The following is a 144,179-nucleotide window of genomic DNA, read 5'->3' on the forward strand; positions in this document are numbered from 1 at the left end:
GTGGTGGGCAAGTTGTTGGAGGGAATCCTGAGGGACAGGATGTACATGTATTTGGAAAGGCAAGGACTGATTCAGGATAGCCAACATGGCTTTGTGCGTGGGAAATCATGTCTCACAAACTTGATTGAGTTTTTTGAAGAAGTAACAAAGAAGATTGACGAGGGCAGAGCAGTAGATGTGATCTGTATGGACTTCAGTAAGGCGTTCGACAAGGTTCCCCACGGGAGACTGATTAACAAGGTTAGATCTCATGGAATACACGGAGAACTTGCCATTTGGATACAGAACTGGCTCAAAGGTAGAAGACAGACGGTGGTGGTGGAGGGTTGTTTTTCACTGTGACCACTGAAGTGCCACGAGACACTTGACCAGTGGAGTGCCACGAGGATGAGGGGTGACCTTATAGAGGTTTACAAAATTGAGGGGCATGCATAGGATAAATAGGCAAAGTCTTTTCCCTGGGGTTGGGGAGTCCAGAACTAGAGGGCATAGGTTTAGGGTGAGAGGGAAAAGAGACCTAAGGGGCAACTTTTTCACGCAGAGTGTGGTACGTGTATGGAATGAGCTGCCAGAGGATGTGGTGGAGGCTGGTACAATTGCAACATTTAAGAGGCATTTGGATGGGTATATGATTAGGAAGGGTTTGGAGGGAAATGGGCCAGGTGCTGGCAGGTGGGACTAGATTGGGTCGGGATATCTGGTTGGCATGGACGGGTTGGACCAAAGGGTCTGTTTCCATGCTGTACATCTCTATGAATCTAAATTCATTCCAAACCATGCAGAAATCATCTTTACTACTTGCAGTGCTTTAAAATGATTTCACCACACTTCAGCTCTGGGTTCCATCTCTTTCAACAGCTTGTTTTCTTAGTTGGACTGAAGGGTCTGTTTCCATGCTGTACGTCTCTATGATTCTATGACAAAATAGCTATGCTCAGCGCAAAGCTCCCAAACAAAAGAACGGGAGCGTTGTGTGTGGCTGTGTATATATACCTATATTAACTCAGGAGTCCTCCCTCCAGGGCCTAGGGCTGAACAAACCGAACTACCCTGGTTAAACAAACATCCCAGTTAAAATAGCCGACAAATCTATATCCAAATAACTCCAAAGAAAGTCTGCCATGTCTTATAAAAATGGTCTGCTGTGTGGTGCACCATGTTTGTTTTGGAAAAAAGTCCAAGGGAATGTACTCCATAGTTAATTTCCGGCATCCCAGCAAGCCTGGCGGATTCTCAGACACCCAATTCATCAGAATATTCTTCCGTATGCAAGAATTTCTTCCTATGCCTGTCTAAAGATGAAATTCGGTAGACCTAAGAGGAGAAATATACAATTCATCCATTTTACTAATACCTTCCACCCGACTTCAAATTTACCTGGACCATCTTAGACTCCTCTCTCCCCTTCCTAGACCTCTCCATTTCTATCTCGGATGACTGACTCAACACATTTACTACAAACCGACCGACTCCCACAGCTACCTGGATTACACCTCTTCCCACCCTGCCCCCCTGTATAAAACGCCATCCCACATCCCCAATTCCTTCGCCTCCGCCGCATCTGCTCCCACAACAGAACAACCCAAATGGCCTCCTTCTTCAAAGACCGCAATTTCCCCTCCGACGTGGTCGACGATGCTCTCCACCGCACCTCCGCCCTTGAACCCCGCCCCCCTCCAATTGCCACCAGGACAGAACCCCACTGGTCCTCACCTTCCACCCCAACAACCTCCGGATACATCGTATCATCCACCGTCATTTCCGCCACCTCCAAACAGACCCCACCACCAGGGATATATTTCATCCCCACCCCTATCAGCGTTCCGGAGAGACCACTCCCTCGTCGGGTCCACACCCCCCACCAACCCCACCTCCACTCCCGGCACCTTCCCCTGCAACCGCAAGAAGTGCAAAACTTGTGCCCACACCACCCCCCTCACCTCCCTCCAAGGCCCCAGTGGATCCTTCCATATCCGTCGCCAATTCACCTGCACCTCCACACACAGCATTTACTTGTATCCGTTGCACCCGATGTGGTCTCCTCTACATTGAGGAGACGGGCCGCCTACTTGCGGAACGTTTCATGGAACACCTCTGGGACACCCGCACCAACCAACCCAACCGCCCCGTGGCTGAACACTTTAGCTCCTACTCCCACTCTGCCAATGACATGCAGGTCCTTGGCCTCCTCCATCGCCAGACCCTGGCCACACAACGCCTGGAGGAAGAGCGCCTCATCTTCCGTCTAGGAACCCTCCAACCACACAGGATGAATGTAGATTTCTCCAGCTTCCTCATTTCCCCTCCCCCCACCTTATCTCAGTCCCAACTCTCGGATTCAGCTCCGCCCTCTTAACCTACAGTCTTCTTCCCGACCTCTCCGCCCCCACCCCCACCCCCTCTCCAGCCTATCACCCTCACCCTCACCTCATTCCACCTATCGTATTCCCAGCACCCCTCCCCCAAATTCCCTCCCCCCTCCTCTTTATCTCAGCACGCTTGGCACACCAGTCTCATTCCTGAAGAAGGGCTTATGCCCGAAACATCGATTCTCCTGCTCCTCGGATGTTGCCTGGCCTGCTGTGTTTCCAGCACCACATTTTTCAACTCTGGTCTCCAGCATCTGCAGTCCTCACTTTCTCCTAGGAGAAACATAGACTCTAATTTCAGCGTTCCATACCCTCCCTATCTCTCCCACCACAGCGCTCCAATAAACACTGAGCCTGTGGCAAGTCCAGAAACAGTGAGTAAGAGTACTTACACTTTCGGGGCACATTGGAGATGCCCCTTTTTTTAAACTTTGCCAGATAGTCCAGTGCCAAGTGAACCCTGTGCAGAACGTTTAACTGCATAGCACGTGTCCTATTACAGATTGAGATCTTTCGCGCATTCTCCCATGTGCAGAAGAGATCTCCACTCCTAGCTCTTGCTCCCAGTCCTCACATAACAGGTTAATATCCTGCCAGGCGCCGCTACCCAGCAGGCAATAGAGGGCACTAACCAAAAGGGTGCTTGTGGAATGTAGCAACAACCTCTCTGTATCAGGCTTTTAGGGCTTAGTGAGAGGCATAGTCTTCTGGTTGAAATCCCTAACCTGAAAAAAATAGAAAAGATCTCTGCTGGGCAACCCATATTTACGGCTCAATTGCACGAAAGGCATCATAACGTCCCCCTCAAACAAGTCTCCCAAACTGGGAAACTCCTCTCGCTGCCCATAGTTTGAACCCTGAGTCCATCACTTCTGGTCGAAACCCTGGCATACCAACTATAGGCATAAGTGGCAAAGTTTCGGATAAGCAACCCTCACTGATGCATCACCCTCCATTGCATGACCGCACTAATAACAACGGGGTTCCAACAGTAGTCCATAACTGTCCTCATCTTATCCATGGACAACAGGTGAATAAGAGGGCACTTTGCCAGGGAGGCCTCGATAGACAACCATATAGAGCCCAGATCGTTACCTACCCAATCGCAGACAATGGACAGACAGCAGGGAACTCGGTTGATACCTCCTGATGTCTGGGAAATCAATTCCTCCCCATCCTTGAGGCAACTGCAATTTAGTAAGTTTGAGGGGCCATCCACGATGCCAGGTAAAGGAACCAAACCACCCATAAGCTTCCACAGCGTTGATCTGGGAAACATTATAGGGAGCATACGCATGGGATAAAGCAAACGAGGAAGGATGTTCATCTTAATGAGAGATATTCGGTCTAACTGTGAAACTGGAAGAGCCTCCCATCTCTGGAGGTCCCGCCTAATATTGTCGAGCAGGTGAGCAAAATTAGTCTGAAATAACCGATCAAGCTTGGGGGTAATAAAACTGCTTGAGTATCAGAACCCTGCCCGTGACCACTTAAAAGGGAACCGAGGGCCATCTTCAACCTCCGGCACTTCCTTGCGGTTCCCCAAAGACATAGATTCCAATTTTTGCAAAGTTTATCTTTTATCCTGGAATTGTCCTGAATGAATTGATACATTGATCAGATGGGGTATGGAGGTCAGCGGGTTCGATTTAAAAGCAGCAGGACATCATCCGCATACAGTGTAATCTTGTGTGCCCTCGATCCCACTTCTGGAGCGGTTATGTGGATGTTCTGACACATGGCCTCTGGTGATGGAACCGCTGGCAATGTAAACTACAATGGTGAGAGGGGGCAGCCTTGCCAACTACTCCTACCAATCCTAAAGGTGAAAATGTTTTGCTGGAAAAGCGCAGCAGGTCAGGCAGCATCCAGGGAACAGGTGAATCGACGTTTCGGGCATAAGCCCTTCTTCAGGAGGGCTCCTGAAGAAGGGCTTATGCCCGAAACGTCGATTCTCCTGTTCCCTGGATGCTGCCTGACCTGCTGCGCTTTTCCAGCAACACATTTTCAGCTCTGATCTCCAGCATCTGCAGTTCTCACTTTCTCCCCAATCCTAAAGTTCCCAGCCTTCACCCTATTGGTGATGACCGTGGCCAGATGGTGGTGATATAAAACCTTCATCCACCTAGCAAAGACCCTACCCAACCCAAACCGTTCTAAGACATAAAAAGATACGGCCATTCCACCCAGTCAGATCCTTTCTCTGCATCTAAGGAAATCACCAACCCCTGAATCGATTGTTGCTGACAAACTTGGACCATTTTCTGCAACCTTCTAATATTATTAGAGGACCTACAGCCACTTATAAAATCTTTCTAGTCCTCTTTAACAATACGGGCAACACCTTTTTCCAATCTCAGCGCCAAGATCTTAGACAGAATCTTGAAATCTGAATTTAATAGAGAGATGGGCCTGTATGAGGCACAATCCTCAGGAACCTTCCCTTTCTTAAGAATCAAGGAAATATTAGCTTCTCTCAAAGATGGTGGTAAGCATTCATGCGTGTAAGAGTGATTTTACATCTCCAACATCAGCCCTGACAGAATCCCTATAAACTCCTTATAAAACTCCCATGGGAGACCATCAAAGTCAGGTGCTTTCCCACTCTGACGTTGCCTAGCTGCCTCCTGTATTTCGTGAACTGTCAAGGCGGCATTAAGGAGAGAGGTCTGTTCCAAGGTTACCCCTACGAGGTCCAGGTTCTTAAACGTCCCCATTTTAGTCTTCCTGTCCTTGCAACCTTCAGACCAAGACAATTCAGAGTTTAAAACCTCCGAAAAGCCTCATCAATCATTTTTGCATCTTGTGTAAGGACCCCAGCGTGATCTCTGATTGCAGTAATGGATTAGGGAGCACACTTTTTCCGAGTCAAGTATGCTAAACACTTCCCTGGCCTATCCCCATACTCGAACAGCCTTGTCTAGCAAAAACAAGTTCATCCTTTGCGTTTGTCAGTATTGAATTCAAGGCAGCCTGGAGGGCCATGATCCGCTGCAGCTTGGTTGCCGAAAGCTGTGAAAAATGTGCTGCCTCGGCGGCTTTCAACCGTGCCTCAAGTAGACGCTGCTGTTACCCCTTCTGTCGTTTCTGGCCAGCTGAATAGGAAGTAGCTAATCCCCTAGCAAAAACCTTAGCAGTGTCTCTTAGCATAGACTGACTATTAGCCATGTCTAAGTTGATAGTCAAGAATTCCTGAATGTTGTACAATTTAAAAAGCATCTGGATGAGTATATGATTAGGCAGGGTTCGGAGGGATATGGGCCGGGTGCTGGCAGGTGGGACTAGATTGGGTTGGGTTATCTGATCAGCATGAACGAGTTGGACCAAAGGGTCTGTTTCTGTGTTGTACATCTGACTCTATGACTCTGCTCTTGGGGTAAGTGTCATCATTTCCACCTTTCTATTAAGTTTGCACCATTTTTGTTCATAGCAGATGTTAACCAAGCCATATTTGTTTTATCGATAGTTTACAAAGAAACATTCATAGTGAAAATGTACTGGGAATATTTATTGATTTGAGGTGGGCAAATTCCATTTTTTTTTTGTAAAATAAAAAGGTTCGAGGTACCTTCTCATTTCCCAGCAAGTCATGGATAATGTTCCTCCAGTGGTCTTTGTTAAAGACCAACAGCAAGCAGTGATAGCTGAAGTGGGTAATAAATGAAATGCAAATAAAAGCCAAAACGGCAGAAAATAAGTCTTCATATTTTATTCCAGCTGTATAATCTGTCCTGAACAAACTTGTACCTACAGTTTAACGATAACCTAATAGGTTTCTCATAAGTGATTTGAAAAGACAGTTTTTAAAAAGTTAAAATGCTTAATTCACTTGTATTCCTTTTAATATACAGAGTTTTAAGGTACACCATATCTAAACCTATTTTACTTGATATTACAGGTTGAAAGATTGTTAGAAATTGCTGATTATGGGGGACGGGTTGGACCGAAGGGTCTGTTTCCATGCTGTACATCTCTGACTCTATGGCTCTGAGGAAGGGACTGTGTACATTAAGCGATTTGGAACTAAGTCTTCTAGGTAACTACCATTATGACATTATGAAGAAAGGTATTTCTGCCCTGAAAATTTGCGTGACGATCTTTTAAACAAACATGATGCAACGACAAGGGTATTCATAGTGAATGATGTATAAACTTAATCACACCAATGGGTTTTTGTAAGGTTCACAAATGCAATGAACACTGGCATGTGACAAATTTATTTTGGGCACGATATTTGCAACAATTAAACAATTTTGCCAGGTTGACCTAATCAGTATTACGCTATACCATGTTGGCAGTGCAGCATTTCATTCTTGGTGAAAGGGAATACCCCTTAAAAACTTCCCAAAGCACTTATCTTCGACAGTGATCAGAGCAGATCTCCTGGTGGGACTTATTTTCCTTCATGCCATGTGCTCGAGGTAAAAGTGTGCATATTGCCTTATCACTGCCCCAAATGCTTTACAAGTGAATGACTTCCTAGTGCCATTTCAAAGGGCATTTAAGAGTCCACTACATTTTGTTTTATTCAAATCATCTGTACGCACATTACAAAACAGTTTAAGTATGAAGTGTGGACTAAAGTCAGAGTCAGATGTACAGCACAGAAACACACCCTTCTGTCAAACTTGTCCATGCTGACCACATGTCTAGTCCCATTGCCAGCATATCCCTCTATACCTTTACTATTCATATACCCATCCAAATGCCGTTTAAATGCTGTAAATGTGCCAGTCTCCACCACTTCCTCTGGCAGCTCATTCCATACACACACCACCCTCTAAGTGAAAATGGTCCCCCTTAGGTCCCTTTTATTTCTTTAACCTCTCAACCTAAACCTGAGCCCTCTACTTCTGAACTCCATCCACTCCGAGAAAAGACTTTTTATTGATCCTATCCATGCCCCTCATGATTTTATAAACCTCTATAAGGTCACCCCTCAGCAAGCATCTAGCACAGCTTTAGGTGATTACAGGCTTGGCAGAAAGGAGTTCAGAAATAGACTGAGGAGAGCCAGGATGGGGCACGAAAAAGGCTTTGCAAGAAGGCTTTGCTTAATAAACATCTGACTACTTGAAGTTTAAATTTAACAAATGCATTAGCATCCAACTGCCATTTGAGGTACAGAGTTCCAAAACACCACTCCTCTAAAATTTCTCTCTGGCCCTAATTCTTCAGCATTGCCCTATGGTTCTAGCATGTTCAACCTGTGGAAATAGTTATTTTTATCCACCCTGCATTTCCTTGTTAATATCCTGAAGACTCCAATTAGCTCATCTCCTGACCTTCTAAATTCAAGAAAATAAAGGCTCTAATCTCTCCTCATAAAATAACCCTGAAGTCGAAGTATAACTGCAGTGAATTTCCTCCAACAAATCATTCCTAAGCTGTAATGATCAGATCTGCTCACAATACTCTAACTAGGGTTTTGTATAACTGCAGCATAATGTCTGCACATCTAATTTCAGTCATAAAAAAAAACAAAAAAAAATAGTGGTAAGTAGGTAAGTGCTGCATTTTGCTTGTTGTATTCTTTAGACGCAGTTTTTTTTAAAAAGGTTACTTTCAGAGGGATGGCAGTGAAGGCAGTGATGGCAATGTTCCTCTTGCAACATGTTTGAGGTGAGGGATGCCATGGACGTCCCTGCTGATTACACTTGCAGGAAGTGCACCCATCTCCAGCTCCTCCAAGACCGTGTTAGGGAACTGGAGCTGGAGTTGGATGAACTTAGGATCATTCGGGAGGCAGAGGGGGTCATAGATCGGAGCTTTAGGGAAGTAGTAACTCCAAAGATGGCAGATAGATGGGTGACAGTGAGGGGGACTGGGAGGAAGCAGCCAGTGAAGGGACCCCCTGCGGCCGTTCCCCTCAAGAACAAGTATACCGTTTTGGATACTTGTGGGGGGGACGACTTACCAGGGGTAAGTAATGGGGCTCAGGCCTCTGGCACGGAGCCTGTCCCCGTTACTCAGAAGGGATGGGTGGAGAAGAGCAGAGCAATAGTAATTGGGGACTCGATAGTTCGGGGCACAGATAGGCGGTTTTGTGGGAACGAGAGACTCACGTTTGGTATGTTGCCTCCCAGGTGCAAGGGTACGTGATGTCTCTGATCGTGTTTTCCGGGTCCTTAAGGGAGAGGGGGAGCAGCCCGAAGTCGTAGTCCACATTGGCACCAATGACATCGGTAGGAGGAGCGCTGAGGATGTTAGGCAGGCTTTCAGGGAGCTAGGTTGGAAGCTCAAAGTTAGAACGAACAGAGTTGTTGTCTCTGGTTTGTTACCCGTGCCACGTGATAGAGAGTCGAGGAATAGGGAGAGAGAACAGTTAAATGCGTGGCTACAGGGATGGTGCAGGAGGGAGGGATTCCGGTATTTGGATAACTGGGGTTCTTTCTGGGGAAGGTGGGACCTCTATAAACAGGATGGTCTGCACCTGAACCTGAGGGGCACCAGTATCCTTGGTGGGAGGTTTGCTAGTGCTCTTGGGGGGGGGTTTAAACTAACTCTGCAGGGGCATGGGAACCCAGACTGTAGCTTTAGGATGCAGGACCTGGAGTGTAGGGAGGTTAGGAACATGGCATCAATTTCAAAGGAGGGTGCCTGTAAACAGGAAAGTGGCTTGAAGTGTGTATACTTCAATGCAAGAAGTATACAAAATTAGGTAGGTGAACTTGCAGCGTGGGTTGGTACCTGGGACTTCGATGTTGTGGCTATTACGGAGACATGGGTAGAACAGGGACAGGAATGGCTGTTGCAGGTCCCAGGGTTTAAATGTTTTAGTAGGGTCAGAGGTGGGGGTAAAAGAGGGGGAGGTGTGGCATTGCTTGTCAAAGATAGTATTACAGCTGTGGAAAGGACGATGGATGAAGACTCGCCATCTGAGGTAGTTTGGGCTGAGGTTAGGAATAGGAAAGGTGAGCTCACCCTGTTAGGAGTTTTTTACAGGCCTCCTAATAGTCCGAGAAACGTAGAAGAAAGGTTGCGAGGATGATTCAAGAGAAGAGTGAAAGTAATAGGGTGGTTGTTAAGGGGGACTTTAACTTTCCTGATATTGATTGGGAAAGCTATAGCTCAAGTTCGTTAGATGGGTCAGTGTTTGTCCAATGTGTGCAGGAGGGTTCCTGACACAATATGTAGATAGGCCAACAAGAGGTGAGGCCATACTGGATTTGGTTCTGGGTAATGAACCAGGCCAGGTGTTAGAATTAGAGGTAGGTGAGCACTTTGGGGACAGTGACCACAATTCGGTGACTTTTACTCTAGTGATGGAGAGGAATAAGTGTGCACTACAGGGCAAGAGTTATAGCTGGGGGCAGGGAAATTATGATGCGGTGAGGCATGACTTAGGATGTGTGGCTTGGAAAAGTAAGCTTCAAGGCAAGGGCGTAATTGATATGTGGAGCTTGTTCAAGGAGCAACTATTGAGTGTCCTTGATAAGTATGTACCCGTCAGGCAGGGAGGAAAGGGTCGCGTGAGGGAGCCGTGGTTTAATAAGGAATTGGAATCCCTTGTTAAATGGAAGAGGGCGGCCTATGTAAAGATGAGGCGTGAAGGTTCAATTGGGGCGATTGAGAGTTATAAGGTAGCCAGGAAGGACCTGAAGAGAGAGTTAAGAGCAGCAAGGAGGGGACATGAAAGGTCCTTAGTTGGTAGGATTAGGGAAAACCCTAAGGCTTTCTATAGGTATGTCAGGAATAAAAGAATGACTAGGGTAGGAATAGGTCCAGTCAAGGATAGTAGTGGGAAGTTGCGTGTGGAGGCTGAAGACATCGGGGAGACACTGAATGAATACTTTTCGTCAGTATTCAATCAGGAACAGGACATTGTTGTCAATGTGAATACTGAGTCACAATGTAGAATGGATGGCTTTGAGGTATGTAGAGAAGAGGTGTTGGAAATTCTGGAAAGGGTGAAAATAGATAAGTCCCCTGGGCCTGCTGGCATTTATCCTAGGATTCTCTGGGAAGCAAGGGAGGAGATTGCAGAGCCATTGGCCTTGATTTTTATGTCCTCATTGTCTACAGGAGTAGTGCCAGAAGATTGGAGGCTAGCAAATGTGGTTCCCTTGTTCAAGAAGGGGAGTAGGGATAACCCTAGTAACTATAGGCCGGTGAGTCTCACTTCTGTTGTGGGCAAAATCTTAGAGAGAATTGTAAGGGATAGGATTTATGAACATCTGGATAGGAATAATGTGATCAAGGATAGTCAGCATGGTTTTGTGAAGGGCAGGTCGTGCCTCACAAACCTTATTGAATTCTTTGAGAAGGTGACTAAGGAGGTGGACGAGGGGAAAGCGGTAGATGTGGTGTATATGGATTTTAGTAAGGCATTTGACAAGGTTCCCCATGGTAGACTACTGCAAAAAATACGGAGGTATGGCATTGAGGGTGAGTTGGAGGTTTGGATTAGGAGTTGGCTGGCCGGAAGAAGATAGAGGGTAGTAGTTGATGGCAAAGGTTCATCTTGGAGTGCCGTCACTAGCGGTGTTCCGCAAGGATCTGTTTTGGGACCATTGCTGTTTGTCATTTTTATAAATGACCTGGAGGAGGGGTTAGAAGGTTGGGTGAGCAAGTTTGCGGATGATACGAAAGTCGGAGGAGTTGTAGACAGTGAGGAAGGACGTGGCAGGTTACAGCGGGATATAGATAAGCTGCAGAACTTGGCAGAAAAGTGGCAAATGGAGTTCAATGTAGCTAAGTGTGAGGCGATTCACTTTGGTAAGAGTAACAAAAAGATGGGGTAGTGGGCTAATGGATGAGCATGTACACAGATCTTTGAAAGTTGCCACCCAGGTAAATAGTGCGGTGAAGAAGGCATATGGCGTGCTGGCTTTTATTGGTAGAGGAATTGAGTTCCGGAGTACTGAGGTCATGTTGCAGTTGTATAAGACTCTGGTGCGGCCGCATCTGGAGTATTGTGTGCAGTTTTGGTCGCCATACTATAGGAAGGATGTGGAGGCACTGGAACGGGTGCAGAGGAGGTTTACCAGGATGTTGCCTGGTATGGTAGAAAGATCGTATGAGGAAAGGCTGAGGCACTTGGGGTTGTTTTCATTGAAGAAAAGAAGGTTTAGGGATGACTTGATAGAGGTGTACAAGATGATTAGGGGTTTAGATAGGGTCAACAGTGAGAATCTTTATCCACGTATGGAGTCAGCTATTACAAGGGGGCATAGCTTTAAATTAAGTGGGGGTAGGTATAGGACAGATGTTAGGGGTAGGTTCTTTACTCAGCGAGTCGTGAGTTCATGGAATGCCCTGCCAGTAGCAGTGGTGGACTCTCCCTCATGATGGGCATTTAAGCGGGCATTGGATAGGCATATGGAGGATAGTGGGCTAGTGTAGGTTCGGAGGGCTTCGATCGGCACAACATCTAGGGCCGAAGGGCCTGTACTGCGCTGTATTCTTCTATGTTCTATGTTCTAAGGATTAGGGAGAACCCAAAGACATTTTATTCATATGTGAGGAATAAGAGAATGATCAGGGAGAAGGTAGAGCTGATCAGGGATAGCAGAGTGAACTTGTGCGTGGAGTCTGAGCAGATAAATTGGATTAAATTCCCTACAGTATGGAAACAGGCCCTTCGGCCCAACCAGTCCACACCGACCCTCTAAAGAGTAACTCACCCAGACCCATTTCCCTCTGACTAATGCGCCTAACACTACGGGCAATTTAGCATGGCCAATTCACCTGACCCGCACATCTTTGGACTGTGGGAGGAAACTGGAGCAAACCCATGCAGACACAGGGAGAATGTGCAAACTCCACACAGACAGTCGCCCGAGGCTGGAATTGAACCTAGGACCCTGGTGCTGTGAGGCAGCAGTGCTAACCACTGAGCCACTGTGCTGCCCTCGGCCCTAAATGAGTTTTTTGCTTTGGTTTTCACCAAGGAAAGGGAACTTGTTGTGAATGAAAACTTTGAGGAGCTGGGATACAGTCTTGACCAGATCAAGATTGATTAAGTTGATGTGCTGGAAATTTGGGAAAACGTTAAGATTGATAAGTCCCCAGGGCCAGACCAGATTTATCCTAGGCTGCTGCAGGAAGTGAGAAAGGAGGTTGCTGAGATGTTGGCGAGGATATTTGCCTCCTCACTCTCCATGGGAGTCGTACCAGAAGATTGGAAGGATGCGAATGTTGTTCCTCTTTTCAAGGAGAGTAATAGGGAAATCCCTGGCAATTACAGACCAGTTAGTCTTACACCTGTGGTCAGCAAAGTTTTGAAAAGAATTCTGAGTGACAGGATTTATGACTATTTGGCAAAGCAGAGTGTGATTTAAAGGCTGTCAGCATGGCTTTGTGAGGGGCAGGTCATGCCTCACAAATCTTATTGAGTTCTTTGAGGAGATGTCAAGACCGGTCGAGCAGTGGATGTGGTGTATATGGACTTCAGCAAGGCATTTGATAAGGTTCCCCCTGGTAGGCTCATTCATAAAGTATGGGATACAGGGAGATTTGGCTATTTGGATTCAGAATTGGCTGGCTGACAGAAGGCAGAGAGTGTTTGTTTGTAGATGGGAAGTATTCTGCCTGCAGGTCAGTGTTGAGTGGGGTCCCGCAGGGCTCTGTTCTTCGGCCTCAGCTCTTTGTAGTTTTTATAAATGACTTTGAGGGGGTTGAGGGGTAGGTTAGTAAATGTGCAGATGACACAAAGGCTGGAGGTGTCGTCTATATTATAGAGGGCTACTGCAGGTTGCAGTGCGACATTGACAGGATGCAGAGCTGGGCTGAGAAATGGCAGATGGAGTTCAACCTGGATAAATGCGAAGTGATGCATTTTGGAAGGTTGAACTCGAATGCTGAATATAGGATTAAAGACAAGATTCTTGGCAGTGTGGAGGAACAGAGGGATCTTGATGTGCGAGTACATAGATCCCTCAAAGTTGCCACCCAAGTGGATAAGGTTGTTAAGAAAGCATATGGTGTTTTGGCTTTCATTAACAAGGAGATCGAGTTTAAGAGCCATGAGGTTTTGCTGCAGCTGTACAAGTCCCTGGTGAGACCACAAGTGGAATATTGTGTCCAGCTCTGGCCGCCCTACTATAGAGGCTTTGGAGAGGATGCAAAGAAGGTCTACCAGGATGCTGCCTGAACTGGAGGGCTTGCCTTATGAAGAAAGGTTGAATAAGCTTGGACTTTTCTCTCTGGAGAGGAGGAGGAAGAGAGGAGACTTGATCGAGGCATACAAGATAATGAGTGGAATAGATAGTCAATAGCCAGAGACTTTTCCCCAGGGCAGGATTGACTGGTACAAGGAGTCATAGTTTTAAGATATTAGGAGGAAGGGATAAAGGAGACATCAGAGGTAGGTTCTTTACGCAGAGAGTTGTGAATGCATGGAATGTGTTGCCAGTTGTGGTGATGGAAGCAGAGTCATTGGGGACATTTAAGTGACTGCTGGACATGCATGTGGATAGCAGTGAGTTGAGGGGTGCGTAGGTTGTTACTATATTTTATATTTGGATTAAACTTCGGCACAACATCGTGGGCCAAAGGGCCTGTTCTGTGCTGTACTTTTCTATGTTCTGTGTAACCTTCGCTGTCTACTACACATCCAATTTGGTGCCATCTGCAAATTTACTAACTGTACTTCCTATGATCACATCCAAATCATTTGTATAAATGACAAAAAGCAGTGGACCCAGCACCGATCCTTGTGGCTCATCACTGGTCAGAGGCCTCCAGTGTGAAAAGCAACCCTCCATCACCACAGTCTGACCTTCGTGCCAATTCTGTATCCAAATAGCTAATTCTGCCTGTATTCCATGAGATCCAACCTTGCTAACCTGTCTCCCAAGGGGCACCTTTATTGAACACCTGTGTGAAGTCGATATAGATCACGTCTATCACTCTGCCCTTGTCTATCCTTTTTGTTACTACTTCAAAAAACTCAATCAAGTTTGAGAGACATAATTTCCCACACGCAAAGCCATGCTGACTATCCCTCATCAGTCCTTGCCTTTACAAATACATGTAAATCCTGTCCCTCAGGATTCCCTCCAACAACTTGCCCATAACCGATGTCAGGCTCACTGGTCATCAGTTCCCTGGCTTTTCCTTACCCTCTTTCTTAAATAGTGGCACCACGTTAGCCAACATCCAGTCTTCCGGCACTTCACCTGTGACTATCTATGATACAAATATCTCATTAAGGGGCCCAGTAATTCCTTTCCTAGATTCCCAAAGAGTTCTAGGGTACACCTGATCAGGTCCTGGGGATTTATCCACTCTTATGCATTTCAAGACATCCAGCACCTTCACCACTGTAAGGTGGACATTTTCTAAGATGTCACTGTCTATTTCACCACATTCTATATTTTCCATGTCCTTTTCCACAGTAAACACTGATGCAAAATACTCATTTATTATCTCCCCCATCTCCTGTGGTTCCACACATAGGCTGCCTTGCTGATCTTTGAGGGGTCCTATTCTCTGAGGAGAAAGTGAGGTCTGCAGATGCTGGAGATCAGAGCTGAAAATGTGTTGCTGGAAAAGCGCAGCAGGTCAGGCAGCATCCAGGGAACAGGAGAATCGACGTTTCGGGCATAAGCCCTTCCTCAGGAGCCCTCCTGAAGAAGGGCTTATGCCCGAAACGTCGATTCTCCTGTTCCCTGGATGCTGCCTGACCTGCTGCGCTTTTCCAGCAACACATTTTCAGCCGGGGTCCTATTCTCTCCCTAGTTGCCCTTTTGTCCTTCATATATTTTGAATATTTGTTTGGCAAATAGAATCCAAAGCTATCTCATGACCCGTTTTTTGCCCTCCTGATTTCCCATTGGAATATACTCCTACTACCTTTATACTCTGTGGTTCCTTTTGAACTCTGCTGTCTGTACCTGACATATGCTTCCTTCTTTTCTTAACCAAAAGCTCAATTTCTCTTAGTGGGTGGTGTTGTCGAACAGCGGGACCGAGGGGTTTCAGGTACATAGTTCTTTGAAGTTTGTATCACGTGTATACTGGGTGGTTAAAAAGGCATTTAGCATGCTAGCGTTCATTGCTCAGACCTTTTAACATGACGTTCTGACTCCTTTACATAATGTTGTACAGGATATTTGCGAGGCCTCTTCTGGAGTACTGTATCCAATTGTGGTTGCCCTGTTACAGGAAGGATATTATTAAGCTGGGAGCGGTGAAGAAAAGATATACCAGGATGTTGCCGGGTATGGACGGTTTGTTTTATAAAGGTTGAGAGCAATATGGAATGATAAACAGCAAAGATACTGAAAGCTCTTCTCCACTCAAGTTTAGAAAACAGCATCAGTGAAAAAGCAACTTGGAATAATCTCTTAATTTCTTGAACAGTGGTTATCTCTAAGTTTAGGAGAAAGTGAGGACTGCAGATGTTGGAGATCAGAGCTGAAAATGTGTTGCTGGAAAAGCGCAGCAGGTCAGGCAGCATCCAAGGAGCAGGAGAATCGACGTTTTGGTCATGAGCCCTTCTTCAGGGATGAGGAAAGTGTGCCAAGCAGGCTAAGATAAAAGGTAGGGAGGAGGGACTTGGGGGAGGGGCATTAGAAATGCGATAGGTGGAAGGAGGTTAAGGTGAGGGTGATAGGCCAGAGTGGGGGTGGGGGCGGAGAGGTCAGGAAGAAAATTGCAGGTTAGGAAGGTGGTGCTGAGTTCGAGGGTTGGGACTGAGACAAGGTGGGGGGGGGAGGGGAAATGAGGAAACTGGAGAAATCTGAGTTCATCCCTTGTGGTTGGAGGGTTCCTAGGCGGAAGATGAAGCGCTCTTCCTCCAGCCGTCGTGTCCTTGTAGAGGGAGGAAGAGATGTACAGCATGGGAACAGATCCTTTGGTCTAAGTCATCCGCACCGACCAGATATCCTCACTTAATCTCTAGTCCCATTTGGCCCAGATCCTTTCCAATTCATATATCAATCTAGATGCCTTTTAAATGTTGGAATTGTCCCAGCCTCCTCCATTTCCTCTGGCAGCTTATTCCATATATACATCGCGATTTGGTGCAAACTGCCCTGGTGTGAGTTTCAGCCCAGACTATCAAGTGGGGAGATGTCATGCGGCCTTGGGTGCTTTTAAACGGAGGGCCATACTGCCCTTTCTTAAATTGTAAAAATAAAGGGGGGTGGGGCAGCATGCTGGCTCAGTGGTTAACACTACTGCCTCACAGCACCAGGGACCCGGGTTCGATTCCAACCTCTGGTGGCTGTCTGTGTGGGGTTTGCACATTCTCCCCCGTGTCTGCATGCGTTTCCTCTGTGTGTTATGGTTTCCTCTCGCAGTCAAAAGATGTGCAGGTCAGGTGAATTGGCAATGCTAAATTGCCCATAGTGTTCAGAGATGTGTAGGTTAGGTTCGTTACTCTACAATTACCCCTGACTAATAGGGTATCTGAATGGGTCAGGATAGATTACTCTTTGGAGGGTCAATGTGGACTTGTTTGACTGAAGGGCCTGTTTCCACACAATAGGGATTCTATCAAACAATCAACCCTCTGTGTGAAAAAGTTGCCCTTAAGCTCCCTTTTGAATTCTTCTCCTCTCACCCTAAACTTATGCCTGCTAATTCTGGATTTCCCCCACCCCAGGTAAAAGACCTTGTCTATTTCCCCTATTCATACACTTCATAATCTTATCAACCTCTATAAGATCACCCCTCAGCCTCTGACACTGGAGGGAAAACAGCCCCAGCCTATTCAGCCTCTCCCTCTAGTTCAAATTTCCTAACCCTGCCAAAACCCTTGTAAATCTTTCCTCAATCCTTTCAAGTTTCACGACATCCTAGGAGGGAGACCAAAATTGCACACAGTATTCCAAAGTGCCCGAAGCAACATCTTGTACAGCCGCAACTTAACCTCCCAACTCCTATACACAGTGCTCTGACCAATAAAGGAAGGCATACTAAACTGTGTTGCTCTTTCTTTGTGAACCTTTTTTGTAGCTATAACTTTGGGTGATTGAATAGTGCAAGAAATACAATGCTCTTTGTATGTTATGATCTGCCTGTGCTGCACACAAAACAAACTTTGTCATATGTACCTACGTGAAATAAATCAAATGAAAAATAAATATTTGAAACTTCACAGCATACAAGGCTAAGGGCCAAGTGCTGGGAAGTGGGATTAGAGTCGTTAAATGCTTGATGTCCTGTATGGACCAAAGGCTGCCTTTTCATGGTCTAAATACTCTGACTAAATGTATTTACAAAAAGAACACTGACTAAAAATATTAATGCTGTTTAATAAATCCATGTATTTTCTCTCTGAATCTCTGACCCAACCTAATTATTACACTTTGCAAGTTTTGCTGCAAGGCATGTCTATTAATTGTGCAAAAAGATCAGTTTCCATAAATGTGTGATTAACTATTATGCAACTGCACATCACATAAGACAACTTGTCGAAATGGTGAGCTACCTTCTTTAACTACCATAGCCCAGTCGGTGTAGGCAGAGCCAGAATGCCATTATGAAAGGAGTTTCAGCATTTGTGGCACTGAAGGAACAGTGATATTTCCATGTCAGGATGATGACTGACTTGGAGAGAAATGTATAGATAGCGGGTTCCCATGTATCTGCTGCCCTTGTCCTTCTAGATGGTTGAGTTTGGAAGGTGCTATCCAAGGAACCTTGATGAATTTCAGCAGTGCATCTATAGACAGGGCACTACTGCTACGAAGCATCAGTGGTAGAGGGAGTGAATAGTTCTGGATGTGGTGCCAATCAAGGGGGCTGCTTTGTCATGCTTCCTGAGTATTGTTGAAGTTCCACTCATCCAGGCAAAATGGGTGTATTCCATCATACTCTTGACTTCTGCCTTGTAGATGGTGAGCAGAATCACTGAAGTGTTATGCCACAGAAGGAAGTGATTTAGACTATTTTATGAAACAATACAGTTTACAGAACATTAACATTTATAGCTGTGAGAAACAGCAATTTTACAAGGGAGAGGAATGGCAAAGCCAAGCCCCAAACCCTGACATTCAACCGGTTTTCAGGGAAATGAGGACAAACCTCAAATCCCAAGTTATTTGGACTATTGTGCTTGCACTGGGTCATTAAACAAGTATAATTACCTCGTGCCAATTTCCTAGTTTCTCCCCATAGCCTTGCATTTAGCGTCATAGAGATGTACAGCATGGAAATAGTCCCTTCGGTCCAAACCGTCCATGCCGACCAGATATCCCAACCCAATCTAGTCCCATTGCCAGCACTTGGCCCTCTCAACCTTTCCTATTCATATACTCATCCAAATGCGTCTTAAATGTTGCAATTGTACCAGCCTCCACCACATCCTCTGGCAGCTCATTCCATACACGTACCACTCTGCATGAAAATGTTGTCCCTTAGGTCTCTTTTATATCTTTCCCCTCTTACTCTAAACCTATGCCCTCTAGTTCTGGACTCCCCGACCCCAGGTAAAATACTTTGTCTATTTACCCTATCCATGCCCCTCATAATTTTGTAAACCTCTATAAGGTCACCCCTCAGCCTCCGACGTTCCAGGGAAAACAACCCCAGCCTGTTCAGCCTCTCCCTGTAGCTCAGATCCTCCAACCCTGGCAACATCCTTGTAAATCCTTTCTGAACCCTTTCAAGTTTCACAACATCTTTCCGATAGGAAGGAGACCAGAATTACATGCAATATTTCAACAGTGGCCTAACCAATGTCCTGTACAGCCGCAACATGATCTCCCAACTCCTGTACTCAATAGTCTGACCAATAAAGGAAAGCATTCCAATCGCATTCTTCACTATCCTATCTACCTGCGACTCCACTTTCAAGGAGCTATGAACCTGAACTCCAAGGTCTCTTTGTTCAGCATGCCCCTTAGGACCTTACCATTAAGTGTATAAGTCCTGTTAAGATTTGCTTTCCCAAAATGCAGCACCTCGCATTTATCTGAATTAAACGCCATCTGCCACTTCTCAGCCCATTGGCCCATCTGGTCCAGATCCTGTTGTAACCTGAGGTAACCCTCTTCGCTGTCCAGTACATCTCCAATTTTGGTGTCATCTGCAAACTTACTAACTGTACCTCTTATGCTCACATCCAAATCATTTATGTAAATGACAAAAAGTAGAGGGCCCAGCACTAATCCTTGTGGTATCATTTGGATAATCACCCAATGCCCTCCTGAATGACTCGATTGAACTGCACTGCCAGGTAAATACAATTCATACATCTAACCCTCCCTGAATTGGCAAGATTTTCCTCACTTCATCCTTGCTTCTTTTGCAGATCACTTTAAATCTATGTCTTCTTGATATTCTTTTTACAAGTATGGATAGCTTCTCCCTATCTGCCTGTCCAACCCACTTGTTTTGAAAGTATCTGGGCTGCATTCTCTCAGAGAAGACGTAACTTCTTCAATGTATCTTCATAACTGAAGTTCTTCAACTCTGGAACCAATCTTGTAAGCCATTCCAGCACATCACATCTTTCATACAAATCTGTGCTGTACAAATCTATGGCTACATGGACCTAGAATTGTACACAGTACTCAAACTAAGGTCTAACAAATGTCTTATACAATTGCAGGCTTTGGGAGTGAGAAAGTCACTAAACTTCGACTTGCTCTTATTCAACTTCTGGCCAATGATAACACCCAGGATGTTGATAAGGGCTAATTTGGTGATAGTAATGCCACTGAATGTCAAGATGCGATGATTAAATTATCCCTCTTGGAGACTGCCATTGCAAGGCAGTTGGGGTGTGTATGCTATTTGCCACTTGTCAGCGTAAGATATTATCCAAGCCTTGATGCATTTGGGCTGGAATGATTCAGCATCTGAATGAGTTGCGAATAGTGCTGAACGTTTGCTGACAGTTACGTAATATCCCATAAGGACGACTCCGAAGGGTAAATAGTTCAGTTTATTGTTTGACACGAGGTGGTTCATTTTTAATAAACTGAACTATTACTGGCCAATGCTAATGCTGTGGGGATCTGGTGCCACATGCAGGACAGACGAGGTAAGGCTGGCAGTTTGTTTTTTTTTCAACACAACTGATTGCAGATTTGAGAAGTGCTGAAGGAGCATTGGCGTGTGGGCTTTGTCGATGCACAGCTGCCACTGTAGCACCAGCTTTGGAGAAATCAGGAGGTAAGTTACTGGGCCAGAGAAAACAGCTTCTGAACGCTGAATGATAACCAAATCTTGGATACGATGTTTTAATTATCTGATGGCTTGTTTGAATTGAAAGAGGTGAAGTTAAATATTTCAGAAGAGCCTAAATAATGCCAGTGGACGTGCGGTATGATTAGCAGAAAAAGTTGCGGGAGGAGACGACTCAGCACGGGGAAGCTTCTCTAAATAGGCCGTTATGGGGCCTACTCTGGGATTATTATGGTTCCAGAAATAGCCACGATTCAGGACGGATTTCATATTCCACCAACATGCAGGCTGTTTGCCGAAGTCCTCCCATCGACTGAAGCACTAGGTTTCCCGCTGGATCCCGGACACAGCGAGTTCAGACGCCGCAGGCTGGAACTTAGCGCGGTCGCTGCACTCTCCCAATGGGGCGATACCCTCACCCAATGCAATCCAGGAGCGGTGTTAATACTCACGCCGTGTCTGTGTGGCTGATGTCTTCAGGCCGGAGCACTGTTCCCGCTGAAGCGAGCAGTTCCCGCAGGCAGGACAGCCCAGCACTCAGAGTGAGAGTGTGGTGTCTGTGTGGAACTGCGGCAGGGTTTCTGGGCTGAGCCTGGACTGGACTGAGAGAAAAACGGCTCGATTCCCGCTGTACATCCAAATGTGGATATCTGCAAAACGGTACAATTCTGCCCTTAATTACTCAACAAATCCAAAAATCCCTCCCAAGGGACAGTGATGTCCTGCCTCCGTGAAAAAGGAGGGAGAAGCGCCAGTGCGAGCCGGAGGGATAATGTGAATACGCGGTTTTTGAGACACATTGATTCTCGATCATGAACAGCGATGTTTGAAAGTTGAACTATTTACACAATTGAAGCTCCTGCCTAAAGCAGGAGAAAAAGTGAACTGTTCATCTTCAAACTCGAGGATTGAAGAGCAGAATTCTAGCAATACCTTTGAAACCGCGCCTTTAGCCTTTGCTTGGCGATTATAGTTTAGTTCAGGTGAGGGGGGCCCTTGAGGGCGAATTCCAAGTTGCATCTACCAGCGGTAAACAGAAAAAGTTAAGCTAACATAAATAACTGTTGCTGCGCACACAAAATTGGTCGGGTGAAGTTTTTGTCGAGTCTGAGAATAGTGGAGGGAGAGGGAAAAAATTGTCTCGTCATTAAATTATGTCCAGAGATGTGTCGGTTGGGTGGCTTGGTCATGTTAAAAAATGCCCCAAAGTGTCAAGCGATGTGTATGTTAGGTGGGTTAGCCTTGGTAAATGCGGGAATAGCGTGGGGTATGCTGTTTGGAAGGTCAGTGCAGACTCGATGGACCGAATGGCCGCTATCTGCACTGTAGAGATTCTATGATTCTGTTAAATAGCCTCCACAAGTCCCTGAAGGTTAAATTCTGGAAGTAAAATGTAAAGTCACCATAATCTGTAATGAGAGAAATGCTAGGAGAAGTTTACGCAGGGTCACTGTGCTTTCGGCAAGGGAAGCGATTGAGAAGGAGAGTCCTTCAAGAGTTGAGGCGCGAGGCAAATCAGTCATATTGAAAGGCACAACAAGCTCGAATGGCCGAATGGCTCAGTTCTGCTCGTATTTCTTCGGTTATGGCCAGATCTTAAAATGACAAGCCTTCACGTACCCACTATCAGTGACTGGCTCTGGTTTCAGAATATGCAGGATAAATGTCTGCCATTTTTAACCATTCTAAATCAATAACAAAATCGATAGAAATTATATGAGCAAACACAGGAGGATATCTTGCACAAAATTACGTAAAAATCAAAATACTGCAAATGCTGGAAATCCAAAACAAATACAGATGACAGAGAAACTCAGCTAGTCTGGCAGTATCTGTTGAGAGAAATAAATAAATAATTGACGTTGAATCTGATATGACTGCTCTTCGGAACTGGAGGGATTACACCTTAACTTTGTGTAGACAAATTTTCCATTCCTCAGGAAAGCTCAGCTCAATGCTGGGGTCACTAAACATTTAATACATCACTGATTATCTTATTCTTCATCTATAAAGTTTATAGGATGTTAATTTGATGCATTTTAAAATATCTGTTAGCTTTTCATCTTGCTAAAGTAAATTATTGTCGATTATTGGAAATAAGACTCTAAGATCTGGGAACAGAATTAAGCCATTGAGTCTGTTCCACCAGTCAATCTCAGCTGATATATTTCTTGACCTCATTCTCCTACCTTGTCCCCATAACTCCTGACCCCCTTAGAAATCAAGAATCTCTCTGTCTTAAATACACTTAATGACTTGGTCTCTGTGGCCCTCTATGTCAATGAATTCTACAGATTAATGACCTTCAGGCAGAAGAAGTTTAGTTTGAAAGGGTTGTCTCTTCACTCTGAGAATGTGGTCCTAGGTCTCTCCTACTGCAGGAAATATCTTCTCTATGTCTATCCAGGCCTCTCCAAAATAAATTTCAACAAGATTCACCCTCATTCATCTAAGCTCCATTGCGTACAGACCCAGATGTTCAACTGCTCCTCATATGGTAAGCATGCATTTCTGTGATAATTCTTGCAAACCATTCTTGCACCCTCTCCAATCACCAGCACATTTTTTAAATATATGGGGCCCAAAACTGCTCACAGAATATTCCAGATGTGGTGTGACTTGAGCCTTATACAGCCTCAGCAGTATATCTCTGCTCTTCTATTCTGGAATTGGTAGGAAGAAACCAGCAGCAATGGTACAAGAAAATTATATTTTTTAAAAAGTCTGGAGGCATAAATAGGAGCATGGAACCATCGACCTCTATTTTTGTCTGGAAATAAAGTGGTTATAATCTGGAATTGTTGATCTCAGTGGAAGTTGAGGTGCTGTCCCCCAACTTGTGTTGAACTAATGTAGGTGATATTAGTTCTAAAATAAAAATAAAACCTTAGTTGATCATGGAATCATACAGCACAGAAACTTGAACCTACCCACTAGACAGTCCATGAGAAACCAGCAAGTAGTGTCCAGAGGTCCTGCTCACCAGTTGGTTTTCCATTCTTGATTGTGGTGTGGGCAATGGATCCTTGGAGGAATGCAGCAAAAGCCAAGCTGTACTGGAGTGGAGGAAGAACAGTAGTACTGTTACAGGATTCTTTAGTTCCTGAAATAGACAGGTGTCTCTGTGGCTGTCAGTGTGACTCCAGAATGGTTTGATGCATTCCTGATGATAACAGTTATGGCAAACGTGGTGCCACTGTTTAAGAAGGGCGGTAAAGACAAGCCAGGGAACTATAGACCGGTGAGCCTGACCTCGGTGGTGGGCAAGTTGTTGGAGGGAATCCTGAGGGACAGGGTGTACATGTATTAGGAAAGCCAAGGACTGATTCGGGATAGTCAACATGGCTTTGTGCGTGAGAAATCATGTATCACCAACTTGATTGAGTTTTTTGAAGAAGTAACAAAGAAGATTGACGAGGGCAGAGCAGTAGATGTGATCTATATGGACTTCAGTAAGGCGTTCGACAAGGTTCCCCATGGGAGACTGATTAGCAAGGTTAGATCTCATGGAATACAGGGAGAACTAGCCATTTGGATACAGAACTGGCTCAAAGGTAGAAGACAGAGGGTGGTGGTGGAGGGTTGTTTTTCAGACTGGAGGCCTGTGACCAGTGGAGCGGCACAAGGATTGGTGCTGGGCCCTCTACTTTTTGTCATTTACATAAACGATTTGGATGCTAGCATAAGAGGGACAGTTAATAAGTTTGCAGATGACACCAAAATTGGAGGTGTAGTGGACAGCGAAGAGGGTTACCTCAGATTACAACAGGATCTGGACCAGATGGGCCAATGGGCTGAGAAGTGGCAGATGGAGTTTAATTCAGATAAATGCAAGGTGCTGCATTTTGGGAAAGCAAATCTTAGCAGGACTTATATACTTAATGGTAAGGTCCTAAGGGGCATTGCTGAACAAAGAGACCTTGGAGTTCAGGTTCATAGCTCCTTGAAAGTGGAGTCGCAGGTAGATAGGATAGTGAAGAATGCGATTGGTATGCTTCCCTTTATTGGTCAGACTATTGAGTACAGGAGTTGGGAGGTCATGTTGCGGCTGTACAGGACATTGGTTAGGCCACTGTTGGAATATTTCATCCAATTCTGGTCTCCTTCCTATTGCAAAGATGTTGTGAAACATGAAAGGGTTCAGAAAAGATTTACAAGGATGTTGCCAGGGTTGGAGGATTTGAGCTACAGGGAGAGGCTGAACATACTGGGGCTGTTTTCCCTGGAGCGTCGGAGGCTGAGGGGTGACCTTATAGAGGTTTACAAAATTATGAGGGGCATGAATAGGATAAATAGACAAAGTCTTTTCCCTGAGGTCGGGGAGCCAAGAACTAGAGGGCATATGTTTAGGGTGAGAGGGGAAAGATATAAAAGAGACCTAAGGGACAACATTTTCACGCAGAGGGTGGTACATGTATGGAATGAGCTGCCAGAGGAGGTGGTGGAGGCTGGTACAATTGCAACATTTAAGAGGCATTTGGATGGGTATATGAATAGGAAGGGTTTGGAGGATATAGGCCGGGCGCTGGCAGGTGGGACTAGATTGGGTTGGGATATCTGGTCAGCATGGACCGAAGGGTCTGTTTCCATGCTATAAATCTCTATGACTCTATGTCACAGAACAGCTGCAGGACATTGTTCACCCTACCTCAGAACAGCCAGAGTTCATAGTACTAACATACATTGATAAGGATAAGGTGATCCTGGAATTGAATTTAGGAAATTAGCAAGCAGAACCTGTGAAGTCGTCATCTCCAGATTACTCCCAATACCACTTATAAATAAGTTCAGAATTAGGAAGATATGGCAGATAAATAAATGGCTGGAAAAGTGCAAGATGGAGAGCTTTAGATTCCTGAAACACAGGGTCTAGCTCTAGGGGAAGGTGACACATGTAGAAGCTGGACAGGCAGACACAGCGAACGACACACGCGCAGAGGGAATACTTTGCTGGTATTGTTGAAGAAGATTTAAGTTCACTCTGCTATGGCTTGCGAGCAAGCAGAGAATATTAAAACATGATATTAAAAAAAGGTGCAGACATGCTGGGAAAGGCATATAACATTTTCAAATGTGGATGTAGGTTTGCTCATTGAGTTAGAAGGTTCATTTCCAGATGTTTCATCACCATACTAGATAACATCTTCAGTGGGCCTCCGGGTGATGCACTGCTGATAATTCCTGCTTTCTATTTATATATTTGGGCTTCTTTGGGTTTTCAAAACTCCCTAATATTACGAGAGATTGGTAAATTAATAAGTGGAGTCAGTAGTGGAGAAAGTAATTAAGTCTAAAAATTGGGGATACACTTCAATGTATGCGAATGATTGGTGAGTTACAGACACGTATTGCTTTCTGTGGTTATGATGTGGTGGTGGTAACACAGGCCTGGCCGAACACAGGGTAGATCTGCGTTTTAAATATTTCTAGTCACAAGGTGTTTAGAAATGCTATGAAAGAAAGAAAAGGAGAAAGGGTAGCGATTGTGGTATGAGTTTGATGAAAGGATGTTTTAGAGGGTTCAAGGACAGAATTGCTTTGACTAGAGCTAAGGAATAAAAATGGTGCAGTTATATTGCTCAGCATAATATATAGACCAGTAGATAGTAGGAAGGATGTGGAGAAACAAAACATGCAAGCAAAGTATAGTGAGGTCTAAACAGTATAGTTATATTTGGGACTTTAATTACCTGGGTGTCAACTCCATAGTGGTAGATTAGAGGAACAGTAAAGGACAAGCATTCCTTGTTTATATTCAGGACAGTGTCCTACAGGAGTATGTATTCAATCTAACAAGAGGTCATTGCTTGACTTGGTTCTTGGGAATGAGGTTGGACAAGTGGATCAAGTGACAATTGGGGAGTATTTAGGAATGGGTGATTATTGTAGCATAATAGTTTAGGATAGAGAAAAAGATTATGTAGGTCAGTGAAGAGTTCGGATGAGAATGGAGTTTTGTTGGATAGACAGAAACTAAGGTTGGAAGAAAAATAGTGGTTCAATAATGAGTGACTTTCAAAGAGGTAATGGTTTGGTCACATACACTCGCAAAGGGGAACATTGAACAAAATTCCAGTTTTCCATGTTTAATAAATAAGAGAGAAAGTCAGTCAAAGAAACTAAGTGCCTAATGGTAAGTGTCAGTTAGTAAATGCAGTTGAGAACCAAGCTAAATATCGAGGATGTAGAAGGGAGGCAAGACAGCAAATGAGAAACAAGGAGGGATTATAAAAAATGACTGGCAGTTAATATAAAGAGGAATCCCAATGTCTTTTATAACACACCTACAGTAAAACAAGTGATTAAAAAAAGTAGGGCGAATTAAGCACCAAGAGAGAGGATTTATACTTAGAGGCAGAGGTATGGTTAAAGGCATTGAAATTAATATTGTGCATCTGTCTTTATCTAACAGGCCTTGGTAATAGTGGAGGGAACTCAGTCACAAGCAAGAGTTACAATTGATAAGGAGGCAGTATTAGACAAGTTGTCTGTACTTAAGTCTAATAAGACAAGGGGACCATGTGAGGATACTGAAGAAGAGTGAGTGTGGAAATTAGAGGCATTGGCAATTATCTTTCAATCTTCTCTGGATTGGGACTTTGGTCTGGAGGGTTGTAGAATTGCAACTATTCCTCCTTTTATCAAAAAGCTCATCAACTCAGCAGTTAGAATTCTAAAAATTAACAACCCTCTCAGTAAAAATAAAAATTCTTTTCTCAGTGACGATCCCCTTAATTTTAAGATTGTGTCCCCTGGTTCTAGACATCCAAACCTGTTTCTAACCCGTCTATTCCTTTAAGTATTTCCCAAGTTTTAATGAAATCATCTCTCCGTCTTTCAAACTCTAGAGAATACAGCCCAGTTTGCCCAATGTCTCTTCATTGGGTACTCCTGCCATCCTGGGGACCTTGATGTACTCCCATTATGACAATATCTTTCCAGACTTAAGGAGACTAAAAATACACACAGTACTCCACATATGATGTAACCAAACATTTGTGTACAATTGAAGCAAGACTTCACTATTCCTCTCCTCAAATCCTCTTGCAATACAAGCCTAATATCCCATTTGCCTTCCTAATAGCTTGCTGAATCTGCATGTTAGGCTTTAGTGACATATTAGCAAGGACACCTAGATCTTTGTACATCTACACTTCCCAATTGCTAACCATTTAAAATAAATACTCTACACACCTGTTTCTCTTACAAAAGTGGACAACGTAATCTTTTTCCATATTATGTTCTATCTACCATGTCCTTGCTTGTTCACTAACATTGTCCAAATCCTCCTGAAGCCACTTTATATTTTCTTTGCACATCACTGCTTAGCTTTATATCATTCATAATTTTAAAGTCTTACACTTGGTTCCCACATCAAAGTCACTGATATAGATAGTAAGCAGCTTGGACCCAACTATTGATCCAACTATTGCAGTACTGCACAAGTCATAGCATTTATTCCTACTGTTAGCTAAGCATCAATCCATGCCAGTGTATTACCTCCTCCTACCCCTAGTGATTTAGTTTTTCTAACTCAATTCCTGTTTAGTTCAGAAGACTTCCAGAACTTTACGAAAATTTAAATATGCTACCACTGTGAGCTTTACTTCAATTTTGTTAGTCATGTCTTCAAAAAACTCCAATAATCTTAAACACAATTTCCCATTTGCAAATCCATGCTGACCAGTCAGATCACTAATTAACCAGATTTGTCCATTCTTTAAAATGGACTCTAGCATTCTCCCAACTCTAATGCAAAATTAACAGTCACATAGTTTATGTTTCTCTCTCTCTCACTCCCTTCTTAAATAGTAGGGTGAAATTTGCTGCTTCTAATCCATAGGAATCATTGAGAATTGATAGAATGTTTGAAAACAAGCACAAGTGCATTTATTATTTCTATACTCATTTCTTTCAGAATGATTGAAATGAAAACTCAGCTCCTGGGGATTTATCAACCCTGTTTATTTCCCCAGCATAGTCTTCTTGCACAAGTAAATTTCCTTTAACTTCTCATTCTCCCTAACCACTTGGATTTCTGGTTCTAGAGATTTCTGATATCTTCCTCAGTGAAAAACAAAGTCATCTTCGAGCTTCTCTGCCATTTCTCTAATCCCTATGATAAATGCTTCAATTCTGCCTGTATTGGACCTATATTTGTTTAGACAAAATGAATTAAAATTGTTGTATGCTGTTTTTTTTTAATTGAACTTAAAGTAAAACACTGTACAAAATAACCAAGGATAAATCAGTGGGCTAATAATCCAAAAGAGAGATTACACAGAACTAGAAAATGGAAGTCAGTTGAAGTGGAAAGACTACTGAATGTTAAGTGCAGTTATTTGCTGTTTCTCTTGTCAGGATTCATTCCCGGTCTACTAAAATACTGGACTTAGCACCTCACTGTAAATTTTCAAGCTGGACACAATGAACCTTACTAATCTTTTACCAAGCTTCAGCTGTAAAAATGTGAATAATTCAAAGTGAACAACATATGACTGAAGTTTTACATATTAACAACTCCTCCACACCTGTCCTGTAGTTCATTGGTACGCAAATGGTTTTGTTGGTGGAATTAATTATCATAGACACCACCTCCCCAACATCTAAATTATAGAATTTCAAAATATGATGCAAAAATGCTGCTTTTAAACAGTGTTTAATTAAGTTTTCAAGAATATTTAGAGTAGCAAGTTGAATATTTCAATGATATTTACAGTGATGGCACATCAAATAATTCCAGGACAAAAGATTAATTTATTTTCCAAGAGTGTACTTGAAGCCATAAAAAGCTTTTAAAGGGGGATTCAAGATGGTGGTGACACAGTAGGTCTGCTTTGCTGAGCTCTGCACCAGACCCCAAACTGGGGCACTCACCTTCCCTTCACTATCCAATTTGTTGAAAATAGCTCTTTCCTGACTGTTGGAACTACTTAGCACCAGTTCTGAACAGTTTGGTACAGTTTAAAAAATGACTAAGGGGAAAGGAGCACGGGGCTCGCATCAGGCAGGGACCCCCTTCCCCCCAACAACAATGGATGCACCTGTGGCCACAGCGTCGGCCTCCGCGGCCACCCCAGAGGACTCACCTGAGAGCGAAGCCTGATCTCGCAAATTTCCAAGAGAAGGTCGACTCGTCGATGGAAGAGACCTAGACCAGGCTTGAATTGATCTCGGTCATGCTTCAAAGGTATGACCTGGAGATCCAGCGTCGGGGCGGGGATGCAGAGCAACAGGCCGCAGCTTCTGAGACTGCAGCCAAATCCTCAGAGGGCTAGGTTCAGGCCCTGGATCATCGAGGGCCTTGGAGGAGCAGGTCAATGACCTTGAAAATCGAGGTCATTGGAAGAACATCCAGTTGCTGGGGCTTCCTGAATGGGAGGAAGAAGGCCAGCTTGTCAGCTTTCTGGAGCAATGGCTCCCACGGTTTCTAAGGCTGGAGGTCAAGGTTGGCCGGCTGCGGGTCGAGCAGGCCCACTGGGTCGAAGTGCGCAGGCCTGGCTCGGACAGCGCCCCCACTGGTCCTAGTGCAACTGCTGCATTATAGAGACTATCAGATGATGCTAGAAGCCTCTAGAAGGATCCCCATGCTACGGTCTATAAAGGATCATGAATCATGCTTTTTTAGGACTTTTCCTGTTTGCGATTCGCCTTTGATGAGGTAAATGCTGAGGGACCTGAATATCCAGTACGCCATTAGATATCCGGCAATATTGCGTTTCAGCCACGGAGGGTCCATGTTCAACTTTGATTCACCAGAAAAGGCAAAGAACTTCTTGGATGCTCTAAAATAGACTGATTGGCCTGAATTATATGGACAATTATTCTATTCTGCCCATTTTTTCCTATAATTTGCCTGGTTTACTTGGTTGTCAGAGGGTGATCTTGATCTTCTTTTTAATATGTCGGGGTCATAATTATCTCTGTTCCTTTTTTATCGTTCCCTTTCTCTTCTCTTCCCCTCCCCGTCCCAATATAACTGCCCTGGAGGTAGGGTCAGGCAAGTATAAAATTACCCTCTACGCAGATGACATCCTTCTTTTTTTAACCCATCCAATGACATCTGTGCCCCGCCTAATACAAGTGATTAATCTATTTGTTTTGTGTTCAGGATATAAAATTAATTTCATGAAATCAGAGGCCATGCCTGTGGGGGTCTTATTATTATATCCAGCTTTGAGGATAGAACCCGTTACTCCTCCCGGTAGTCACAGGGAGGTTTTCGGTATGAAGGCATTTTTATTACCCCGGTTTTCGATCAATTATATAAAGCCACTTACAAGCAGCTGCGAGAGAAAATCAGGCAGGGCCTTCAGAGTTGGGAAGGTCTTCTGATATCTTGGTTGGGCAGGATAGCTCTGGTTACAATGAATGTTCTTCCTCGCTTATTACAGTCCCACGAGAATGCTCCCTTTGCTGCCAAGGCAAGCACTGCACAGGCTTTACAGCTGGCTTGGATCTTTTATTTGGCATCATAGGCGGCCTTTTGTCAAGCTGGATAAATTGTAGCTTCCACAAGATTTTCCGGACTTTAGGAAGTACCAATTGAGTTCCTTGTTATCTTATGTGGGTGAATGGGCCTGGCGCGATCCGCGATCAGTTTGGCTTGATGTTGAGTCCTCCCACACAAAATGCTCCTCGTTAATTTGTTGTTTATGGACAAGGTGGGAACTGTTACTGCAACAACCTGATTGTCCTGAACACAGTTAAAGCATGGAAAGGGCAATTTACAATAGTGGGAATGTCGGGATTCCAACTGGGTTTGATGCACTCTGGCTTTAAGCTCTAAGAGTCCAGAGGAATCTCTGTTTGGGAGATCTATTTGATGGGGAGGTCATGATGTCCTTTGAACAGCTGAGTCAGAAGTTCGAGCTACTTAGGAAGGATCCCTTTCATTAATTCCAGTTTAGAGATTTTGGATAAAAAAAGACTACATTAATGGTTAATCCCTACAAATCGGACATGGAGAGGAGAGTGCTCCGGCCATTGGGTGCCCTCTCGGTTAGCACTCTCTATCACTTGTTAGGTAGTAATGTTTCGAAGGACAGTGAACTGCTATATAAAATCTGTACTCAAGATTTAGGGGTGGAAATCTCGTCAGAGATGTGGGAGGATATCTGAGAAAATGTTAGGAAGATCTCAATTTGTAATAGGACCCAGGCTATTCAACTGAAGGTACTCCATGCTCATCTGGCACCAGAACAGCTTGCAAAGTTCAAGACAGGAGTGTCCCCAATATGCCCCAAGTGCAAAATGGAGGTTGGTTCTCTTACTCACTGCTTGTGGTCATGCCACAAAATCCGCAGGTGTTAGGATGACATAGTGAGTGCTTTAGTAAAGGTTTTAGGAACTGAGGTTAGCTTGGATCCGGTATCCCTCCTTTTGGGTCACAGGCGTAGGATAGTCATGGAACACATACCTCTGGACTTCCTTACAAGTACGGTGCATCAGAATACAGAATTGTTTCACAGAACATGGCTGTCCTTTTTGAATTATAATGTAAATATATCGGCTATATTATTCAGGGCCTTTGTTTAGCCGTGAGGATTGTGTCTGTCGGTTTGGGGGGCCCTGGGAGGAAGAATCCTGGACAAATACATGTCTAGTCACTATTGCTCCCAGTGATGGGGAGCTACGATGAGATTGTGCTGAGTGCAGTAATTTAATTGAATATCGTCTAAGTTACCTCGTTATAACTTGGTTTAATTTTATTTTGTCTATTTATTTTTTCTTCTTTCTCTTTGGTTATTTATTGAACTGTAGTTTTTATAGGGTTTTTTGTGTTTCTGTAGTCTATGGAGTAGAGTAGTAGTTTGTTTTCTATTATTGCTATTATATTGTAAAGTTGTCATACAATTTTTATTGTTTTTTTAATTTTGCAAAAAACCTAAAATCTTTTATTCAATAAAACATTTATATAAAAACTTTTTAAAAAAGGAAAATACATCCTCAAATTCTAGTACATTCTAACAACTGCTGATAACGTAATCATAGATTGTGCCAATGGCACATTTACAATCAACTCAGATCACATCTAGTCAAAGTTTTGAAGAAATTGGTTTAGGTACAGTGTTCCAATTCAGGAAATCCTGAGACTGAGATTATACTAGATTTTGGATTTGCAGGTTTTTAAGGGAGAAAAATACTCATAGGAGATAAATGAGTGGAAATGAATAGGTTTTTCTGTACGAAAATGAGGATATGTAAGAATGAAGTAATGCTTGAAAATATTTAATTTTTCTTTCTTGCATTACTGAGCAAGGATCTGGCAGATTGATCCTACGTGAACTCCATTTGACTTAAAATGTGCAAGGTAAAAAACAGATTTATGAAGCAGATGACTAATCTGGTGCATTACCGTGCAAATGCAGTATTCAGCCAAGTTACCTCACCAAGTCACCTTACTCATTTACTCAACAATTAAAATTGAGACATGGCAGCTAATAAAATTGTTACATGTACAGTACTCAAGTACAGTGAAAGGTTTTACAATGTTGCACTTAAGATGGCGCCATAAGAAGCAAGTACCACGGTATTGTGCGAAAGAAGAATTAAACACAAAAGTTCAGGTTGTAAATTTGATCACTGAGCTGGCAGGTTTGTTTCAGACATTTTGTCGGCCATGCTAGGTAACATCATCAGTGAGCCTCTAGTGAAGCGCTGGTGTTCTGTCCTACTTCCTATTTGTGTCTTGGTCTCTTAAGGTGAGTGATATCATTTCCAGTTCTTTTCTTCAGAGTTGGTAAATGGGGTCCAAATCAATGTGTTTATTGATGGAGATCCGGTTTGAATGTCAGGCCTCTAGGAATTCCCATGTGTGTTCCTGTTTAGCCTGTCCTAGGATGGATGTGTTGTCCCAGTCGAAGTGGTGTCCTTCTTTGTCAGTATGTAAGGATACTAGTGATAATGGGTGGCTAGTTGGTACTCACGTATCCAGGTGGCCAGTTTTCTGCCTGTTTGTCAGATGTAGTGTTTGATACAGTCCTTGCAGGGTTTTTTGTAAATGATATTCATTTTGCTGGTTGTTGGTATAGGGTCCCTTTTAGGTTCATCAGTGGCTGTTTCAGTGTGTTGATAAGTTTGTGGGCTACCATGATGCTAAAGGGGTCAGAGTAGTTTGGTAGACATCCTGAACCTCAACCTGAGCTACAAATCTTCTCAAAAATCACAAAAAGAAAAATAGTTGTATTACTTTCAAGAAATAAGGTATAGTTAAAAGGATAGTCACTACAGTCCTATAAATGAATTACAAATGAACATTACATCGCAATAGCTGAGGACAGGGGCTTCCACACGTGATCTGACTGTCCGTGCCAGACCCCAGTCTGCTCTGCACTGGCTGTTATCTCCTCCAAGTTAAGTTTTCTCTGGGACTCGATTCCCTGCACCAGCCAATGCTCCAGGACTCTCTTCCCTCGCCTGGCCTCCGCCTGAGACTGCTTCCTCTCGCCTGGCGTCCGATCCGGGACTTGCTTCCCCTCGCCTGGCCTCCGCTCCAGAATTTGCCTCTGGGCCTCACTAGCTCCTCCATTCCCCTCTGGGTAAGTTGAAGTCATTAGTTAAACAAAAAAAGCAGGAAGGAGGGAAAGGAAAAAAGAAGAGGCGGAGCAGAGGTGCTCCGGCTGGAGCATCTTACTCTGTTGACATCTTGCAGGAAATTGTCTGGGGCATTGCCAGGTTTTTGGATAACTGAATTTAAAACACTAAGCTGCATTAAGAGCACTCTCTCCTACTTAGTTACTTGCTTTGAATTGTTAAATATCTATTTTAAATATTAAAAACTTACCATGAATGACTTCATCTCCCTTTAATTGCATTAGAGAGCTTGCTTTTATTCTGTCAAGGGATACAACATTACTGGCTGAGACAGAATTTATTGTCCATCCCCAAGTGTCCTTGAGAGCATATACACAAACTTACAATTACAAACAGGCCATTCAGTAAGGTCTGAAATGTAAACCTCAAATCCATATTTCTGCTTACGCCCAATAACCTTACACTACTTCTGTCTTAAACATATTCAGAAAGGGTTCCAAAGATTCATGATTTGAGAAAACAAAATGCACCACATCTGTTTCAAATTGCAAAACTGGATTTTAAAATAGCAACCCCAACTTTAGATTCTGCCAAAAGTGATAACATCCTCTCCGCACCTACTTTGTGAAGACACTTCAGGATCTTGTGTTTCAAAACCTAATAGTGAGCTACTACTTTGAACTGCTGCAGACCATGTGGTATAGGTACACTCTCAATGCTGTTAGGAAGGGAACTCCAGGATTTATAGAATGGCTAGTTGTGAGCTTGCAGGATGGGGGGACTTGCAGGAGGTGATTGTGGTTATTTGTCTGCTTCCCTTATCCTTCTGTCAAGGCCCTCAGTTTGGGAGGTACTGTCAGGAGTGCCTGTGTAAGTTGCTGCAGTGCAGATTCTCAATGGTATACATTGGTGCCTCTGTGCATTGGTGGTGAAGGGAGTGACTGAATGTTGAAGGTAGTAAATAGGTTGAAAATATTTGTCGAGAGAGTGATGAAAGATAATCCATAGCATAGCTCATGTGACCAGGGTGATCTAGTAGATTTGATATCACCTTTTTTGTGGTAGCGATCTACAGGGACTACTTGGTCTTGTGTTTGAGATAAAAGCACCTAGCAAGCTTATGAAGAAAAGCTCTTGTTTTAACAAGTTGTAGATTATTGCATGAGATTATCTGAGTTACATTTGCATGATATAGACATAATTATTGAAGATGGAGATCTTGATGATGATAGGTCTATTTCCTCAGGAAGAAATCTAAAGTTGTTTCTCGGGAAAAAAGAAGACACTTCTGATTGATCCTTCTAGGTCTGACATGGCGAGGAGACTGCTTCAGACTACAGGCTCTCTCCTGATTAGTACCCTTAACCATTTACTGAGAGGTGGCACCTTTTAAAAATATAGAGCGATATCAGCTATAGCAAATGTCTCCTCTCCTGGGCCTGCCAAATTTGCCTTCCTTAGATGAGCATATGAAAAAGCTGTTCAAAATGTTCTTCCTCGCACAGTATGTAAGAACATTAATGAGTTTAGTGTTAGAAAGCCCTCCCAGCCTCCTGGGATGGCATAGATTAATTATTGGAACACATCCCCCTAGACTTTCTTACAAGTATAGTGCATCAGAAAACATGAATTTTCTGCAAATCTGGCAGCCCTTGCTGAACCACCTCAAAGCAGATTTATCGGCCATGTTAACTAGGGGTTTTGTTTAGCCACGAGGCCTGGGTCTGATGAGCCAGGTGCCCTGAGCGGAACAATCCCAAAATAAATACAGGTATGTTAACTGATGCTCTGGTGCTGGAAGCTTCAGTGGAGTTACGCTAAGTAGTGTAATTTTTAAACTATTTTGTTCAATTACTTATTGAATTGTAGTATGGGTAGCCTTTTTATTTGTTGTTGTGATTTATTTTGTAGAGTAGTTAGTTTATTGTAATTGTTATACTTTCAGGTTTTTTTGTAATTTTATAATTTTGGTTGAATAAACATTTTTCCTATTAAAAAAGACTTTTTCAAAAATGCAGCAATGGGTAATAACTTTGGGAGCATATTATAAACTCCCGAACAGTGAGAGATAGAAGGGTAGATGTGACAGCACCAGCATTCACAGCTTCTCTAATGGCAGTGCTGGTTTACAAAGGTTTATTCTTTCATTTGTTCAGAAGGGTTGTAGACTATGATATTTCAATATTGTCCAGGATGACAATATGGTGGCTTTGACATTGGCAGGTCCAGTTCAGACTTGAGGCAGTGGCTGCAGTGGTGTTGGCACTGTGGCATTGGGTCCAGCACAGGTGGCGTTGTTGAGCCCAGCTCAAGACTTTTAATGGTGGGGGTGACCTGAACAATTTCTTTTCTGTTCCTTTTAATTTTGGCTTGTTTTTAATTTTAACTATTGCATTCTAAGATGGTCCTAGAGAGTAACACTGTACTTCTGTATTTGGGCACATGTAACAATAAATAAAATCTGAAAATGTCTTAAATGTAACAATAATAGGATAGGAATACCTAGGGCTTTCAACTTTTTTACTATTAACTGGAATAGACAAAGCGTGAAAGGAGGAGGGTGCAGAATTGTCAAACTTTATCTAAGAAGGGTTTTTAAGACAGCATATAGAACTTTATTCAAGATAAGGAATGCTGTTCAACCTAATTTTAGGGAACAAATTCAAGCAGTGTCAGTGGAGAAGCATTTTGGCGATGGTGACGATAATTCTGTTTTCTTTATTATTCTGTTCACTAAAAGATTTTAAAAAGACAATTGTAGAAAAGACAAAGTTTGACCAGGAATAAAAATGTACTGAATCGGGGAAATGCTGATTTTAAAATGACAGGGCAGGATCTGACGAGGGTTGGAAGTGGAGTGGAAGCAGCTATTTGTAGGAAAATCCACAGAGCAGTGGGAGTCATTTTTTAAAAAACGTAGCGTGTGTGCAGGGCTAAAATATTCCCATAAATGGAGAGGGGTAGACAAATGGGTCAAGGGAACCAGAGATGTCAAAGAATGTATAGGATTGGATAACATGAAAAAGGAAAACTTATGGTGGGTACTCAGAGCTAAAATCACAGAAATGTCAGAGGAGGATAGAAAGCGTGTAGGGTGTTACTTATAAATAAATTAGTAGAGCGAACAGAGGCATGATTTTTTTTTTTTAAATGGCTAAAATAGAACAAAATCCAAAGATATTTTACCAGTTAAATGAAGGACAAAGGAAAGGGAAAGAGCAGGGCCGTTAGGAACCAGAGTCACTACTTGTGCATGGAGCACAAAGATACAGGTCAGGTTTTCAATGAGTAACTTTCATTACAGAGGAGGACAATATCAGTATAGTAACCATGAAGGGGGAACTGTGATAACAAACAAGTCAACATTGGGAGGAGCAGGTATTAGTGGCTTTAGTAGGCTTAAAGTTAGGGAGTTCCCTAAGTTCAGATGAGGTGTATTCCAGACTGCTATGGGAGGCAAGAGAGGATAGTTCATGGGCTCTGACATTAAATTTTCAAATACTTTCTGGTCAGGCGACAGGAAAACCACTAATAGATGCCATTATCCAAGAAGGTTGGTGGGGATAAACCAGGGTAGTATTGGCCAATGAGCCTCTAACAGGGAAACCTATGGAAAACATTCCAGTGATAGACTATGCCATTCAGCCCAGAGAGACTGCCTTGGCATTCCACATGATCATGGCTGGTTGAACACTTCAGTGGCTTTTGCTCACTCCATCTCCATAACCCTGAATTGCCACTATTAATCTGAAATTTATCAATCTCTACCTTAAATAAACACAAAAGTTTAGCCTCCACAGCTCTCTGTGGTAGAGAATTTTGAACAATCACAACAGAATAGCGAAGTCTTTTATTATCTTGGACCTAAGAATCATACCCTTAATTTTTAAATTGTGCCCTGGTTCTCGACTCCCAGCCAGGAGTGACATCTTACCTACATCTACCTTGTCTATTCCTTTTACATTTTCAAAGTTTCAACAAGATCATGTATAATTCTTTGAAACTGTAGAGAATACAGGCCTAGTTTGTACAATCTCTCTTCAAAGGACAATCCCACCATCCCAAAACAAGTTTGGTGAACCTTACTTGACTCCCTCCGTAAAGAAAGTATTCCTGAGAGGAGGCCAAAACTGCACAAAATTGGCTAGGTATGGTCTAACCAAACTGAATTGAAGCAAAACTTCACAATTTGTGTACTCAAATCCTCTTGCAATAAACCCAAACATTTCAATTGCCTTCCTAACAGTTGCTAGTCTTGCATGTGAGCCTTAAGTGACCTGTTGACAAGGACACCCATGTATTCAAATTTAGCACTTTTTACTTCAGATTGAACCACCTCACTTTTAAACATAATGTAAAAATCTATCATAGTGGCCATTCATTTGTAAAAAGCTGTTCAACTGCAAGATTATTAATTAGCCGATTAAACAAAAGCAAACCTTCTTGTTGACTTTCCAACACACAGCTGTAGAACCATTTGTAATGTTTCTGAAACTTGTCCTCCACAGCTTTAATATTCAATTGATTTATCAGCCTATTTGCAGGTTGAAGTCACACATGATTATTATACTGCCAATGCTACGTTTCTTGCCCCACACTATAACTACTACTAGGTAGACTGAGGGACAGAAAGAATCTCCCACTGGAGGGACAAGAATTAATAAATAAGAGCCACTGTGGCCTTGTCAAGAGACTCTGGGATGCAGTTAATTTCCTCTGATCAGAAAGGCTGATTGATATCTACAAAATCATAAGGCAATAGATACGGTGGATAGAAAGAAGCATTTCTCATTTGTGGAGGGGTCATTCACTAAGGGCATAGCTTCAAGTGGAAGGAGGGTTAGAGGGGTTGAGATTTAAGGATAAATGTTCCACCAGAGGGAAAGGAGTATCTGGTATTTGCTGCCTAGAAGGTGGTAGAGACCGGAACCATCACAGCATTTAAGTAGTATGCAAGCCAATCTTGCACACATTTACTCCATCTATATGCTCACTGCCTTGAAAATGCAGCCAAAATCAAAAACCCCTCCCACCATGGTTCTAATCTCTTCCAACCTCTTCCATCAGGCAGAAAATACAAAAGCTTAAACACATATAAAACAAGTTGAAGAACAGCTTCTTCCCTACTGTTATTTGACTTCTGAATGGACATCTCATATTTCAAATCTACAGTCATAGAATCATAGAGATGTACAGCATGGAAACAGATCCTTTGGTCTAAGTCATCCGCACCGACCAGATATCCTCACTTAATCTCTAGTCCCATTTGCCCCAGATCCTTTCCAGTTCATAGATCAATCTAGATGCCTTTTAAATGTTGGAATTGTACCAGCCTCCTCCATTTCCTCTGGCAGCTTATTCCATATATGCACAAATCGTGATTTGGTGCAAACTGCCCTGGTGTGAGTCCGGCTGCAGCATTTAAACACTCAGCCCAGACTATCAAGTGGGGAGATGTCATGCGGCCTTGCGTGCTTTTAAACGGAGGGCCATACTGCCCTTTCTTAAATTATAAAAATAAAGGGGGGGTGGGGCAGCATGCTGGCTCAGTGGTTAACACTACTGCCTCACAGCACCAGGGACCTGGGTTCGATTCCAACCTCTGGTGGCTGTCTGTGTGGGGTTTTCACATTCTCTCCCGTGTCTGCATGCGTTTCCTCTGTGTGTTATGGTTTCCTCTCGCAGTCCAAAGATGTGCAGGTCAGGTGAATTGGCAATGCTAAATTGCCCATAGTGTTCAGAGATGTGTAGGTTAGGTTCGTTACTCTACAATTACCCCTGACTAATAGGGTATCTGAATGGGTCAGGATAGATTACTCTTTGGAGGGTCAATGTGGACTTGTTTGACTGAAGGGCCTGTTTCCACACAATAGGGATTCTATCAAACAATCAACTCTGTGTGAAAAAGTTGCCCCTAAGCTCCCTTTCAAATTCTTCTCCTCTCACCCTAAACTTATGCCTGCTAATTCTGGATTTCCCCCACCCCAGGTAAAAGACCTTGTCTATTTCCCCTATTCATACACTTCATAATCTTATAAACCTCTATAAGATCACCTCTCAGCCTCTGACACTGCAGGGAATACAGCCCCAGCCTATTCAGCCTCTCCCTATAGTTCAAATTCCCTAACCCTGCCAAAACCCTTGTAAATCTTTCCGCAATTCTTTCAAGTTTCACAACATCCTAGGAGGGAGACCAAAATTGCACACAGTATTCCAAAGTGCCCGAAGCAACATCTTGTACAGCTGCAACTTAACCTCCCAACTCCTATACTCAGTGCTCTGACCAATGAAGGAAGGCATACTAAACTGTGTTGCTCTTTCTTTGTGAACCTTTTTTGTAGCCATAACTTTGGGTGATTGAATAGTGCAAGAAATACAATGCTCTTTGTATGTTATGATCTGCCTGTGCTGCACACAAAACAAACTTTGTCATATGTACCTACGTGAAATAAATCAAATGAAAGATAAATATTTGAAACTTCACAGCATACAAGGCTAAGGGCCAAGTGCTGGGAAGTGGGATTACAGTCGTTAAATGCTTGATGTCCTGTATGGACCAAAGGCTGCCTTTTCATGGTCTAAATACTCTGACTAAATGTATTTACAAAAAGAACACTGACTAAAAATATTAGTGCTGTTTAATAAATCCATGTACTTTCTCTCCGAATCTCTGACTCAACCTAATTATTACACTTTGCAAGTTTTGCTGCAAGGCATGACTATTAATTGTGCAAAAAGATCAGTTTCCATAAATGTGTGATTAACTATTATGCAACTGCACATCACATAAGACAACTTGTCGAAATGGTGAGCTACCTTCTTTAACTACCATAGCCCAGTCGGTGTAGGCAGAGCCAGAATGCCATTATGAAAGGAGTTTCAGCATTTGTGGCACTGAAGGAACAGTGATATTTCCATGTCAGGATGGTGACTGACTTGGAGAGAAATGTATAGATAGCGGGTTCCCATGTATCTGCTGCCCTTGTCCTTCTAGATGGTTGAGTTTGGAAGGTGCTATCCAAGGAACCTTGATGAATTTCAGCAGTGCATCTATAGACAGGGCACTACTGCTACGAAGCATCAGTGGTAGAGGGAGTGAAGAGTTCTGGATGTGGTGCCAATCAAGGGGGCTGCTTTGTCATGCTTCCTGAGTATTGTTGAAGCTCCACTCATCCAGGCAAAATGGGAGTATTCCATCATACTCTTGACTTCTGCCTTGTAGATGGTGAGCAGAATCACTGAAGTGCTATGCCACAGAAGGAAGTGATTTAAACTATTTTATTAAACAATACAGTTTACAGAACAATTAACATTTATAGCTGGAAGAAACAGCAATTTTGCAAGGGAGAGGAATGGCAAAGCCAAGCCCCAAACCCTGACATTCAACCGGTTTTCAGGGAAATGAGGACAAACCTCAAATCCCAAGTTATTTGGACTATTGTGCTTGCACTGGGTCATTAAACAAGTATAATTACCTCGTGCCAATTTCCTAGTTTCTCCCCATAGCCTTGCATTTAGCGTCATAGAGATGTACAGCATGGAAATAGTCCCTTCGGTCCAAACCGTCCATGCTGACCAGATATCCCAACCCAATCTAGTCCCATTTGCCAGCACTTGGCCCTCTAAACCTTTCCTATTCATATACCCATCCAAATGCCTCTTAAATGTTGCAATTGTACCAGCCTCCACCACATCCTCTGGCAGCTCATTCCATACACGTACCACCCTCTGCGTGAAAATGTTGTCCCTTAGGTCTCTTTTATATCTTTCCCCTCTCACCCTAAACCTATGCCCTCTAGTTCTGGACTCCCTGACCCCAGAGAAAATACTTTGTCTATTTACTCTATCCATGCCCCTCATAATTTTGTAAACCTCTATAAGGTCACCCCTCAGCCTCCGACGTTCCAGGGAAAACAACCCCAGCCTGTTCAGCCTCTCCCTGTAGCTCAGATCCTCCAACCCTGGCAACATCCTTGTAAATCCTTTTTGAACCCTTTCAAGTTTGACAACATCTTTCCGATAGAAAGGAGACCAGAATTGCATGCAATATTTCAACAGTGGCCTAACCAATGTCCTGTACAGCCGCAACATGACCTCCCAACTCCTGTACTTAGTCGTCTGACCAATAAAGGAAAGCATACCAATCGCATTCTTCACTATCCTATCTACCTGCAACTCCACTTTCAAGGAGCTATGAACCTGAACTCCAAGGTCTCTTTGTTCAGCAATGTCCCTTAGGACCTTCCCATTAAGTGTATAAGTCCTGCTAAGATTTGCTTTCCCAAAATGCAGCACCTCGCATTTATCTGAATTAAACGCCATCTGCCACTTCTCAGCCCATTGGCCCACCTGGTCCAGATCCTGTTGTAACCTGAGGTAACCCTCTTCGCTGTCCAGTACACCTCCAATTTTGGTGTCATCTGCAAACTTACTAACTGTACCTCTTATGCTCACATCCAAATCATTTATGTAAATGACAAAAAGTAGAGGGCCCAGCACCAATCCTTGTGGTATCATTTAGATAATCACCAAATGCCCTCCTGAATGACTCAATTGAACTGCACTGCCAGGTAAATACAATTCATACATCCAACCCTCCCTAAATTGGCAAGATTTTCCTCACTTCATCCTTGCTTCTTTTGCAGATCACTTTAAATCTATGTCTTCTTGATATTCTTTTTACAAGTATGGATAGCTTCTCCCTATCTGCCTGTCCAACCCACTTGTTTTGAAAATATCTGGGCTGCATTCTCTCAGAGGAGACGTAACTTCTTCAATGTATTTTCATAACTGAAGTTCTTCAACTCTGGAACCAATCTTGTAAGCCATTCCAGCACATCACATCTTTCATACAAACCTGTGCTGTACAAATCTATGGCTACTGTGGACCTAGAATTGTACACAGTACTCAAACTAAGGTCTAACAAATGTCTTATACAATTGCAGGCTTTGGGAGTGAGAAAGTCACTAAACTTCGACTTGCTCTTATTCAACTTCTGGCCAATGATAACACCCAGGATGTAGATAAGGGCTAATTTGGTGATAGTAATGCCACTGAATGTCAAGATGCGATTACCAAATTATCCCTCTTGGAGACTGCCATTTCAAGGCAGTTGGGGTGTGTATGCTATTTGCCACTTGTCAGCGTAAGATATTATCCAAGCCTTGATGCATTTGGGCTGGAATGATTCAGCATCTGAATGAGTTGCGAATAGTGCTGAACGTTTGCTGACAGTTACGTAATATCCCATAAGGCCGACTCCGAAGGGTAAATAGTTCAGTTTATTGTTTAACACGAGGTGGTTCATTTTTAATAAACTGAACTATTACTGGCCAATGCTAATGCTATGGGGATCTGGTGCCACATGCAGGACAGACGAGGTAAGGCTGCCAGTTTGTTTTTTTTTCAACACAACTGATTGCAGATTTGAGAAGTGCTGAAGGAGCATTGGCGTGTGGGCTTTGTCGATGTACAGCTGCCAGTGTAGCACCAGCTTTGGAGAAATCAGGAGGTAAGTTACTGGGCCAGAAAAAACAGCTTCTGAACGCTGAATGATAACCAAATTTTGGATACGATGTTTTAATTATCTGATGGCTTGTTTGAATTGAAAGAGGTGAAGTTAAATATTTCAGAAGAGCCTAAATAATGCCAGTGGACGTGCGGTATGATTAGCAGAAAAAGTTGCGGGAGGAGACGACTCAGCACGGGGAAGCTTCTCTAAATAGGCCGTTATGGGGCCTACTCTGGGATTATTATGGTTCCTGAAATAGCCACGATTCAGGACGGATTTCATATTCCACCAACGTGCAGGCTGTTTGCCGAAGTCCTCCCATCGACTGAAGCACTAGGTTTCCCGCTGGATCCCGGACACGGCGAGTTCAGACGCCGCAGGCTGGAACTTAGCGCGGTCGCTGCACTCTCCCAATGGGGCGATACCCTCACCCAATGCAATCCAGGAGCGGTGTTAATACTCACGCCGTGTCTGTGTGGCTGATGTCTTCAGGCCGGAGCACTGTTCCCGCTGAAGCGAGCAGTTCCCGCAGGCAGGACAGCCCAGCACTCAGAGTGAGAGTGTGGTGTCTGTGTGTAACCGCGGCAGGGTTTCTGGGCTGAGCTGGACTGGACTGAGAGAAAAACGGCTCGATTCCCGCTGTACATCCAAATGTAGATATCTGCAAAACGGTCCAATTCTGCCCTTAATTACTCAACAAATCCAAAAATCCCTCCCAAGGGACAGTGATGTCCTGGCTCCGTGAAAAAGGTGGGAGAAGCGCCAGTGCGAGCCGGAGGGATAATGTGAATACGCGGTTTTTGAGACACATTGATTCTCGATCATGAACAGCGATGTTTGAAAGTTGAACTATTTACACAATTGAAGCTCCTGCCTAAAGCAGGAGAAAAAGTGAACTGTTCATCTTCAAACTCGAGGATTGAAGAGCAGAATTCTAGCAATACCTTTGAAACCGCGCCTTTAGCCTTTGCTTGGCGATTATAGTTTAGTTCAGGTGAGGGGGGCCCTTGAGGGCGAATTCCAAATTGCATCGACCAGCGGTAAACAGAAAAAGTTAAGCTAACATAAATAACTGCTGCTGCGCACACAAAATTGGTCGGGTGAAGTTTTTGTCGAGTCTGAGAATAGTGGAGGGGAGGGAAAAAATTGTCTCGTCATTAAATTATGTCCAGAGATGTGTCGGTTGGGTGGCTTGGTCATGTTAAAAAATGCCCCAAAGTGTCAAGCGATGTGTATGTTAGGTGGGTTAGCCTTGGTAAATGCGGGAATAGCGTGGGGTATGCTGTTTGGAAGGTCAGTGCAGACTCGATGGACCGAATGGCCGCTATCTGCACTGTAGAGATTCTATGATTCTGTTAAATAGCCTCCACAAGTCCCTGAAGGTTAAATTCTGGAAGTAAAATGTAAAGTCACCATAATCTGTAATGAGAGAAATGCTAGGAGAAGTTTACGCAGGGTCACTGTGCTTTAGGCAAGGGAAGCGATTGAGAAGGAGAGTCCTTCAAGAGTTGAGGCGCGAGGCAAATCAGTCATATTGAAAGGCACAACAAGCTCGAATGGCCGAATGGCTCAGTTCTGCTCGTATTTCTTCGGTTATGGCCAGATCTTAAAATGACAAGCCTTCACGTATCCATTATCAGTGACTGGCTCTGGTTTCAGAATATGCAGGATAAATGTCTGCCATTTTTAACCATTCTAAATCAATAACAAAATCGATAGAAATTATATGAGCAAACACAGGAGGATATCTTGCACAAAATTACGTAAAAATCAAAATACTGCAAATGCTGGAAATCCAAAACAAATACAGATGACAGAAACTCAGCTAGTCTGGCAGTATCTGTTGAGAGAAATAAATAAATAATTGACGTTGAATCTGATATGACTGCTCTTCGGAACTGGAGGGATTACACCTTAACTTTGTGTAGACAAATTTTCCATTCCTCAGGAAAGCTCAGCTCAATGCTGGGGTCACTAAACATTTAATACATCACTGATTATCTTATTCTTCATCTATAAAGTTTATAGGATGTTAATTTGATGCATTTTAAAATATCTGTTAGCTTTTCATCTTGCTAAAGTAAATTATTGTCGATTATTGGAAATAAGACTCTAAGATCTGGGAACAGAATTAAGCCATTGAGTCTGTTCCACCAGTCAATCTCAGCTGATATATTTCTTGACCTCATTCTCCTACCTTGTCCCCATAACTCCTGACCCCCTTAGAAATCAAGAATCTCTCTGTCTTAAATACACTTAATGACTTGGTCTCTGTGGCCCTTTATGTCAATGAATTCTACAGATTAATGACCTTCAGGCAGAAGAAGTTTAGTTTGAAAGGGTTGTCTCTTCACTCTGAGAATGTGGTCCTAGGTCTCTCCTACTGCAGGAAATATCTTCTCTATGTCTATCCAGGCCTCTCCAAAATAAGTTTCAACAAGATTCACCCTCATTCATCTAAGCTCCATTGCGTACAGACCCAGATGTTCAACTGCTCCTCATATGGTAAGCATGCATTTCTGTGATAATTCTTGCAAACCATTCTTGCACCCTCTCCAATCACCAGCACATTTTTAAAATATATGGGGCCCAAAACTGCTCACAGAATATTCCAGATGTGGTGTGACTTGAGCCTTATACAGCCTCAGCAGTATATCTCTGCTCTTCTATTCTGGAATTGGTAGGAAGAAACCAGCAGCAATGGTACAAGAAAATTATATTTTTTAAAAAGTCTGGAGGCATAAATAGGAGCATGGAACCATCGTCCTCTATTTTTGTCTGGAAATAAAGTGGTTATAATCTGGAATTGTTGATCTCAGTGGAAATTGAGGTGCTGTCCCCCAACTTGTGTTGAACTAATGTAGGTGATATTAGTTCTAAAATAAAAATAAAACCTTAGTTGATCATGGAATCATACAGCACAGAAACTTGAACCTACCCACTAGACAGTCCATGAGAAACCAGCAAGTAGTGTCCAGAGGTCCTGCTCACCAGTTGGTTTTCCATTCTTGATTGTGGTGTGGGCAATGGATCCTTGGAGGAATGCAGCAAAAGCCAAGCTGTACTGGAGTGGAGGAAGAACAGTAGTACTGTTACAGGATTCTTTAGTTCCTGAAATAGACAGGTGTCTCTGTGGCTGTCAATGTGACTCCAGAATGGTTTGATGCATTCCTGATGATAACAGTTATGGCAAACGTGGTGCCACTGTTTAAGAAGGGCGGTAAAGACAAGCCAGGGAACTATAGACCGGTGATCCTGACCTCGGTGGTGGGCAAGTTGTTGGAGGGAATCCTGAGGGACAGGGTGTACATGTATTAGGAAAGCCAAGGACTGATTCGGGATAGTCAACATGGCTTTGTGCGTGAGAAATCATGTATCACCAACTTGATTGAGTTTTTTGAAGAAGTAACAAAGAAGATTGACGAGGGCAGAGCAGTAGATGTGATCTATATGGACTTCAGTAAGGCGTTCGACAAGGTTCCCCATGGGAGACTGATTAGCAAGGTTAGATCTCATGGAATACAGGGAGAACTAGCCATTTGGATACAGAACTGGCTCAAAGGTAGAAGACAGAGGGTGGTGGTGGAAGGTTGTTTTTCAGACTGGAGGCCTGTGACCAGTGGAGCGGCACAAGGATTGGTGCTGGGCCCTCTACTTTTTGTCATTTACATAAACGATTTGGATGCTAGCATAAGAGGGACAGTTAATAAGTTTGCAGATGACACCAAAATTGGAGGTGTAGTGGACAGCGAAGAGGGTTACCTCAGATTACAACAGGATCTGGACCAGATGGGCCAATGGGCTGAGAAGTGGCAAATGGAGTTTAATTCAGATAAATGCAAGGTGCTGCATTTTGGGAAAGCAAATCTTAGCAGGACTTATATACTTAATGGTAAGGTCCTAAGGGGCATTGCTGAACAAAGAGACCTTGGAGTTCAGGTTCATAGCTCCTTGAAAGTGGAGTCGCAGGTAGATAGGATAGTGAAGAATGCGATTGGTATGCTTCCCTTTATTGGTCAGACTATTGAGTACAGGAGTTGGGAGGTCATGTTGCGGCTGTACAGGACATTGGTTAGGCCACTGTTGGAATATTTCATCCAATTCTGTTCTCCTTCCTATTGCAAAGATGTTGTGAAACATGAAAGGGTTCAGAAAAGATTTACAAGGATGTTGCCAGGGTTGGAGGATTTGAGCTACAGGGAGAGGCTGAACATACTGGGGCTGTTTTCCCTGGAGCGTCGGAGGCTGAGGGGTGACCTTATAGAGGTTTACAAAATTATGAGGGGCATGAATAGGATAAATAGACAAAGTCTTTTCCCTGAGGTCGGGGAGCCAAGAACTAGAGGGCATATGTTTAGGGTGAGAGGGGAAAGATATAAAAGAGACCGAAGGGACAACATTTTCACGCAGAGGGTGGTACATGTATGGAATGAACTGCCAGAGGAGGTGGTGGAGGCTGGTACAATTGCAACATTTAAGAGGCATTTGGATGTGTATATGAATAGGAAGGGTTTGGAGGATATAGGCCGGGCGCTGGCAGGTGGGACTAGATTGGGTTGGGATATCTGGTCAGCATGGACCGAAGGGTCTGTTTCCATGCTATAAATCTCTATGACTCTATGTCACAGAACAGCTGCAGGACATTGTTCACCCTACCTCAGAACAGCCAGAGTTCATAGTACTAACATACATTGATAAGGATAAGGTGATCCTGGAATTGAATTTAGGAAATTAGCAAGCAGAACCTGTGAAGTCGTCATCTCCAGATTACTCCCAATACCACTTATAAATAAGTTCAGAATTAGGAAGATATGGCAGATAAATAAATGGCTGGAAAAGTGCAAGATGGAGAGCTTTAGATTCCTGAAACACAGGGTCTAGCTCTAGGGGAAGGTGACACATGTAGAAGCTGGACAGGCAGACACAGCGAACGACACACGCGCAGAGGGAATACTTTGCTGGTATTGTTGAAGAAGATTTAAGTTCACTCTGCTATGGCTTGCGAGCAAGCAGAGAATATTAAAACATGATATTAAAAAAAGGTGCAGACATGCTGGGAAAGGCATATAACATTTTCAAATGTGGATGTAGGTTTGCTCATTGAGTTAGAAGGTTCATTTCCAGATGTTTCATCACCATACTAGATAACATCTTCAGTGGGCCTCCGGGTGATGCACTGCTGATAATTCCTGCTTTCTATTTATATATTTGGGCTTCTTTGGGTTTTCAAAACTCCCTAATATTACGAGAGATTGGTAAATTAATAAGTGGAGTCAGTAGTGGAGAAAGTAATTAAGTCTAAAAATTGGGGATACACTTCAATGTATGCGAATGATTGGTGAGTTACAGACACGTATTGCTTTCTGTGATTATGATGTGGTGGTGGTAACACAGGCCTGGCCGAACACAGGGTAGATCTGCGTTTTAAATATTTCTAGTCACAAGGTGTTTAGAAATGCTATGAAAGAAAGAAAAGGAGAAAGGGTAGCGATTGTGGTATGAGTTTGATGAAAGGATGTTTTAGAGGGTTCAAGGACAGAATTGCTTTGACTAGAGCTAAGGAATAAAAATGGTGCAGTTATATTGCTCAGCATAATATATAGACCAGTAGATAGTAGGAAGGATGTGGAGAAACAAAACATGCAAGCAAAGTATAGTGAGGTCTAAACAGTATAGTTATATTTGGGACTTTAATTACCTGGGTGTCAACTCCATAGTGGTAGATTAGAGGAACAGTAAAGGACAAGCATTCCTTGTTTATATTCAGGACAGTGTCCTACAGGAGTATGTATTCAATCTAACAAGAGGTCATTGCTTGACTTGGTTCTTGGGAATGAGGTTGGACAAGTGGATCAAGTGACAATTGGGGAGTATTTAGGAATGGGTGATTATTGTAGCATAATAGTTTAGGATAGAGAAAAAGATTATGTAGGTCAGTGAAGAGTTCGGATGAGAATGGAGTTTTGTTGGATAGACAGAAACTAAGGTTGGAAGAAAAATAGTGGTTCAATAATGAGTGACTTTCAAAGAGGTAATGGTTTGGTCACATACACTCGCAAAGGGGAACATTGAACAAAATTCCAGTTTTCCATGTTTAATAAATAAGAGAGAAAGTCAGTCAAAGAAACTAAGTGCCTAATGGTAAGTGTCAGTTAGTAAATGCAGTTGAGAACCAAGCTAAATATCGAGGATGTAGAAGGGAGGCAAGACAGCAAATGAGAAACAAGGAGGGATTATAAAAAATGACTGGCAGTTAATATAAAGAGGAATCCCAATGTCTTTTATAACACACCTACAGTAAAACAAGTGATTAAAAAAAGTAGGGCGAATTAAGCACCAAGAGAGAGGATTTATACTTAGAGGCAGAGGTATGGTTAAAGGCATTGAAATTAATATTGTGCATCTGTCTTTATCTAACAGGCCTTGGTAATAGTGGAGGGAACTCAGTCACAAGCAAGAGTTACAATTGATAAGGAGGCAGTATTAGACAAGTTGTCTGTACTTAAGTCTAATAAGACAAGGGGACCATGTGAGGATACTGAAGAAGAGTGAGTGTGGAAATTAGAGGCATTGGCAATTATCTTTCAATCTTCTCTGGATTGGGACTTTGGTCTGGAGGGTTGTAGAATTGCAACTATTCCTCCTTTTATCAAAAAGCTCATCAACTCAGCAGTTAGAATTCTAAAAATTAACAACCCTCTCAGTAAAAATAAAAATTCTTTTCTCAGTGACGTTCCCCTTAATTTTAAGATTGTGTCCCCTGGTTCTAGACATCCAAACCTGTTTCTAACCCGTCTATTCCTTTAAGTATTTCCCAAGTTTTAATGAAATCATCTCTCCGTCTTTCAAACTCTAGAGAATACAGCCCAGTTTGCCCAATGTCTCTTCATTGGGTACTCCTGCCATCCTGGGGACCTTGATGTACTCCCATTATGACAATATCTTTCCAGACTTAAGGAGACTAAAAATACACACAGTACTCCACGTATGATGTAACCAAACATTTGTGTACAATTGAAGCAAGACTTCACTATTCCTCTCCTCAAATCCTCTTGCAATACAAGCCTAATATCCCATTTGCCTTCCTAATAGCTTGCTGAATCTGCATGTTAGGCTTTAGTGACATATTAGCAAGGACACCTAGATCTTTGTACATCTACACTTCCCAATTGCTAACCATTTAAAATAAATACTCTACACACCTGTTTCTCTTACAAAAGTGGACAACTTAATCTTTTTCCATATTATGTTCTATCTACCATGTCCTTGCTTGTTCACTAACATTGTCCAAATCCTCCTGAAGCCACTTTATATTTTCTTTGCACATCACTGCTTAGCTTTATATCATTCATAATTTTAAAGTCTTACACTTGGTTCCCACATCAAAGTCACTGATATAGATAGTAAGCAGCTTGGACCCAACTATTGATCCAACTATTGCAGTACTGCACAAGTCATAGCATTTATTCCTACTGTTAGCTAAGCATCAATCCATGCCAGTGTATTACCTCCTCCTACCCCTAGTGATTTAGTTTTTCTAACTCAATTCCTGTTTAGTTCAGAAGACTTCCAGAACTTTACGAAAATTTAAATATGCTACCACTGTGAGCTTTACTTCAATTTTGTTAGTCATGTCTTCAAAAAACTCCAATAATCTTAAACACAATTTCCCATTTGCAAATCCATGCTGACCAGTCAGATCACTAATTAACCAGATTTGTCCATTCTTTAAAATGGACTCTAGCATTCTCCCAACTCTAATGCAAAATTAACAGTCACATAGTTTATGTTTCTCTCTCTCTCACTCCCTTCTTAAATAGTAGGGTGAAATTTGCTGCTTCTAATCCATAGGAATCATTGAGAATTGATAGAATGTTTGAAAACAAGCACAAGTGCATTTATTATTTCTATACTCATTTCTTTCAGAATGATTGAAATGAAAACTCAGCTCCTGGGGATTTATCAACCCTGTTTATTTCCCCAGCATAGTCCTCTTGCACAAGTAAATTTCCTTTAACTTCTCATTCTCCCTAACCACTTGGATTTCTGGTTCTAGAGATTTCTGATATCTTCCTCAGTGAAAAACAAAGTCATCTTCGAGCTTCTCTGCCATTTCTCTAATCCCTATGATAAATGCTTCAATTCTGCCTGTATTAGACCTATATTTGTTGAGACAAAATGAATTAAAATTGTTGTACGCTTTTTTTTTTAATTGAACTTAAAGTAAAACACTGTACAAAATAACCAAGGATAAATCAGTGGGCTAATAATCCAAAAGAGAGATTACACAGAACTAGAAAATGGAAGTCAGTTGAAGTGGAAAGACTACTGAATGTTAAGTGCAGTTATTTGCTGTTTCTCTTGTCAGGATTCATTCCCGGTCTACTAAAATACTGGACTTAGCACCTCACTGTAAATTTTCAAGCTGGACACAATGAACCTTACTAATCTTTTACCAAGCTTCAGCTGTAAAAATGTGAATAATTCAAAGTGAACAACATATGACTGAAGTTTTACATATTAACAACTCCTCCACACCTGTCTTGTAGTTCATTGGTACGCAAATGGTTTTGTTGGTGGAATTAATTATCATAGACACCACCTCCCCAACATCTAAATTATAGAATTTCAAAATATGATGCAAAAATGCTGCTTTTAAACAGTGTTTAATTAAGTTTTCAAGAATATTTAGAGTAGCAAGTTGAATATTTCAATGATATTTACAGTGATGGCACATCAAATAATTCCAGGACAAAAGATTAATTTATTTTCCAAGAGTGTACTTGAAGCCATAAAAAGCTTTTAAAGGGGGATTCAAGATGGTGGTGACACAGTAGGTCTGCTTTGCTGAGCTCTGCACCAGACCCCAAACTGGGGCACTCACCTTCCCTTCACTATCCAATTTGTTGAAAATAGCTCTTTCCTGACTGTTGGAACTACTTAGCACCAGTTCTGAACAGTTTGGTACAGTTTAAAAAATGACTAAGGGGAAAGGAGCACGGGGCTCGCATCAGGCAGGGACCCCCTTCCCCCCAACAACAATGGATGCACCTGTGGCCACAGCGTCGGCCTCCGCGGCCACCCCAGAGGACTCACCTGAGAGCGAAGCCTGATCTCGCAAATCTCCAAGAGAAGGTCGACTCGTCGATGGAAGAGACCTAGACCAGGCTTGAATTGATCTCGGTCATGCTTCAAAGGTATGACCTGGAGATCCAGCGTCGGGGCGGGGATGCAGAGCAACAGGCCGCAGCTTCTGAGACTGCAGCCAAATCCTCAGAGGGCTGGGTTCAGGCCCTGGAACATCGAGGGCCTTGGAGGAGCAAGTCAATGACCTTGAAAATCGAGGTCATTGGAAGAACATCCAGTTGCTGGGGCTTCCTGAATGGGAGGAAAAAGGCCAGCTTGTCAGCTTTCTGGAGCAATGGCTCCCACGGTTTCTAAGGCTGGAGGTCAAGGTAGGCCGGCTGCGGGTCGAGCAGGCCCACTGAGTCGACGTGCGCAGGCCTGGCTCGGACAGTGCCCCCACCTGGTCCTAGTGCAACTGCTGCATTATAGAGACTATCAGATGATGCTAGAAGCCTCTAGAGCACTGGGGAAGGATCCCCATGCTACGGTCTATAAAGGATCATGAATCATGCTTTTTTAGGACTTTTCCTGTTTGCGATTCGCCTTTGATGAGGTAAATGCTGAGGGACCTGATTATCCAGTACGCCATTAGATATCCGGCAATATTGCGTTTCAGCCACGGAGGGTCCATGTTCAACTTTGATTCACCAGAAAAGGCAAAGGACTTCTTGGATGCTCTAAAATAGACTGATTGGCCTGAATTATATGGACAATTATTCTATTCTGCCAATTTTTTCCTATAATTTGCCTGGTTTACTTGGTTGTCAGAGGGTGATCTTGATCTTCCTTTTAATATGTCGGGGCCATTATTATCTCTGTTCCTTTTTTATCGTTCCCTTTCTCTTCTCTTCCCCTCCCCGTCCCAATATAACTGCCCTGGAGGTAGGGTCAGGCATGTATAAAATTACCCTCTACGCAGATGACATCCTTTTTTTAACCCATCCAATGACATCTGTGCCCCGCCTAATACAAGTGATTAATCTATTTGGTTTGTGTTCAGGATATAAAATTAATTTCATGAAATCAGAGGCCATGCCTGTGGGGGTCTTACTATTATATCCAGCTTTGAGGATAGAACCCGTTACTCCTCCCGGTAGTCACAGGGAGGTTTTCGGTATGAAGGCATTTTTATTACCCCAGTTTTCGATCAATTATATAAAGCCACTTACAAGCAGCTGCGAGAGAAAATCAGGCAGGGCCTTCAGAGTTGGGAAGGTCTTCTGATATCTTGGTTGGGCAGGATAGCTCTGGTTACAATGAATGTTCTTCCTCGCTTATTACAGTCCCACGAGAATGCTCCCTTTGCTGCCAAGGCAAGCACTGCACAGGCTTTACAGCTGGCTTGGATCTTTTATTTGGCATCATAGGCGGCCTCTTGTTAAGCTGGATAAATTGTAGCTTCCACAAGAAAGGGGAGGTCTAGATTTTCCGGACTTTAGGAAGTACCAATTGAGTTCCTTGTTATCTTATGTGGGTGAATGGGCCTGGCGCGATCCGCGATCAGTTTGGTTTGATGTTGAGTCCTCCCACACAAAATGCTCCTCGTTAATTTGTTGTTTATGGACAAGGTGGGAACTGTTACTGCAACAACCTGAATGTCCTAAACACAGTTAAAGCATGGAAAGGGCAATTAACAATAGTGGGAATGTTGGGATTCCAGCTGGGTTTGATGCACTCTGACTTTAAGCTCTAAGAGTCCAGAGGAATCTCTGTTTGGAAGATCTATTTGATGGGGAGGTCATAATGTCCTTTGAACAGCTGAGTCAGAAGTTCGAGCTACTTAGGAAGGATCTCTTTCGTTAATTCCAGTTTAGAGATTTTGTATAAAAAAGACTACATTAATGGTTAATCCCAACAAATCGGACATGGAGAGAAGAGTGCTCCGGCCTACGGGTGCCCTCTTGGTTAGCACTCTCTATCACTTGTTAGGTAGTAATTTTTCGAAGGACAGTGAACTGCTATATAAAATCTGGACTCAAGAATTAGGGGTGGAAATCTCGTCAGAGATGTGGGAGGATATCTGAGAAAATGTTAGGAAGATCTCAATTTGTAATAGGACCCAGGCTATTCAACTGAAGATACTCCATGCTCATCTGGCACCAGAACAACTTGCAAAGTTCAAGACAGGTGTGTCCCCAATATACCCCAAGTGCAAAATGGAGGTTGGTTCTCTTACTCACTGCTTGTGGTCATGCCACAAAATCCGCTGGTGTTAGGTTGACATAGTGAGTGCTTTGGTAAAGGTTTTAGCAACTGAGGTTAGCTTGGATCCGGTATCCCTCCTTTTGGGTCACAGGACTCTTGAGTTGGCGTAGGATAGTCATGGAACACATACCTCTGGACTTCCTTACAAGTACGGTGCATCAGAATACAGAATTGTTTCACAGAACATGGCTGTCCTTTTTGAATTATAATGATGTAGATATATCGGCTATATTATTCAGGGCCTTTGTTTAGCCGTGAGGATTGTGTCTGTCGGTTTGGGGGCCCCTGGGAGGAAGAATCCTGGACAAATACACGTCTAGTCACTATTGCTCCAGTGATGGGGAGCTACGATGAGATTGTGCTGTGCAGTAATTTAATTGAATATCGTCTAAGTTACCTCGTTATAACTTGGTTTAATTTTATTTTGTCTATTTATTTTTTCTTCTTTCTCTTTGGTTATTTATTGAACTGTAGTTTTTATAGGGTTTTTTGTGTTTCTGTAGTCTATGGAGTAGAGTAGTAGTTTGTTTTCTATTATTGCTATTATATTGTAAAGTTGTCATACAATTTTTATTGGTTTTTTTAATTTTGCAAAAAACCTAAAATCTTTTATTCAATAAAACATTTATATAAAAACTTTTTAAAAAAGGAAAATACATCCTCAAATTCTAGTACATTCTAACAACTGCTGATAACGTAATCATAGATTGTGCCAATGGCACATTTACAATCAACTCAGATCACATCTAGTCAAAGTTTTGAAGAAATTGGTTTAGGTACAGTGTTCCAATTCAGGAAATCCTGAGACTGAGATCATACTAGATTTTGGATTTGCAGGTTTTTAAGGGAGAAAAATACTCAAAGCAGATAAATGAGTGGAAATGAATAGGTTTTCCTGTACAAAAATGAGGATATGTAAGAATGAAGTAATGCTTGAAAATATTTAATTTTGCATTCTTGCATTACTGAGCAAGGATCTGGCAGATTGATCCTACGTGAACTCCATTTGACTTAAAATGTCCAAGGTAAAAAACAGATTTATGAAGCAGATGACTAATCTGGTGCATTACCGTGCAAATGCAGTATTCAGCCAAGTTACCTCACCAAGTCACCTTACTCATTTACTCAACAATTAAAACTGAGACATGGCAGCTAATAAAATTGTTACATGTACAGTACTCAAGTACAGTGAAAGGTTTTACAATGTTGCACTTAAGATGGCGCCATAAGAAGCAAGTACCACGGTATTGTGCGAAAGAAGAATTAAACACAAAAGTTCAGGTTGTAAATTTGATCACTGAGCTGGCTGGTTTGTTTCAGACAATTTGTCGCCATGCTAGGTAACATCATCAGTAGTGTTTGTTACAGTCCTTGCAGGGTTTTTTGCAAATGATATTCATTTTGCTGGTTGTTGGTCTTGGGTCCCTTTTAGATTCATCAGTGGCTGTTTCAGTGTGTTGATAAGTTTGTGGGCTACCATGATGCTTAAGGGGTCAGAGTAGTTTGGTAGACATCCTGAACCTCAACCTGAGCTACAAATCTTCTCAAAAATCACAAAAAGAAAAATAGTTGTATTACTTTCAAGAAATAAGGTATAGTTAAAAGGATAGTCACTACAGTCCTATAAATAAATTACAAATGAACATTACATCGCAATAGGCTGAGTACAGGGGCTTCCACACGTGATCTGACTGTCCGTGCTAGACCCCAGTCTGCTCTGCACTGGCTGTTATCTCCTCCAAGTTAAGTTTTCTCGGGACTCGATTCCCTGCACCAGCCAATGCTCCAGGACTCTCTTCCCCTCGCCTGGCCTCCGCCTGAGACTGCTTCCTCTCGCCTGGCGTCCGATCCGGGACTTGCTTCCCCTCGCCTGGCCTCCACTCCAGAATTTGCCTCTGGGCCTCACTAGCTCCTCCATTCCCCTCTGGGTAAGTTGAAGTCATTAGTTAAACAAAAAAAGCAGGAAGGAGGGAAAGGAAAAAAGAAGAGGCGGAGCAGAGGTGCTCCGGCTGGAGCATCTTACTCTGTTGACATCTTGCAGGAAATTGTCTGGTTTTAGGCATTGCCAGGTTTTTGGATAACTGAATTTAAAACACTAAGCTGCATTAAGAGCACTCTCTCCTACTTAGTTACTTGCTTTGAATTGTTAAATATCTATTTTAAATATTAAAAACTTACCATGAATGACTTCATCTCCCTTTAATTGCATTAGAGAGCTTGCTTTTATTCTGTCAAGGGATACAACATTACTGGCTGAGACAGAATTTATTGTCCATCCCCAAGTATCCTTGAGAGCATATACACAAACTTACAATTACAAACAGGCCATTCAGTAAGGTCTGAAATGTAAACCTCAAATCCATATTTCTGCTTACGCCCAATAACCTTACACTACTTCTGTCTTAAACATATTCAGAAAGGATTCCAAAGATTCATGATTTGAGAAAACAAAATGCACCACATCTGTTTCAAATTGCAAAACTGGATTTTAAAATAGCAACCCCAACTTTAGATTCTGCCAAAAGTGATAACATCCTCTCCGCACCTACTTTGTGAAGACACTTCAGGATCTTGTGTTTCAAAACCTAATAGTGAGCTACTACTTTGAACTGCTGCAGACCATGTGGTATAGGTACACTCTCAATGCTGTTAGGAAGGGAACTCCAGGATTTATAGAATGGCTAGTTGTGAGCTTGCAGGATGGGGGGACTTGCAGGAGGTGATTGTGGTTATTTGTCTGCTTCCCTTATCCTTCTGTCAAGGCCCTCAGTTTGGGAGGTACTGTCAGGAGTGCCTGTGTAAGTTGCTGCAGTGCAGATTCTCAATGGTATACATTGGTGCCTCTGTGCATTGGTGGTGAAGGGAGTGACTGAATGTTGAAGGTAGTAAATAGGTTGAAAATATTTGTCGAGAGAGTGATGAAAGATAATCCATAGCACAGCTCATGTGACCAGGGTGATCTAGTAGATTTGATGTTACCTTTTTTGGGTAGCGATCTACAGGGACTACTTGGTCTTGTGTTTGAGGGAAAAGCACCTAGCAAGCTTATGAAGAAAAGCTCTTGTTTTAACAAGTTGTAGATTATTGCATGAGATTATCTGAGTCACATTTGCATGATATAGACATAATTATTGAAGATGGAGATCTTGATGATGATAGGTCTATTTCCTCAGGAAGAAATCTAAAGTTGTTTCCCGCTGAATGTGTGACATCACATTATGTACTACCGAATGCACTCAGTATTAATCTTTTCAGACTCTTTACAATATCTCCTTAATCCCCACCCAGTATCATCGACATATATACACAGAATATATAATTACATTATCCCCTCTGCCAAATTTTTGAAGGCAGTCTGGAGGTGGCACTGTTCTCTCAGAATATGTTCTCTTCCAGTTTGGAAGATTGGTATGTCTCAGTGTTGAAGATTATTGACTCTAATTCTGTTTATGACAGAACAAGGTCCAAGCCGTTTAAAACTGAATGCCTTTTCTCTCTTTGGAATTTCTTTACTCGCAATAGTTCCTGCTGAAAACAGGCATTGCTCTATTGGAAATCATTAATCAAGTGAATTTCCTTCAGAGGTCAGATATCCTGTTGAACTCTTTTTTTTAAAAAGAATGGTATCTTAGTTCTTAAGAACAGGGATATTTTTTTCCGATAATAGTATCCTGGATCTCTGAGGTAGGAAATTTCTTCTTCAATAGCTGTCCTGTATTGTTGGACATTGTCCCATTCAGTGGTGATTTCATTGGAGTTGTGAGCACCATATCCTCAATTTGTTTATTCTCAATGTGCCAGCAAATCTGTGTTGAAATGTGTAGACCCTTTACTTTAAACGTGTACATAGAGTACACACACACACACACTCGTGAAAGCTATGTATTCACGTCCTCAGTCATACAACTTAAGGTTCTCCACTGACCGAAGATTATCCCAAAAAAAAATCTTTTCTTGTTTGCCAAGATACGGAAATAATTTCCTTTAACTTGAGTTTCCTCAGCATCTCATCAGGCTGTAATCTATCACCATTGTCTGTATTGCTGAAGAAATCCTCAACTAATGTAATACATTTAACTCTAAGAGGAGTGTACAGCTCAGTGCATTCTCATTATGTCATAAACTTTGATTATTGTCTGACATTCTCTTCAGTATTAATAAGAATGGAAAACATTCTGCCAACCCTTTATTGGTATTGGTTATAAAACAGATTTTTTATACCAAACACTGAATCACAATGGATTGTCTTTTTTGGTTCTCCCACAAGTCTAAGAAATCCTACAAGAAAACTTTCCAGCAGTTGTCGCTTGACTGGATGTTCAGTAGCGAGACTTTCCGAGAACGGCCAGTCAATGAAAAACAGACCAATGGACAGTTCGTCAAAAATGGTGTTCCATGAATAGTGTCTTCTTAAAATATAATTTAGTTCCTACCAATTGAAGATTCAGATCAAAATATGCTCAGTAGTGAGAATTCTTGATTGTGAAATATATCCAAGTTCTCAGCTGTCTGTCACTCTGTGGTGTAGAGTTTCTGTTGAAAATGCTTAATTCTAAGTGTTGTATCTTCTGGGCTAATAATCCTACTGTACAGGCTGTAAACTATGTTCTGCAACTGTTGTACATTCAGTAGTGATATTCGCTCTGATAAAATTAATGAGTTAAATATTCTCTTTCCAAAAAGAAAGGGCTGGATTATGTTTCCACTAGGAATATAGAGTCATACAGATGTACAGCATGGAAACAGACCCTTCCAGCTAAGTTGTCCATGCTGATCGGATATCCTAACCTAATCTAGTCCCATTTGCCAGCACTTGGCCCATATCCCTCTAAACCCTTCCTATTCATTTACCTTTCCACATGCCTTTTAAATGCTGTAATTGTACCTGCCTCCACCACTTCTTTTGGCAGTTCATTTCATACACACATCACTCTCGTGTGAAAAAGTTGCCATAAGGTGCCTTTTAAATTTTTCTCCTCTCACCCTAAACCTATGTCCTCTAGTTTTGGACTCCCCGACCCCAGGGAAAACACCTTGTCTATTTACCCTATCCATGCCTCTCACAATTTTATAAATCTCTTTAAGGTCACCCCTCAGTCTCTGACACTCCAGGGAAGACAGCCCTAGTCTATTCAGCCTCTCCATATAGCTCAAATCCTCCAACCTGGCCACATTCTTTTAAATTTCTTCTGAGCCCTTTCAAGTTTTACAAATTCTTTAGATAAGAAGGAGATCAGAATTGCACGCAATATTCCAAAAGTGGCCGAACCAATGTCCTGTACAGCCGCAACATGATCTCTCAACTCCTGTACTCAATACTCTGACCAATAAAGGAAAGCATACCAAACGCCTTCTTCACTATCCTATCTACCTGCGACTCCACTTTCAAGGAACTATAAACCTGCACTCCAAGGTCTCTTTGTTCAGTAACACTCCCCAATATCTTTGACTTGTAGAATTTTCTAACTCACTAACTTCTTTGAGTAGTTACTTGTCTTCATGCTGCAATGTTACTTCTTTTAAAGTTATAAAATCACATAGAATCAGCATCTCTACAGTGTCGAAGCAGACAATTTGGTCTATTGAGTCCACACCACCCCTCTAAAGAGCATCTCATCCAGCCTTTTCCAAGGCTATTCCACCTAGCCTCCACAACCCTGGGCACTATGGACAACGTAGCATGGCCAATCCACTTAACCTGCTAATCTTTGGACTGTGGGTAGAAAAGGCCTCCTCTATATTGGGGAGACAGGCTGCCTACTTGCGGAATGTTTCAGAGAACACCTCTGGGACACCCGGACCAATCAACCCAACCACCCCGTGGCTCAACACTTCAACTCCCCCTCCCACTCCACCAAGGACATGCAGGTCCTTGGACTCCTCCATCGCCAGACCATAGCAACACGACGGCTGGAGGAAGAGCGCCTCATCGTCTGCCTAGGAACCCTCTAACCACAAGGGATGAACTCGGATTTCTCCAGTTTCCTCATTTTCCCCTCCCCCCACCTTGTCTCAGTCCCAACCCTTGAACTCAGCACCACCTTCCTAACCTGCAATCTTCTTCCTGACCTCTCCGCCCCCACCCCCACTCCGGCCTATCACCCTCACCTTAACCTCCTTCCACCTATCGCATTTCCAACACCCCTCCCTCAAGTCCCTCCTCCCTACCTTTTATCTTAGCCTGCTTGGCACACTTTCCTCATTCCTGAAGAAGGGCTCATGCCCGAAACGTCGATTCTCCTCCTTGGATGCTGCCTGACCTGCTGCGCTTTTCTAGCCACACATTTTCAGCTCTGATCTCCAACATCTGCAGTCCTCACTTTCTCCATGTAGAAGGCCTAGTTGATCTAGTGAGAGAGGAAAATTGTGTTCTCTAATAAAAGATATAACTTATTACATAGTTACAATAGATACAAGTTACATTGGCATGACAATCTAAGTCACAATGAAGGAGACTTCACTGCTGTGTCTTACTCACTGGAGATCCAAAGCTGTTAACTGCTCTAGTTCAAGAGACACCATATTGGGCAGTATTTAGTGCATTCCTCAGCATTAATCCTTCCATTTCCTTACAACCTTAGACAATATAAAGCTTCTTGAGAGCATTGTTGGAGCTGCACCCATCAGACAAATGGACAATATTCCATTACTCTCCTGATTTGTATCTCATAGATAGTGGATAGCTTTGGAGAGTTAGGAGGAGAGTCACTCACTACAGGATTCTTAGCCTCTGACCGGCTATTTGTAACCACTGTATTTATGACTGATCGAGTTTAAATTCTTGTCAACGTAATGCACTGTCCAGTATTAGAGAACTTAAAAAATGCAAACTCATAGTAGAGGTAGAAGATCCTTCATCTGAATATCCAAAACCAAAAAGTACTGAAATCTGAAGGTTTTTTTTGTGTTTTTTTTCTCATTAGCAAAGTTGTTTGGCGAGCAAACAGTTAACCAAGGTTGACACTCAGATGCAACATGGAGGGCATGGCCAAGCACCGACCGGCCTGGGGTTTCTAAGTGAACGCCCCCAAGTGGAAACCCACTCGATGCGTGTCACTCAGATGCGACCAAGCACGCTTAGTTAGAAGTCTGCTTCTGTGGTAAGATTTTTAAAAATTTCACCATTAAACTGTCACATTCTAAAAACCGAAAAATTTTGAATTAAAAAAAACAGCTGGTCCTCAGCATTTCGGATAAAGCATCTTCTACATGTAATAAATTAGAAAAATAAAGAAATAAGTTCCAAATAACAGTCGTTCCACAAAGACATAACAAAAACAATTATAAGAAGTCAAAGTCCACGAAGTCCATTTCATGGCTCTGGGATCGAGGACTTCCCCACCACAACCACCAATTCGAATCCCAGGCTAGACCCTCCATGATGCCAAGCACTAAGATGCTCTGTTTGTAAATTGCTGCATAAAAATAGAATTCTTGTGCAATCTTTTGCCAATATCCTTAACGCTCTATCTTATACCTTTCCTTTTACAAACAGAAAGTTTCTCTTTAGTCCCATAATCAAAAGTATTCATGATCTTAAGTGCCTTCTATTTAAAAAGCTCTGAAAGTCTCTCAGGTTTTTGAAGGGCAAGTTGATAGGTGTGTTAAAACCTCATGAGGAATCCCTGGTTTTATAAAGAGAGAGACCGTATAATTGGCATTTAGTGGTGGAATGAGGTGTGGGTTGAATAATAATTAAGCTCATCTGTAACAGATTTATTGAGTAGGAGTTTACCTCTGAGTTGTCACAAAAGTTAAATGACTTTAATCAATATATGTAAAATCCCCAATTTACTCATCTGACAGTGATGTTAACAGAAAACCACACACACTCTTTGCTTCCCATTCCTCATCTTATACATTTAATCAATTCCTGCTCTCGCTATGCTCCACTCACTGTCTCCTTCTGACATCCTTCTAATATCTTGGTGCAAACTTGAAGTTGTTGTCTTACAAGGCAAGTAACCTAGTCCTGTATCTTTATCATTTTGCCCATTCAGTCAGCCCTTCATTTGTCTTGATCTGGTCCTCATCATCATCATACATATATCGGACAAAGTGCATGTTGTGAACTGAACTGCAAACATTTTGAACTTTTTAAAAAAATAAATGTCACAGAATTCTCATGGCACAGAAGGTGGCCACTCAGCTCATTCTGTTACCTAATGCCAATCTCCTGTCCTTTCCCACTATCCCTGCACATCATTTCTATTCAAATAATTGTGGCTCAGTGGATAGCACTGCTGCCTCACAGTGCCAGGGACCTGAGTTCAATTCCCACCTCTGGCAACTGTCTGTGTGGAGTTTGCACATTCTCCCCATGTCTGTATTGGTTTCCTCCAGGTGGTCCGGTTTCCTCCCACAGTCCAAAGATGTGCAGGTTAGGTGAATTGACCATGCTAAATTGCCCGTAGTGTTAGGTGCATAAATCAGTGGTAAATGTAGGGGAATGGGTCTGGGTGTGTTGCTGTTCGGAGGGTCGGTGTGGACTTGTTGGGCCGAAGGGCCTGTTTCCACACTGTAGGGAATCTAATCTCTTCAATGCTCTCTTGAAGGCTCCACCACATTTCCAGGCAGTGCATTCCAAAGAAAGTGGTGAAAGTAGGTATAAAAGCAATATTAAAAGGCATCTTGATGAGTATGTCATTAGGAAGGGTTTAGAGAGATATGGGCCAAATGCTGGCAAATGAAACTAGGTCAGATTGGCATTGACAAGTTGATCCGATAGCTGTTTCTGTGCTATATGATTCCATAACTACTCATTGTGTGAAAACGATTTTTCTCATGCTTGCTTCATTTGCATTTCACTTTAAATCAATGCACTCACACTTTTTTTATTTTACAAATTAGAAGTTCTCCCTATAAACTCTGTCCAGTGCACTTTTTAAAGTATTTATCAAATCTCCTCTCACCCGTCTTCTCTAAAAGAAGAATATTCCCAATTTAAGAAACAGTCCCATTGAAGGATAAATAGTATACCAGAGAGATGAAATATCCATAGAGAGCCTGTTCAGCTTTACGTTTTGAAACCACAAGTTTAAGCACCATCCTTGCTTCACACTTCCCAAATTGAAAGATCACATCCCTCTGAGTGACACTTAAATAAACGATCATGACCAAAACCAAGAAAACAAAATAAATACCTTTTTAATTTTCCTCAGTTTACCTCCCCTTTCAAAACCATAAACTTGGCAGCTGATTGTAGCAAGTCAGAAATTAGTTACAACAATTCAGAACTCTCTCCTTCAGTCCAGAACACATTCTCTCCCTGAAGCTCTTAATGCGGCTTCTTAATTTCATATGTTATTGGTTTTATTTATTTAATTTTCATGGTCTCTGGGATTTGATTGTTCCTTCATTATTACTATTGCCAGATAAATTGTAAATCCATTCAGCAGAGAACAGCTAAAGAACAACAGAAATCAAACTATTGCTGTGGTAGGAAGTGACTTGTACCATAGATCAGGTGTGCTATTTCCTTTAATTTTTCCAGATTTTCATCTTAAAAATCCAAATTTGAGCAGAACATCAATCCTCTACTCTGTTCTGGAAATAAAAATGAATCTCCTTGACACCAATGCAAACAATGGAGATTTTTTTAAAAATTGTTTTTCATTTTTCTTTGAAGCTACACCTTATGGTTTTGTGTAAAACTTTCTTCTTTCATCCCTTACTCTGTATAAAGTTAACAACATTACATACACTAAAAAGAAATAAAAATGAACTGAACTAACAAACAAGTGAAATAAAAATGGCAGCAAAAGTAATTTTACTTTGCAGGATGCGTTAGTTAAATCCAGTTGCCTGCGAAGCAGTATATTATAGGAAAAAACTTTCATGTAATAGAAAAACTGACTTAGCTGACTCACTCCATGTGTCACAAATTCAGAAAATTGGTCATCAAATGACACACGTTGGGCAGAATAACCCACCTTTTCGAAAGTTTCATAAATCAAATTGATTTTTGGGCCCCAACCCTGTCCAGGTCAGAAGTACCCTGACAGTTGGAATCTTCTAGGAGACAGGTAAATGAATAGGTTGCTTTCAAATTCACTATCTAGTTAAAGAAGATGGTTGGGCTCTGAAGGCAGGAAATCCATTGGAAAACTTTGCAGCAGAGGAAAATGGAAGTTTCATTGACAGAGATGGTGTTGTTGAGATAGGTAGAGGAGTGTGAGAGTGTCTCAAGATGGAGGTGCTCTCAGAATTTGTCTAATATTTTCAAAAATGGAAGTCCTGTAGCTCATGAGGCCAATGAGGCTCTGTCTTATGCATTTTGGTGGCATCTTCACAGAGCAATTGATGGGAGGTCTTTACAATGGTCCAGCTTGTTGTCAGCAGGCTGCTTTTAAGCTGTACTTGGCCACTCTATTCAACAGGCTAAGTTGCAGGATGCATGGTCCAGCAGTCCTTAGATCCCAAAGTTGTCAAGAACATAGGTGTAAGTGGTCCTTAAATTGACCTAGCAGGAGTTGGCCTGTGTGATAATGGTGCCGCCTCTAGCAAGAGAGCTTGAGGGTGGGATTATGCTAACTAGAGGTGCAGATTTCCAATTTTGAATCTTGACTTGGCTCCAAAAGTGTCTGTGTGTGACCAGGAGGTTTCGATATTGGTGGCTCAATCCATTTTAGCTCTTTGCCTGGTGTTGCCTACCTGAAACAACAGAAGTGAAGAATGGTGAGAAGAAAATCTAGCAACATAACATCCAACTAATTTACAAAATAACATCTTTTATTTCTGCTCTCCCCACAGACAATGAATGATCAGGCTCATGTTTTACTTTCTAAAGTTAGTGAAACAGAAGGTATCCCAGAAAGGTTTGCAGAACTCATCAAGAAGCATTTCAACATCATTTACTGTGAAGAATTCCTGAAAAATGAAAAAGAACACGCTGATAAAATCCAGTTTATTTTTCAATGGGAAGGTTACCCCAGAATAGATGAAAAGCTTCTGAAATCTCTACCTCATTTGAAGGCCATTATAAATCATGGAGTTGGTGTAGACCATCTCAACTTATCTCTGATCTACAGTTTTGGGGTGAAGGTGGCCAACACTCCTCATGTGGTTGACAATGCTACTGCTGAAATGGGCATGGCTTTGATGTTGGCATCTGCCAGGAATATATTGGAAGGTAAGATAGGGCTGAAAATGTAAACTATTTTGCAAAATAGATAATGATTTGGAATCTATAATTTTGATCTTTAAAACCAAGGAAGGAGTAGAGTATATAGTAATAAACATTCAAACTAACATAATAATCAGAGAAAACAGAGGTTCAAATCATAAAATTGTGGACCACAGAAACTTGCTGTCATATAGACTAACTGCACTTACTGACTGTTCTAAAACTGTTTCTCATTTGTTTTTGAGTATGACTAGATCAGGGCGCTGGAATTGGTGAGTTGAGGGAATTTTTTAATTTTTTGAAAATCTAAACTTGTTTATATCTAACATTTAGCTGAAAGTTACAATGTAAGTTCAGGGACCAGGCAGAAAAATGCAAATTATCCAGTATAGGACAGCTAGGTTATTAAATTAAGGAGGTAAAAACAATGACTCCAGATGCTGGAAACCAGATTCTGGATTAGTGGTGCTGGAAGAGCACAGCAGTTCAGGCAGCATCCAAGGAGCTTCGAAATCGATGTTTCGGGCAAAAGCCCTTCATCAGGAATAAAGGCAGTGAGCCTGAAGCGTGGAGAGATAAGCTAGAGGAGGGTGGGGGTGGGAATAAAGTAGCATAGAGTACAATAGGTGAATGGGGGAGGGGATGAAGGTGATAGGTCAGGGAGGAGAGGGCGGAGTGGATAGGTGGAAAAGGAGATAGGCAAGTAGGACAAGTCCGGACAAGTCATGGGGACAGTGCTGAGCTGGAAGTTTGGAACTAGGGTGAGGTGGGGGAGGGGGAAATGAGGAAACTGTTGAAGTCCACATTGATGCCCTGGGGTTGAAGTGTTCCGAGGCGGAAGATGAGGCGTTCTTCCTCCAGGCGTCTAGTGGTGACGGAGCGGCGGTGAAGGAGGCCCAAGACCTCCATGTCCTCGGCAGAGTGGGAGGGGGAGTTGAAATGTTGGGCCACGGGGCAATGTGGTTGATTGGTGTGGGTGTCCCAGAGATGTTCCCTAAAGCGCTCTGCTAGGAGGCGCCTAGTCTCCCCAATGTAGGGGAAACCGCATTGGGAGCAATGGATACAGTAAATGATATTAGTGGATGTGCAAGTAAAACTTTGATGGATGTGGAAGGCTCCTTTAGGGCCTTGGATAGAGGTGAGGGAGGTGGTGTGGGGCGCAGGTTTTACAGTTCCTGCGGTGGAAGGGGAAGGTGCCAGGATAGGAGGGTGGGTTGTAGGGGGGGGCGTGGACCTGACCAGGTAGTCACGGAGGGAACGGTCGTTGCGGAAGGCGGAAAGGGGTGGGGAAGGAAATATATCCCTGGTGGTGGAGCCTTTTTGGAGGTGGCAGAAATGTCGGCGGATGATTTGGTTTATGCAAAGGTTGGTAGGGTGGAAGGTGAGCACCAGGGGCATTCTGTCCTTGTTACGGTTGGAGGGGTGGGGTCTGAGGGTGGAGGTGCGGGATGTGGACGAGATGCGTTGGAGGACATCTTTAACCACAGGGGAAGGGAAATTGCAGTCTCTAAAGAAGGAGGTCATCTGGTGTGTTCTGTGGTGGAACTGGTCCTCCTGGGAGCAGATGCGGCAGAGGCGGAGGAGATTTATGTTTAAAAATGAATAATCACACTTTCTACACTCTACTGTCCAGTTTATTGCAATTAATGCTGAATTTTTAGAAGACACAATTCGGACTTCAGTTGGAGTACTGTCTACAGTTCTGAGCATCACACTTCAGGAAGGATGTAAATACATTGGAAAGCGTGCAGCAGAGTTTTACAAGGATGGGAAACTTCAGTTATGAAGACAGACTGGAGAATTTGGACAGGAGGAGGTGGCTTAGACAAGATTTGATAAAAGTTTTCAAAAACACAAGTGTAGAGAGAGAGAAATTTCGTACTTTTTAAAATTCATTCATGGGATGAAGGCATCACTAGCTAGGCAACATTTGTAGCCCATCAATAATTGCCCAGAGGGCAGTTAAGAGTCAATCACAATGCTGTGAGTCTGGAGTCACATGTAGGCCAGACCAGGTAAGGCTGGCATTAGTGATCCAGATAGTCTAATGATGTTATTCATGGTCATCATTAGACTCTTAATTCCAGATTATTATTGAATTCAGATTCCACCATCTGCCATGGCAGGATCCGAACATTATCTGGCTCTCGGAATTAATAGTCCAGCAATAATACCACTGGGCCATCGCCTCCCCACTGCTAGAAGGATCAAAATGAGAAGGCACAGATTTAATATAATTTACTAAAGAATCAAATGTGATGTGAGAAAAAGCTTTTTTTATACAGTAAATAGAGGGTCAAGAATGCACTGCCTGGAAGTGTGGTCAGGTTCAATTGAGGCGTTGAAGCAAGGTTGAGATGATTGTTTAAACAGAAACAATGAATGAGGTGACAGGAAAAAGCAAGAGAATGGCACTAAGTCCTAATTCTCAATCAGCGAGCTGGTCCAGATCCAAAAGGCTAAAAAGCCTCCTTCTGTCCATAACAATTCTGTGATTCTTTATTCCATAGAGTGGGTAGAAGTAACGCCTTTTCAGGTTGCAACTTCTGAAACAAGTAGGGTTGTTTGACTGGTTGGGAGGGTGCAAGGTGGGAACTCAGCTATCTCTCTGTTTTCTCATTACCGCTTTGAAGTCTGGACTGTAAGGTTTGATGACAGCTTTCTTGCTCAGAATCCAATTCAGTGAGCAGTATATACTTCATAAGGGTCTCATCCAGCTACTGCTCAGATTGAAGGAAAAGATCTGTGGCCGAAACTGCAGCATGGCAGCTTTGACCTTGCTGGTTGCTGAAGGTTAAAGGAAAGGTGTTTCTTTTCCTGGTCCCTGGTGCCAGTTGGACACTATTCCACCTAAGACAGTTGTCCCTCTCTGCATCCAGCTTTCTCCCGGATGCTGTTAATCAAGACCCCACCCTACACCTACTCACCAGAGCCTGCCCGAAATCCTTGGAGGTCAGGATGTATTATTGAACATTTTCTCCTTGGCCTAGCTGCATTACCAGCAATGCCAAACATTCTGAACGACACCTTCAGCACTGTAAATCTCCTGCCTTGACTGGCTGGCAACTCTGAGACATCTTCTTGGAAAGAGGCAGTGTCTCAGGTATAGTAATGAAAGATCAATTGGTGAAAAAGCAGAGTAGCAGATGAAACCCAATGTCACTCCCAGCATTTACATTGTGAAGAGTTAGCCCTCAGTGAATAATCCAGGCCATCGTTATTTTTAAAATATTGAAAGTCTGTATTTATAGTTGTAATTTATCATCTGCTACTTTCAGTATTTCTTACAGGCTTTGTTGGTAAATTGTGAATTCCTGCGTGGTATAGATTTTTCTTTAAAGGTAATGCTATTAAAAAGAAATTGTATAATTACAGTAAATTACAAATCACACATGACAGGAAAAGAAATGTGTCTTGTAAAAATATGTAAACCAAGAAAACATTGGGCCACTTATCTGATTAAATTAATTGATTTCCTAATGTTCCAGTCTTCATAAAAGTAATATTTCAAAACTGAATTTAATAGAATTGACCGGAATTTAAATAGGCAGTTCACTCAGGCTGCATATCTTACCATACAGGAACACTACATTTACCAAAACCAGTTGGTTCTCCTTGTGGATGTGGTATTTTACTCATGCAGTAGGCATTGACAATATATGGATTATAAAAGGAAAGCTTTACATTAGCCCCTAAAAATTACTGAAACTTGATGTTTTCGTTTAGCAAATGAGCCAACTACAGGTTGTAGATTAGTGTACACTTCTTCCTTGGTTTTCACCGAATGCTAACTTATGTTTGGAGAATGCAGTTTGTTGCTGCCACAATGCTGAAAATGTGTATTAGGTTTCTCAATTTAATTGTTGCAGGTACAAAAGTTAATTAACTTTAAAGAGCACTGTGATGAAATTGCAACAGACTGTTGGCCTATTTGTTGCCAGGTGATGAGGATGTTGTACAATATTGGCCTTCAATTTTCACCACCTTCCAACTTCTGAAAAACATTCAGTTGGAAGGTCATCACCCTGAAACATTAATTCTGTTTCTCTCCACAGATAGATAGTGCCTAACCTGCTGAATATTTCCAGCAGTTTCTGATTTTATTTATGGAAAATATTTATTTGTCTGCTATTCAACACACCCACTGCTCTTGACTATTTTGATTTTAAAATTTTAGGTCAGAAGATTTCAACTTCCCCCGACACTAAAATGTATCCTTTGAATTGGTTTGGAGTCGAAGTGACTGGAGCTACACTTGGGATCATTGGAATGGGACGGATCGGATACAAAGTCGCTCAAAGAGCCAAAGGATTTGAGATGAAAATTCTGTATCACAACAGGAACAGGAGGTAGGATTTATTGGAGGTTCCAAATAAAGATCATTTTGTAACAGTTCATAGGTATTATCTGTTAATAGTATATTGAGATACACATTGACATACTAGCACATTAGTCCCTATACACAGCATTTTACCTGCTTCTTGGATGACCAGGGCAGGGTTGAATGAGGAATAAGGCTCTAACAACCTCAAGATTCCATATTACAACTGCCTTGCTGCCATATTTACAATGATTATTCAAACCCTGGATGAAGATTCCCCCACAAGAATAGATGGAGGCTGATTAAAAATTTAAAAGATGCATCCTGATAATGTCACAAGCCCCTCAAGGAATCCATGGCTCTACCCAAGTTATTGAGGCAGTGGCCAAGGTAGAAATAGAAACGGCAGCAAAAGTTCAGAATGTGTGGTGGCGTTTGAAGAAACTGGATTTAATCTTCTTAATGTTTATGTGCCAGATGTAGCTCCATATTAGCACACTTGCTACTGGATTCAGATCGTAGTCTAGCAAAATGTAGATTACTACACCAAACAGAACTGAGGTAGTGCTGCAATATCAGAAATGCCATGTTTTATATGGAATGTTAAACCAAGGCTTCATATCGGGTCAAGGTTTAAATATCCTCTGGTATTATTTCTAAGAAGAGTTAAGAACTTCTTCACAGTGTCCTAGTCAATGTTCACCCTTCAGGTAACATACGAAAACAATTAACTGCTTGTTACTACACTCTTGTTCATGAAGCTTGCTATGTATAAGTTAGCAGCCATAGTTCCTAGGTTCTAATCATGACCACACTTCAAAAACCACTTGATTGTCTGTTGAGTACTTGGGCTGTCCTGAAGTTGCAGTGGCAATATTATAAGGACAAGCTCTTTCTTTCTAACTGCTGAAGGTCATGGATTGTCCAAGACTGAATGTTGGATAGGCAATCTGACAATATGGAGTTAAAAATCACAGAGCACCAGGTAATAGTACAACAGGTTTATTTGGAAGCATTAGCTTTCAATGTGCTGCTGCTTCATCATGTAGCTACCAAAATTCCTTATCTCTAGCCCCATTTTTATTCTGCATCCTTTCCAATGCCTTCACATCCTTTCTAAAATTGCATTGCTTTATGATGTGTGCAGTCATTGAATTAGATGTAATATATGACAAAAGCACTGAAGTATAAATGAATTTGTCAAGAATTATCCTCAGTTAAATAGCAGACATGCAGTAGTGATCACAACTCCTCGAAAATGTTTACATACCTCCAGCCAATAACTTTCTTTCTCACTGGTGAAGATCATGGATTGTCCAAGTCTGGATGTTGGATAAGCAATCTGACAATACTGAAGCAGTGAATCGGTCAAGATGGGGTAATAGAGTTTTAAAGTTGGGTGCCATTGTTCTCATGGAAGCTGGCTCAATGCTGTCAGATGTTGTTAGTGAAGGGAGTGTATACATGAGGAGAGGGAGCAGCAAGAAGAGAAGCAAGAAGCACATCCAACACATAGGATGTTGTTCTCTGCCTCAGAGCTAATTGTCAACCATGGTAAGTTTCCTTAAATTGCTCCTTTTATAGAGTCATAGAGTCCTATAGCATGGAAAAAAGGCCCTTCAGTCCAAATTGGTCCATGCCAACCAATGCTATCCACACTAATCCCATTTCCCTGCACTTGGCCCATATTCTTCTAAGTACCTGCCTATGGAAACATCTAATAATAGGTATCATCTCAGCTCAGACAATTAGATAAACTGACGCCACCTTGAGAATGTAATTCTGGGATTTACATATTAAACCACCATATCCCATTTAAAAGGTGAAAGACTTAATCTAAATTTGTTTAAGAACTATAACAGGGTGTGATGTGATTTTTAACTAAAGTTGTTTAATATATCATTACAACTCCATGACACTGTAACCCTTTTGCTATAATTTCTGTGTTATATGGCCATGTTCCACAACCATTTGATAAAGAGGCAGTGCCTTTGGAAAGCTAGTGCTTCCAAATAAACCTGTTGGTCTATAACCTGGTGTCGTGTGAGTTTTGATTTTGTCCACCCCAGTCCAACACCGGCACCTCCAAATCATGATATGCACATTGACATACTAGCACATTAGTCCCCAAACACAGTATTTCACCTGCTTCTTGGACGGCCAGGGCAGGGTTGAATGTGGAATTAAAATCACAAAAGTTGAGATTCCGTGTTACAACTGCCTTGCTGCCATATTCATAGTGATAATTCAAACCCTGGATGACGTTCCCCCCACAAGAATACGTAGAGGTTGACTAAAAATTCAAAAGGTGCAGCCCGATTATGTCCCCAAACCCCTCAGGGAGTCCACAGGTCTACCCAGATTATTGAGACAGCCGCCAAAATAGAATTAGAAATAGCAGCAAAGATGCAGAGTTTGTGGTGGGGTTTGAAAAAACTGGGTTAATCTTCTTAATGTTTACGTGCCAAATGTAGCTCAGTGGTAGCACACTCATCTCGGAGTACGAACATTCTGGGTTCAGGTCCCACTCCAGCAAAAAGTACGTTGCTAAATCAATGTAAAACTGAGATAGTAGCTACCTGATGAAGGAGCAGCACTCCGAAAGCTAGTGCTTCCAAATAAACCTGTTGGACTATAAACTGGTGTTGTGTGATTTTTAAACTTTGCCCACCCCAGTCCAACACTGGCACCTCCACATCATGACTATACAGAAGCAGTGGGGATAATAGAATTTTAAAGTTGGTTACCTTCATTCACAAGGAAGCTGGTTCTATGCCTTCAGATGTTGTTAGTAAAGGGTAGTATGTACATGAGAGGGAGCGTCAAGAATAGAAGCAGGAAGGAGGTACATCAATGAAACTTTAAAAATTTTCATATAGCTTTTTTAGAAGTAATTTTCTGTTACTTAAATTTGGGCTATTTATAATTGGTAGAATTGGTACTTTTATTAAAAATGTTTATTTTAGTGAAAAACTCAATTTTTAACTATCAATTATGAGGGAGTGAGACAGAAAACAGGAAACTACAGGCCAGTCAGATTAATATCTGTCTTAGGGAAAATGCTAGAAGCTATTACAAAACCATTATAGCAGATTATTTGGATAAGTTCAAGAATAATCAGGCAAAGGCAAAATGATTTTATGAAAGAGAAATCATATTTGACCAACTTCTTAGATTTCTTGGAACAGTTAATACATGTTTGGATAAAGGGGAGCTGACAGATGTACATTACTTATAACTTCCAGAAGGTATTTGATAAGGTGTCACATTGTAAGTTATTGCAGAAAATAAAAGCTCACAGCATAGTGGGTCACATATTAGCATAGATAGAAGATTGGTTGGCTCATAGGAAACAGAGAGTAGGTGTAAGTAGGAATTGATGTAACCTTGGGGATTGCTGCTAGGACCTTCACTATTCACAATTTATAAAAATGACTTGGATGAAGGGACCGAAGGTACGTTTGTCAGATTTGCTGAATGACACAATGATAGATAGGACAATAAATTGTGAAGTTGACATGAGGAGGCTACAGAAAGCTATATATAGGTTGACTGAGTGGGCTAAATGTGACAAATGGAGTATAATGTGGAAAAATGCAATAGTGTCCATTTTGTCAAGAAGAATAAAAACTAATAATGATGCAAGAGGATCTGGGTGGCCTCATGTATGATTAGCAAAATAGTAATGTGCAGATACAGCAAGTCATTAAGAACAGAGCGTTATCATTTATTGTGAGAGAAATTAAATACCAAAGTAGGGAGGTTATGCTTCACTTCTACAGGACACTAGTGAGACTGCATTTGGAGTACTGGTCCAATATTGGAAATCTTTTAAGTAAGGATGTAAATGAATTAGAGGCAGTTCAGAGGTGATTTACCTGACTAATACCTGGAATGGAGGATTTGTCTTATGTGAAAAGATTTATAAGGTAGGCTTGCATGCACAAAGGTTTAGAACAGTAAGGAAGAACTTGATTAAAATGTGTAACATGCTGAACGGTGTTGACACGATGGATATGCAGAGAATATTTCCTCTTACAGGAGAATTTAGAACTGGGGTGACTGTTTAAAGCTCAGGGGTCATCCTTTAAATACAGAACTAAGACAGAATTTATTTTCTGAGGATTGTGAGTATGTGGGAATCAATCTGAGAAGGCGGTAGAAGCAGAGTCTGAGAGGTCTACAGCACAGAAAAGAGACCCTTCAGTCCACAGAGTCTGTTGCAGTCAAAAACATGACTACTCTAATCCCATTTTCCAGCACTTGGCCTACAGCATTATATGCCTTGATATCACAGGTTCTTGTTGAAATACTTTTTAACTGTTTGAGGGTTTCTGCCTCTACCACCCTTACAGGCAGTGGGTTTCAGATTCCCAGCACTGATATTTTCTTCTCTGTCCTAAACCGCCTGACCCTGACCTTAAATCTTTGCCCCAGTCACTGATTCCTCCACCAGGGAGAGAAGTTCCTTCTTGTATAACCCGCCTTTACCCTCATAATTTTATACATTTCAATCATGTCCTGCACCCCTACCCCAAGTCTCTTCTGCTCTAAAAAAACAATCCCATCTATCAAATCTCTCTTCATTACTAAAACTCTTGAGCTCATGCAACATCCTGGTCAATCTCCTCTGCACCCTCTCCAGTGCAATCCAGTAGATTCCAGAACTGCATACAATATTCCAGCTGTAGCCTTAGCAACGTTTAAGATAGTTCCAATGTAACCTCCCTATGTCTCAGCTAATAAAAGGCAAGTATTGCATATGCCTTCATAGCCACTTTATCTTCATGCCCCGTGATCTTAAGGGACTGGTGGACATGCACACCAACATCCCTAAGATCCTTTGTACTTACAAGATTTGTACTGTTCATCATGTATCCACTTGCCTTGTTTATATTGCCCAAATGCATCATCTTACACTTATCCTGACTGAACTCCATTTGCCACTCGTCAGCCCATCTATATCCTTCTGTAGGTTTAGGGAATGCTGGATGACTAGGGAAATTGAGATTTTGGTTAAGAAAAAAAAGGAAGCATATGTCAGGAATAGACAGGAGAGATCAAGTGAATTCTTACAGTGTGAAGGCAGTAGGAGTAAACTTGAGAGAAATCAGGAGGGCAAAAATAGTACATTAGATAGCTTTAGCAAATAGGGTTAAGGAGAATCCAAAGGGATTTTATAAATATATTAAGGACAAAAGGGTAACTATAGAGAGAATAGGGCTTCTCAAAGATCAACAAGACAGCCTATGTGTGGAGCTGCAAGAGATGGGTGAAGTACTAAACAAGTATTTGCTTCAGTGTTTACTGTGGAGAAGGATATGGAGGATATAGAATGTGAGGAAATAGGTGGTGACATCTTGAAAAATGTCCATGCCTCAGGAGGAGGTGCTGGATGTGTTGAAATACGTAAAAGTGGTTAATCTACAGAATCTATTCAGGTGTACCCCAGAACTCTCTGGGAAGCAAGGGAAGTGATTGCTGGGTCCCTTGCTGAGATATTTGTATCATTGATAGTCACAGGTGAGGTGCCAGAAGACTGGCAGTTGGCTAACAAGGTTCCACTATTTAAGAAAGTAGGTAAGGAAAACCTAAGGAACTATAGACCGGTGAGCCTGACTTTGATGGTGGGCAGGTTGTTGGAGTGAATCCTGAGGAACAGGATTTACATGTATTTAGAAAGGAAAGGACTGATTTGCAATAGTCAGCATGGCTTTGTGCGTGGGAAATTATGCCTCAGGAACTTGATTGAGTTTTCTGAAGAAGTAACAAAGACGATTGATGAGGGCAGAGCGGTAGACTGATCTGTACGAACTTCGGTAAGGTGTTCAACAAGGTACCCCATGGGCGACTGGTTAGCAAGGTGAGATCTCATGAATACAGGGAGAACTAGCCATTTGGAAGCAGAACTGGCTCAAAGGTAGAAGACAGAGGGTGGTGGTGTAGGATTGCTTTTCAGACTGTGAGGCCTGTGACCAGTGATGTACCACAGGGATCGGTGCTGGGTCCACTATATAAATGATATGGTTGTGAACATAGGAGGTATAATTAGTAAGTTTGCAGATGACATAAAAATTGGAGGAGTAGTGGATAGCGAAGAAGGTTACCTCAGAATCCAACAGGATCTTGATCTGATGGGCCAATGTGCTGAGGAGTGGCAGATGGAGTTTAATTTATATAAAAGTGAGATGCTGCATTTTGGAAAAGCAAATCAGAACAGGACTTATACACTTAATGGCAAGGTCCTGGGGAGTATTGCTGAACAAAGAGACCTTGGAGTGCAGGTTCATAGCTCCTTGAAAGTAGAGTCGCAGGTAGATAGGATAGTGAAGAAGGTGTTTGGTATGCTTTCCTTTATTGGTCAGAGTATTGAGTACAGGAGTTGGGAGGTCATGTTGCGGCTGTACAGGACATTGGTTAGGCCACTTTTGCAGTATCGTGTGCAATTCTGGTCTCATTTCTATCAGAAGGATGTTGTGAACTTTGAAAGGGTTCAGAAAGGATTTACAAAGATGTTGCCAAGGTTGGAGAATTTGAGCTGTAGGGAGAGGCTGAACTAGTTGGGGCTGTTTTCCCTGGAGCTTCAGAGGCTAAGGAGTGACTTTATGGAGGTTTATAAAATCGTGAAGGCATGGATAGGATAAATAGACAAGGTCTTTTCCCTGGGAAGAGGGAGTCCAGAAGTAGAGGGCATAGATTTAAGAGTGAGAGAGAAAAGATATAAAAGGAACCTAAAGGGCAACCTTTCCATGCAGAGGGTGGTACGTGTATGGAATGAGCTGCCAGAGGAAGTGGTGGAGGCTGGGACACTTCCAGCATTTATAAGGCATCTGGATGGGTATATGAATAGAAAGAGTTTACAGGGATATGGGCCAGATGCTGGAAGATGAGACTAGATTAGGTTAGATTAGGTTAGGATATCTGGTCAGCATGGCCGAGTTGGACCGAAGGGTCTGTTGACCCTTCCATGCTGTACATTGCTGTGACTATGACACTATTCTCACTGTTTCCCACACCACCAATTTTCATATCATCTGGGAACTTACTGATTGACTCTCCTACATTCAAATCTAAACCATTTATATATACCACAAACAGCAAGGATCCCAACACAGATTCCTGTGGAACCCCACTGGACTCAGGCTTTTAGTCATAATGACCCCTCAACCTCCACCCTCTGCTCCCTGCCACTCAGCCAATTCTGGATTAATCAGCCATATTTCCATGCATCCAAAAAGCTTTTATCTTCGCTATTACTCTCCCATGTAGGAAGTTATCAAAAGTCATGCGAAAGCCAAAGTTCACTAGATCAAATGCATCGCCATCATCTATACACCAGGTCACTTCTTTGAAAATATAAAACGAGTTGGTCGGACATGACCTCCCCTCATAAAACCATGTTGATTGTTCTTGATTAGTCCCTGCCTCTCAAATGCAGATTAAACCTGTTCCTCAGAATTGCTTCCAATAGTTTCCCCACCATTCAGGTTGTACTGACTTGCCTATAATTTTCTGGTTTATCCCTTGCCCCCTTCTTGAATAACTGTACCACTCTGCTTTTCTCCAGTCCTCTGGCACCTCTCAGGAGTCTTTGAATTTTTTTTTCAGGCAGAGATAGATACAGCCTCTTTAAGTAAGGGTGAGAAGTTATCTCCTGGAGATGGGAATGTGGACCCAAGGTTACTATTAGGTTAAGTATGATATAATTGGTAGAGCAGGGAATGGCCTACTCCTGCTTCTAACCAGTGTGTCTATATATCAATAAATATATTATAATAAATTTATGAGATTATAATTAAATATATCAAAGAATGTTCTTAATGGAAGAAAATTATGGTTGTTATGAAACACTGTCCAATTGCACTTGTCAATGTAAGAATTTATGTTTTCAATTTCAAAAATAACCTTGACCTGGAAGTTGAATCATAAAATCAATTTGGAGAACTAGTGCAGATTGATAATTCCAGTTAAAGTGGAACTTTATGAATAGCTAGTCAATTATCGTAATAACTCCAAAACCTTAACTGTTGTATTATTGTACTCATTATTGTGCTAATTTGACTTTATTTCAACTTAATGTTTGTTCCTCTTGTATTAAGTTAGTTTTATGGTAGACAATATTTATTCCTTTGTTATGGAAATGATTATCAAAGGATAGTAACATAAACTCCCATTCTTCTTAAGTTTGAATTTATCATTCAAGGTATTTTCACAATATCTAACTTCTAATAATTTACCAATAAGATAGTTGTACTTGCAGATCACAATGAAATAAGAGGACAACAATTTATTTAGATATTTTTGAGTTATTGGGCCAAAGATATCACTGGGGATAAGAATAAAATAATTTGTGCGCAAATTAAAAGAACTTGCACACATATATCACCTTATTATACCTTAAGGCCATCCCAAGTGACTTATAACGATTGATTGTAACTAGAAAATGTCAGTTTTTAAACAAAGTTTGTCATCTTAATAGCAAATAAGAGTCTTATCTTGGCACAAATAATGTTCAAAAGATGTTGGAGATCACAGTTGAGTGAGAGGGAGGAACTGAAGGAAGTCAGTGTTAGTAGGAAAATGGTTTTGGGGAACTTAATGGAATTGAAATCCTCCAGCATCTGTAATCTATATCCAAAGTACTAATTGAAGTAGCCCTTGAAATAATGGATGAAAGGTGGTCAGCTTTCAAGATTCTACAGGCTCTGGAACATTTTCCATGGATTGGAGGCTAGCTAACGCAACCCCACTATTTAATAAAGGAGGTAGTGAGAAAACATACACACCGGTCAGTCTGACATTAGTAATGGAGAAATACAAAAATCTATTATCAAAGATTTAACAGCAGAGAACTTGAAAAACTATGACAGGGTGAGTCATCATGGATTTATGAAAGGAAAATCATGCTTGACAAATCCATGGAATCTTTCAAGGATGCAACCACCAGAGTTATAAGGGGAAGCCAGTGGATATAGTTCACTTGGATATCCAGAAGGATTTCGGTGAAGTCCCATACAAGAGATTGGCATGTAAAACTCAATTGCATGGGTAGGGGATATTATATTGACGTGGGTAGAGAACTGGTTGGCAGGCAGGAAACAAACAGTAGGAGCAGCAGGTCTTTGAGTGGCAGGCAGTGACTAGTGGAGTGCCACAGGGATCAGTGCTTGGACCCCAGCTCCTCACAATATATTAATGATAGAGATATTACATTTAATTCCATCATCTAAAAGTTTGCAGACAATTCAAAGTTGGGTGGCATGGTAACCTTTGAGGAGGATGTAGAGAAGCTTGAGTGTGGTTTGGTCAAGTTGAGTGAGTGGGAAAATACATGGTAGATGACGTGGAATGTGGATAATTGTGAGCTTATTACTTAGGTAGCAAAAACAAGAATGCAGATTATTACCTGAATGGTGATTGATTGGGAAAGGAGAGGTTCACTGAGATCTCAATGTCCTTACACACCAGTCACTGAAAGTAAGCAAACAGGTTCATCCTGCAGTGAAGAAGGCGAATTGTATGTTGGCCTTCATAACAAAGAGATTTGAGCACTGGAGCAGGGAAGTGGAGCAGGGAAGTCTTGGCCTTGGTGAGTTCACACCTGGACTATTGTCACCATAGAATTCCTACAGTGTGGAAACAGCCCATTTGGCCCAACAAGTCCGTACTTATCCTCCAAAGAGTAACCCACCCTGATCCATTCCCTTATCCAATTACTCTACACTTACTCCTGACTAATGCACCTAACCTACACATCCCAGAAGACTATGGGCAATTTAGCATGGCTAGTTCACCTAATCTACGCATCTTTGGACTATGGGAGGAAACCGGAGCACCCGGAGGAAACCCATGCAGACATGAGGAGAATGTGCAAACTCCACACAGTCGCCGAAGGTGGAATTGAACCCGGGTCTCTGACGCTATGAGGCAGCAGCTACACTGAAACACCATGCTGCTTCATTGTGTACAGTTTTGGTTTCCTTTAGGCCTCCTTAACTGAGTGAGTTCAATAAAAGCTTACCAGACTGATTCTTGGGATGGCAGGACTGACATTTGAAGAGAAATTGAAACAGTTTGAACTATATTCACTGGAATTTTGAAGAACGAGGCAAAGTGGAGGAATCTTACACAAAGTGATAAAATTTTAACAGGACTAAATAAGATCAATACAAGAATGATGTTCCTAGAGATTGAGGAGTCCAAAACCAGCTGTTGCAGTTTTAGGATGATGTTTGTCAATTAGGACTGAGATGAGATTTCTTCACCCAGAAAGCCTGTGGAATTCTCTGCCACAGAAAGCAGTTGATGCCAAAGCACGGAATGTTCTCAAGAAGGAATTAGGTATAGATATAAAGGAATGTTCTTCAAGCTAAAGGAATCAAAGGGTGTGGGAGAAAGTAGGAAGAGGGTACTGAGTTGGAGGATTAATCATTATCATATTGAACAGTGGAGATGGCTTAAATAGTCAAATGGCCTACTTCTGCTCTTATTCCTGATGTTTCAAGTCCAGATTTGTGCCATAATGTGTAAGTGCGGACTGATTTTTTAAAAAAGTAGATCTCATATCTTTTCCCTTTGTTAATGTAATTCATTAATTGTTTAATGTGTCAAATGGATGATGAGGTGGTGGTTTTAATTAAAAAAAAGTGTTCTTAGCTGATCTGTGTGATTGGCTGTGTATAAATACGGATATATTTTAGAGATCTTGACCTGCAGTGATAGCGTCCATATATTTGAGCTGGAATGGCTGAGCTTAAGACCAATCTGCATAATGTGTGTGGTATAACACATCTGAACAGGCTGATTACCATCATGGAGTCATACAGCACAGAAACAGGCCCTTAGGCCTAACTTGTGCATACTGACTGAACTATTCCTATTTGCCTATATTTTGCCCATATCCCTCTATACCTTTCCTGCCTATATATCTGTCCAAATGTCTTTTCAATGTTGTAATTCTACCCTTCTCTACCTCTTCTTCTGGCAGTACATAACCTATATATAGCACTCTCTGTGTGAAGAAGTTTCCCTCAGTGCCTTTTATATCTTTGCTCTCTCACCTTAAAGCAATGCCCTCTAGTTTTGGACTCCACTACCTGGGGAAAAGACCTTGGCTGTTCACCTTACCTGTATCCCTCATGATCTTATGTAGCCTCTTATAACTGAAACCTTCCAATCTCGGTAACATCTTTGCACCCTTTTCAGTTTAATAACATCCTTCCAATAGCAGGGTAACCAGAATGATTTTGAGTACATCTACCAGATCTTAGTTTAACCTTCTCTGCATGAGCAGATTAATCTCAGTTGGTTTCTCCACAGAACTGAAGTTCTCATCCCTGCTAGCATTCTGGTAGATCCTTCCTACATCTTGAACTGTGGTGCTCAAAATTTTCTATTGGAAGCCCAAAGTTTTTATAAAGACTTTGCACAGTATCCTTGTTTTTGTACTGTATACTTCTATTGATAAACCTGAGGATCCAATGAGTTTTAAAATGGCTTACTCAACTTTTCCTACTCCTGAGATGCAGGCACAGAAATCATAGACGTTGGTGCTGCTTCTAGCCTGGGCCCCTAACTCTGGCCCTTGCCCTGACCTGAACACAGCAGGCCCCCCTAGTGTCCTGGGCCTCAGTTATTGAGTCGTGATGCATATTTATCTATTTCCTTCTCGCTTATATAATATTCATCAATTCACCATTTCAATTTGTCAGTTCCCACTTCAAGGAGTGTTATTAGTTGAAAATAGACTTCCACCACTCACTCAGGAGACCTCACTCAATGTGCTGTCAGCTAAACTGAATGACTAGCAGCTCTGTCATCCCAGCATTACTGCCCAACACTAGGATTATAAGCAGACCCAGAGTCCAGATCCTGGATTCTAAGATTAGGTTAGTGCAAGTGGTCTGATAGCAGGAGTGAACATGGGGCCTGGGGAAGTGAGAAGAAATGTGTGGGGATCTTAATTGAGAGGAAATATCCATCTGAACATAGACTTTGAGGGAGGCACCTGATGTGGAAAGGAGATTATCGAGGCAGGTGCCCTCTCCTTCCTGCCCGAAGTCTAACCGGGTGACTTGCCAGATTTCTACTCTACCCTGAACTCTTTCCAGCTAGACAGGAAACAGCCCTTAAGTAGTCATTGCAAGGATGACTGGGCGAGTCAGGCCTTTCACATCTCACTGTATTATTGTTGGCAGATTGGAGCAGGTGGATGGATGGTAGGAGAGCTTTGGGACATTTTACACCCTCCCTCCTGCAAACCCACTGATAGGGGCTTACAAAATTCTGCACCTAAATTCTTCCTGGTTTTTTATCTTCACCCATAAGGTGGGAACCATATCAACCTGCTACATAGTTTATAGAGGCCCTTTTTGTTGATCTAATTTTATTCATCGACTTGCACCAGAAAGTACTCTTGAACATTGTGCTATTGGGCATTTAAGTCACTGGAATTCTCTACAATGTAGAATTTTTGACATTTGTCTCATACAAATCACTGCTTTACCATCCTGAAAGGCCATTCAGGTATTATTCCAAACCCTGGTGATTTCCCAGGTCATCTTGATACACCTTAATGAGCTCCTGGTAGAGGCACTGATTGTTCTTCTTGTTTGTTGTCATTGTAATTTTGATTTTCCAAACACAACAGTAATAAACCTAATCCTCCCATTATGGTGTCCAATAAACCAGAGGAAAGCCAAAAAAAGAAGCACAAAAGAGTTTTGTGAACATTAAGGAAGAAAATTTACATTAATAGGTGTGTTGAAATGATGAAAATCAGAATGTTTTGTTGATATAATTTAATTTTGGCCCATCCATGATATACAACATCAGAAATCAAAAAGAAAATTGCTGAGGTTTTTTACTTGTTCTGAATCAAATAAAGCTGTTAAAGAAAGCTGCAATCAATGTGTACCTATATTAGAGTATCTAGTCATGGGTTTTCTCCAGAAGGTTCAGAGAGTCCTTTTGTCTGAGCATGTGCTCATTGAAAAGGCAAAAGAATTCATGAGTAAATTAAAGTGACTGATCAATGTGTATTTTCAGTTTCAGGATTTTCATGTTTTAATTGTGTCATGATATTAGGTTATCCTGTGCACAAAAAAACAACTGACTGTGAAGCTGCAGAAGAATACTGAGAATTATTTTACTAATTAATCTCTGAACATCATTAACTAATTAATCTCTGACCAAATTTATAATGCAGACAAAATTGGCTCATGTTGGCTCTGTTTATCAAATTCCAAAATGGCAGATGTGAGTGAATCTTGTTCTACTGGCTTTGAAATTGAATAAACATAGATTGACAGTACTTATGAGTGGTTAAAAAATTTAATCACCCTAGGTCATACAAGTGTATTGTAGTTTATAATGCAGAATAATTCATGCATGGACAAAGAAATTTTTCAAGAATGGTTTCATTTTGTTTTGTACCCTTGGTGGAAGTACAATTTAGAAAAGTAGGCAAGATTGATAATCGTGAAACTTTACGGCAGCATGGTGGCTCAATGGTTAGCACTGTTGCCTCACAGTGCCATGGACCCAGGTTTGATTCCACCCTCTGATGACCGGCTCGATGGAGTTTCTGTATTCTCCCGGTGTCTGCATGGGTTTTCTCCAGCTTCTCCGGTTCCCTCCCACAGTCCAAAGACTTTGGGCATGTGCAGGCTAGATGGATTAACCATGGGAAATGAGGGATTACGGGGATAGGATAGGGTAGAGAGGGTCAGTCTGGGTGCGATACTGTTCAGAGAGCCAGCGTGGACTCTATATGTTGAATGGCTTGCTTTGATGCTTTAGGGATTCTATGACCATTGATAGAGTTGTTGAACTCACACTCATAAACCAGGGTTAGTGAACGGTTAACATTTTTCCTGCCTACAAATGAAACTTCATAAGTGTAACCTCTGGACCCAAGTGTCATTCATAATTTGAAATGTGATTACAAAAAAAATTTTGTGAGAACATTAATCATGAAGCATTTTACAGAACTTTGAGTTCCCTTAAGCATAAAGAATGTCATCTTGAATGTGAAGTAAGTGAAAAGTGAAACTGTTAGGAGGGCTCAGAGAAATACTTTGCTCTACTTGCAAAAACCTCTTCTGATAAGGAAACTTTTGAAGGATTTAATGTAAGAATAAAGTATTATATTTTGACTTACTGTTGAAGATTAGAAGCAACTAGCTTTTACTTCTTGAGTAGCTGCATATTATTTTATATTCTTTCTTCCATCAACAAATGTAACTGTCGTGTGAATCAATATGTTTCAGTAACTAACGTGACTCTTTCAATATTTTACTGCAGTTGCAGCCTCTTATTTCTGCCTATCTGGATTTCATCAAGTGAAGAACAGTACTGCACAGGGTGCCCCGTCTGTGTTCTAATTGAAATTCCAAACAAATATTACAATGCCCTGGTATTTTGCTATTTTTAGCAAAGGGATTGTGAAATTGTCATTATGCAATAAATGAGCTGAATTTGGAGGTTTCAACATAATGCCCTTTGGCAGACACACTATCGGCAAAGCCAAATAGTGAAAGGATTCATGAAAAGAAAAGAAATGATTTTTCACAGGGCCATTAAATAATAACTGAAATGTATGCCAGGTACTAAAAATTCATTATCTTTATAATAATTAACATTTTGCTTCATCTATTTTTAGGACTGAGGAAGAAGAGAGGCAGGTTGGGGCTTGTTACTGTGCAAAAATTGATGATCTCCTCCTGAAGTCAGATTTTGTGATGATTGTAGTAAGCTTGACTCCTCAAACTTCCAAAATGATTGGGGAAAGAGAGCTCAGTCTAATGAAACCCAACGCTACTCTTATTAATATCTCCCGTGGTAAGAAAATATACAGTATATGTAATTGCTTGTTTTACAAAATTAGCCATTATTTGGAAAAATGTTTTCACAATTTATCTGCTATGATTAAGTTCCTTATATAAAAGGTTTGCGATTGTCAAATTCTATTAAACCTTATATAAAATGACACGTTTCTAACTCAGAAAATGATCAAAACTTATTTTGTCGGACTGGTTTACAAGATTCCATGGTTTATACTCTTACTTCACAGGAGTAATTGTGGATTCCACTGATAGATGATTTCAACATTCAGTCTCTGGGGATCAGTTCAAGCATTTATGTGATTGATTACAATTAGAATTCCTACAGTGTGAAAGCAGGCCATTCGGCCCATTGAGTCTCTATCAAATTTCCAAAGAGTATCCTATCCAGATTCACCCGTACTCTATCCTATCCCTGACCTATCATGACGAATCCACCTAACTTACACATCCCTGGACATTATGGACAATTCAGTATGGCCAATCCACGGAACCTGCATATCTTTGGACTGTGGGAGGAATATGGAGGTTTTCACAGACACAGTAAGAATGTGCAAACCCCGCACAGACAATTGCTCGAATGTCAGCTAATCTGCTGTACTTGTTTCCTTTCATAGAGGCTACCTTTCCCAATTAGTAAGGATCAAACAGGACTAAGCAAGACACTTCCTGTATATGAGAATATACTAAAGAGCTTTCCATATGACAGTAAAACTCATTGGTCATGCGACGAAAGTGATCTCTCCATTGTCAAGGGAAGGTCAATATTAAAGCAGTACTGCTGGTACATAAAATATCTGGAATTTTCATTGAGCACTGTATATTTAGAAAAGGCAGTTCACAGAGATATAATCAGACAAAGAAGATATTAACAGGTACAATCAAAAGCTTGATTTATGAGGGGGGTTTTAAGGGGATCGGGAGCTGGAGAAAGGTCAGAAGCAAATTTTAACACTTGACCTGATTAGCAATTGAACAGATTTTGAGGAGCAACCATAAATGGTAGTGGGGAGGATGTCACAAAAATATAGAAGGCTGAACCCATGAAAGAATGAGTATATGAAGTGTTGGGGACCATGAGTCAATGTAAGAAAGCAGAGGTTGGGGTGATGTGTGAGCAGGATCTATTTCAGGATAGAAGACAGTGGGTTGCTTTTGATGAGCTGAAGCTATGTGGAGAATTGGAAGCCATTTAGAGAGCATTAGAATGAGTCTAAACATAACTAAATTATGCATAAGTGTTTCAGAAGAAGATGCACTGAAGTACAGACAGAGGCAGGTGATGATACTTAGTCACATCATCCAGCAGGAGTTCACGGTCATACAAGAAGCTTTTGGATTGAGGTTTGTGCATAGAAATGACAGTATCACCTAAAATCATTAGGAAGAATGTGTACACATGGCTGTGTGTGGTTCTGGCATCTCTCGCCCTCTTGGATGCAGATCCCCCTATGCACAAAGTTTAGCAGCCAAAGAGTTGTCCAGCAGTGGCTGTGCCAGGGAGGTGCCACCTTCACAGAGAGTCAATTCTGTAGAATGGCCAGGGAGTATGCATCATGCAGGCTTTTGCACTGACCTTTCAGGGGCCTGTAACCTTTGTTGTTATGCTGTAAAAGCCTTCTGATGTGTGCTGCAGCCTCCTCCCTCACAGGTCGAGTCAGTTAGTCTGCCTACTCCAACTGTGCTTGCGACCATTTTCTTTCCATGTGCACTTGCAATTTCAGATGGAATGCAATAGTGAGCACCCCTCCTCCAGTATCTTCCAGCTTCGGCCTGACTGTGCTGGTGCGTCGTCAAATATCTACAGCCACTTCCCACTGATCTATATCCCATCAACCTAGAAGGATTCACACTTCCACAAGTATAAATCCAACCATCATTCATTTACAACTGCCACTCAGGTGGCATGGTCATTCATGTCCCTACCTCTTCAAGCCACAGTCCTACAAACCTGTTCTAGCCCTTATATCATGCTGCTATTAAACCAAACTCTTTTCCAGGAAGAGACATAATGGACAATAATCAAAAAAGAGGTCAGAAGATAGTGGTTGCCTGAACTAATATTTTTGTCTCGAAGAATTTTTGTTATTGAATTCTTTAAAAAGTTAAATTTCAGATGTGTGTTAGATGCAATATGTTTCCCTGACTGACATTTATTTAAATTAAAATGAATGATGTGACCTCCATGATTGCAATAAAACATTCAGGGGATACATTCCCCCAAAACAAGTGTTGCTAAAACTATAACTTCTACTTTGCCTGCATATTACAAATCTTTGTTCCACATACAGTAGACTATGAGACCAAGCTAACATAGTTTGTTTGATATCTCAAGGTGGAGTGATTGATCAGGATGCTTTGGCGAAAGCACTTCAGAATGGGGTTATTCGTGCAGCAGCACTAGATGTCTGTGAACCAGAGCCTCTTCCGAGGTATGTTGTCACGTACATTTATTCAAATTATCAATTCAAAAATAGCAATCAATGACCTCGGCACAGACATCCATTTAACATCACAACCATCTTGTGCTTTTCCTAAAAGGAATCATCCTTTACTACACTTACCAAATGTCATTCTGACTCCCCACATTGGAACTGCCACTGAAAAGACCACTCGTGAAATGCTGGAGAAAATGATTGAAAATGCTGTGGCTGCTGTTCGTGGATTTCCAATGCCTGACGAAGTGCTGCTGTCATGATGGGTATAAGCAGTAGAGATTTTGTGATGCTTTGATACTAATACATTGTAGTAATGACCACCTCAACATCAGTTCATTCAAAATAAACGTTCAACAGTTGGAATGAAGAAATAAGGTTTTATATCCTGTTGTCCACCAAAATAATACTGGGATTTTCCTTTTCCCTCCTTTCATATTAATTTATAAAATTCAGGCCAGCTCTCACACTGAAGCACAAGGATCTTCATGCAGATATGACAAGATGAATAATGAATTGACTTAACAAGTAAAACATAGTGATTCTACTTCTGCCCACCAACACTATATTCATCAGACCCAGCTCAGGAACAGGGGCCGATCAACACTGAGGTCCACCTCTGTTCATTGAAATAACAGCCCAGTCTGGTGATGTGTACAGCTCCCCTTGATATTCACTCCCTTACCACCCCTGCAAGACAGCCCTCATCTTAACTTATCTCTGAGCTGAGTCATCCAGTACCATAATAACAAGCGCTCACAAGCTCTATGATAACATCAGAAATCCTTGGGAAGGTGATAAATCGGATAAAATAAACAAGCATTGCTTGAATTGCACTTGCAAACCATGATCTCAGACCAGATCAAAATCTGTCAAAATAAGAAAGCTCATATTCTGTTTGACCACTATGTGAACTAACCCTCGTGAGCAGAATCAAATAGTTGATCTGAAAGTCATCGCCAGACCATGGCAACACGACGCCTGGAGGAAGAGCGACTCATCTTCTGCCTAGGAACCCTCCAACCACAAGGGATGAATGCAGATTTCTCCAGCTTCCTCATTTCCCCTCCCCCCACCTTTTCTCAGTCCCAACCCTCAGACTCAGCACCACCTTCTTGACCTGCAATCTTCTTCCCGACCTCTCTGCCCCCACCCCCTCTCCGGCCTATCACCCTCACCTTAACCTCCTTCCACCTATCGCATTCCCAACGCCCCTTCCCCAAGTCCCTCTTCCCTACCTTTTATCTTAGCCTGCTTGGCACACCTTCCTCATTCCGAAGGGCTTATGCCCGAAATATCGATTCTCCTTCTCCTTTGATGCTGCCTGACCTGCTGCGCTTTTCCAGCAACACATTTTTAAGGTCTGATCCCCAGCATCTGCAGTCCTCACTTTCTCCTCCGATCTGAAAGTCAGCCAACTATTAATAACAAAATTCCATTGAAGAACTGGGTCAACAAACTCTGCTTGACTTAATTTAGTAAAACATTTGAAGATAATCAGAGGCCTTCTGCCAAAGCTTTAAAACCAAGCAAATGGATGAACTAAACTTCAAAGAAACCATCTAAGTTGTGGGCACATTTCACACAGTCAGTTCTAGATTTCATCATTGTCCATTTAAAGGTGTGAAGTAGGAGCAAGAGTAGGCCTATCAAACCTGTTCCTCCATTCATTACATCATGGTGGATCCATTTGTGGTCTCAACTCCCCAATTTTACCTACCTGACAACATTTGACTACCTTGTTAGTCAAGAGGAATACAACAGTTGTACAATCCAGAATAGCATTTTATCCACGGATGATATATTTAATTACGTCTGAAAACTTCCCATTTTCACAATAACATTCATTCTTTAACCAGCTCATCAGATGTCAGAGGTTGGCAACCATAATATTTTATGATCACTAACCATTCTGAAATAAGCTGCATCACCACTCACTATATTTAAATAGACACAGTCAATGATATGGAATTTTGTAATGAGGTGTGAATTAGGCATGGTGGCTCCGTGGTTAGCACTGCTGCCTTACAGCACCAGAGACCGGGGTTTGATTCCAGCCTCAGGCAACTGACTGTGTGGAGTTTGCACATTCCCTCTGTGTCTGCGTGGGTTCCCTCCGGGTGCTCCGGTTTCCTCCCACAGTCTGAAGATGTGCAAGTTAGGTGAATTGGCAATGCTAAATTGCCCGTAGTGTTCAGGGATGTGCAGACTTAGGTTGGTTAGCCGTGGGAAATGCAGGGATAGGATGCTCCTCGGAAGATTGGTGTGGACTCAATGGGCTGAATGGCCTGCTTCCACGCTGTAAGGATTCTAGGTAACACCTTATGTTTGACCTTTCATCTGATTTCCATCTCCAAACAATGGTTTGCAATACTTCTTGTCACATGATTTATGCTGTTTTCCAAAACTGGCCCAATTCCACAAAGTTGAAAATAACCACTTCTGCAATTATGCCAACAAGTAAAGGCAATAGATAGGACTCTACATCTATGCCTTAGTCCACACCATGGAAAATTTGTACTGTTGAGAATCCCAGACTGAGGTCCTGCAGACTATTTTTCAACTTTCTCAATGTACTTGTGAGCCACACATCAGGGCTGGAAAATCCAGCGTTTTGTGCTGCGTAGCCCAGGGTGAGATAGTCGTCAGAACTGGCCATTTGGAATTATTTGCCACTGGTTAAATTCACAAACCCGAAAAGAAAGTTCTCACACTTGTTGGGGAGATTTCACTGGGGTGTTTAATGTAGGGCTAGGGAGGGTGACACTAGTTCTGCAACAGACACTTCTAGTTCCAGCCCTGAAATGGTTAACAACAGCCAAGCGAGCTGCTGCTGGCGACTGCATGACTACTTGGCTGGAGCTTGTAAGGGATATGCATAATGTTAATTAAATCTTGGAGCCTGTAAATACCAGCCAGTATCAATTGCACCCTCGAAACTCGGGATCAATAAAGAAACCGATCGGAATCTGTAACTGTTAGACAAGTGTGAATTGCTCTATCGGAACCTGTAACTGTTAAGTGTGAATGGCTCTATTTAAGTCTAAAGTTGATAAGTGTAATTGTCAATTTAGTTAAACTGAAACTATTGAAAATGGCTAGCCTGTCAGACGCATAGTAATTCCTTGAAACAATGAACTATTGAATACGGGATCGGAACCGCTCCCAGGGATGGCTGAGCCATTGTCAAGCACAGCAGGAGCTGGACAGGCACTTCGATGCGGCCAACAGGAGGACGGATCCCCAGCGCGCGCAGATGAATGGACCAATGGGGAAGGCGAACTGACCGGGGACTCCAGGCAGCGCAAAGTATAATTGTGTCAAGTTTGAACGAGAAGGGAGAACGCCTTCTCCAACGAATGCATGCTTGTAGATTCGTTGTACCAGTTAAGATTCTGTGAATAAACGGCTGTCTGCGTCTAACCATAGTTGCCAGTGTGAGTCTCTCCTTCCGAAAGAACACGCAAAGACGGGACCCCGCGGGTCCGTCTTAACACTCGTGATTCATAATGGCCAGTAGCCAGTACTTCACAGTGTAGCAGACTTGAATCCACTGATTTTAACTGGTTTGGCAAGATTTTGTCCCATTGTCAGTTTTATTCCCGAGATCATATATGCAGATCAACACATAACCTGTGTAAATTACAGCCTTTTTAGTTAATAACTGCTGTCTTAACAGTTAATTTAACCTGATATAAAATATATTTTGCTGAATAAATTATACAGATTATGAGTGAAGTGTAAAAGACTGCAGTATGGATATTTAATTTTTAGTAACATTGTAATTGGTTTAGAATACTATGTATTTTCATTAAATTTATGGTGTGCAAAATTAAACTATGATTAAAATATCTTGTAAAAATCAGAACAAAAGCATTGTCCATTCATATACTTTATACCATAAAGACTGACTAAACTGGACAGCATCTGCAGTCCTCACTTTCTTTCTAAACCGGATCATGCTTTGGGTAGAACCATCTTTGCATCCATTTCCATGCCTCCAACTCTAGGTACCCCTTTTACCATGACCCCCATGCTACCCCATGTACTGAAATCCAAGATGATCCCTGTTCGAATCCTTGGAGCATTTTTGGTGGAAGACATCAGTCTTAGGGTGGAGATGGGGGGTTGCTAGTGATGGAGAGCTGTTGGCATCTGATTAACTGGCAATCCTGAAGGAGTGGGATTTCCACCTAAAATATCCTAAATCACATGGTAAGCCTAATGCTGGGCAGTTATGTGCCTTTCCCATGGAAGTGCCACAGGTTTTCTACTAGTTCTCCAACCAATGGAGGAAAATCCGACTGGCAAAACAAAATCAAGGGCAATATTGCCTGCATCTAAAATCAATCTCACAAAAAAAAATAAGTCAAAGCTCTGAAAAATAACCTGAGGTGGCTGGCTCTATGTACCTGTGTGCAAAGAGGCCTAACAGCATCACTGCAATCTGAGGTATCAGAGAGTTCTAATTGCCGTACTGAAGTGCTGAACCTTACAAGATCTGAGATCTGCAATTATGATGTGGTGAACCAATACCAACCTCTGGGGAGAAAGACTAAATGTCACTTCCATGAGAGATGAGCAATATTTATCCATTAAAATTTATTTCATCCTTGGGATGTCTGAAGAAAATGCTAATATGCTAAATCGGTAAAACTTTACCAGCTATGAAGAGTCTTGAGCACACATTTCAAAAGAGTCAGTAATCCTAAATTTACAAATGTGCAGGATTATTCACAGTAAAGTGTCACTCATGTCATGTATGTGCCCTGACAAATTTATTTCAACCAATATCTTGCAGTACATCGAGATGCAGTCTCGGGGGCCCACAGCTGAATTGGAGAGAGCCTGCTCTATAGTTGGCCTGGAAGATTTAGCTGCTTCTTCCACGAGTGTTTGGGTCTACAGGATTCAGGCCAGTGACAATGCCCTGCCTACATGCAGGTTCACCCTCCTTTGCTTAGACTATTGCATGCTTTGACATAGAAGGAATTAAGGGCTATGGGGAGAGTGCAGGGAAGTGGAATTGAAATGCCCATCTGTCATGATTAAATGGTGGAGTGGACTTGATGGGCCGAATGGCCTTGCTTCCACTCCTACATCTTATGGTCTTATGGACATCAATGATCCAGGGCCAGGCACCTCTGGAGTATCCTGGAAGGAAACTTCTGGGGGCCCATCTGTGTGGCTCTTTCTTCATCTGCATGCATATTTAGTATCCTTGAGAGGAATGGCACCTGAGTGAGGTCTATCATTGCAGTCTAAACCTTCAAAAATTATTGACTAAACTATTTGCAAAACATTTTTATTTATTGGAAAGAAACCTGGCTGAACCCTTTCTAATATTAAATCAATTACAATCTAAAACCATATTGGATTTTTAGGTTTTTTGGTTGATAAATGCACTGTATCTGTGATGGCTTCATCTGTTAGCTCTGTTGAGCAGCATGTTGCACCATCCAGATCAGCTTATATCACTGCTCAAATTTCCATGATGACCTTTTACATTGTTATTAGGTTTGTTGGCCTCATCTTCTCCTATTGTTTTCGGAGCATCTTATGCAGTTGTAACCTACTTCTTGCTTCTTGTCCAGTTTTTAACTTGCCACATGAACTTCAGTTTCTCTCTGATCAATAATGCTTCTCATAGGTTTAGCCATATTTGCAGGGTTTGAATGTTCATTAATGGGGAGAACTTCACAATCTTGTGTTCCTCTAGGGCACTAACTCTATTTTGTTTAGTGTGGTCATATTAAAAAAAAACTTACATGAATTTGGCTAATCCAGAGTTACCAGTTTGGAATTTTCTATTCTAACATTTGTCATTCTATTCGATTTGCTAATCTGTCAGAGAATGGTTGATAACTTCAATACAACTGGAAATTCGGGTTACTCAAATTTGATTCATTGTGATTTAATTCCATTTATATATATTCCACACATTCCCGAAAATAGCAATTGTTTGACTGGCTTGCTAGGTGACTTCTAAAGTCCTAAAGAGTTAACTACATAAAGTTCAATTTTATGGCTTCTCTCGTGAAGTATTTGGAGCAAAAAGTTGATTTAATTAAGCAGGATGAGGTCCTGAACCACACAGACTTCCGTTTCTGCCTGAATTAAGTTGGGAGAGAGGTCTAGATTCCCTGCAACTGATTGATGCCCGTAAGTGGGAAAGTAATTACCACCTACCACCACTAGTATTAACCCAGAGATAGGTCGGCAGCATATATAATACTGTGTGACTGGGAAGGACATTGTCACAGCGAAACATTCTGGAAAGGGAGCCCTCGCAGTCAACATCACCTAGAAGTAGTCTGAGAAGTGTTTTCTCACAGTTGGTGTCACAATGAAGCAGTCTGGGAACAGTATCTTGCAGTCAGCATCACTGTGAAGCATTTTTGGGAAGGGTGTCCTCACAGTCAGTATTACTTTGAAAAAGTCTGGGAATGTTGCCTTTGCAGTCAGCGTCATGGTGAATCAGTCTGGAAAGGATGTCCTGCTTGTTGGGAAGAAAAATAAGTGACATCTCAGGAAAACCAGAGTCATCTTACCTTACTGCAGCAGTAGAGGGTCCAAGGCAGAGAGCTGATTGGTAAGGAGTAAGTGACGTCACTTACAACTTTTATCACTTATAGTTTGCAAGGTCCTTTTGTGATTTATAGTTTTTGGAGACTATGCTCTATAGTAACAAGGAACAGGAAGGAAAGATCCTGGAGAAAACCGATATAATTTGAACATATATTATTTAAGCATCTTCCAAAAGGTTTAAAGTGGGTAAATCATGGCAGGAGAACTCAAAGCCATGGTGTGCTCCTCCAGTTCTATGTGGGAAACAAGATACACTTCCTGTGTTTGGGACCAGCATGTACACAGCAAGTGTCTCCAGCTGCAGCTCCTGGAAGTCTAGATTTTGGAGCTGGAGCAGCACCTATACTGTGAGCCTCCCTGAAGCCGAGAGAATCATTGATAGCCCATGTAGTGAGGTGGTCATACCAGAGGCTAATATTCTACAGGCAGAAAGGGATGGGTGACCACCATGCAGTATAAGAGGACAAGGTAATGTTGTGGATTTGAGGTCATGTGCAGTGCCTTTGGGAGGGAGAGAGTGTTGTGGTTCTGTTCGCCGAGCTGGGAATTTCTGTTGCAGACGTTTCGTCCCCTGACTAGGTGACATCCTCAGTGCTTGGGGGCCTCCTGTGAAACACTTCTGTGTTGTTTCCTCCAGCATTTATAGTGGTTTGTCTCTGCTGCTTCCGGTTGTCAGTTCCAGCTGTCCACTGCAGTGGCAGGTATATTGGGTCCAAGTCGATGTGTTTGTTGATAGAACCTGTGGATGAGTGCCATGCCTCTAGGAATTCCCTGGCTGTTCTCTGTTTGGCTTGTCCGATAACAGTAGTGTTGTCCCAGTCGAACTCGTTGCTTGTCATCCGAGTGTGTGGCTACTAAGGATAGCTGATCATGTCGTTTCGTGGCTAGTTGGTGTTCATCACCTAGACGTGATGGTACAGAGAGCACCGAACGGAGAGTTCACCACAAAGGTACACAGGAAAGCCACACACACAGACCAAGACCTGAAATACGAAAGCAACCACCCCAACACACACAAAAGAAGTTGCATCAGGAGGGGTACAACACACTACAGCACACCAGAACTGCAAAAGAGGAAGAAGAACCCTCTACAATGTATTTGCCAAAAACAGATACCCCCACAATTTCATCAACAGATGCCTAAGGGAAAGACAACGGAATGAGGACATGCCACAACCCAAAGAACTAGCCAAGTTACCATATAACAAGAACATTTTTGAACTGACAGCCAGACTACTACAACCACTAGGACTCATAACAGCACACAAACCAACAGCCACTCTCAGACAACAACTCACCAGGACAAAGGACCCGATACCCAGCATGAGAAAAACCAATATAGTGTACAAAATCCCATGCAAGGACTGCACAAAACACTACATAGGACAAACAGGAAGACAGCTAACGATCCGTATCCATGAACACCAACTAGCCACGAAATGACACGACCAGCTATCCTTAGTAGCCACACACGCAGATGACAAGCAACGAGTTCGACTGGGACAACACTACTATTATAGGACAAGCCAAACAGAGAACAGCCAGGGAATTCCTAGAGGCATGGCACTCATCCACAGGTTCTATCAAGAAACACATCGACCTGGTCCCAAAATACCGGCCACTGCAGCCGACAGCTGGAACTGACAACCGGAAGTGGCAGAGACAAACCACTATAAATGCCAGAGGAAACAACACAGAAGCAATTCACAGGAGGCCCCCAAGCACTGAGGATGTCACCTAGTCAGGGGACAAAACGCCTGCAACACAAATTCCCAGCTCAGCGAACAGAACCACAACAATGAGCACCCGAGCTACAAATCTTCTCACAAACTTTGGGAGAGAGTGTTGTTCTGGGCTGAGGGCTTACAGATGCCTGTTTGTATGGCTGGATGGCGATCTAAGAGTGTGCTGGAGGATTGAAGGTGTGTGGCATTTGGCTGTGGGGTAGACGCCTGGGGTTTGGTTGCTGTTTTGACAGCGGTTCGAGTTTGGCCGATTGATTTGGGTTGTGCCCTGGGATGCTGGGACCCAGTCAAGTTTGAATTTGTTGTTTTGCCGGCATCAAGCCAATGGGACGGTCTGATGTTGGGGCGGAGGGGTATAGGAATGCACACATTTTGAAAATTGGTCAGAGAGAAACTCCTGGAGAGCTAATTGCCCAACTAACATCTTCCTCTCAAATAAATTAGAAAATGAGGTGGGTCTCGGTGGGTTACTCTTCAGAGGGTCGGTGTGGACTTGTTGGGCAGAGGGGTCTGTTCCCACACGGTAGGGAATCAAATCAAATCAAATCAAATCAAAGGTACCTTTTCATGTGCAACATACTCACAATAAAAATAAAGATGATGACCCAGGGAGATCAGCAGCTGGAAAAGTGAAGACACAGACTGTGTGGTTTTGAAATTAAGTTGATGTAATTTTAATAAGTGTCTTATGGGAACAGCATATTATTAAAGAGTTGGTGGCAGATAGTAAGCAGTAAGAGAAAGGGGAGCTTAGATTTGTGAATAATTGTTGTTTAACGTTCACTTTTAGAGTTAGAAAATAAATTGATGTTATTTTCTTTTAAATAATGGAATTTGGGAGTTCACTGTCACTCATTAACAGATTATGAGGCGAGATGAGCTTTTGTGGGTGTTTGGTTTAATTAACAGAAAAGGCTTGCCTCTGTGTCGTAACAGTAAGCAGTGCACAAATCCCCTGGGGCCATTCCCCTGAAACAGCTACATCACTCTGGCTATTGTTGAGGGGAGTGACCTGATAAGAGAAACAGCAACAGCGAAATTCATGGCACTACAGTTTGCCCTGTTGCACAGGGGTGGAGCAAAAAGTGTGGAAATGCAGTATTCATAGTGGACTCAATTGTAAGGGGAACAAATTGGTGTTTCTGTGGCTACAAACAAGACTTCAGAATGGTTTGCTGCCTTCCTGATGTTAGGATCAAGGATGTCTCTGAGCAACTACAGACTGAAGGGTGAGGCTGATTAGCCAGTGGTTGTAGTATACATAGGTACCGAAGACATAGGTTTAAAAAAAGATATGAGGTCGTAAAAACAGAAAATAGAAACAAGCTGAAGAGTAGGAAACAAGCTCAAAAGGTAATGATTTCAGAATTACTACTGTGCCACCTGCTAGTCAGAATAGAAATGACAGGATATATCGGAAGAACACGGGCTCAAGAGATACTGTGAGGGGGAGGGTTTCAGGTTCCTGGGACATTGGGACAAGTTCTGGGGTGTTAATGGGATGAGTATAGACTGGAGGTGTTCCTGGGTATGACTGGGACTGATGCCCTGGGGGGAGCATTTGTTCCCTAAGGGGAGTGGTTGGTGGGTGGTGGGAGAGGGGAGGTGTACATTAAATTGGCAGGGGTGTCGAAACCTATGCAAGGAATCAGAAGAAGGGGAATCATGGTTGACAATAAGCAGAAGACTCAAAGGCCAGAAACAAACACTGCTGTAAGAAGTAATGGAAATTGGATGAGGAACATTAAATAGACAAGCCTTCAGGCTTTGTGCCTCAACACATGGAACATTTGAAATAAAGTAGAAGAATTAACAATGCAAATAGATGTAACTGGGTATTATATATTTGGGATTACAGAGACAATGGGTGCAGGTGACCAGGAATGGGAACTGAACGTCCAGGGGTATACAGTATTTAAAAAGGACATACAAAAAGGAAAAGACAGTGGAGCTGTATTATTGATTAAAGTGGATAGAATTGAGAAATATCAACAGGCAAAAAACGTTAATGGGGATGATATATAAACCTCTAAACTATGGTAGTGGTGTTGGAAATTGCATTAAATGGAAATCAGAGATGCAAGAGGTGAATGAATAGCTTTAATTATGGTCTTTCATCTGCATATAGTTTGGGTGAATTAAATTGGTCACGATACTATAAAGGAGGAATTCCTGGACTGTATACAAGATGATTTTCTGGACCAATGCATTGACAAATCAGCTCGAGAGTATGCCATCTTAGACTGGGAATTATGCAATGAGAAAGGAATAATTCATAATGTAGTGTGAGAGACCCCTTGAAAATGAGTGACCACAATATGATAGAATTTTCCATCAAGATGGAGTAAGGTAAATGATTCCAAGACTAGGGCCCTGAATCTTAATAAGGAAAGAAAGAATCTTCATTTTTTTCGGCGGCAGTTGAAGTGGGAGGAGCAACAGTGAGGACCAGAGGCCCGATGGGAAGGTAAGTTTAAAGTATACTTAGTGTATAGACGGAGCGCACGCTGAGCAGGAGCAGACACGGTTCTGCTGGGTAAATGAGGCTTTATATTTGAGTGGTTGCTTTGCCCAAAATATTACTCAGGTGGTGTCTCCCAGCTGTTCTCCTCCTCTAACCAAATAAAAACCGTTCTGTGCACTGGATTGGTAAGTGGACTAGTTTTTATTTTTTTAGTATTCAGTAGTCTCGTTGGGAATTTAGAATAGTGGGAATGGAGGTTAGGGCAGTTGAATGCTTCTCCTGCAGAATGTGGGAAGTAAGGGTCACCACTAGTGTCCCTGCTGACTTCATCTGCAGGAAGTGCACCCATCTCCAGCTCCTTAAAAAACACATTAGGGAGCTGGAGCTGGATGAACTTCGGATCATTGGGAGGTGGAAGGGGTTATTGACAGGAGTTACAGGGAGGTAGTCACACCTCAAGGATAAGAAGACGACAGATGGGGACTGAAAGGGAACCGGCAGGCAGTGCAGGGATCTCCTGTGGCCGTTGCCCTCAATAACATATACCATTTTGGATACTTTACGAGGGGGACTTACCAGGAGTAAGCCATGGGGTACAAGTCTCTGGCACAGAGTCTGTCCCTGTTACTCAGAAGGGAAGTGGGAAGAGGCATTAGTCACTGGGGACTCCACAATTAGGGTGAACAGATTGGAGGTTCTGTGGGAACGAGAGAGAGACTCGAGGTTGGTGTGTTGCCTCTCAGGTACCAGGGTTCATGATGTGTCTGATTGTGTTTTGGGATTTTGTGAGGGTGAGGGAGAGCAGCCCCAAGTCATGGTTCACATAGGCAACAATGACATACGTAGGAAGAGAGATGGGGATTTAAGGCAGAAATTCAGGAAGCTTAGAGCCAGGACAAACAGAATTGTTATCTCTAGTTTGCTGTCGAGGTGAGGAATATGGAGAGAGAAGAGTTTAACATGTGGCTACAGGGATGGTGCAGGAGAAAGGGTTTTGGATTCCTGGATAATTGAGGCTCTTTCTGGAATAGGTGGCACCTCTACAAACAGGATGGTCTTCACCTGAACCAGAGGGGGTACCAATATTCTCATGGGGGAAATTTGCTAATGCTCTTGCGTGGGTTCAAACTAATTCAGCAGGGGGATGGGAACCCAAATTGTAGTTTGAGTCTACAGGAGATTGAGAGCAGTGAGGTCAAAAATAGGGTTTCAAGGTTGCATGAGGGCACTGGCAAGCAAAACGTTGGTTTGATGTGTGTCTACTTCAATGCCAACAGCATCTTGAATAAGGTGGGTGAAACTGCAGCATGGTTGGTACCTGGGATTTCAATGTTGTGGCCATTTCAGAGACATGGGTAGAGCAGGGACAGGAATGGTTGTTGCAGCTTCCCTCAATAACATATACCATTTTGGATACTTTACGAGGGGGACTTACCAGGGTTAAGCCATAGGGTACAAGTCTCTGGCACAGAGTCTGTCCCTGTTACTCAGAAGGCAAGTGGGAAGAGGCATTAGTCACTGGGGACACCAAAATTAGGGTTTAGATGTTTCAGTAAGAACACAGAGGATGGTAAGGAGTCGGGGGGGGGGGGGGGGGGGGGGGGGGTAAGAGGTATTGTTGGTAAAGGACAGTATTACAGTTGCAGAATGGACATTTGAGGAGTCATTTACTGAGGTAGTATAGGCTGAGGCTAGAAAAGGAGAGGTCACCCTGTTACCCTGTTGGAAGTTTTCTATAGACCTCTGAATAATTCTGGAGATGGAGAGGAAAGGATAGCAAAGATGATTCTGGATACAAGCGATAGCAACAACGTAGTTGTTATGTGGAACTTCAACTTTCCAAATATTGACTGGGAATACTATAGCTCAAGTAATTTAGACGGGTCAGTTTTTGTCCAATGTGTGCAGGAGGGTTTCCTGACACAGTGTATAGACACCAACAAGGGGTGAGACCACATTAGATTTGGTACTTGGTAATGAACTCAGCCAGGTGTTAGATTTGGAGGTAGGTGAGCACTTTGGTGATTGTGACCACAATTCTGTTATGTTTACTTTAGTGATAGAAAGGGATAGGTATATATCACAGGGCAAGAGTTACAGCTGGGAGAAAGGCAATTATGATGCGATTAGGCAAGATTTAGGATGCATAGGATGGGAAGGAAACTGCAGGGGATGAACACAATTGAAATGTGGAGCTTATACAAGGAACAGCTACTTAATAAGTATCTATCTGCCCGGCAGGGAGGAAGTTGTCGAGCACAGGAGCCATGGTTTATTTAGGAAGTTGAATCTCTTGTCAAGAGGAAGAAGGCAGCTCACTTAGGGCGCTTGAGAGTTACAGGTTAGCCAGGAAAGACCTAAAGAAAGAGTTAAGAAGAGGCAGGAGGGTACATGAGAAGTTGTTGGCAGATAGGATCAAGGAAAACCCTAAGGCTTTCGATAGGTATATCAGGAATAAAAGAATGATTAGAAAACGATTAGGGCCAAATCAAGGATAGTAGTGGGAAGTTGTGCTTGGAGTCAGAGGAGATAGGGGAAGCGCTAAATGAATACTTTTCAGTGTTCACACTATAAAAAGACAATGTTGGCAAGGATAATACTGAGATACAGACTACTAAACTAGATGGGATTGAGGTTCACAAAGAGGAGGTGTTAGCAATTCTGGAAAGTGTAAAAATAGATAAGTCCCCTGGGCCAGATGGGATTTATCCTAGGATTCTCTGGGTAGCCAGGGGGGAGATTGCCGAGCCTTTGGCTTTGATCTTTATGTCGTCATTGTCTACAGGAGTAGTGCTAGAAGACTGGAGGATAGCAAATGTTGTTCCCTTGTTCAAGAAGGGGGTTAGAGACAACCCTGGAAATTATAGACCTGTGAGCCTTACTTCAGTTGTGGGTAAAATGTTGGAAAAGGTTCTAAGAGATATGATTTATTATCATCTAGAAATGAATAAATTGATTAGATTAGATTAGATTACAGTGTGGAAACAGGCCCTTCGGCCCAACAAGTCCACACCGACCCGCCGAAGCGAAACCCACCCATACCCCTACATTTACCCCTTACCTAACACTACGGGCAATTTAGTATGGCCAATTCACCTAACCTGCACATCTTTGGACTGTGGGAGGAAACCGGAGCACCCGGAGGAAAACCACGCAGACACGGGGAGAACGTGCAAACTCCACACAGTCAGTCGCCTGAGTCGGGAATTGAACCCGGGTCTCTGGCGCTGCGAGGCAGCAGTGCTAACCACTGTGCCACCGTGCCGCCCCGTGATTAGGGATAGTCAACACAGTTTTGTGAAGGTAGGTCGTTCTTCACAAACCTTATTGAGTTCTTTGAGAAGATGACCAAACAGGTGGATGAGGGTTAAGTGGTTGATGTGGTGTGTATTAACTTCAGTAAGTCATTTGATAAGGTTTCCCATGGTAGGCAATTGCATAAATTACAGAGGCATGGGATTGAGGGTGATTTAGTGGTTTGGATCAGAAATTGGCTAGCTGAAAGAAGTAAGAGGGTGGTGATTGATAGGTAATGTTATTCCTGGAGTTCAGTTACTAGTGATGTATCGCAAGGATCTGTTTTGGGTCCACTGCTGTTTGTCATTTTTATAAAGGATGAAGGCATAGAAGGATGGGTTAGTAAATTTGAAGATGACACTAAGGTTGGTAGAATTGTGGATGGTACAGAAGGATGTTGTAGGTTACAGAGGGACATAGGTAAGCTGTTGTGGTTCTGTTCGCCGAGCTGGGAATTTGTGTTGCAGACGTTTCATCCCCTGTCTAGGTGACATCCTCAGTGCTTGGGAGCCTCCTGTGAAGCGCTTCTGTGATGTTTCCTCCGGCATTTATAGTGATTTGTATCTGCCGCTCCGGTTGTCAGTTCCAGCTGTCCGCTGCAGTGGCCGGTATATTGGGTCCAGGTCGATGTGCTTATTGATTGAATCTGTGGATGAGTGCCATGCCTCTAGGAATTCACTGGCTGTTCTCTGTTTGGCTTGTCCTATAATAGAAGTGTTATCCCAGTCGAACTCATGTTGCTTGTCATCTGAGTGTGTGGCTACTAAGGATAGCTGATCATGTCGTTTTGTGGCTTGTTGGTGTTCATGGATGCGGATCATTAGCTGTCTTCCTGTTTATCCTACGTAGTGTTTTGTACAGTACTTGCATGGGATTTTGTACACGACATTGGTTTTGCTTATGCTGGGTATCGGGTCCTTTGTCCTGGTGAGTTGTTGTCTGAGAGTGGCTGTTGGTTTGTGTGCTGTTATGAGTCCTAGTGGTCGCAGTAGATTAGATTAGATTAGATTACTTACAGTGTGGAAACAGGCCCTTCAGCCCAACAAGTCCACACCGACCCGCCAAAGCGCAACCCACCCATACCTCTACATGTACCCCTTTTTACCTAACACTACAGACAATTTAGTATGGCCAATTCACCTGATCTGCACATCTTTGGACTGTGGGAGGAAACCGGAGCACCCGGAGGAAACCCACACAGACACGGGGAGAATGTGCAAACTCCACACAGTCAGTCGCCTGAGTCGGGAATTGAACCCGGGTCTCTGGCGCTGTGAGGCAGCAGTGCTAACCACTGTGCCACCATGCCGCCCACTTTTTTTTTTATACACACTTCAAGCCACTTTCCTGTTTACAGGCACCCTCCTTTGAAATTGATGCCATGTTCCTAACCTCCCTACACTCCAGGCCCTGCACCCTGAAGCTACAATCTGGGTTCCCATACCCCTGCAGAGTTAGTTTAAACCCCCCCCAAGAGCACTAGCAAACCTCCCCCCAAGGATACTGGTGCCCCTCAGGTTCAGGTGTAGACCATCCTGTTTATAGAGGTCCCACCGTCCCCAGAAAGAACCCCAGTTATCCAAAAACCGGAATCCCTCCCTCCTGCACCATCCCTGTAGCCACGCATTTAAGTGTTCTCTTTCCCTATTCCTCGAATCTCTATCACGTGGCACGGGTAACAAACCAGAGACAACAACTCTGTTTGTTCTAACTCTGAGCTTCCAACCTAGCTCCCTGAAAGCCTGTCTAACATCCTCGGCAGTCCTCCTACCTATGTCGTCGGTGCCAATATGGACCACGACTTCGGGCTGCTCCCCCTTCCCCTCCAGGACCCGGAAAACACGATCAGAGACATCACGTACCCTTGCACCTGGGAGGCAACATACCAAACGTGAGTCTCTCTCGTTCCCACAAAACCGCCTATCTGTGCCCCGAACTATCGAGTCCCCAATTACTACTGCTCTGCTCTTCTTCACCCTTCCCTTCTGAGTAACGGGGACAGGCTCCGTGCCAGAGACCTGAGTAGTCTGGCTGTCAGTTCAGAAATGTTTTTGATGTATGGTAGTGTGGCTAGTCCTTTGGATTGTGGCATGTCCTCATTCTGTTGTCATGCGGTAAGCTGTAGAGTTGGGCTGAGAGGTGGCAAATGGAGTTCAGTGTGGAAAAGTGAGAGGTGGTTCACTTTAGAAGGAGTAATAGGAATGCAGATTATTGGGCTAATGGTAAGATTCTTGGTAGTGTAGATAAGCAGAGGGATCCCTGTGTCCATGAACATCGATCCCTGAAAGTTGCCACCGAGGTTGATAGGGTGGTTAAGAAGGCATACAGTGTGTTAGCTTTTATTAGTAGAGGGATTGAGCTTCGGAACCATGAGGTCATGCTGTACTTATGCAAAAGTCTGGTGTGGTCGCACTTGGAGTATTGCATTGTTTGCAGACACATTCCATTCCTGTATACACATTTTAGTTAACTCAGAAGAAATTATGTATCCCTTTACATAGTCTGCATTCTTGTATGCACATTTTAGCTAACTCAGCTCTTTGCTGAAACAATTATACACTGGTGTAGGTTAGTTCATTCACCTTGCATAAGCAATTATGGTTGCAGAAGTAACACTGCTTTAACTATATCCCACAATTTCCCCCCTTTTCTTTAATTATCATTTGTTATCTTCTGCATTTTCTTGTTATATATCACTTCCAAATTGACCAGCATCTTTTCCGAAATTTCATTTATTTTGGGAATCTCCCCGAGGTCACTTATTCCCTCATTGTTTAACAGGTAGAGCCCTTCTTCCTGATTGTTCTTTAGAGGCATTTGTGTGGCCAGAGCTGTTTCAATCGATCTTTGGATTAACCCCTGTGCGCAAGGTATGATACAGCATCCTATTGCTATTAGTACTCCCTCCACTACGATCAAGGAGGTAAGCACTGAAACCACCACACCCTTCCACTTTCCAAACCACAATTCTAGCCACCTGGTGAATGATGTGCTGACTCCTGAATTTTCAGCTAGTTCTTTGGCTAGTGTTGTTAGATCCATCGAGGGCTGTGTTATTTGGAGAAAGGTACAACAGCTCCCTCCTAACATTATACACACTCAAAGTTTGTGAGAAGATTTGTAGCTCGGGTGCGCGTTGTTGTGGTTCTGTTCACCGAGCTGGAAGTTTTTGTTGCAAACGTTTCGTCCCCTGTCTAGGTGACATCCTCAGTGCTTGGGAGCCTCCTGTGAAGCGCTTCTGTGGTGTTTCCTCCGGCATTGAGAGTGGCCTGTCCCTGCCGCTTCCGGTTGTCAGTTTCAGCTGTCCGCTGTAGTGGCCGGTATATTGGGTCCAGGTCGATGTGTTTGTTGATGGAGTTTGTGGATGAGTGCCATGCTTCTAGGAATTCCCTGGCTGTTCTTTGTTTCGCTTGCCCTATAATGGTATTGTTGTCCCAGTCAAATTCATGTTGCTTGTCGTCTGCGTGTGTGGCTACTAGGGATAGCTGGTCGTGTTGTTTCGTGGCTAGTTGATGTTCGTGGATTTGGATCGTTAGCTTTCTTCCTGTTTGTCCTATAAAGTGTTTTGTGCAGTCCTTGCATGGGATTTTGTACACTACATTAGTTTTGCTCATGCTGGGTATTGGGTCCTTCGTTCTGGTGAGTTGTTGTCTGAGTGTGGCTGTTGGTTTGTGTGCTGTTATAAGTCCTAGTGGTCGCAGTAGTCTGGCTGTCATTTCCGAGATGCTCCTGATGTATGGTAGTGTGGCTAGTCCTTTGGGTTGCGGCATGTCCTCGTTCCGTTGTCTTTCCCTTAGGCATCTGTTGATGAAATTGCGAGGATATCTGTTTTTGGCGAATATCTTGTATAGGTGTTCCTCTTCCTCTTTTTGCAGTTCTGGTGTGCTGCAGTGTGTTGTGGCCCTTTTGAATAGTGTCTTGATGCAACTTCGTTTGTGTGTATTGGGGTGGTTGCTTTCATAGTTCAGGACTTGGTCTGTGTGTGTGGCTTTCCTGTGTACCTTGGTGGTGAATTCTCCGTTAGGTGTTCTCTGTACCCTCACGTCTAGGAATGGGAGTTGGTTGTCCTTTTCTTCCTCTCTCGTGAATCGGATTCCTGTGAGTGTGGAGTTGATGATCCGGTGTGTTTTCTCTATGTCCGTGTTTTTAATGATTACAAAGGTGTCATCAACGTATCTGACCCAGAGTTTGGGTTGAATTTGTGGTAAGACTGTTTGTTCTAACCTTTGCATTACTGCTTCTGCTATGAGTCCCGAGATCGGTGAGCCCATGGGTGTTCCGTTGATTTGTTCGTATATCTGTTTGTTGAATGTGAAGTGTGTTGTGAGGCACAAGTCCAGTAGTTTAAGTATGCCGTCTTTGTTGATGGGTTCAACGTCCTGTTGTCTGTTATGTCTGTTCAGCAGGTTGGCTATTGTTTCTCTGGCTAGGGCTTTGTCAATAGAGGTGAACAGTGCCATTACGTCGAATGAGACCATGGTTTCTTCCTTGTCTATGTGTATATTTCTGATGATGTCCAAGAATTCCTGTGTTGATTGTATAGAGTGTCTGGATCCGCTGATCAGGTGTTTCAGTTTCTGCTGTAGTTCTTTAGCCAGTTTGTGTGATGGTGTCCCTGGTAGTGATACTATGGGTCTGGGTGGGATGTCTGGTTTGTGCACTTTAGGTAGTCCATAGAATCTGGGGGTGTTGCTGCTTTCAGGTTTCATTCTTTGTAGGTCTGACCTGGTTATCTGTCTGTTTTTTTGTAGGTTCCTCAGTGTGTTGTTTATCCTTTTGGTGAGCTGTGGGGTGGGGTCAAACTCCCTCTTTTGGTAGGTGTTGGTATCTGCAAGTAGTTGTTGTGCTTTTTGGATGTACTCTGCTTTGTCCAGAATGACCGTCATTCTGCCTTTGTCTGCTGGTAGTATGATTATGTTCTTATCGTTTCTTTGTGATTTTAGTGCTTCCCTCTCCTTGGTGTTGAGGTTATGTGTTTGTCTTTTCCTTGTTATCAGGGGTACGATACTTTGTCTCACTGTTTGTTGTGTCTCTTCTGTCAGTCCATTGTTCCTGAGTGTGCATTCTAGTGCTGCTAGGAAGTCTGCTGTCTTGGCGTCCCTGTGGTTGTAGTTGAGTCCCTTGGCCAGTATTGTTCTTTCCGTGTCTGTGAGCTGTCTGTGGGAGAGATTTTTAACCCAGGTATGTGTTGTGGTGTCCTCTTTGTTGTGTGTTAGTTTGGCCATTTTTTCTTTTAGTGCCGTTTTTTTGCGGTGTGCGGTCCTGTTCTGTCCTATGGTGATAGCCTGTTCTATGGTCCGGGTCCATTCCTGATTAGTGGTTTTTGAAATTAACGACTTTTTGGCGCGCAATTCTATGGACCCCCAGATTCTATGGACTACCTAAAGTGCACAAACCAGACATCCCACCCAGACCCATAGTATCACTACCAGGGACACCATCACACAAACTGGCTAAAGAACTACAGCAGAAACTGAAACACCTGATCAGCGGATCCAGACACTCTATACAATCAACACAGGAATTCTTGGACATCATCAGAAATATACACATAGACAAGGAAGAAACCATGGTCTCATTCGACGTAATGGCACTGTTCACCTCTATTGACAAAGCCCTAGCCAGAGAAACAATAGCCAACCTGCTGAACAGACATAACAGACAACAGGACGTTGAACCCATCAACAAAGACGGCATACTTAAACTACTGGACTTGTGCCTCACAACACACTTCACATTCAACAAACAGATATACGAACAAATCAACGGAACACCCATGGGCTCACCGATCTCGGGACTCATAGCAGAAGCAGTAATGCAAAGGTTAGAACAAACAGTCTTACCACAAATTCAACCCAAACTCTGGGTCAGATACGTTGATGACACCTTTGTAATCATTAAAAACACGGACATAGAGAAAACACACCGGATCATCAACTCCACACTCACAGGAATCCGATTCACGAGAGAGGAAGAAAAGGACAACCAACTCCCATTCCTAGACGTGAGGGTACAGAGAACACCTAACAGAGAATTCACCACCAAGGTACACAGGAAAGCCACACACACAGACCAAGTCCTGAACTATGAAAGCAACCACCCCAATACACACAAACGAAGTTGCATCAAGACACTATTCAAAAGGGCCACAACACACTGCAGCACACAAGAACTGCAAAAAGAGGAAGAGGAACACCTATACAAGATATTCGCCAAAAACGGATATCCTCACAATTTCATCAACAGATGCCTAAGGGAAAGACAACGGAACGAGGACATGCCGCAACCCAAAGGACTAGCCACACTACCATACATCAAGAACATCTCGGAAATGACAGCCAGACTACTGCGACCACTAGGACTTATAACAGCACACAAACCAACAGCCACACTCAGACAACAACTCACCAGAACGAAGGACCCAATACCCAGCATGAGCAAAACTAATGTAGTGTACAAAATCCCATGCAAGGACTGTACAAAACACTATATAGGACAAACAGGAAGAAAGCTAATGATCCGAATCCATGAACATCAACTAGCCACGAAACGACACGACCAGCTATCCCTAGTAGCCACACACGCAGACGACAAGCAACATGAATTTGACTGGGACAACACTACCATTATAGGGCAAGCGAAACAAAGAACAGCCAGGGAATTCCTAGAAGCATGGCACTCATCCACAAACTCCATCAACAAACACATCGACCTGGACCCAATATACCGGCCACTACAGCAGACAGCTGAAACTGACAACCAGAAGCGGTAGGTATAGGCCACTATAAATGCCGGAGGAAACACCACAGAAGCGCTTCACAGGAGGCTCCCAAGCACTGAGGATGTCACCTAGACAGGGGACGAAACGTTTGCAACAAAAACTTCCAGCTCGGCGAACAGAACCACAGCATTATACTGCTAGGATCATATCTAGGGCTATTCTATTCTCCCATGCCATTCTTTTGGTTGCATCAAGTTCTTCGGTTATACCTTTAATTGTGTCTCTCGTGTAATTGATGAACCTTTGCTGATTATAGAAAATATAGTTTATCCAATTCACATTTTTATTGACTGTTACCCACCAGAAGAGAACTGATTCAAAGCCCGCCGTGATCTGGTTACGAGCCTTGAACTCATCAGGTACCCCTCTTGGTACTCCTATAGAGTCTAGATATACCTGATCATCAAACGAAGTAGCCAATAATGATCTCTTACTTCGTCCCCCTTCCTTTACTATCTCTTTCTTTTCAAATGCCAGGGTGAATGGAATTGCCAATTGTACACATGCCCCTCCAATTTGGAGGTAGTGTGGGTCTCAATATGTTCCCTCCACAGTACCACCACAGATCCGCTCGGGGAATCCTTAATGCTGAGTAGTTCCCTCCCTTTTCCGTCAATTTTGGTACATGATTTCAGCTCCCCCAAATATCTGGACCGATCTGTTCCTCGCTTGTTTATACACGATGTGTGATTTCCGACCACGGCGGAAAACATGGGAGGCGTCTTTAAGCCTTCCTTCTTTAAAGGAGGGAACTTTAATAGAAGGGGCATACAATCTTTATTACTCCATGCAGTCTCATCCTGATACAGTGCCATCATGCATGTCATGCCCCTCCAGTTTCACTTCCACCTGAGCGGAAAGGGGACTACTTGGGCCATTGGTCTCCCAGAGGCACATGCATAACAATTGCTTTTATTCAAACTTTTCACTGTGTACTTTACCCATTCAACCCAGGCACTTGTATCTCCATTTCCTGTTTCTATTTCAATGGTCTGCTTTAAGTCCTTTAACCTCTACAATTTTTATCACCTTAGGGTCAGAGTAAGGGACTCTACTATTCTTTTCTCCTACTTGGGTTCTGTCTTTCACCTGTATTTTAAAACAACATCCCAGGAAATTCTTCCCGTTTGTTTTCATCTCTATCCCAAGTATTTGGTCTAATTGGACCTGATAGGTTTCTCCCCCTAACACTGCTTCATACCATGAGTTTTTCTTTATTGTTAAATATATTGGGCTACACTCTTTAATCGGGACAGTCAAGAGCTGGCTGGAAAGGGCTTCAATATATTAATCAAGAGATCACCTGAGGTCTTCCTGCCTCCACCATTCTTTACATTCTTTATCCCAAAGATATTCCTTACACTTTTCTCTCCGGGAGACTTTCCTCCCGTTAGTCTTATCCCATGCCCCCTCTTTTGGGACCTTTCTCATAGAACCTAAGATGTATCTCTGAGTTACTGTATTGCCTTTGATTACTGACATCTCCACAATCCACCAGGATGCAGGCATCAGTTTCTATGACTTGTGGATTTGTACTTTCTGGAACCGTTATCACTAAGTAAGACGACCACACCATGGCCTGACAGAATCCTAGGACTTGAAAAGCTGATAGAGTGTACCTAAACATTCTTCCCATTCTACAGTGGTATTGAAGCACCAAGAGACTTAGCATACAATATTACAGAAACTATCCCGCACTTGCACCGCTACTGTATAATTAGTTATTTAAAGTCTTTTCAACTCAAGTTTAAGTGGCTCTTTCGTCGATTCAGTTGTCCAGACTTCTGTCTCAACTGAAGATTCCACTGGCCCTTTGATCCGAGTGTAGTGAGTCCAGCCTTTCTCTGCCGTTCTTATCACTGTTTTAGTGGTTAAGAGTGCTTGGTACACCCCCTCCCAATCTGGTTGCAATTTGGTCTCAGTCCATGATTTGATTAGGACCCAATCCCCCGGTTGGATCAGATGGACGGTGAATTCAAGGGGTGGAGTCTCTACCAACAAACTCTGTTTCCTGAGGAAAGACAAAGAGGAGGACAAGCCCAGTATATACTTCTTTAAGAACTGATCTTTAGTCTCCAGGGCTGGCAGTTCCCCTTTCCTTCCCAGAAAGGGCAGACCAAACAATATCTCATAAGGGGACAGCCCCATATCTTTCCTTGCAGCCGTTCGCACTCACAAAAGGGCTATAGGTAAACACTTAGTCCAAGGGAGTCTGGATTCCACTACTAATTTAGATAACTGCTTCTTGAGTGTCTGGTTCATTCTCTCAATCTTTCGTGATGAAGGTGGGTGCCAAGGGGTGTGGAACTCCCAGGAGACTCCTAACCCCTTCATTACTCCCTGGAGTACCCTGGAAGTAAAATGAGTTCCCTGGTCTGAATCTGTGCATTCCACTATCCCGTATCTGGGAATATGTGTTTGAGTATTATCTTGAACACCCCACTTGTGGTGGCAGTGGCTAAAGGGTACGCCTCCACCCATCCAGATAGGTGATCAACCATCACCAGCATATACCTCAGTCTTCTCACTCTGGGTAATTCGGTATAATATACCTGAATGCTCTGAAATGGTCTTAGCCCAGGTTCTCTCCCTCCTGGGACTTGTTTCCTTAACACCTTGTTTTTTTTTACATGTTATGCATCCCTCACATATCTGTTTAGCTATCATATATATCCCTTTGCATCCATATTTCCTTAAGACTAATTCACACATTGCTTGCACTCCCCAGTGACTCCCCTGATGTAAGACAGCCATAATCTCTTGCATCATCATTTTATTCAACATTTCCCTCCCATCGGGTAACATCCAGCGCCCATCCGCTGTCTTTGCAGCTCCTAAATCTTTTAGTTCCTTTTCCTCCTTTGCAGTAAACAATGGGGTACCCTGAAGATCTGGAATTGCAGGCAATAGGGAGTATATCACTGCTCCCTGTAGATTCAGGGCCGCTTCTTTAGCTACCATCAGCCAGTCTATTTCCCCTTACTTCCCCTTCTGATGTCCGTTTATAATGAACTACCGCTATTTCTCTCGGGAGTAACAGAGATTCCAGCACTTGTTTTATCAATTCCTCATGTGCTAGTTCTTTTCCTCTGCTATTTATCAGTCCTCTTTCTTGCCAAATTTTTCCGAAGGTATGTACCACTCTAAACGCATATTTGGAGTCTGTATATAGTGTTCCTTTTTTGTTTTCTAAGGTTCTGAGAGCTCTTTCTAGGGCATAGAGTTCACAAGTTTGGGCTGACCAGCCGGTAGACAGTCTTTCAGCCTCGATAATGCTTCCCTCTATCCCATCTGCTACAGCATATCCATTGTGCCTTTTACCCTCAATCACCCGCGAGGACCCGTTGATAAACAACAGAGCTCCTGCATGCAGCGGGATATCCCTTAAGTCCATCTTTAGTCTGATATTCAATAATATCAAGGCAGTCGTGTTCTGGATTGTCAAGGACCACCCCCTCTTCCCACCACAGAAATGCAGCTGGATTCAAGCAACTGTCTGTGACTAAATTAAGGTCATTCTACTCTATTAAGATTGTCTCATATTTCAAGATCCAAGAGTCTGTGAGCCGTCATCCTGCTTTCTGATTTAGTATGGTCCATACCTGATGTGGGGTGCTGACTATTAAGGCTCCCCCAGAAATAAGTTTCTGACGCTCGTCTACCAATAAGGCTATTGCTGCCACTGCCTGCACACATTCTGGCAAGTAATGTAGCTTTCCATTCTTTAATTAACAATGAATTAATGCAGTCATGTTTTAAATTAACCATGAATCAATACGACAGGTCACTGAGAATGTGTGAAGGAATCCTGCCAATTAATATTGATTCAGGCTAACACAATTGATTTATTATAAATATTAATTATTAATTATATATATTATATAATTCAGGGTGGAAACGCAACAAGTGACTAAAACATTTTAAAAACTGTAGTTGCGCAATTCTGTTTGTTTACCAGTCACTTGTGACTTCTCATTTTGTTTCTGTAATTGTTTTGCTCGAGCACATTCATTTTTAAGAACCTCAACAGATTTCACAGCACCATTTGCAGTTAATTCAATCCCCAATTTGGTGGCAGCATCTTGTCATGAGTGCAAAACTGATTCTTTGTGCCTCTCATTACAAAACTGTTGCCATAATCCAATTAACTCTTTAGTTCCTGCTCCCTTGGGCTTAAAATTTAAGGATGACATTGCTGCCCCGTATCAACCAGGAAAACTACGTTCTCTTTGTAAGGTCCCACCTTTAAATTTATCAAGGGTTCCTGGTGGGTCCCCAGGGGCAGGAACCCCTGACACCCCTATTCTTCATCAAGGTTCATAAACAGTACTACCTTTGCTTCCTTTTTCAGATCTGGACACTCACTCTTAAAGTGACCTGTCTTTCCACAGTAATAACATCCCACCTGTGGCGATTTCCACTTTGATCCTTGTTCCTGTCTACCAGATCCCTTAACATCTCCTCCCCGATCTCTTCTTCTCCCTTTATTTTCAACATGCTGCCCGCCACCATTCCGGTTTCCTTCTCCTTTTAGTTTAGTCCTTTTCTTTATTACCTCATCAACCATGGCTATCATTATTTTTGCCTTTTGTTTCTGTTTCTCATGTTACGTTGGCAGATTAATTGCTGAGCCGATTTAACCAATTGAACAGCATGAGGGCTACCTAATGGCCATTCTTCATTATCCAATGTTTTGTTTAGACCTTGATTTTTTTTTAAAAGAAATATTGCAATATTTCTTGCTCCCTGTAACTTCAAATACCAGGAGCCTCTTTCTTCCTGCAATCTCAAATACAATTTATCAATTTATGCTTGTCTAACTTTAAAGCCTGCTCCTAACTATACATTTTGGAATCTTACTTTTTCAGTATTTAATATTTAAAATGTAAAATGCATACAGTTCCCAACTTTGAAATCCACTATAATTACCCGGTTTTAGTCCCTTGATTTAAATCCAAAATTAGTCTTCTTAAGTAGTCCTGCCCAGTCATTGCTCAATTACAATGCTATAGGTCGTGAAATAACCACAGCTGCCTTAAAAGGATTTGTCTATTCAAGTTTAAAAAAACTCATGAATAATGGCTGAATCCAAGGTCACAGATATTAACCACAGGATTTTTTTTATTTATTACAATCTAATGTTGAACTGAAACTTCAAATGTCCTCCATAAATCGCTTTTATGTAAGGATAAAAGAGATTAGTTAGAAACTGATAGTAAGGCAATCATGACCTGTAAAAAGAACAGGAGTTAACATTTTATTTCATAATCACTGTAAAATCCTTAACCTTAAAAGAAATCATGTTAAATTTCCATAATATAGAATTCAGATTCAAAACAGTCCTGGATCTCAAGCTCCAGGGAACAAAGCACAAACATTCAATCACCAACAAACAAATGTGCATTCAAACCGAATCACAAAGGGTTAAAGTTTCTATTAGCTGTGCAGCTCTTCTCTCCCTCCCTCTCTCACACACACACTTTGTGCTTCCCGCATCAACAACTCTAGAGGCTTCTCGCTTCACCCCTTTTGAATCTTTTTCTGGATATCTGTCCATGATTTAGTTACGAAGGGTACTCTCAGTAGCCCTTCAGCTACTAGCCCTTCCGACACGAAGCATAATCTTGATTCCTCCTGAATGTAAGGCTGTTTTCCTTTGACATATAAATTCAAATATTTACAAACACATTCTTCGTCCGACTCGTACTTTGGCCAGAAGACGGTGAGATGAAGAATGGATTCCTTAGTCCATACAAAGCAACAATATTTAATCATCTTTTTCCTATCTTTTCCACTTGTACAAGTATTATTTTTCCAATTCCACAACATCCTGCCCAACGGACTTTCTGCAGGTATGTTGTCAGGGACCCCGCCTCCACTTCCATTTTCTCGGAGGCTTTTTCCTTACCCTCAGCACAGCCCATATTGAGTTCCTTCGTTAGTCCCTTATTAATTACTAAAACTCAATCCAGTACTTAAAAGTCAATTTTCCTAACTTAGTCCATGCACGGAGTTGCCTGGCTCCCTGTGCCGACTCACAACCTTTCGCCTGGTTCAGATAGACTCTCATCAGATCTCAATCAGTCTACCAGAAGGGGAAACCCACTGCCGAGGAACACGGGACCGTTCTAAAAGGAATGGGACGAGTCTTCCCAGCCGTTGACGGTGCCTACCTTGCTGTTGATGATGGGCATCCCGGACGAGCCCCCAAATTGTGAGAAACAGAGCTCACAATATAATAAATTTCAGTCCGAGTCAAATTCTGAAGTAGCGAATTTTATTGAAACGTTCTTGCAAGAAGGGGTGACTAGCAAGTAGCCACCCCAATCCAGAAATTACTCCACAATTTATACAGTTTAATTCTCGGTACTTCCCCGTTTACCTCATTGGCCTTCAAACCTATCAATATTTCTTATTGTGTTCTGCTCCTGCCCAGCTGCGCTCTGCCCCGCCCTTGTTTACTTCTCCCCCTACTCCAAGCCAGGCGACAACCCCCCCATAAGTGACTTGGCTCGCTTCAGTGCTAACATGAGGGAAATTTGCTGAGCTTGGAATACCTTGATGTTCTTTTTCAACTTATCTATTTGTCTGTAACATCTTCCATTGTTTGCAGGCACGTTCCATTCTTGAATGTACATTTTAGCTAACTCAGAAGAAACTATGTATCCCTTTACATAGTCTTCATTCTTGTATGCACATTTTAGCTAACTCAGCTCTTTGCTGAAACAATTATACACTGGTGTAGGTTAGTTCATTCACTTTGCATAAGCAATTATGGTTGCAGAAGTAACACTGCTTTCTTATATGCCACAAGCATTTCCATTATTCATTAATGCATTATACATTAATGCATTATACATAGTCTAGATATGGTGGTTAAATGTTACATCCACATATTTGACTGACCAAACACACACTGATCTTATTTTAGCCAGTGTGACTGAAGGCAAAGTTGTTACCTTTATGTCACTATGCCACAAATCTTGACCCTTGTAACTGTTTTGAAATTACATTCCGTCTGGTCTGAACTTTTGCGATAACTTCACAGATGCTGCCTGGCCACCTGGGTGTTTCTTGTCGTTTCTGATTTCATTGCAAATTTTCAGCACCAACATTTTTTGCTTTTCACAAAAAAAAATAAATTTGGGAGTTCAAATACAAGTCTTAAGTATTAAATGTTAATCGCACCACATTAGAAGAAGCCCAATGAGAGAGACGGTTGAGAAAAAAAACCATTAACAGCCCAGTCACAGTTTTGAACTAAGGAACGCGCGTGTGTTCCCCGGCGCGTATGCGTGCGCGTGCACAGTACCAGGAGTTGGTACTCGCGCATGTGCATCAATGGGACCACCCACCTGATCCAGACCGCGCATGCGTGGCAATGACAGGCCTCTGATGAAGAGCAGTTAGGAGATGTCATTTTACTTCTTTCTAATATAACGAGAGTTCTGGTGGGAAGTAAATGTCCTTTTTTTTACTCGCTCCCCTAGAGTCAGCGATGGAGGAGCGTCTATGGATGTAGGCTGAACCTTTTCCTGAGTTTTCCCAGTTGGCCTCATGGCAGCAGTTGGAGTTTTGAGCGCACTGCGCAGGTATGCGGTCCCTGGTGGTTGGTACAAATGGCAGGGTCTGTCTCTGACCGGAGGTCAGTGCAGGCAAGTGCACAGCACTGGCTGTCTGTATGCAAAGAAGAGCTTACTAAAGAAATTCCTCTCTAAATCAAAGTGAGTATTTGTACATAATCAATTTATATTTACTAGTAAGTAAGAGGTATCAAACATACCAAGTGGTCAGATTTGTAGGTTTAAATTTTTGAACGCGGTAGAGGGAAATTATATCGTTTGCTTAAAAGTTTCTGCTACCACCGAGATAAGATCTCAACGTCGTCCGTGTCAAGCGGATACTGCAATTGTCTGTTCTCCTTTTAAATAGAATTTATACTTGTGCATCAAAATTATATTACTATCTAATGAACTAACAACCAATACCTGAAGAAGGGCTTATGCCCGAAACGTCGATTCTCCTGTTCCCTGGATGCTGCCTGACCTGCTGCGCTTTTCCAGCAACACATTTTCAGCTCTAACAACCAATACAGACTGAGTAGTAAGTCTTTTGCGGTTTGGGGGGAAAAAACGAACAAAAAATAATCAGTGACTCTAATTTCAGAGTTTTGCATTCTTGCGATTAGTGAACAAAAACACGTGAGGATGAGTCGATAGTCAGTGCTTCAGACAAGGGGTGATAGTGGGATCTTCTTATTGACCCCAACTGGTATGGAATACGAACTCTCCGTTGCATTGCAAACCAGCCATACAACTGACTAAGCTCACCAGTGACAGTAACATTGAAAAAAGGAATGCTTTTTAAAAGAGCTTCTACCTTCTTTTAGGCCTGGAAAACTAATTATCTTTTGGCAGCTGGGGCAACCAACAATATTCTAAAAGGAAAAAGTTACATTATCATGTCTTCCAAAGGATCCTTTTTTAAAAAAGTTATAGCATTGATCAGTTTTTCCTTTGGCCATATACTAATTGTTTACCAGATTTTGTTGAAATTATCTGTCAAATGTTTTTTGACATTTGTTTACAAACAAACATGGCAAAATATAAGTTCTGCCCACCTGGACTGGCAAAAGGAACAAATGAAACAAAATGCTGCAAATACTCAGCAGGTGTATTTCTCTGGAGAAAGAAACAATTAAGATCTTGGCTGTAACTTTTCATTGAGTTCATTCTAATTAACATAAGTACAAATTAAATGATTTACTGTGTATATATTTTGTTCGCATTACCCTAATTTAAATTATCCATTACCTGTTATCTCATTTAAAATGGCTCAAACTGTCAAATTGCAATAATTTTAATTTATTATGCTAAGTGGTTTGTTCATGAAATAATGATAACATTAATCTTGAGGATTTCAGGAAATACTTTGAATCCACAAAGCTTTTCTTCTATGGTAAATTAAAACTTATCTTAATATTGCCATGATCCCAGAGGATTAGGTGACCAGTTTCCACATGGTAGATTGGTTAGTAAGGTTATATTATTTGGGATTTAGGGGTAGCTAGCCACTTGGATACAAAATTGGCTTGAAGGTCAGGACAGAATGGTGGTAGAGGTTTTATTTTCAGACTGGAGGCCTGTGACCAGTAGTGTGCCACAAAGATTAGTGCTGGGTCCATTGCTTTTTGAAACTTTGTATAAATGATTTGGATGTGAATATAGGGGGCATGGTTAGTAAGTTGGCAGATGACACCAAAATAATAGGTGGTGCAGCGGACAGTGAAGAAGGTAATCTGAGTACAGTGGGACTTTGGTCAGATGGGCCAACGGGCCAGTGAGTGGCAGATGGAGTTTAATGTAGATAAATGTGAGGTGTTGCATTTTGTTAAAGCAAACCAGAATAGGACTTAAACAGTTAATCTTAAGGTCTTCAGGAGTGTTGTCAAACAAAGAACTATAGGGGTGTAGGTACACGGTTCCTTGAATGTGGATTCGCAATTAGACAGGATGATGATTAGATTATTAGATCAGATTATTAGATCAGATTATTAGATCAGATTATTAGATCAGATTATTAGATTAGATTATTAGATTAGATTACATTACAGCGTGGAAACAGGCCCTTCAGCCCAACAAGTCCACACCGACCTGCCGAAGCGCAACCCACCCATGCCTCTACATTTACCCCTTAACTAACAATACGGGCAATTTAGCATAGCCAATTCACCTGACCTGCACATCTTTGGACTGTGGGAGGAAACCGGAGCACCTGGAGGAAACCCACGCAGACACGGGGAGAATGTGCAAACTCCACACAGTCAGTCGCCTGAGGCGGGAATTGAACCCGGGTCTCAGGCACTGTGAGGCAGCAGTGCTAGGCGCTGTGCCACCGTGCTGCCCATGATGTTTAAAGTACCTATTTGAGACGGCTCGGTGAATCTCTAACGGACTCGACCTGTAAGCCTCTCTTGGTTTGTCCTGGAGATCGTACTCTGTGGTGGTCTGAATATAAAATCCTTCCAGACAATTTAAATTATTACCTTCATTTACCAATGGCATCAATGTTACACTATCTTATAGATACGTATAAACTAGGCTTGAGCTAAGGTTTTAAAACCATTAGCAGAGTATCAGTGCCAGCTCTTACCCCTAAGAGATCTCTCAGGCTACTCCCCTCATTGCTGGGCACAAGCTATCTTTATAAAGAAATTGGTACTAAAATTACAAAAACACCAAGTCAATAAACAGCAATAAAATGGCAAAAGCTTGTAGAGGAAGTGAAACTAACTGCCAGGTCTAAGTACGCTGGACTAATTAAACTACATGCACATCAAAGTGGGAAACCCTGATCAAGCCAGGCCAAATGGCCAATTGTCTTTAGCTAGATAAGCTTCCCTTTTAATAGTACATTATAACAAGGGACTAGACTAAACTGTGTGGAAAAGGTCATGAGGTAACCTTGTCATGCCCAGTATCCTTGTCCTACAAAATAGCTTTTTTTCTTTTAAAATCATCTTATTTTCCCAAAATGCAAATGAAATTCATAACACTTACAAATCTCGAGCTCCAGGAACAACACACGAACATTCAATCCATGACAAGTGTCCACTCAAATCAAACCACAGAGTTAACCTTTCCACGTCCCTCCGTCGAACATCTTCCAACTTTCTTACTGTCAGTTTTTGCCTTTGTTTTTCTAGCTTGTAAGGGTAATGAGACATTCACATTCCAGAACAGTCAAAATTAGGAGCTGAGCTTGATAAATTCAAATCTGCTCAATGTGGTATACATGAAAATGTATCAGAATTGTTTTATTACGTGCATATTCCAGTCAACTTATTAAAATGCAAGTTATTTTCCTATTGACTGAGTCTTGTTAAGAGTCTTCACTATGTCGTGGAAATTAAATCGACTTGACTCAAAAGTTAGCAAGAGCAAAGCAAGGGTCTTTATTAAAAATCTTGCAAGATTGACCCATTACACCAAGCCAGATGCCTTACTGCAATGAGTACTGAACAATTACACACACGCCTGCCTTATAGTGTTCCTTATCTCACACTCGAGGGCAAAGACTAGGGAAACTCAAGTTGTTATCCTCTCATCCGCTGGTCCTAGACATAAGTTATTCAGCTTTCGCTGAGTTCGACTATCGCAAGGTCGAGTTGAGTGCTTACAGAATTCAAACAGAGGTAAGCTAACTGCAAACCTTCACCAAAGCATCATTTACAAAGCTCAGCACAGCATTGATTTAAACAAAAGCGTTCTCTTTAAATTTCACAGTAAATGGATAGTTTTCCATTACACACTATATAAACCAGAAATTCAGTTATCCAACATCTGGGTGGGAATGATGTACTGCCACCTATTCCACAAGTGAACAAATATTATAACCTTTTATTTACACCGATCCATCGACACCAAGCACATGTCCCCAATTTAATTTTTCTGAACAAATTACTCTTCCTTTCCCCCCGGCAACATCTCCCCACTGAGGTCAAATGCACCCTTGCACACCCTGCAGCGGCTGTGTAAGGCTGAGAATATGAGCATCTAAGAAATAGGACACAATGGCTGAAGGAGCTGCACAAAATGGCTTCTGCATTACTAAATCAGATTGCACTGAACCTGACAGAAACAAGAAACTGCAGACTGATGTAATTCCAATAAAATACAGCATGTGCCAAATGCTGGTATATAGGAACCGATTAGGAAGGTCTGGTCAGAAGAGGAGTGGACCAAAGGGTCTGTTTCCATGCTGTACAACTGTCTCATTCAAGAAAGAGCGAGGGGCCGAAGTTGAGAGTTAAACCTGAAAGGTACCTCTCCTTGGGCGACGGGTGAGCTTGAGAAGGTGGGACCTTCGTGTTGATCTCAACTGGTTTGAAAATAATTAGATTTTAGAGAATTATAGTACTGAAAATTTTAGTGGTGTTAAAATCAGTTCTAAACAGTTACAACCAAACTGCACTGAAATAACAGGACCTGGATCAAGTTTGCCACCGGCATCACATCTCTCAAATTGCAAAGTTTTCAGAATTTCTCATGGGAGTCACTCTGCATGTATGTGCACTTACTTAGTGGTAAGATTGCAGTTCACACTAGCATGTACCTGTTACACCCAGCCTCAGTGGTATAGTGATATGGTGATGGTCTAAGCTGTACTTAATTATTGATGTGCTCAATCTATCATTTTTCTTACCTTCAACCAGGAAGAAGTTTTGGTATGAAAGCCCGACATTGGGATCGCAATTGGTAAGGCAAGTTTTAGTAAATGAACCTGCATAATTTAACAAACTGGAGAAACTGCCTTACTGATTTCTTCATTTTTCTGACTAAGGTAGTTCTTGTCTTTTGGGTGATGGAAGAAATTTTTGAATAGAGAAAATCACATGAACTCTGCTAATGAAGAATTTCAATAGAATTCTTTTGAGCTTTAAGCAAGAAATAATTTTTTTTGCCATGACACAAATTTTGAATAAAATCCATCAACCATGAAGATCAACATCAAAAATGGGTAATCACCAGCAACTGTAAATAAACATTCAATCAATCAATCAATCAATCAATTTTTCTTTACCATTTTAATCCTTTAACAACCTAGGTTGCATCCCATACAGATCAGATCAGATTTTTTTTCCCCTCCTTTTGAGAATTTGCAACCAGTTTGGTCCATCTGGCTTAATCTATATCTATCATATCCTTTTACTGTGATGTTCACCAGCATCCTCTTAGAGTCATAGAGATGTACAGTGTGGAAACAGACCCTTCGGTCCAACCTGTCCATGCTGACCAGATATCCCAACCTAATCTAGTCCCTACTGCCAGCACCTGGCGCATATCCCTCCAAACCCTTCCTATTCATATACCCATCCAAATGCCTCTTAAATGTTGCAATTGTACCAGCCTCCACCACATCCTCTGGCAGCTCATTCCATACACGTACCACCCTCTGTGTGAAAAAGTTGCCCATTGGGTCTCTTTAATATCTTTTCCCTCTCACCCTAAACCTATGCCCTCTAGTTCTGGACTCCCCAATCCCAGGGAAAAGACTTTGTCTATTCATCCTATCCATGCCCCTCATAATTTTATAAACCTCTATAAAGTCACCCCTCAGTCTCCGACGCTCCAGGGAAAACAGCCCCAGACTGTTCAGCCTCTCTCTATAGCTCAAATCCTCCAACCCTGACAACATCCTTGTAAATCTTTTCTGAACCCTTTCAAGTTTCACAACATTCTTTCCGATAGGAAAGAGACCAGAATTGCACACAATATTCCAACAGTGGCCTAACCAATGTCCTGTACAGCCGCAACATGACCTCCCAACTCCTATACTCAATACTCTGACCAATAAAGGAAAGCATACCAAATGCCTTCTTCACTATCCTATCTACCTGCGACTCCACTTTCAAGGAGCTATGAACCTGCACTCCAAGGTCTCTTTGTTCAGCAACACTCCCTAGGACCTTACCATTAAGTGTATAAATCCTGCTAAGATTTGTTTTCCCAAAATGCAGCACCTCACATTTATCTGAATTAAACTCCATCTGCCACTTCTCAGCCCATTGGCCCATCTAGTCCAGATCCTGTTGTATCTGAGGTAACCCTCTCGCTGTCCACTACACCTCCAATTTTGGTGTCATCTGCAAACTTACTAACCGTACCTCTTATGCTCGCATCCAAATCATTTATGTAAATGACAAAAAGTAGAGGGCCCAGCACCGATCCTTGTGGCACTCCACTGGTCACAGGCCTCCAGTCTGAAAAACAACCCTCTACCACCACCCTCTGTCTTCTACCTTTGAGCCAGTTCTGGAATCAAACTGATACAACATCATCATTTAGTAGCTCAGCCATATCCTGCACAATCTTTTTGGTTCTTAATGGGTGGAAAAATTCCTTTTGACTAAATTTTCCTATTTGTAAGTTTCTAAAAGGGCTCTTGGGTTTCCTCTAATGGTACCAGTACATCTGTGCTCATGCACTCTTTGTCCTGTGTGTTTCTCTTTCAATTCCTTTCTATTATTTGTATTCGGATTGTTTAACTTTTAAATAAAGCGTCTAACATTCATTGCACACTGACCCATTTTTCTTTTGTTTTAATCTGTCTTTGTAATTTAGAAAGCTGTTTTCTCCTGTTTCTTTCCTCCTCCTCCTAGGAGTGTGACTAACTAACCTGTAACTAAAATCATTTTCTGTTGGCGCTTTCTCATTGTTCGTTCAGTGTTTTACCTGTGAAACACTATTCCAGTAAACTAGGATCCCTTCTCGCTTCAGTTGAGTATTTTCAAATTTGCCATTGACGAACTTCATGACAAACTTTTAATGACATTGTGATCATAGTTCGCCAACTCTTCTTTTTTCTCCATTTGAAACACAGAGCTAGATCCAGTACTTATTCCTTTCTAGTTGGGGTGGAAACATTATGAAGAAGGGAGTTCTCTTATAAACATTCCAGGAGTTTTACTCCCCTCTGTGCTTTAAGCTGTTAATTTCTCAGGCACTTGAAGAGCTCCATTATCATTAGTCTCAAATTCTTGCACCTTGCAATGATTTATCTTTAAACATTCTACAATTTGGTGCTCGAAGCATTCACACAGCATCATAACAGGTTCTCTATTATTCTTTAATTCTAAATAATCTGTTAGAACACTTATCTATGTCATCCCTTTCTAGTGTTGGAACAGAAAATTTGCCATCCATTTTAGACCATAAGACATAGGAGCGGAAGTAAGGCCATTCGGCCCATCGAGTCCACTCTGCCATTAAATCATGGCTGATGGGCATTTCAACTCCACTTACCCACATTCTCCCCGTAGCCCTTAATTCCTTGTGACATCAAGAATTTATCAATTTCTGCCTTGAAGACATTTAGCGTCCCAGCCTCCACTGCACTCTGTGGCAATGAATTCCACAGGCCCACCACTCTCTGGCTGAAGAAATGTCTACGCATTTCTGTTCTGAACTTACCCCCTCTAATTCTAAGGCTGTGTCCACGGGTCCTAGTCTCCTCGCCTAACGGAAACAATTTCCTAGCGCCCACCCTTTCCAAGCCATGTATTATCTTGTAAGTTTCTATTAGATCTCCCCTTAATCTTCTAAACTCCAATGAATACAATCCCAGGATCCTCAGCCGTTGCTCGTATGTTAGACCTACCATTCCAGGGATCATCCGTGTGAATCTCTGCTGGACACGCTCCAGTGCCAGTATGTCCTTCCTGAGGTGTGGGGACCAAAACTGGACACAGTACTCCAAATGGGGCCTAACCAGAGCTTTATAAAGTCTCAGTAGCACAACATTGCTTTTATATTCCAACCCCCTTGAGAAAATTGACAACATTGCATTCGCTTTCTTAATCACGGACTCAACCTGCATGTTTACCTTTAGAGAATCCTCAACTAGCACTCCCAGATCCCTCTGTACTTTGGCTTTTCGAATTTTCTCACCGTTTAGAAAGTAATCCATACTTCTATTCTTTTTCCCAAAGTGCAAGACCTCGCATTTGCTCACATTGAATTCCATCAACCATTTCCTGGACCACTCCTCCAAACTGTCTAGATCCTTCTGCAGCCTCCCCACTTCCTCAGTACTACCTGCCTGTCAACCTAACTTTGTATCGTCAGCAAACTTCGCTAGAATGCCCCCAGTCCCTTCATCCAGATCATTAATATATAATGTGAACAGCTGCGGCCCCAACACCGAACCCTGCGGGACACCGCTTGTCACCGGCTGCCATTCCGAAAAAGAACCTTTTTATCCCAACTCTCTGCCTCCTGTCAGACAGGCAATCCTCTATCCAAACCAGTAGCTCACCTCGAACACCATGGGCCCTCACCTTGCTCAGCAGCCTCCCATGTGGCACCTTATCAAAAGCCTTTTGGAAGTCTAGGTAGACCACATCCACTGGGTTTCCCCGGTCGAACCTACTTGTCACCTCTTCAAAGAACTCTTAACAGGTTTGTCAGGCACGACCTCCCTTTACTAAATCCATGTAGACTTGTTCTAATCCGACCCTGCTCTTTCAAGAATTTAGAAACCTCATTCTTAATGATGGATTCTAGAATTTTACCAACAACCGAGGTTAGGCTAATTGGCCTATAATTTTCCATCTTTTGCCTTGATCCTTTCTTGAACAATAGGGTTACAACAGTGATCTTCCAATCATCTGGGACTTTCCTGGACTCCAGTGACTTTTGAAAGATCTCAACCAACGCCTCTGCTATTTCCTCAGCCACCTCTCTCAGAACACTAGGATGTAACCCATCAGGGCCAGGAGTTTTATCAATTTTAAGACCTTTTAGCTTTTCTAGCACTTTCTCTTTTGTAATGGCAACCATACTCAACTCAGCCCCCTGACTCCCTTTAATTGTTGGGATATTACTCATGTCTTCCACTGTGAAGACTGACGCAGAGTACTTATTAAGTTCTCCTGCTATTTCCTTATCTCCCATCACTAGGCTTCCAGCATCAGTTTGAAGTGGCCCAATGTCTACTCTTGCCTGTCGTTTGTTTCTTATGTATTGAAAGAAACTTTTACTATCATTTCTAATATTACTGGCTAGCCTACCTTCATATTTGATCCTATCCTTCCTTATTTCTCTCTTTGTTATCCTCTGTTTGTTTTTGTAGCCTTCCCAATCTTCTGATTTCCCAGTGCTCCTGGCCACTTTATAGGCTCTCTCTTTTTCTTTGATAGATTTCCTGACTTCCTTTGTCAGCCACGGCTGTCTAAGCCCTCCCCGGATAATCTTTCTCTTCTTGGGGATGAACCTCTGTGCAATGTCCTCAATTTTACCCACAAACTCCCGCCATTTTTGCTCTACTGTCTTCCCTGGTAGGCTCTGCTTCCAGTCTATTTTCGTCAGTTCCTCTCTCATGCCGTCATAGTTACCTTTATTTAACTGTAACACCATTACATCCGATTTTGCCTTCTCTCTTTCAAACTGCAGACTGAACTCTACCATATTATGATCGCTGCTTCCTAAGTGTTCCCTTACTTTAAGATTTTTTATAAAGTCTGGTTCATTATATAGCACTAGGTCCAGAATAGCCTGCTCCCTTGTGGGCTCCATGACAAGCTGTTCCAAAAAGCCATCCTGTAAGCATTCCATGAATTCCCTTTCTTTGGATCCACTGGCAACATTATTTACCCAGTCCACCTGCATATTGAAGTCTCCCATGATCACTGTGACCTTGCCTTTCTGACATGCCTTCTCTATTTCCCGGTACATGTTGCGCCCCTGGTCCTGACCACTGTTAGGAGGTCTGTACATAACTCCCACTTTGGTTTTTTTGCCTTTGTGGTTCCTCAATTCCACCCACACAGACTCCACATCATCCGACTCTGTCATTCAGCACGATAGATTTAATTTTGTTCTTAACTAACAAGGCAACCCCGCCCCCTCTGCCCATCTCCCTGTCTTTTCAATAAGTTGAAAACCCTTGGATGTTTAACTGCCAGTCCTGACCCCCCTGTAACCACATCTCTGTGATTTTCTTCCCCTTCCCTGGATATGTTTTATTCAGGAGTATTAAGTATTTATCTCTCCCCTCATTTACACCAGGCTCACCTTCGTACCTTTGCCAAATTAGTTTAAAACTTCTCTCCTGCCCTGCCAGCACTAACCAACCTATGAGAAAGTCTTTTGGGTTTAGGTGGTGATGCTAAGACAGTCAAGAGATGCAAAATTGTATCTTGCACTACAAAATATTTTAACCTGCCTGCATTTGGAGTATTGTACCACATTATGGGTCCCAAGTGTTGTGCACATTATCACAGCCCTGGTGAAGGTACAAAGGAGTAATCAAAATATGTTCTTGGCTGTCCTTACTTATCAAAATATACTCCAGATTTTGTTCAAAAGAAAAAGCAATCTAGAGAGAACGTTTTTTATTTTCTCAGTTGTAGATTAAGTTCAGTAGAATAGTCTTTTTTTCTCTAATGGATAGAGATGTATGACAAGGAATGAAAATCTTTAGCCAGATTGTTAAATGCTAGCATTTCTTTTTTGGAGTCATGTTCTGGAACAGATGAGGTAGCATTTACCAAGTGGTTTACATGTGGTCCTTCTTGTTGAATATTGAGTTCATGAAACAAGGACAGAAAACTGTACTTATTGTGAGAGACTTGTACTGAGCTGTTTTTTTTAATGGATTGAGGCTAAGGAGAAATTTATTGTATGTTTTTTAAAATTATGAACTGTTCTTATGGTGAGTAGAAAAAGGCTTTTTTTTTAGTTTGGGAGTTAAATGGCGTTAGGTGGTCAATTTATACCTATTGAAAGTGAAGTAAAAGGATAGTATAAATTGGAATAACTTTAGAATACAACAGGGAGTAGTTGAGTCAGAGACCAGTATTATCCTTCCAAAAGAAAAGTAAACAAATATTTGAAGCAAAGGAAAATAAAGGAGAGCTAAAATGCAGCCATTGCAAAAAGAGGATCTGTAAGATCAGATGAGTTCTTTTATTCTGGCTTCCTTGTAGACCAGGGACTATGGGCCCAACAAGGAAACAATGGACCTCTCTTGTCATTGGATTTTCTTTTTGGAGTCAGGGACTATTCTTTTGGTACTTGAGAAGGAACTTCATTCATCATAACCCTATGTAATAGACAGGCATTCATGAAATGTTTAGTAAGTAAGTGGCATGTTAATGAGACCCAGTCATTAAAATAGTTCAAATTGAGATGATCTGGTTCCCTGATAAGCAAATTGTATTCTTTCCTGTGTTCCTGCTTGGGACTAAAAATACTTTTTACATACCTTTTGGAATCTTTATATGTTTGGCTAGAATTAATATGAGCTGAAAATGTGTTGCTGGAAAAGCGCAGCAGGTCAGGCAGCATACAAGGAACAGGAGAATCGACGTTTCGGGCATAAGCCCTTCTTCAGGATTCATTCCTGAAGAAGGGCTTATGCCCGAAACGTCAATTCTCCTGTTCCTTGGATGCTGTCTGACCTGCTGCACTTTTCCAGCAACACATTTTCAGCTCTGATCTCCATCTGCAGCCCTCACTTTCTCCTAGAATTAATGAATCCATTACAAGTAGAGTCAGGAGAATGTATGGGGACAGAGAAATGGTAGAGAAGCTAAATGATTATTTAGTGTTTGTTTTACTGAAGACGACACCAGATATCTCCCACAGCCAGGGAATGAGCAGTTGAAGGGAATTAACATTAATTTCTCCAGTCTTTTTTTTTAAATTAATGGGGCTGAAACTTGATAAATCCCCAGAATCTGATGATGGTCTTCCAAGACTGTTGAAGGTAATGGCCAAAGAGAGTCTTTGGTGATTATCTTCCAAAATTTTATACATTCTAGAATGATTCCTGCAGATTGGAAGGTAGTAAATGTCACCCCACTATTGAACAAAAGGAAAACATTCAAATCTATTATAAAAGATGGAATAAATAGACATTTAGATGAGCATGCTTTAATTGTCCACAGTCAGTATGGATTTGTGAATGGGAACTTTTTTTGGAGCTTGTTGACAATGTTACAAACAAAATTGACAATAGAGCTGATGGAGGTAGTATACTTAAATGTTCATTAAGCTTCTGATAAAGTCCTGACAAAGGATGATTAGAAAATGTTAATGAGAATGAATACACATAGGTTAATTGCATAATAGACAAAAATCATAGCATGAATAAATCGGTCATTTTCATATTGACAGGCTGTGACTAGTGGGGTACTTTTTAAGGATCAATATTTGTGGCATCAGCTATTCATTTAATATATCAATGATTTGGAGATGGGGAACAAAATTTAATATTTTGTCATTTGCAGGTGTTACAAAGCTGTGTGTGAATAGGTGTTGTGAGAAAGATCTAAAAGTAGCTTCAGGAGCTTTTGGACAGCTTTAGTGTATGGACAGGAACATGGCATAATGTGAGGGGTTATCCACTTGGAGATGGAATGTATTTCCTAATTGCTAAGAAGTTGGAAAGTGTAGATATACAAAGGGATCCTTTGTCGATAATTCACTGGAAGATGATATGCAGGTGCAACAAGCTAGTAAGAAGGCTAATCGAGTGTTAGCCATTATTGCAAGGGGATTTGAGAATAGGAGTCATGAATTTTTTTCTTCAAGTGCACAGGAGCTTGGTTAGAACACATCTGGAGTATTGTCTGCAGTTTTGGTCGTCTTATCTCAGGAAAAACATTGCATCCCCTCAATGGCAGTAAAGATCAACAGAGATGGAAGGACTGTCAGAAGAGAGAATGGATGAATCAGGACTGTAATTGCTGGAGTTTTGAAGAATGAAAGATGACCTCATTGAAACCTACAAATCCTTAAAAGGAATAGGTAGGGTAGATGGAGATAATTTGTTTCCCCTAGTCGGAGAGTCCAGAGCCAGAGGGAATAATTAATGCATAAGTTGGTGCCATCCCTAATTGAGAGATACAAAGTTGTTTTACTCTGAGGATTGTAAACCTTCAGAATTCTGTACCACAGAGGTGTGGAAACTGATTCTTAAGAGTTTAAGATTGCATGCCATTGGTAATTAGAAATCCAATGCCACGAGAATGATGTCAATATCAAGAAACGATATGTTTGATTAGCCATGATCCTACTGAATGGCAGGACAGGCTCAACAGGCTGAGTGAATTACCCTTGTCCCTGGAAAATCTCAAATGGTCTGGCAGCATCTGTAAGGAGAGAAAAGAGCTGACGTTTCGAATCTAACTGACCCCTTTGTCAAAGCTAAAAAAAGGGAGAAATAGGGAAGTATTTATACGAGGCTGAGAAGGTGAGTCATGGCTCCAGAAGCAAAGGTAGCAATAAGGAGGTGAGAATGACAGTGCATAGAGACATTATAGGGAGATTAGGAGCTGTGAATGACCAAGGCTGAAGCCAGTGCTATATGACAAAATATATGGCGGATGGGGGGGTCTCTCCTTCTCCTTCTCTCAGCCTAGTATAAATACCTCCCTATTTCTCCCCTTTTTTTAGCTTTGACAAAGGGTCAGTTAGACTCAAAATGTCAGGTCTTTTCTCTCCTTACAGATGCTCCCAAACCTGCTGAGATTTTCCAGCATTTTCTCTTTTGTTTCCGATTCCAGCATCCACAGTAATTTTGCTTTTACTCTTGTCCCTGTTCATTTCTAGGAACTTTGCTTATGCCAGCCCCTTGATACTTTAACTTGTAACTTTATGTTCATTACCATTGAAACTGTTAGATTAATAGAAGTCTCAATGTGATTTTTGTCTTTTTAGTAGGGCTCTCTTGTGGCATAGTAGTAGTGTCCCTACTCCTGGGCCAGGAGGCCCAGGTTCAAGTTTGACCTGCTTCAGCGGGTGTCTAAGAACATCTCTGACTAGGTTGAGAGAAATTGGTTAAATAAAAACAGATTGCTGACTAAGCAGTTGGATAATTTATTGTATTATGTAGTTATTTTACTAACCCAGAAATGTTATACTATTTGAATAAGCTATATTTAATATGAATTTGAATATGGAGGGAGGGGGAGTAAGTGCTGTGGGCTTTTTTAACATGCAAATTGACCATTTCATCTTGAGCAACAAAGCAGCATTGGAGAGTTTATTTTTATGTGCTGAATGAGCCCACAACTTCATGATAGAGGTGAAAGTGTTACTGACTGGTCCAGGCAGAAACAGGAGAATTCGTAGTCATAGAAATCTACAGCATGGAGACAGGCCCTTTGGTCCAACTGGTCCATGTTGACCAAAATGTCCGTCCATGCTAACCCTATTCTCCTGTGCTTGGCCCATATCATTATAATCATTTCCTATCCATGTATTTGTCCAAATGCCTTTAAATGTTGATAATGTACCCATCTCAACCACTTGCGCTGGCAATATATATATATGTATGTACCATCCTCTGTTTAAAAAGTTGCCCCTCAGGCTCCCTTTTTATTCTTTCCCTTCTAACCTTAAACTGATGCCCTCTCGTCCTCTGTTTCCCCAACCCTGGGAAAAAGTTGGAGTGCATTTACCCTATCCATGACTCTCATGATCTTGTACAGCTCTGTAAGGTCACTCTCCCCCGATCTAAAGAAACAAAGTCCCATCTTGTCCAACCTCTCCGTATAACTCAGATTGAGTCCAGGCAGTCCTCTTGTAAATTTCTTCTGCACTCTTTCCAGTTTAATAACATCCTATAACAATGCAACCAAACTGAACGCACTAGCCCAAATGTGGCCTCACCAATGTCCTGTACAACAGCAACATAACTTCCCAACTTATACTCAGTGCTATGACGAATGAAGGCCAGTGTGCCAAAAGTCACCTTCACTGCCCTGTCTACCTGTGACTCCACCTTCAGAGAACTATGCACCTCAACTCCAAGATCCCTCCGTTCCACTACAAATCTTAAGGCCCTACCATTCACCATAAAACTCCTAGATTGATTTGATTTACCAAAATACAAGACCCCTCACTTATCAAAATTAAACTTTGTTTGACATTTTCTCTGTCCACTTCCCCAGCTGATCAAGGTCCTGCCACTCTTTCTGATATTGTGTGGTGCTGGAAAAACACAGCAGGTCAGTCAGCATCCAAGGAGCAGGAGAATAGTGTTTCAGGCATAAGCATTTTCCTGCTCCTCAGATGCTACCTGACCGCTGTGTTTTTCTTGCATCTCACTCTCGATTTTGAGCATTTGCAGTCCTCACTACCTCCTCCTCTTTCTGATAATCTTCTTCACGATACTGCCTATTTTCTGGTGTAATCAGCAAACTTACTAATCATGCCTTGGGTATTCGCATCCAAATCATTGATATAGATAACTAATGGAACCAGCACTGACCCCTGAGACACTCCACTAGTCACAGGTCTCCAGTCCGACAAGCATCCTTCCACTATTACCCTCTGCTTCATACTGTCAAGCCAATTTTATGTCCAATTTTAGCGAGTTTGAAAAGATTTGTAGCTCCGGTTGAGGTTTTGGATGAAAGTTTGCTCACTGAGCTGGAAGGTTCATTTGTCAGCTCTCGATGGATTCCATGCGATCTAACTTTCCAGAGCAGCCCACCATGTGGAATCTAATCAAAGGCCTTGCTGAAATCCACGCGAAATCCATATCTACTGCTTTGCCCTTGTCAATCTTCCTCGTCACTTCATCAAAGAACTCTAACAAATTTATGAGGCATGATCTCCCACTCATTAAGCCTTGCTGACTACTTCTAATCAAACCAATGAAATGCATGTATATCTTATCCCTCAGAATCATCTTAAGTAACTTAACCACCGCAGATGTTATTGGTCTATAGTTGCAAGGCTTTTCTTTGCAGCCTTTGAATAATGGCACAACATCCACTACCCTGTAGTCTTCTGGGACCTCACCTGTGGCTAATGATGATGCAAAAATATTAGCCAAGGCCCCACAATTTCTTCTGTAGTGTCATGCAGAGTTCTTAGATATATCTGGTCAGGACCAGGAGATTTATCTATTTTCATACATTCCTAAAACATCCAACACCTCAACTGTGATATGGACTATTCCCAAGAAATCACCACTAACCTCCCCAAGTTTCAAAGACTTAAGGTCTTTCTCCATGGTAAACACAAGAGAAATTTTCATTGAGAACCTCACCCATCTCCTGAGGTTCTACACATGTACATGTTGGTGCTTGAGGGGCCCTATTCTCTCCCTAGTTATTCTTTTTCCTTTAATATACTTAAAGTACCTCCTTTGGATTACCCTAATCACCTCAAGCAAAGCTATCTTGTACCCCCTTTTTCTCCCTCCTGATTTCCTCCCTCAGTAAACTCCTATATTCTGTATGTATCTCCAGGGAATCCCTTGATCCCAGCTGCCTGTACCTCAGCCACACCTTTTTTTTTTCTGGTCAAATACTCAATATCTCTTGTCATTCCAGGGTTCCCTATTCCTGCCAAGCTTACCTTTTTTACTCTAGCTATCCCACTTTTAAAGGCCTCCCAATTGCTAGAGGTCCCTTTGCCTGCAAACAAACTACTGCAAGCTCCTAATTCCATCAAAATTTGCCTTGCTCTAACTTAGAACTTGAACCTGTGGACTAGTTTTGTTCCTTTCCATAACGAGTTTAAAATTGATAGACCTATGGTCACTGGTCCCAGCATGCTTCCCCACTGTCATGTCCGCCACCTGTCCTGTCCTATTTTCCAAGAGTAGGTCTATTTTTGCCCCTTCTCAAGTAGGACCCTCTATATATGGATTGAGAAAACTTTCCTAAATGCACTTAACAAATTCCACCCCCTCTAAGCCCTTAACATTCTGGCAGCCTCAATCTGTTAGGAAAATTAAAATCTCCTATTATGACAGCCTTATTGCTCCTGCAAGTCTCCCCAGTGTCCCTGCATATTTGTTTCTCTAATTCCCGTTGACTATTTGGGACCTATAATATAACCCTAAAAATGTCACCATCCCCTTCTTATTTCTTAGCTCTACCCACAAATCCTCTCTGGATGGTTAAGATGAAATCACTATCTTTAGATTTGGCTCAGTTTGAATTTTCAAGGATATTACTTGCTTGAAATGTGGGACTTTTATTTATCATGTAATTCAAAATTATTCTGTTTCACTTACTGTTTGTGTACAGCTTTTTAAGCCCTCCAGTTTGGAGAATGCGCTGAAACCTCAGCGCAAGTTGCAGAAAGAGCACAGTATCCGAATGAGAGCGCTCAACAATATGCTTTACAAAGCAATCACTGAGTTGTTGGACAGTAATGAAGTCAGCTCAGAGTTATATGATTATAAAGTTGAGATATCTAAAGTAAGTACAATTTTTTTTGTTCTGAAGATATTATTCTATCCAAAGGTTAAGCACAACATAAGGAAATGACACCACTTGCTCTGAATTCTTTCAATTTACTGATAACTGAGGAAGATCATCAATGTGCAATATCCAAGCATACATTGATGTTGAATTGCATTATATTTAACAAGAGGTGTCGTACAAGCTATGATATGTGGTAATGTTTTTGGGCAAGCAGATCATTTATACATCTAGTTATCCTTCTGAAACTCCTATTTTTCTTTTGTAGAAATAAAAACTTTTTCCTGTAATGGAATTTTTTTCTTTAAACATACCGTACTTTTTAATTCCAATGTACCAATATCACCTTACTATATCAAAAAATCTACATTTGCTCTTAATCTTTTCATATCTATTGTTTTAAATTGCTTTTTTTTCCAGGCTTAAGATTGTAGGAAGAACTTTCTTAAATTTAGACTCTTCTTCCTTGTAAAAGTCTTTGCTGTACAATATGTCACATCCTTCTCCCTGTGGAAAGTCAAATCTCGGTGATTTTTGTAATTCTATAATTTCCCTATTTTCAGATTCCACCTTTTTATAGAAAGATGCTTTGAGACTATATGTTTTGAATGGTGTCTTTGTGAAAATTATACAGATTTGATTTGTATACCTGCCTCCAGGCTTTCTCAGCATCTTGAAGTCTCAGTCATGCCTCAAACATACCTAAATGTAGTTTTGTTCTCATATGTCAAAACAGGTGTCTTTGTATGTCTTCTCTGTTATGCAACTGTAATATAGTCTAACTAGAAATATATTCTTGCAGTTTGATTAGATTGTGATAAATTCTATGGTAGATGTTGAATGAATGAGCTTGAACATAAGCAAGCTGTTACAGTTCAGAAATCAGAGGGAATTTTTCCTGTTTGCTATTTGGACTGTGGTTTTAAATGTATTTTTGTCAAGAATGTAAATAATTTTTCTAGAAATAGTTCACAGTAAATCTTTCAGTTATCTTTTTGTAATAATGTAAGAAAAAAGTGTCAAGGTAAATTTATTATCAAAAAGACTACAGAAAATTTTAAAGTGTCAAAACAAAAGGATGAAATGTCAACTCGAGGGTAGAATTTTTACACTAAGCAAGTTAATCACTCTTGGCTTTTTGAAAGCTAGTTTTGCTTTATATTTGAAGTCTAAAATAAATTGTATGGTATAAATAGCAATGGGTGATCTGGTTGTAATAATATTTTAAGGTATTTTAAATTGCTGAGTCGTGGTGATCTGCTAATCAAGATTTAGTTCACCGGGATACAAACTTCAGAGATTCATGATTATTGGAATGTGCTGATTGCGTTATAGGTAATGCTGACTGTGGACTTTTCGGCATGTCGAGCTTACTGGGTGGCAAGCGGTTCAGTGGAAAAAGATGATAGTGTTCAGCAACTCTTACAAAAATGTTCTGCACGTGTAAGGTAAATGTTGTCATTGCCACCTTTCTATTAAGTTACACTATTTTTGAAGTACATGTTAACAAAACAATATTTGTTTTATCCATAATTTACAAAGTAAGTCATAGTGGAAATGCACTGGGAGCATTTATTGACGTAAAGTGGGCAAAGTCCAATTAAAAGAATTTTAAAATATTTTCTAGGCACCTTATCATTTCCCGGCAAGTCATGGGTAACGTTCCTCCAGTGGTCTTTGTTAAAGACCAACAGCAATCGGCAATAGCTGAGGTGGGTAAAAATCACTGAAATGAATTTCTATGATGAAATGCAAATAAAAGCCTGAATGTTAGAAGATGAGCCTCCTTATTTTCCTCTACCTCTATAATCTGTCCTAAACAAATTGTATCTATAGTTTAACAAGAACCTAATAGATTTGTCATAAATGATTTGACAAGATTGTTTATAAAAAAAAAAGATGTTTAATTCATATGCAGGTTTTTAAAGTACACATTTAAATCTATTTTACTTGGTATTACAGGTTGAAAGATTGTTAGAAATTGCTGATTATGGCTCTGAGAAAGAGACTGTGGACATTGAGCAAGTTTGGAACCCAGAGCATTTTAGGTAATTATCATTTATAACATTATAAAGAAAGGTATTTCAACCCTGGAAATTTGCTTTATGATCTTTATAACAAATATGAAGGAAAAATCAAGGTGTTCGTGGTGAATGATGTGTAAACCTAATCGCACCAATGGATTTTAGTAAGGTTCAGAAGTCTAATAAACACCAGCATGTGACAAATTGTTTTTGGCACAATATTTGCAACAATTAAACTAATTTGCCAGGTCGACTTAACCAGTGTTGCGCTATACCACAATATTAATAGGTGAGTGCTGGCAGTGCAGCATTTCACGCCTTGTGAAAGGGAATACCCCTTATAAACTTGTCTTCAACAGTGATCAAAGCAGATCTACCAGTGGGTCTTATTTTCCTTTGTGCCCTGAGCATGTGGTAAAGGTGCGTATATTGCTTATCACTATCCCAAATGCTTTATAAGTGAGTGGCTTGCTGGTGCCATTTCAAAGGGCATTTAAGAGTCAATTGCATTTTTTTTTGCAAATAGATAATATATTTAAATTGACTATAAGTTAAACTGTGTTTTGTGGACGGAAGTCGTGTAAGCAAGATCAGTTGGATTGTTAATAAATGGGCTTCATGGTCATGTTTTTTCTGGTGCTAGCCTGCATGTGACCAGATTTATTGAATTTCACTTTAAGTAACATGAATTTGCAATTTCAGTTACTGGTCCAATCCATTTTTTTTTTAAATTGAAGTATCACAGACTAGCTATGACTCTAATAACATTCTCCTAGTTGCAATATAACTATATTTACTTAAATCTTGGTGTGATTGTGAGGGAGTACAATCCATTTTAAATGCACGTTGCAAAAAATAAATTTGTAACAATTGTTTTTGTGACAATTTGTAATATAAAACATATGTAATTTGTGACTTGACATATGGGAGAACATCCATATGTCAATCCATAACATGCAATAACATCCATTTCAAGAGTTTTCCTTATGTTATATTTGAGTCTGTTGTAGAAGATTGATAGAATTGATTACTACTAGTTGGGTTATCTGCCAAAGGCAGGTTGGACCCACAGCACTGTATTAGCCACATTGAAGGGTGAGCAGGCAGGTCCTGAATCAATATCAACAGGAACAGGTATCAAATCTGTTGTTTTGGCACCACTCTGATCTATGCTGGCTTCTAGGAAATTGCCCAAAACTGAGTGGTAACATACACTTCTTGACGAATGTTCTACCCTGGAGTAATGGATGGTGATGGTTGACTCTCCAATTTCTCTCCATCAGCCTGACTAGGAATCTCCCAATCTACAGTCTGCCAGTGGAATATTATTGAGAGGACACATGACCTGTTTGGTTGAGTTATGAACAAATGCACCTTCCTTAGTCGTCAAGTCCTGGAGTGAACCTTGAACCAGAGCTTCTGGCTCACAGAAGGGACACTACTACTCTGCCACCCTGCTAGGTTGATTCCTTTGGTCAGTCTCTTTTCATTGTTGTATGATGCAGGTTTGGGTGGTAGAAGATAAACTAGTTTGATCTTGGCTTTTTTTTCCTCCATCAAACAGTTTCGCTATAGAGGTCTATCTGACTTTTAAAAACCTGTATTTTCTCTCAGTCTGAAATGTTTTTCTCCCCAATCCAGACATGGTCCTCCAGACTCCAGTGGGAAACCTGTTTCTCAAGAATCTACTTCAGCCTCATCTGATCTGCCTCTGTCATCTCTTGAAGTGGATCATTTTGGTATTGACCATGACTTGCTGAACAGAAAAATATTGGAATACAAAAAGAACATCAGTGAACGGTCATCAGAAACAAATAATTTTATATTATCGGCACAGCATCAGGAGCAACTGGATCACCTTAAAAAATTGAAGCGAATAAAAAAGAAAAAATCCAGGTCTAAAATTGATGACACACCTGAGACTTACATTTTAGAAAAGTACAATATGGACTCTGACACTTTCTCAGATGAGGAAGAGCAGCTGAAAGAAATAGATGAAGAAATGAAGGAACTTGAAACAGAGGAAGATAATCCAAAAAGTGCATTGAAATTTCTTAAAGATATGTAATTATTGAAATGTGTGTTTTGAGGTATGGGTGTTCTTCCTCTGCTATTCACTTTATATGTTTTTAAAAAAAAGTTATGTAACTTGAGATTCCTCTTTATGAAAAGTTGAGTGCTGTGATTTTTTTCATGTGGGAATCATTTTCTGGTTCAATCTGATTGTTTATTAATTACCCCAAAAAACTATCAAAACAATGAGTAATACAATTTGATCAGTGACATGTATTGAGGTTAGACCTACATTTGATCCAATAAGTATATGAATGTAGGAGTATAAAAACTCTCTAACTGGTCCCAAACCATGAAAGGTATTATGCCATTCAGTTTGTTTTAACTTTGTAATATTCCTCTGTCACCAGAAAGAGTCCATGAGTTCAGCCATTAGTGGGGAGGTATTGAGGTCTGTTGAGCAAAACCCAAGATTTTGTTATCACTCAATTTACCCATAGAACCACTTAGAATTTCTTTGCCATGGATATTCTTTCATGTATTTTTCTTATTGGTAAAAATGGTAGTTGAAAGAACCATTTTTATTTAAAGCTAGAAATGGTTCAAATTTGAATTCCATTATAAGATGAATAATGTTTCCACTTCTATAACATTAGACCATCTGCATTGACTTTCTGACTTCCATTTGTCTTTACACAAAAATGCCTCCGCTATTACCATGTTGCATTTCATAAAGCTATGTTTAACTGTACCTTTTAACTGAAAGTAAAACAGATCGTTCTGAAAGAGAATGATGTGAAGATGCCACTTTTGGACTGGGGTGTACAAAGTTAAAAATCACAACACCAGGTTATAGTGTAACAGGTTTATTTGGAAGCGCTAGCTTTCAGTGCTGCTCTTTCATTAGGTAGCTAGTGGGGCAGGATCATAGGGACACAGAATTTATAGTAAAAAATCAGTGTTATACAACTGATGCGACCTATTGAACAAACTTAGATTGCTGTTAAGTCTTTAATCACATAGAATGGGATGCAGGTTTCAAGTGTTTAATATGTAAATTCCAGAACTACTTTTCAAGTTACAATTTTATTCAAAAAGCTCACAATCGGTAGGCGGTCAGTCCAAGTGACATTTTATTATTTCCTACTTTGAAAATAGAACCCATATCTAACCTCACACCCTTTTAATGCATTGTCTGAGCTGAGATGTCACCTTTTTTTAAAAATAAAACCTTAAGTTATCTTGAATGTGACTTGAAAGAAGATCTGTGATATATATATTAATGAATCGAAACCTGCAACCCATTCTAGGTAATTAAAGACTTAACAGAAATCTAGGTTTGTTCAATACATTGCATCAATTGTATGACACTTTTCATCTTTTACTATAAATTGTCCTACGATCCTGCCCCACTAGCTGCTTGACAAAGGAGCAGCAATCTGAAAGCTTTTACTTCCAAATAAATCTGTTGGACTATAACCTCGTGTTGTGATTTTTAACTCTGAAAGGGAAGGTAATGAAATCCTTTTTTTATTTACAAAATAAACCTTTTATCTTGGAGAAATGTCCCTGTGACTAAAGGTTGCCATGGTGATGAAAGTCTAGGAAAAGCAACTCCAACAGAAGTCTTTTGCAGTGTTGAGTTGGAGTTTGTGTCAAGCTCAGAACAAGAGAAATGCTGAAGCTAAGAAGGAGGGGGCATTAGAACTCCCAGTGATAGATTTTCTCTTCTGTAGGAAATTGAGAAGTGAAGTAAAACTGAGGAAAACAGTTTTATTATGGCTGACAAAATCACGTAAGGGATGGGGTATGATAAACATTGGAATTCTGTTCTGTCTGGACTTTGTGAATGGAAGTATAGAGGGATTCATCATGGTGATTCTCAGGTGGAGTGGAATGATTGTTGAACTGTTGAAAATTTCATCAGATGTGGGTGTTGTTAAATCTCTGATCAAGAGTTAGGAGCTACTTTTTGAAGCTGCCCTTTTTAATAATTTACATATGCTACTTGTGTGATATTGAGTAAAATAGTTTCATCTGGTTGCTGGTTAAGTGAAACATACCGTTTTCTTCAGTGTGAGTAGCCTGTTAATGTTAGAACTATGGTTTTGATTTATTGCAGTAAATGGCATGAAGTGAACTCTTCACGGATCTTGTTCACAGCTTTTTGAGATGATGGGGTTATTAACAAACATGTCAAGAAAAGGAACAGGATTTAATTTTTTTTGTCAGAATTGCTGTAATAAACTTAAAGGAGAATGGCCTATGTAATCTAATTCTCTCTACTGCTTATTTTGCTTACCTTTCAATATTATTTGTTAATGAACTACTGACTTTTTGTAAATTAATTTTATGAACTTAGCGAGAACAACTACCTGTATCTGCCAAAGAATCCCATACTTAACTATGATTCAGACATGTCATTTTCTTAATTTGTATTATTGTTAACATCAATTTGTATGCTATCATCATTTTTTTAAACTAGCAGGAACAAATCATATAATGCTATAATCTTTGAAGCCTTAACCTGATATTCCTCCTCCACACCCTCCTTAACTATCTCAGTTGTGATGAATCTGTAAATTTCCTTTATAGGCTTTCTATGCCAATTCATATAATGTAACTGTTGTCATATACATCTTGCTGTTTGTCATTTATTTCTATGGTTATAAACTATTTCTAAAGCCAAACTTTTTTATTGTTTACTTATAATTATTTTGGGTGGTTATTATGGAGGCAGTTCAATTTTAACCCTGTAGCAAATTGACCAAAACCATTGAAGGTAAAGTATAAAAATAATAAACAGCATTTCTATTTAGTCATAATCGGCAGCCTGTGTTCATTAGGTACCCATCTTTTTCATCTTGCTCCTTAAGCAAAAACAGTATTTATAGTCATTGTCATAAAGATGTACAGCATGGAAACAGACCTCTCTGTCCAACCCATCCAGGCCGACCAGATATCTCAACCCAATCTAGTCCCACCTGCCAGCACCCAGCCCATATCCCTCCAAATGCCTCTTAAATCTTGCAATTGTACCAGCCTCCACCACTTCCTCTGGCAGCTCATTCCATACACGTACCACTCTCTGTGAAAAGGTTGCCCCCTAGGTCTCTTTTATATCTTTCCTCTCTCACCCTAAACCTATGCCCTCTAGTTCTGGTCTCCCTGACCTCAAGGAAAAGACTTTGTCTATTTACCCTATCCATGCCCCTCCATAATTTTGTAAACCTCTATAAGATCACCCCTTAGCCTCCGATGCTCCAAGGAAAATAGCCCCAGCCTGTTCAGCCTCTCCCGATGTCACACAAATGCCAGGACGTGACCACCTCTAACAAGATAATCTTAACTATCTTCCCTTGACATTCGCGGCATTACCTTAGTTGGAAATTAAGCAATCGGTATTCTGGCTTTTACCACTAACCAGAACCCGGACTGAAGCAGCCATTTAAACACTGTCTCTCCAAGACCAAGAATTGTGTTGAGTAACCTTCTGCCTAACTCAAAAACTGCCCACATCTTCATGTGCTGAAGGTTCATGATATATCATTATAATTTGGAAAACTATATTCTGCAATGGATAGAATCAGTTTTAGCTTTTAAGTTTGATTTGTATTTCTGCATTATTTGTTACAAAGGCTATTTGTTTTTTGAGTTCTGAATGGTTCTGACATTTCGTCTACTTGCATCTAAATTAAGCTTGAAAAATAAATCCTTGATGTGATTTCATGCTATGCTTTTGCAATAAGTACTAGAAGAATAATTGGGCTGTTTTACAGCAAGGTGTTTTATACCACTCAGACAGTCAGAAACAATTTCGTTTTGTGAGAGAACCAGTGAAAGGAGTTCAGTAAATGTGCAAGTTTTTTTCAGACAAAACGCTTAACTAGCAGCAGCACGTTTTAACAGTCCCCAAGAGAAGAAAAAAAATCCTGATAAACCCCAGGGGAAAAAAACAATGGAAGAGGAGTTTAAGGAACTTGTATAAATGAGCTTTGTTAGAAGTTTAAGGGTCTCGTGAAGAAACATTAATTTAGAGTTGTGCACACTGGAGTTGAGTATGAGAACCATGCATGATCCATGATGTACCACTTCAGTGGAAATTTCCTGGAAAACTGACTTCTTAAGAAAAAATACCCTGCAGCTAGAACCCTCAAAAAGAATCCCCATAAAGTTTGAAAATTTGTAGGGTTGCAATTTCAATTAAGTTTAATTGTTACCCAGGAAAAGTTTGAAGAGTAGGCTTTTAATCCAACTCCCTGGGTAAAACTATTGAACAGATCTTCCCATTTTACCATGGACTACCCTCATACACATCCAGATTTATGATGAGGCCTGATGCTCCCTCATACCCTCTGCTGATTCGTTGTATTTGTCAGACCTGATGTCCCTCCCCTCTGACCAGAAGCCCAACGGAACTGACACACCTCCAACTTGGGCCCCTACAGCCACACTGACGTTCAACCCAACTCCCTCCGCACCGTGGGAAAAACACCCTACCCCCATCAACATTCCCACTGCCATCTGCTTTATCACCTCTTCGTCAGACCAGCATATAGAATTCTTTCACTCACTGCCTTGACGTCGTACCCTCTTGTCTTCATACTGAATTTACTACTCTGCACCCCTTAACATGGTGGCTCAGTGGCTAGCACTGTTGCCTCACAGCACCAGGGTCCCAGGTTCGATTCCAGCCTCGGGCAACTATCTGTGTGGAGTTTGCACATTCTCCCCATGTCTGCGTGGGATTCCTCCGGGTGCTCCAGTTTCCTCCCACAGTCCAAAGATGTGCCCATAGTGTTAGGTGCATTAGTCAGAGCGGAAATGGGCTTGGGTGGGTTACTTTTCGGAGGGTCAGTGTGGACTGGTTGGGCCGAAGGGCCTGTTTGCACACCGTAGGGAATCTAATCTAACTGCCACCTTAACCCCATACTTGCCTTACATTCTTACTGTTTCAAAGTAGCTAGCCTTGCTGTTGGACATCTAAATCACAACACATGACTACAAAAGGGTCTATAGTTTCTACAAAAATCATTTTTTATGGAATTTGAGGTTTCCTGTACAGGTTTATAATGGGATGCCACTGTCTAATGTTCAAATATAATGTTATATGTTATATCTAATGTTAGCTACCTAAATGAAATTGGATAATTTTTAATTTAGTCATCTTCAGGTTAAACCCTTGAAGATTGCTCTCTGCCCGAGCTTTTGAATTAACATTTTTTTCAGTTTCTCTCTAATGTCCTATCATGCCTTCACCAAACTCACCTTGTCCATGAGACTTTCCTATTGCCTACAAACTACTGTTGCCCAAATTCCCTTCCAATTAGCTAATATTGTTAATAGATTGGTCTCTTCCCCAAGAAATAGTCGTCATATCATCTATTTTTTTAAAAAAAAACTTTAACCCTTGTTTCTTAAACTTCTACCCCATTTCCAACCTCCCTTGTCTCCACAAAGCCCTTGAATGCCTTGTCGCCATCCAAATCTTCACCCAACATTTTTATTTTGGGCTTTTACCAATCAGTTTCCTGTCTATTAAGGTACCAAAATGTTCTTTATCATAGTCATATAGGTTGTCGTTTTTTAACTAGGGTCATCACCATTGGCAATCACTAACAAGTATGATTGTCCACCTTGAAAATTCCCTGTCACTGGTAATGGGTTCTCCGGATTAGGGTTATGATGAAGAAGTCAGGAACCTTGATCAGAACCTTGACAGTGGGTTGAGCAGAGGCAAATGGAGTTTAATCTAGATAAATGTGACATGTGTGACAACAATGCTCCTTTAACAAGGTCATTCTGTCTTTGGTTGTGGTTTTGTTTTTGAGGGGTCATAAAGGCGGAGGTTTCAATATGTTTAGAAATACCTACTTCAGAAAGCTTTCTCAAGCGTTTTTGTAAAACACTTGTACAGTGAAAGCAGAGTGGGCAGTTCTCCCAGTTCAGGGTTTGGTTTAGTTTTAGCAAGCTGTTTTGTTTGCAGCTGCTGATCAGGTTTTAGCTGGAAACCCAAAGAAGCTGCTGGGGACTCAAGTTCATTGCTGATATTCTCTGACAGCTCTCCAGTAAGAATCTGTTTGATTTTACCTTTTTTGCCAAGGGGGTGTTTATGGGATATTGCAGGTATTTGGAACAGCAGCATTGTGGGTGACTCGGTGGTTAGTACTGCTGCCTCACAGCGTCAGGGACCTGGGTTCAATTCCAGCCTCGTGAATGTGCAAACTCCATACAGATATTCTCCCTGTGTCTGCGTGGGTTTCCTTCAGGTGCTCTGGTTTCCTCCCACAATCCAAAGATGTCCAGGTTATGTGAACTGACCATGCTAAGTTGCCCATAATGGTCTGGCATTGGTCAGGGGTAAGTATAGGATAACGGTAGGGGAATGGGACTGGGTGGGATACTCTTCGGAGGGTCAGTATGGACTTGTTGGGCTGAAAGGCCTGTTTCTACACTGTAGGGATTCAATGATCATTAAGTTGCATTTTCGTGTCAATTTGAGTTTTCAGATAAATGATGTTACTCTATATTCTATTTTACTTGAAACTGAGTGGTTGGTCCCGGAATATCTGCTAGACACTTGCTTAAGTCAACTAGTAAAGCTAGGATCTGGGCTTCCTTCTTGAAATGTTTTGAGGGGTTCTGGTCTGGTCCGTAACAGATTGGCGCTCTTTGCAGGATTTGTTCTATAGTTCCGATCTGGGCTGCTGCACTCTGGCAGTGAGTGGTAGGTGTGAGGGCCTTTTGTTCCGGGTGTGGAATTTGATTGATTTAAACAGTGTTTGGTATAGTAGTGACTGTTTCAGTCAATAAGAGTTTTCTAGGGGTGGAAGAAGTGACTTTGGGGAACTTTACAAAAAGAGAGCAAGGCAAAGCTGCTGAAATTGACAGTCAAGCTGGAGTTGGAAATGCTTCCTGTGAAGAAAGGAGAGATAGTTACAGCAATAGCTTAGCCTTAATATTTGCTGGAATGCCATCAAT

At 41.8% G+C, this 144,179-nt stretch overlaps 2 protein-coding genes across 4 annotated transcripts; both read left to right on the forward strand.

The window, feature by feature from the left end:
• Positions 1–20,349: 20,349 nt before the first annotated feature.
• Positions 20,350–88,458, forward strand: LOC122564356 (uncharacterized). 3 transcript variants are annotated; one of them, XM_087978635.1, is made up of 7 exons: positions 20,350–20,441; positions 61,756–61,932; positions 65,585–65,963; positions 70,135–70,306; positions 84,941–85,119; positions 87,457–87,553; positions 87,663–88,458. In XM_087978635.1, exons 3-7 carry the CDS (start codon positions 65,588–65,590, stop codon positions 87,817–87,819), a joined length of 981 nt encoding a protein of 326 aa, XP_087834761.1. In that variant the 5' UTR covers positions 20,350–20,441; positions 61,756–61,932; positions 65,585–65,587; the 3' UTR covers positions 87,820–88,458. The 3 variants fall into 3 exon arrangements, with proteins under 3 accessions (XP_087834761.1, XP_043575046.2, XP_087834762.1); XM_043719111.2 differs by lacking the exon at positions 20,350–20,441 and adding an exon at positions 43,391–43,501; XM_087978636.1 differs by lacking the exon at positions 20,350–20,441 and adding an exon at positions 45,944–46,006.
• A 27,358-nt stretch (positions 88,459–115,816) lies between these two features.
• Positions 115,817–139,888, forward strand: rbfa (ribosome binding factor A). The gene is made up of 7 exons (XM_043719109.2): positions 115,817–116,155; positions 120,646–120,688; positions 132,985–133,158; positions 134,497–134,609; positions 134,789–134,873; positions 135,124–135,209; positions 136,827–139,888. The coding sequence occupies exons 1-7, from the start codon at positions 115,989–115,991 to the stop codon at positions 137,251–137,253; spliced, it is 1,095 nt and encodes a 364-aa protein (XP_043575044.1). The 5' UTR covers positions 115,817–115,988; the 3' UTR covers positions 137,254–139,888.
• Positions 139,889–144,179: the final 4,291 nt, after the last annotated feature.

The sequence above is a fragment of the Chiloscyllium plagiosum genome, unplaced genomic scaffold (genome assembly GCF_037043375.1).
Source record: "Chiloscyllium plagiosum isolate Xiang-an unplaced genomic scaffold, Cpla_swu_hap1 HiC_scaffold_34, whole genome shotgun sequence".
NCBI classification, from domain to species: Eukaryota; Metazoa; Chordata; class Chondrichthyes; order Orectolobiformes; family Hemiscylliidae; genus Chiloscyllium; species Chiloscyllium plagiosum.

Bases quoted from the DNA above. Each gene is read 5' to 3' on its own strand.
- rbfa (XM_043719109.2), top strand. From the start codon at position 115,989: ATGGCAGCAGTTGGAGTTTTGAGCGCACTGCGCAGGTATGCGGTCCCT. The intron at 120,689-132,984 runs GTAAGGCAAGTT...GTTTGTGTACAG, and splicing joins CGACATTGGGATCGCAATTG to CTTTTTAAGCCCTCCAGTTT. The intron at 133,159-134,496 runs GTAAGTACAATT...ATTGCGTTATAG, and splicing joins ATAAAGTTGAGATATCTAAA to GTAATGCTGACTGTGGACTT.
- LOC122564356 (XM_087978635.1), top strand. From the start codon at position 65,588: ATGAATGATCAGGCTCATGTTTTACTTTCTAAAGTTAGTGAAACAGAA. The intron at 70,307-84,940 runs GTAGGATTTATT...ATCTATTTTTAG, and splicing joins TATCACAACAGGAACAGGAG to GACTGAGGAAGAAGAGAGGC. The intron at 87,554-87,662 runs GTATGTTGTCAC...TTTTCCTAAAAG, and splicing joins GAACCAGAGCCTCTTCCGAG to GAATCATCCTTTACTACACT.